The sequence below is a fragment of the Callorhinchus milii genome, unplaced genomic scaffold (genome assembly GCF_018977255.1).
Source record: "Callorhinchus milii isolate IMCB2004 unplaced genomic scaffold, IMCB_Cmil_1.0 Scaffold4, whole genome shotgun sequence".
NCBI classification, from domain to species: domain Eukaryota; kingdom Metazoa; phylum Chordata; class Chondrichthyes; order Chimaeriformes; family Callorhinchidae; genus Callorhinchus; species Callorhinchus milii.
In genome coordinates, this window is record NW_024704745.1 from 47,954,208 (window position 1) to 48,098,386 (window position 144,179).

General features: G+C 41.1%; 3 protein-coding genes and 1 non-coding gene across 5 annotated transcripts; 2 read left to right on the forward strand and 2 right to left on the reverse strand.

The window, feature by feature from the left end:
* Window positions 1-15,036: 15,036 nt before the first annotated feature.
* ubac2 (UBA domain containing 2) lies at window positions 15,037-111,752 on the reverse strand. The gene is made up of 9 exons (XM_042334605.1): window positions 111,657-111,752; window positions 101,141-101,268; window positions 98,631-98,750; window positions 97,505-97,611; window positions 42,296-42,419; window positions 39,467-39,514; window positions 34,528-34,773; window positions 18,270-18,392; window positions 15,037-15,602 (listed from the first exon to the last, which is right to left on the reverse strand). Exons 1-9 carry the CDS (start codon window positions 111,685-111,687, stop codon window positions 15,495-15,497), a joined length of 1,035 nt encoding a protein of 344 aa, XP_042190539.1. The 5' UTR covers window positions 111,688-111,752; the 3' UTR covers window positions 15,037-15,494.
* Window positions 52,052-55,354, forward strand: gpr183a (G protein-coupled receptor 183a). Its single transcript, XM_007906298.2, has 2 exons — window positions 52,052-52,297; window positions 53,394-55,354. Exon 2 carries the CDS (start codon window positions 53,440-53,442, stop codon window positions 54,514-54,516), a length of 1,077 nt encoding a protein of 358 aa, XP_007904489.1. The 5' UTR covers window positions 52,052-52,297; window positions 53,394-53,439; the 3' UTR covers window positions 54,517-55,354.
* gpr18 (G protein-coupled receptor 18) lies at window positions 84,572-88,700 on the forward strand. 2 transcript variants are annotated; one of them, XM_007906301.2, is made up of 2 exons: window positions 84,572-84,774; window positions 87,486-88,700. In XM_007906301.2, exon 2 carries the CDS (start codon window positions 87,528-87,530, stop codon window positions 88,506-88,508), a length of 981 nt encoding a protein of 326 aa, XP_007904492.1. In that variant the 5' UTR covers window positions 84,572-84,774; window positions 87,486-87,527; the 3' UTR covers window positions 88,509-88,700. The 2 variants fall into 2 exon arrangements, with proteins under 2 accessions (XP_007904492.1, XP_007904491.1); XM_007906300.2 differs by having other exon boundaries at window positions 84,572-84,769.
* A 19,508-nt stretch (window positions 111,753-131,260) lies between the features above and the next one.
* On the reverse strand, window positions 131,261-131,333 carry trnag-ccc. The gene has a single exon. It is a non-coding gene; the product is annotated as a tRNA-Gly (tRNA).
* Window positions 131,334-144,179: the final 12,846 nt, after the last annotated feature.

Below are 144,179 nucleotides of genomic sequence, written 5' to 3' on the forward strand. Positions count from 1 at the left end.
TCCACAGGGCAAGTGACTGTGGCCATCCTTCTGCTTCATTTATATTTATTTGTGTGAACAAGATTAACAGCAGGTGAAGGTAATAAGGTTGATGGAAAATTGGGCTCTAACTAAAGACCCATTCAGGCATGACTGTGCAAAGGGAAAACTGTATTTCTATTGAGCTTTATTTTCTTTGAAGTAAAAATTCAGATTACCATTGACATAGCTTTAATAAAAACACATCTCCCAGAATTTGTGCCCTGTTAGCACAACCTAATTTTATTTTCAGATGTACATGTCAAACAAAGCTTCCAAGTTAATATTTGTAATTTTGTAGGTACCAGAATCAAGTGCTGAGAGACCCTCATTTGTGGCCTTATGCTTGAGACCATGACTTCAACCCATCAGCTGCCTGTCTGCAGCTTAATGTAAAACTGCAAACCTATGTGGAATGTGTTGAGACTGAAAGAAGTTTATGCATAGGAATAATATAAAATAGAAGGGTGGTATTTTTATGTGGGGTGAATAAATGAGTCTCAACACCTTTGTAAATACAGATAAGAATCCTTTTTAATTAATTCACCAATGGGTTGACAGAAAATCAACATTGAATATTGTTACATGTTCTAATGGAAAGATTTTTTCACTTGCAATTTTCTCCCTTCCTCCTTTTCTAAATGTGCTGACTCTTTCTGGCACCCTATGAGGACTGGGAGCTAACTGGTATCAATCTGCTAATTGATTAACACCCGGGTTCCAACTTACTGCTAGGTGAACAGAGGCATGTGGAGTAAGGAAACTTGCCCAACGTTTTGCCCTGCCCGGGCATCGAGCCCAGGTCTCTCACTTGCGAGGCAAGTGCTCTAACCACTACCCTACAAAACTCCACATATGCAGACTTTCCCGAAAGGGGCACCCAATAAATCAGCAGAGTGTTGCCTTGAGGCCCATCCAGAAATGGGTCCTAAATAAATCCGTTTTCTGACGAAAGGTCATTGACCTGAAACGTTAACTCATTTTCCTCTCTCAATAGATGCTGTCTGACCTGCTGAATGTTCCAAGTGACTCCTATTTTTATTTCAGATTTCCAGCATCTGCAGTATTTTGCATTTTGTTTTCTACATAATCTCTGCATTCTACTTCCTAATGGTATGCTGAATTGATGGATAATCCCTGCTTTTGTGGCGTCCTGTAGCTCAGCAGTTAGAGCACTTGCCTCACAAGTGAGAGACCTGGGTTCGATTCTCGGCAGGACGAAATGTTGGGCAAGTTTCCTTCACAAACCTCTGTTTACCTAGCAGTAAGTAGGAACCTGGTTGTTAGTTGATTGGCAGATCGCTTTTCTGGGAGATAACAATATCTCAAAAAAAACAATAATAATTTGGTCACTCAATCCAGCACTGTTTGTAGGACACTGCTGTGCGCTATATCAAATCCAAGGATTATTATCATTATTATTCTCCCAATAGTAGAGTGCATCAATGGACACAATCAACCTCCATCCTACCACTTACTGGCGTAGCACCTTGACATATCAATCTGGTTTCATTGAATCACACTCAGGAGTTTGTTTTGCAGAATAACTATTATGATGAAAGTGGCAGGTGCTCTATCCTCAGAAATAGATTTGCTGTACGAATGAATATTTTCACCAAGGTCTGCTGTTTAACATTAATAATAATAATCCTTGCAATTGATATAGGGCTTTTGACATCTTCTAGACATCTCAAAGCGTTTCACAGAATATATTGCAAAGTGAATTGACTGTATATTTACGAGCAAAACGCGGCAGCCAATTGCACACAAGCAATGTCCCACAAACAGATGTGGATTGAGTGACCAAATTATTAATGTTTTATTCGAGGGATTATTATCCCCGGAGAAGCGATCCACCAATCAACTAACAACAAGGTTCCTACTTACTGCTAGGTAAGCAAGTTAGAAACTTGCCCAATGTTTTGCCTTGCCGGGAATAGGATACAGGTCTCTCGCTTGCGAGGTGAGTGCTCTAACCACTGAGCTACAGGACTCCATTAGCTACAGATCTACAGAGCCTGACTGATCTAGCTAGTGTTAGTAAAAACTAAAATGGTTATTAAGCAGTTTCAGGCTCCAAACACATGGGTAAATCCCCAGCTAATCAAATTACTTGGAAGAGTTTGTCGTGCCCTGCACTAAGAAACTGTTTTTTCAGTATCAACATTTTTCAGTTTCACATAAATTTCCAGACAGCAAACAGTAGATCAGCAATGTGAAATCATACTCCAGTAAGCATAAAACAGCAAGAATCTCAGAATTTGAAGGCAATGACTTTCAAGCTATGTTTGAGATGCAGATGGAATGACTGAAGAGAGGACAATGGATATTTAGGAGTTATTGAGGTACAACCAGTCATCAAATCTCAACATTCAGATGAAAGGCAAGTTGAATTTTCAGCAATTTGTGACCATCACCCAAATGTATAGATCAGGTTTCATCTTGAAACCATTCTTAGTGCTGGTTAATCAACAATAACTCCCGGAAAATACCATGTGAGTAATGTTTAAGTGGAGATTTTAAATCTGTAACTGTTGGCAGTTCCAGATTAGTTTCAGTCTTCCTTTTTTTGTCAGTCACATGCGGAAACCCATTACCATGCTTAAGAGTATCCAAACCAAGCTGAGATTTCCATGCATCCCACCTACACATGGAAATCCCAGAGATAGATTGTTGGAATGGAATGTATACTTTCTCCCTGAAGGGACACATCCTGCTTACCTCATTCCGGAAAGTATTAGGCACAGGTTGGCAAGAGGCAAGGCTTGGGGACCCAGAGTGTTTGTTGGGGTGCTGTTGGAGTCTAACCAGCTAAAACTGCTTAATTTGCCATTAATATTTCTGTCTGGCGAGCTTTCTCACTGCTTATCCAGCTAGGACCACCATAGACGTTGGGGCTTTGGTTTGCAGAGTTAACAGGAGCTAAGTGGGATGACTCCCTGCCGCCCAGTGACTGGTCTGTCCTTCCAGGTCCTGCAATGAGCCAGGCTGGCTGTGTTGTCATCAGCAGTGTCCTGGAATACGCGGACTCACCTCACTCAGGAACAGGACTACCGAGACCAGCGCAGAGGGCTGCTTGATTCCAACATTCTATTGCCAGGCATGTAACCTTGGAGCCAGTTCAGCTCCAAGGAGACCCCGCTCAGTCTTTCTGTTTTTAAAAGAACAGCTCAGTCAAACCTTAACATTAAAATGAAGATATTCAAATGCTGTAGGTTTGTGTTAAATTTCCCCCCAAAAAACGTCAAATCTATATAAACCCATTTTGTATGTTTGTGATAGAAGAGTCTATTCCAATGATAAAATGTGGAACAGATTTCTCCAAGTGCATTTTTTGGAGGAAGGGGAAACTCTTTCGCAGGAAATATTATTCTTGAGAGAATTTGAAAGGAAGTTGCTGTCACTGCTTTGCTTCCAGATCCTGAGTTGTGATCTTGAACGCTGCATTGTTTTTATTGTCGTGTATAGTTTGACATCTGATATGCCTTGCAAAGCTTTTCAACCATTTGAAAGTTTGAGTGCAGTCCCTGGCAGGCTAATTAATTGTTATTGTCTTCTAGGTAAGAGGCATTTGTGTTTAATTTTCCCAAGTAAGTAACAAAGTTTGAGCTAATTGACGCGTGTGTAATATACCATCAGAGAATATCTTAGATTGATTCCATCTATCTGCTTACTTAAAGTAGGTCCTTCCCTTCCACACTCCTGAAGGGACATTTGTATATTAAAGTAAAATTGCATAGCTGATGCACATTGGAGTTAAACATTGGAGCAAATATCATATTATGGATTTAACTGGAGAATCTCAAGTGTACATTATACCTCAGGTTGAGAGGTAAAACACAAAGAGAAAATAATACTTCACTTGTATCCAGCTTTCTGTGTATGGGGTGCAATATAAATGCTGTATAAAAATAAATTAAATGTACAATTTTACAAGGCAATGTAAAGCAGAATCCTATAGGATTAAATGATATCTAAATCGGTAATAATTATTGAAAAGTACATCGCACAAAGAAATGCTATGGACTTTATACCAACTGCACAAGGGTTAAAATGAGAACGCCACACAAGGTTATCTTTAAATATCTGGTCAGAAATAACCAATTTAGGTATATACTGGCTTAAATCAAACTCACTATTTCATGTACATAGACCTATATCAAAACAGCAACTCAGGCATCGAAGTTGTTCAAAGATGGTGGACTTTCATTGTACTTCACCACCAACAACTTCTATTTATATAGCACCCTTCACCTAGCGCATTGTCTTGGATCTGCCAGATAGTGATTTTATAAATTGATATTTATAAAACAACATGTCACATTCCATTTGCAGCATCCAAAACAGCAGTCTGATCATGTGCTTTCCCTAGGGTCCATCAATGTCACTACCAGAAAAAGTAGTTGGATGTTTGACTGATCTTCAAACTATATCTTTTCATCATCATCATGGATACATTTTCTTAGTTGGATTTTGACTTTGTCTCAACTTTTACATAAGAAAATGTCTCAAAGTGCTGTACTGTAATTATTGTAGTCAGTTATTTTTTTGCAAACTACAGTAAGAATCACACATCGCTTATCAATCTACTGTTCAATTGTATCTATATCTGCATCCACTAACAGACACACTATTGCTGGTGCCTTTCAGAGAGTTTGCATAGCTTTTACCAAATAAGATAGGTATTGAGAAAGAAGATAGAATGATCTATTTAAAAAGTGGTTAAAGTTGGTGTTTCTATTATGTTTACACATGGGCTTACCACGTGTAGTACTGGAGATGCTGAAGTGAGTTGAACAGTTTGCTTGCACAGAGATCAAATATGGCCACCTTTGAAAAAATAAACATTTTGTACTGCTATTTAATGTAATGATGTGTGTTAATGATGGAGCTACTACTTGTTGTCTATTCAGAACACTTAATTGCAATATTATTGAACAATATGTATGTTGTACATCAGGTAGAATACTTTCTCAATGGTGTTTTTCATGATATCTTGCGAAGGGCAGCACTTTACATGAAAAATACTCCTTTGTTATAAAGTTCCCCTTCAATAAAGATGCGGTGTAGACAGACTGGGTTTCTGTCTATCTTTGTAACCACAGGAAGATTAGAGCAATGTAGGAATAGAGGTAGCTGCAGGTAAGTCACAGACAAATCAAGAGAGGTAAATGTCAATCTCACCTTCTGCTTTCAACTATTCGGCTCATTGCTAAGGCTTTATCGCTCTATAATCATAATACACATCTTAAAATTCTGATGATTTGTACCCATAGCTTCATGTACTCAGACAGTTGAATTATACATATTTTTCCAGTTTCTTTACTTCAACTCTAATTTAATACATTGCTTAAATATTGTTTATTTTTTTATTTAGGCTTCCAACACATTGCTAAAGGCTTCAATTTATTCTTTAATTACACCTTCAAATCAAAAGCTATATTCTTATGACTTCTTAACAAGTTCATCCAGAGTGTAAATGTAAATGATGCCCATGGCTATCCCAATAGCAAACCTTATTCCTGCATTTTATAAAATAGTTAAAGCATTAGTAAAATGTGGGACTGAAACATGGAAGATGCATTTCAATATCTTATTTGTACAGTAATCTGATTTTAGCCACTATGATTGAGATAGTAGCCTACATGCAGCTCAGTATTGCTGGCCTGGGGAGAGAAGAATTTTGCACAGACACAGTTTGACATTCACTGTCAGTGCTCACATATAAAGCAGGGACACTTGGATGACATCTGGAGGTTGCTTCCACTTACAGAAAACAAATTCAGGATGAGTCTCTGAGAGGAGGAAATAATAAAAGAAAATTGCAAGCGGAAAATCTGAGCAAGTTATACACAGATTTCCCATCGCATGAGAATATAATTTTTATACAAATGTAATCTTGTTGTTATATACAATGAGAAAAACTGTTAACTTGCATCGTTGCATTAGCACAATGTCCCATCAAACAGCTGGAAATAGTTGGTTGTACAATTTATTTTAGAACTCAATCTCATTTTAACACAATACGCTCATTCCACGCTTGTGAAGACTTTAGGTGTTTTGCTGCTTTAAAGCTCAACAGTTTAGTAACGTGGTAAAGAATTGCAGATCTTTATCATGCTCTACCTTGTTGAACTATAATGAAATGAGCAACAATGACACATGCACCACAAGCACACCGATACTGGGTTATATCTTATATATTAAAATGTAGAAACATTATTGCAAAGGAAAAGGTTCAAACACTGCACTGCACCAGTTTGGAAGTTTCATCAAAGCTATTTGATAGCATCTAAGGAGTATCATTGAAGATAAAGGATCTATTTCTCAGAAGAAAGGATTGCAACAAACAGACAGTTAAGTTTGCATTTGTAGGTCTCATTCAACCAGTAACCTTCCTTCCCCCACCCCCCACAAGCATACTGCAAGAAAATGGAAATGCTTAGTGACAATATAATACAAATGTCAAAGCATTTGAGAATTTAAGTGTGCTACAAACTGGTGAAGAAAAAACTTCAGAGAAAATGCAATAGAATAGTTCAGGGCAAAAAAGTAGCACATTTTGTTTGGCTGAACCTTTTTACAGTGAGGAAAATAATGTGATAACTGGATAAAAAATTAATAAAAGTCAAAAATAGGATGAAAAAGCACATATTTGAATATAAACGGTATCAGGTAGGGCTTTTAACCGATTATGAAGCAGTCAGGCCATTCCATGTTACTTTCTGTACTGTACCAAATCCAGGCTTTTGAGATGTTATTTCAGAACATTAATTTTCTGTTAATTTACTGAAAATCATATTTTATTTTGCAAAATTGAATATGAGACAGAACCTATTCATATCATATGTTTCTAAAGATCCTTACGTAAAAAATGGCAACCACACAAAATAGTACAGCTTGGACCACATCACCCATGTTCAGGTCTCATTGATGGACCAAGCAGGTTGGTCGTGGGCTTGGATTATTACACACCTGTTTGGCCTGGTTAAGTACAACTTAAAGAGAGACTGGCCCAAGGAAAGGCCCACTTACCTTCAAAGAGGGAATTTTACAGGAGAGTGCTTATTTTATCAACCTTGAAAGAATGAATGCTTGACACTAATTTGAACAGAAGATTCTTGTCCGAAGCTCCTGCTTAACTGATGAAGCTACCTAGGACATACTTAATTGAACACAGCAATGAAAACATCAACAACTTGCATTTCCTCTACCCTTCATAACAAGTAATAATCCTTGTATTTGATATAGGGCCTTAACACTTGGTCGAAGCTTCTCAAAGCTCTTCACAGGATATACTCTGAAGTAGATTGATTGTATTTTGTGGGTGAAATGTACACAGCCAGTTTGCACACGGCAATATCCCAAAAACATTTGGGATAATTCCCAGGCAGGGCGAAATGTTAGGCAAGTTTCCTTACTTCACACGCCTCTGTTTACCTAGCAGTAAGTAGGCTCCCGGTTGTTAGTTGATTGGTGGATCGTTTTTGCAGGGATAATAGTCCCTTCAAAAAAAAAAGAGAAAATAATAATTTGGTCCACGATTGTTTGTGGGACACTGCTGTGTGCAATCTGCTACCGCATTTTGCCCACAAAATATAGTCAATTCACTTTACAGTGTATTCTGTGAAACACTTTGAGACGTCTTGCAAACATGATAAGCTGCTATATCAAATGCAAGGATTATTATTATAAAAAACAGCCATGGAGTGAGTGACCAATTTTATTTGGGGTATTGTTGGCCAGGTCTCTGGAAGAAACTCCCTTCTCTTTGTGAATAGTGCCATGGGATCTTTAATGTCTAACATCCCAACATGGGGCTTAAATCTGCAACCTTCAGACTCAGAGACAACGAGGGTTCTATCACCAAATGTCTGAGGGTAGTGTCTTGGAGCAGACTTACAATAACATAAGTCTGCTCAGTTCCTGTCAGCCAGTCCTTGCCTCAGACCTGCTGTTGAAAAAGTGATGGCGAATAAGTCTGTTACTCACTAAATCACTTGAGTTTATCCAATTATGTTATTTAAGGAAAAAGTAAGTTTTAGTTTCGATACTCATATTCACCTCCTCAGTTACTCACTGACTCACGGAGCCTTGAGGAACCTCTATGTTGATTGACCTGCAACTCTCCTTCAAACCTTTATCCAAGTACACTTTCTTCCATCTCTGCAACAATCCCTACCTCTACCATTGCCTCACCCCCACACAGCCAAAAATATCCACACCTGTTGCCCCTTGACTTGATTTATATTTAAACAAACTGCTCTCTCCATAGCATTACTCTATTAACATTTTCATTACTGTCTTCAATTAAGTACACTCAGACTTGATTTTTCTTCAACAGCTAACCCTGTTCAAAGTCTGGACCATTTAGAAACCTGCAGCCTGATCCTCTCCTGGACTGGGCTTTGAAAGCCCATCAACCCTGGCTCCACATCCTCCAGCATATCAGCTGTAAGCTTTTCACCTCATCCCTCATCCTCACCTTCAGATGCCCCCATGGCCTTGGACCACCCTATCTCTGAGATTTCCTGTGACTATTCCTGCAACCACTCCCTCCACTCCACTTCACTAACTCCAGCCTGCTTCATGCCCTATTAATTGCACTTTAGCCGCTTTGCTCCATCCCTCTGGATTTTCTCCTGAAATCCCTCTGCCTTGCCCCTTCCTTCTCTGCTTTCAAAAGCTGCCTGAAGACCCACCTCTGACTGCACTTTTGGCCACCTTCCCTCTCCCCCAACTCAGACTCCTGCTCAGTATTTGGGGAGTTTCTCAACGCAAACTATTCTGTATAAGTTTACATTGTTGCTACAGATTATGGGTTGGTGAAAGGCCTGATGAAAAAGTGACTGCCATTAAGTCTATTACTCATTATATCACTTAAGTTTATTCAATTATGTTATTTGAGGAAAAAGTAAGTTTTTGTTTCGATTCCTGACATGGATTTTTCCACAAATGAAACTATCACATGAATCTCCCGAAATGATTTTAACATCTTGCATCTAAATGCAACTGATTGCTGGCAACCACTAACGGAAATCTCCTCTCCACAGTGGAACCAACTTACAGTGAAACTTCATTTATAGACATAAGATTCCAATGTCTTGTTTCACTTCTCACTTTCCTGAATAGAATAACAGTACACCCCTCCAGTCCGGTTTCCCCCCTGCCCACAGTAGAGACTGCACTTGTAAAAGTCACAATCGACATCCTCTCTATCTGTGACCAGGGCTCCCTCTGCCTCCTTGTCCTCCTGGACCTCTCCGCCGCGTTCGACAGTCGATCATGCCATCCTCCTCCACCGCCATTCCTCCGTCATCCACCTCAGTGAGACCGCACTCACCTGGTTCGAGTCCTACATCACAAACCGCCAGCAGTACATCTGCACGGCTTCTCCTCCCGCTCTCACCCGGCCACCCGCGGGGTACCCCAAGGATCCATCCTTGGCCCCCTCCCCTTTCTGATCTACATGCTCCCTCTTGGGGATGTCATCTGCAGACATGGGGTAGATTTCCAAATGCACGCGGACAACACCCAACTCTACTTTTCCACCTCTCTTTGTGACCCCCAGTCCACTGATGTTCTGTCAGCCTACCTGTCAGATCTTAGGTGCTGGATGAGCGCAAATTTCCTTCAGCTGAACGTTGACAAGATGGAAGCCATACTCTTTGGCTCTCATCAACGTCTAAAATCTCATGGCTCTCACCTCCTCCACCTACCCGACCTCCCCCTAAAACTCTCCGAACCCGTACGCAACCTACGTCAGGTTCGACCCCCAATTATCCTTCCTCCCCCACATCTGGTCCCTCACCAGCACCGCCTTCTTCCACCTCCGACGCATTGCCCGTCTCCGTCAATACCTCTCTCTGAAAGCCGCTGAAACCCTTTGTCACGTCTCGGCTGGACTATTCTAACGCCTTCCTCGCCGGTCTCCCATTCACTACCATCCATAAAATCCAGATCATTCAAAACTCTGCCGCCTGCATTCTCACCCACACCAAACTCCGTTCCCCGATCACCCCAGTCCTTGCCAGACTGCACTGGCTGCCTGTCCCAGAGAGGATCAATTTCAAGATCCTCACCCTTGTACAAGTCCCTGCACTCCTCTGCACCCCCCTACCTCTCTGACCTCCTCTCTCCTCAAAACAGTACCCGTTGCCTTTGTTCCTCCGGGTCTGGCCTCGTCCTCGTCCCCAGAGTCCTCCGCTCCACCCTCGGCGGCTGTGCCTTCAGCCACTAAACCCCGAGGCTCTGGAATTCCCTTCCTCACTCCCTTCGCCTCACCCCCTCTCTTCCTATTTTTAGGTCCCTGCTGAAGATCTTTCTTTTCGACTGCGCCTTTGGTCATCTTCCTCCCCCTCCCTCTGGCTCGGCCCTGGGATCCATTACTGTGAAGCGCTCTGGGAGACTATTGACATTATTTTAGAATGTGAGCAGTAATTATTTCTCCACTAACCAAAAATGGAGACTCTTGAATGAATGGAAGTTACTATCTCCCTCACAAAGTGGTTAAACCAAAAATCTCATCATCACTACCTTTCTCACAAACTGGTCGGAATAATGATTACAGGATTCCCTGTAAAGAATGGTGCTAAGAAGTCATGCAAGTTAAATCTGAATACCACTTTAAGAACTTTCACACCAAGCAGTACCACTTGCTGTTTCTCTCCACTATATGCTTATCTAGCCCTACACATACACTATTTGTGACTTGTTATTAATGATGCTTTTTAAATCCCATTGTACTTGTGACAAATAAAACTGAGTTTCTGAAATTATATATTGGTAAACCACTACTAACCACCTGGCTGTGCCTAGTGGGTTTCGCTCTGATCATTTCAGATAACTTTCATGTCCCAACTCTTGAATTTGTAAATTAGCTTATCAAAAACAAAAACTTCTGTCAGGATCTCATATACTTTTAAAAGGGTCTTTTTACCAGAATTTGTGATACACTGTACCAATCTCCACATTACATGCTGCTTGAACCACTAAATATTTGCATGATTGGCATTGTTAACAATAGTTACCCTCAGCATAGACCTGGTAAAAAATTCAATGGACACCAAGCAGTAGTGGTACACCACCATTTTTTTATTTATTTGTGTGGATTTACTTTTCTTCCAGGTTGATGATAACAGGGCTAGTACTTTATGGTCCATTCCAGAACTCCAATATGTGATTCCACCAAGTGAAGAAGCAGAGATTTGTTGCTGAACTCCACTCTTTGAGCTGCTAATCTCAAGTGTGCCTTGTGAGGAGGCACTTGAACAGAAGTCAGACTTCCCCTGAGAGGAGGAAGGAAATATTTGGGAGGAAGGATGAAGAGAGGCATTGGCACCAAACCATTCTTTTCGCTTCTTGACAACCAGTCAGGAACAATATTGGTAGAAGTCAAGAATCACGCCCTCATTGTTTCTTTTTATTCCTCAGCAAGATAACAGCATTTGAGTGAGTAGGGATGCTCAAAGGTAAAGGAAGCTGCTTTCCAGGCCAACGTTGTTAAACAATGCTTTTCAAATACGAATAATAGACTCTACAATCAAATAGTAGTATGAAACATCATTGATTTTAATGGTAAAAAATAACACAGTGGTCTTAACAAGTGTGTCAACAGCAGAGATTCAACTTTAACTGCTGACAGTAAAAATCCCCATAACAGTAACAACGCTGGTAATATCTGTGTCTTTAAGGAACTAGAAGCTATTATAATAGGCATTTATGTGGTTTACTCTTCCTGAGGAAGGGTGGAGGACCTTTAATTATCAACATTTATCTGCAAAAGCACCAGAAGAGAGATATCTGATTTTGCTTAAATTATATCACTATCAACAGAGTACTCAGATTTACAATTCCCCTGTCTTTAAAAGAGCTGTGATAAACAATATCCTGCATTTATATTTATATAAACAAATCTTTTCTAACTGTTGCAGCAAGAATGATTTAAGTAATCATATTTCCTGGGAGTTCAACCAAATAAAACACTGAAGTAAAAATAGTGTAGTTATATTAATAAACATTGAAACAAAAACACAGGGCAGGGACTGTAAATTGTCGCTGCACCAAATAATATTTAAATTGAAACTAGAGTGCAAAGAGAAACAGGTTATTAATTCAGCACCTGATATCAAGCATGATTCATTGAACACCAAATTTCAAATACAACTTGATGCTTTCAATACTGTACATGACATGTCTAAGATGTTTTAAAAATGCCAGTGCCATTTTGATTTTCTTGAAGAAAACTTCTTGCCAAATACTTAATGCAACTTTCTACCAATAGAAAGCCAATTGTTTAGATAGTTTAATGGAAGCACTTCTTAATGGGGCTTCATTTCTTTTGGGTGAAACTGATTGATACGAAAAATTAGCAATAACAGCACAAGAATTTCACTAGTGGCACAACTTAAATTTATAAACCCAGACTAAATCAATCAGCATAGCCTTGCATTATTATATATTATTATCATCATCATTGTAGTTAAAAGTACGATTTCAGAAGCCGCACACCAGAAATATGATATAGGCTTGTGAAGCTTCTTAAAATACTTTGAAATGATAACACAGATTTTAACCCATAAAATGAATACCAATGCTATTCTACATATGTGGAGGACGAGGATTGTGTACATGAATCACTCACTCCTTGTTACCTTCATATTGAACTGTTGTTATGAAGTTATAATGTAGCATATACTGGACTATAATCTTGCACAATTTTTAAAACATGTTACCAGAACATCATTAAGGAGTGAAAATCTCAAACATATTACATTTTGAGTGGTTGCAATTTTTAAAAAATAATTTGGATTGTGAAATTAATTTGTTCAATATCTGTATTCAGTTTTGTAAAATCAAATGAAGTTCACTCATTGAATGGAATAGAACGTAGAATCTAATAAGAATTGTTTTCTGGATAATGTTTGCATTTTGGAAATTACCTTTCTGTATCACAGGAATGTTTTTTTTATTGATTTCCTGAAGGAGGGTATAATTGATGTGTTCCCATAGTTATTCGTGAGGAATTGTGTTGATCAAAGATTTTTTAAACAAAACTGCCTTCACTTGTTCTAATTGAGAAGCATTCAGTTCGATTCGCTTCCCCAATCCTGCACATGGGATCTGTAAAATCCTGTAGGATGATAAAAATACTGAGAATAAGATTCTGCAATAATATCCTAAACAATAAGAAAATAATTATTTTTTTTAGAATTTATCAACTATTTCCATCTCTTTTCAATGTTTCCAGTCTCCCCACACCCCACTCTAACTATAGTCTTGAGTGCTGAGATTGCACCAATGATGTTCTCAAATGTTTGTTGCGAAATACCCAAGAGTGGTTCTGCTCAATCTCTGTGCCTGCTGGCAGCATGGTTACGATTGGGAATTGCACATAAAACTGCACCTTAGCAATGTATAAGTAATGGACATAATGGAGGTTCTGGATCAGGTAATACTGAATCAAGCTGAAAATGAGCAGCTGTTGCCTCAGTATTCTGCATTCCCCGCTGATGACTGCCTTATGTCTTTCTAGATACAGAAGCCTGTTCACTAGTCTCTCTCTCTCTAGATATAGCTGCCTGTTCACTTGTCTCTTTCTCTTTCTCTCAATATAGCAGCCTGTTCATTTGTCTCTCTCGAGATATTCATTCATCTCTAACACAAGCTGCCCTCTCTCAAGTGGCCATTCTTTTCACATGAATGTTACCAGTGAGAATCAGCAGGCAATTTGATCATTAGGCCCACCTCAGTCTAGCCTGATCCTGTCTTCCTCTGATATCCCCGCATGTACACTTTCTAGCTAGGTGACTGGATCATGATCAGTAGTTGAATCTTGACTGATTTTCTCCTTCCTAGCTCTGGTGTTAATTAAGCTGTTAAGACTAGGGACGCTACAATGTGTGAAGGGCGCTATATAAATGCAAGTTGCTGTTGGTGTGTTCAGGTCAATTGTTGCGTTTCAACTGTCAACGGAGCTTAGATCAACACACTCTGATCTGTAAGGTTCAGTTTTATTCTAAGTAGTGGTTTTACTAACTCACCTATCCGAGAGTTCATCACCACTTTGCTGCTCCACAAACAGAATGTGGCAGCAGTGGTGTTAAACTTGTCATATCATTCACATCATCTGTAACACATCATCTGCAAATATTCATGAGCAAGTGCACATTCACATAGAAAAACAAACACATCATGATGATTTAGTGCTAACTTCTCCCCAAACAAAATAATCTTGCGGGAGTGGGATTCATAGTTTGCTGAGAATAATGTACTTTAAATAAGGCTTCAACAATATTTAAGGTCTGATTCATTGAGTCAATATTGTGCCTTGGTGTGGTGTGCTGCGATGCTATCCATAAACAATGTGTTCTTTATCTCAAGATGTGCTGCTTGGCAGAGCAACATGAATTCCCACAGAGAGGGAGGGAAAACGCAAGAGCTAGTCAGCATATGCCACTCTTTCCTACCAGGCAGCTCACAAAAAGCATTGGCAGAGGGCTAGGAACCAGTTGCCTGTCTATCTAACTAGACAAAAGATATGTGTGGTGTGCGCATATGTATGTATGTATTTATATATGTATGTATGTGAGAGAATATGATCGAATACAAGAAAATGTGAGTGAATGTGGAAGGGGAAAATAGTTGATTTTATTTTCAAAAGTTTGAAACATGTCTAAACTCTCATGAGAAAGACATTGTGCAATCTATAACCCATGTCAGTGTGACTCAGTTACTAGTTCCCTCGCTTCTCAGTCAGAAGGTCGTGGATTCAAGCACTACATTGGTACTCGGAGCTTATACAGTCTAAGATGACACTTCATTGCAGTGCTCGGTAAGTGCTACATTGGAGATACCACCTTTCGGATGAAACGTCAACTGAGGTCCCATCTACCTGTTCAGGTGTACATTAAAGATCCCAGGCCATTATTCGAAAAGAAATGGGAGTTTCTCCTGGTGTTCTGGGCAACAATGGCAACAACAACAATCTTGGGAAGTGATTTGAGATGACCTCCTGTTATGAAAGGCATTATACCAAATGTAAGGATTATTATTATAATCCATCAGAACCTACTTTCATTATGAAACTAATAGACAAGCAACATCCTCTACTAACAGGAACCACAAAAAGAAATGGCTTCTCACTTATTGTGCAATTTTGAATTTATCAATATTGAAATCTGTTTCTGAAAATCACTTGCACCTCACCTTTGAGAACTCATTCTTTATCAATATTAGGACTCTACCAACATGTTCTACACAGAAAAACAACTCACTGGAGATCACATTGTGGTAATTGTTTCAAGCATCAGTTTGATATAGGATGCAGCAAAATGTAAACAGTCCTTTGACATCTGAATCAAGTATTGCTTTTCCCAAATTTTCCAACCTCTGGAGGCATCAAGAATTGTCTCAGCATACAATTGCTGAATGAGAAGTCTCAGCATGTGTGGACACATTCCTAACGGCAGCTCTTGTCAATGCTGAAGCAGGAAGTTGGTAGCCATATTAAGGTCATTGTTGGTGGCTCTGAGAGCTTCTAAAGCGTCAACTCTAGAAAACCCCATCTCCATCAACCTGGTCACCTGCCATAAAAACACACAAATGTAAGAACAAAAAACAGATATTGAGCCACCTCAAAACTGACTGGGAGGTACAGCATAAGGACTTTTTAGAAAGAAAGAAAAAGTGTTTTGAGTAGGTCTGCTTAATAAGAGGAGTGAGTAATTTTGTCGCAAATGTTATCTCTCAATGTTTCATTGCATTATCTACATTCCCAATGCAGGATTATACTACTGCACAATGTGCTCCCCTCATACAGCATTGCTGCACAATATGCTACTTAAATGTAAGTTGATATTCAAGTAGCAGTGTCTGTGCAATCACTGGTTGCAAATCTCAAAATTCCCAGATTTAGCCAAGTTTGTGTGCGTGGACTGGTGTTACATACGTGACAATGTCAAAGCTTATCACCCTTTGACGTAATGATGAAACATGTTCCACGTACAGGCAGAAACTTGGAAAAAAATTTACCTGCTTGGTCCCTGAGCCTGCCTTCTCTAAACACCAGTGTCTATTATGTGCAAGATGCAAACCACGTGTACAGAGGAATGAAAGTAGTCCTCAATATTATAATTAATATCCAGTGAAAATGATTAGTTGCGAATTACTTCAGTAAACTATCCATTCATTGAGTGTAACATTGAATTAAGTGCACCTTTATTTCCCTCTCTACACATGCACACACATTTACCCTTAGCGCACAATATATCTGGATTTAACACACGGTTTACAGCTGGTATATCATAGACTCCCATCCTTGTGGATTCTAGAGTTGTGGTAGCTTATCTGAATGATTGAAAGAGAGCTAAGAGGGACTGGTTTGGTGGAGATTCGAGAAGTGACTGAGCATCACTACTTTATAGATGATAATCCATCAACAATTGTTTGTACCTAATCATTACACACCGACTTGCCCAAGGGGCAGAATGTGGCTCGAGACAACTCTTCAAAATCACATGTTCCTTGTTATCCACCGTAATGTGAATTTATTTCTAACAGTTACATTTGCAAATGGTTTCCTTGGCATTTTGTTGGTCAGCTAGGTGTCTTGTTACCTAATCATTTAAAAATAGTATAACAAAGAAAATGCACTTTAGGAGCAAAATGCACAGAATTCCATATTGGCTAGAAAAGCAGAAGGGCGGTTGGATGAAGGATCTATAGGAAAACAGAGAGGTGATCAACAACAAAATACATTTATATAGTGGCCTTCACATAGGATAACATCTCGCAATGCTTCACAAAGGTGGGAGTCGGACCTCTGAAATGCAGAGTGAGATTTTAAACCAACCACCATCATCAGCAAATAATAATTTTGTAGCTAATTACTTGGGCTGAATCAAAGAAGTCAACGCAAATCTGTATAGATGCATAAAGGATCCTATTTAACCCCTGGTAATTCAGCCTAATGACAGACAGTATTTAAGATTAACGATCAAAGTGTAATTTTTCATTGTAAGGTCATAAAAACCACATTGTGTTGATAGATATCCATTTGCGTCATGATGAAATAAAATTCTGTCTGACACTCAAAGAAATAAAAGTCATTTTGGTAGCAAATAAAAGGTTATTGGGCCAGTGTAGTACATGTGATACGCACCAATAGGGGGCACTAACAATCCATCACAGAAGCCTTTAATGCCAATATGCCAGTTAAAAGTGAATATCAAGTAGATTTTGTAAGTAAAATATGTTAATCAAGCAAAAGTGACCCATGATACAGACTCACAAGAATGTTGGCGCACAGTTATCCTTTATCTTCTATAAGATTAACATTTAGTCAAAATTATAGTCAAATGGTTGAAGATGCAACTTAATAATGTGATTAGATGCGTGGATGACAGCTTCAAACAGGACAAAGGAGTCATATTGCTTGTCAAAGTCCAGATAACAACCCAGAGGAGAGGAAAAAACAACCTGTTTTGACCCACTAGTTAATCTGAAGCCTCAGCAAAGAATTTGTACCAATGTCATCCAAGTGATATTGACAATGTTAGAAATCTATAATTGTTATTTTGCCAATCAAAACTGAGCATTGCCAACGAACTGTGACCATGAAAATTCAATTTCACTAAATTGAACTCAATGCATGCTAAGAGACTGGAATATTAAATCTGACATATTGATGTTACACAGAACCCAGCCAATCATATTATCTTATCATACTTGGATATGGTAAAATAAAGCAGATTTTCAATGTACTTAGAACTGCCTAGTCCTTAATGTCGATGAGCTAACGGTTGAATAGTATTCTTACCAATGCTGTACCTTTCTCATCCTGGCCTCAAGATCTGAATTAGTCCTCAAACATACAAACAAACATAAGTCCTGACCTTTTCTTTCTCCAGGCCTCACCCTAAAGTTAAAACAATCATTTTACATAATAATATATTTAGGGATAAAAGCAACCATTTCCCCTTCAAACCATCTGCAGTAGCCATGAATGCTCAGAAGGAATTCATAAAAAAAATTTAAAATCTCAGTGGAATATCACTTATATCTACAATTTCTACTGTATATTCCCTTCTCCCTTCTCACTTGTTCGGTGTCTGACACCATCATTGTAAAGTGCTCCAAGAGGTTATCCTACATGAAGGGCACTATATACATGCAAGTGATGTATTTAAAACAACACTTACAATTGTGTTGCTTTGAAAGAACAGTCAAACACATATGATTGAAATGCTTACTTGTTCCTCAGAAACCGCTACATTTCCTGAAGCCTCATTAGCCACAGTTTCTTGCCTTTGGTTGTTAGTATTGAATCTGTTGCGTAGAGGAGGGAAGAGCCTATTCCAGTTAATCAGACCACCCTGGGAATTGCAAGGAAATTGTAACAAGTTAACTCACTTTTCACAAGATTCTATTTATATCGAATATACAATACAATCTATTTTCACAAACAAAATTACATTTACACTTAAATACAGTAATTCCTCTTACTGAATCAATGATCTACAAAACATACAGCAACAAGTGCTGTGCCATGTCATGGGATGTAGTTCCCACTGCTGATTGGTTACCATAGGCCTGGTTACCAATCCCAGCCAGGGTAAAGACATGCTGAAGCAATGCACATGCTCACAAGGATGCACGGAAAAATGTTGAAAGCCATTTCTCTTAGAGGCTAGTTTCAAAAGTGCACTGGGGCATGACTTAGAGCAGTTTGTCGGTCACTGATGATATGCAAGGACGAAGAAATATCTTAGAAATTGGAGTCGTGAAAATATTAGCCACTGGGAAATAATGTCGGAAATTTATGAAGCAAAAATACTCAGATTGTAGAAATAGCTCAAGAAGAGAGGCATCATAAAATGAAACCATTTAAACATGTAATTTGTTGGAGTTTAATTTCAATATGTATTTGCAATTTTTGAAAGCTACCAATTTGCAGGGAAAAGAAAATAAGACAGAGCCACGGGGAGATGTGATTTGTTATCTCGCCTTTCGTTGCTCTTGAACGGTTTTTGCTCTTTTGCGAATATTACAAATTAACTAGATAATACAATTAGCACTTCCCATTTATTTTGAAAATACAGTAAACTCCTGATAACAAGACCCTGGTTTAACTTGTCACTACCACTTAAGTCACCATGCTGTCAATATCCCATCTGCTTCCTATGCAAAAGTTAACGAGGAACTCTGCTTCACTTGTCAATCTGCTTTGTACGTAACTAGTCTTATTCTAGAAATTGTTGTAAGTGCTTACTTTGGATAACTCATCCTATAAGATGCATCTTTCATTGCAGAGGCCTCCTGCCCTATCCTGTGACCAGTATAGGCCCTCAGCAGAGTTGGGCGCACATACTCAAATACATCAACAACAAGATTTCATTTATAGAGTATCTTTCACGTCGGGAGGACGTCCCAAGGCGCTGGACATTAAGAAATATTGATTTTGATTATGTTTGATTATGTTTGGCCATTAGGAAGAATTGTCACAGTATTATAAGCCATTAACATACAGAATCTCAAGAAGAAGACTGGGTACATGATGAGCAAATTCAAAATTCAGTTACAAATAGATTGGACCACAAAGCTGAACATGGAAATCACAAACCTTGCCGACACACAAATGTGCTCATCTTGGCAATTTATAGCAAGGCCACAAGATGGAGCACTAGACAAGAAAAAGGACCAAAGAAAAATTTGGCAGAGCCCATTCTGTGGAAACAATTAGAGGCATTAATAGTAAGTTTGACAATGCACCAGACCTTCACACACTCTCAAATGAAAGCCGTTATTGTGGGGATATTCACTATGAAGCTCAGGACCCAGCTGCTGGAAGGTTTTACCTGAAGTCAGGATTGTGAACACGGTGTGGTATCCACCTTGATTGGTATGCAGAGAGATAAGCAGTCGGCTGTGGCCTGGCTATAACGGAATTTGGGAAGTTTACAGAGTGGCCCTGTGATTGGCCCCCATGAATCAGCGACCTTATTTTATGACAGGATCCTGAGCACTTTCAGGGAGCCACTCCTCCACTATAAGCAGCTGTTGCTCAAGCTCCATATTTCCAATTGGTGAAAACATCAATGGGTAGGGATGCATGTGCAAACTGTGAGCAGGAAGATAATGCCAATGCTCTCATGCATTTCATGTTGAGCGGTGCTGCTCATCGGGTAGCTTGCAGGGAGTTCCTGGTACCTTCTATCCACCAGTGAGGACTTAAACCTGGGCTTGTCAGAATTCAAATGACCAACTAGTTACTATTCTACTTGGGGAGTAAGTGGAGTCTCTTTGGAGCTGAGCTGGTTCTTAGGTGAAGTGGTTGGTAACCGGTCAACTTTCCATCTCGGTAGTCTGGTTCCTGAGCCAAGTGGGCCTGCAATGCTCCAGGCACTGGTGATGACAGAGAAGCCAGCCTGGCTTGTGACTATTCCTTAGGAGCAGAGATTCTTCCACTCAACTCCAGTTAACTCTGTAAGCCAAAACCCTAACGGGTAGGATGGTTCTAACTGGACAAGCAGAGGGAAGCTTGCCAGACGGTGCTCTTGTTGCAACCCATAAATTTTAACTGGTTAAATTCCAACAGCGGAGACTTTTGGTTCCCCAAGCCTTGGTTCTATGTGCCTAATACTCTCCGCAATTTGGGAAGCAGGGTGCATCCCTCCAGGGAAAGAGTATGCATTCCATTTCAGACACAAAGGGAATTTCCATGTGTAGGTGATACATATGTGGAATTCTCAGTCTGATTTGGATACTCTTAAAAATGGTGATGTGTTTCTACAAGTTTCAGGCACTTGGCTGACCCCAAAAAATGCTGACAACTTGCAAAATCCACCCCTGATAGCCATCAAAAGCCATCCATGGAATATTACATTGGACTTTTTAGTCTCATGAAAGAATCCTTCACAAACTGTGGTCACTGAGTATCAAGAGCAAGTCATGGATCTGGATTCGGAATTGGCTGAAGAGATAATAATAATAATAATCCTTGCATTTATATAGCATCTTTTCGCATCTTTGAGACGTCTCAAAACGCTTCCACTTTATACTGTAAAGTGAATTGACTGAATATTTTGTGGGCAAAGTAGGGCAGCCAATTGCACACAGCAGTATCCTACAAACATTCATGGATTGAGTGACCAATTTATTATTGTTATTTTTTGAAGGAAATATTACCCCTGGAAGTGATCCGCCAATCGACTAACAATTGGGTTCCTACTTACTGCTAGGTAAACAGAGGCGTGTGGAGTAAGAAAACTTGCGTTTTCGCCCTGCTGGGAATCTAACCCAGGTCTCTTGCTTGTGAGACGAGTGCTCTAACCACTGAGCTGATGGAAGCAAAGGGGAGCTAAGTCAAATTGGAGTGAGGTATTAAGCAGGTGCCTCAGGGATCTGTATTGGGACCCTTTCTGTTCCTTGTAATATATAACCTGGATTCGCAAATTTAACACCAAGTTGGCGGGAAGTGTGGAATCAGAGAGGCAGCAAAGATCCAACAAAGATAGCTTGAGAGGATAAGCACATGGGTTGATAACTGGCAAACAAAGTTTGATACAGATAAATGCAAAGTACTACTTATAAGAAGTATGAACAGGAAAGACATTTTCTCCATGGATGAGACGGCATTTGCCAAAGGGGAAGCTAAAAGAGATCTAGGAGTATTAGTTGGCTCACAATGGCAAAATAGGTGCATTAAAAAGGCTTTAACCGTCAACCGTGGCAAGGGTTAAGTTAGAAAAAGATATAAGATGAACCACAGAAAAAAGATGGGGTAAAGGAAGAATCTTGTAAACTTGTATCTTAAGTTTGATCATACCTGAATCAGATTTGAGTAAAATTCTCTGAATGATAATGGTACTTCCTGTTATGGGCTTCAGTTCGCCTCCCAATTTCCAACAAATTATTAAAAAGTATTATTTTAAAGAGTGCAAATTGCCAAATACACACGGATTAAATGGTTGATATAGAACAGTATGCATACCACATTGAATGAACTATAATAGCAGGATCATTAATAAAATATTTCCATTAGTGATATTTAATAAGTGGTGGGGGTTCCAATTTTATTACATATTGCAAATTATGTCAAAAGGAACTGAATACAAATTTCATCTACTCCTATAAAGAACACCTTGCTTCTTTGATCTTAAAACAGCAGATGTCTGTATTGAAAAATCAAAGGTACATTTGGGCTCTAATTAGCAATTAAATTATAACTGTTTTCACTCAGAATGCAATAATGAGGGCCAACTGCATGTAGAAAGAACAAACATATGTTCTTGTATGAGTTGTTTGACTAAGTTCTGTACCCTTAACTATTCAAACTCTATCCAAACTAATTTGTCCTACCTGCAGAGTATTTTAGTACATTCACTGATCCCAGTTATTTGATCAATGTTATTCCTAATTACAAAATAGGCTTGCACTATTTCCAAAGATAGTTTGCTGAGTCCAGTTTCCCCATTAGTTAACACACTATTACAGAAAATATACATCTGGCTTTCACTTCAAAACATTTTTTGCTTCGTCTTTTAATTCTAATTGCTTAATTCTATTCCTGGCTTTAAATTAAACATGTGTTCCTTTTAGAATTCTTTCACATATTTTTCTGCCCCACTGTTGTTTGCAGGCTGAAATGCTGCTCAGTGTCATTCTCAAACCAGCTGTGGGGAGATATGGACAGACTCACTACAGAATCAGGAAACCATCTGACACAGGGTAAAAAACCCAATGTTGCAAACATCAGCTATAACTGCAATGTAACCAAATGCAAAATGTAAGCCATGATAGTCACAGCTGCTGTGTACACGAGAATTTCCATGTGTAGGTGTGATGCATGCAACTCAGTTAAGTTTAGGTGCCCTTAATTCTGGTGATGATGTTCTGAGTGTGTCAGCCATGACTAAAAAAAATGTAAAAACTGCAATTGGCCCTGTGAACTTTAGTCAAAAGATAACAAATAAATAGATAAGTATAGGGCAGTTTCAAATTTCAAAAGAAGGCAGGAGCTCTGAATGCCATTCAGGTTATTTAATACTGAAGATACCTAAGGTAAAGAGAAGCAGACTGGCACACTTGGTGCAGTGGTCAAGAGCTGATTCTTCCTGTAATCTATACTTCGTACATGTTTGATATTCAACCCACATCCTCAGAAACTTCCTTCACTCACATTCTAGTGCAAGGGGAACTATTTACTATTTTTCTTGCATCGCATTCAACACATGTATAATCAGACTGAATACTTGTAATAGCTTTAATTTAGATTTTGAAATGTAATTATAAAATTCAAGATTGATACCCTGGGAAAGTGATGGAAATAGTCTCCAGCCTGGCTGGAAAGCTCTAGGTACGATGGTGCTATTGTCTAGAGAAATAACAAAATAAATTGTGACAAGAGGGAATGATAGACTTTTTTTTGCACAGATTTTGAATTTGTTCTCAGAATGAACCATTCACTTCAAAGAATGACTGGTCATCTGTTCATGGATGACCAATCTGAACCTTTAATTTTATTCAACCACTTACCAGTGTTGAACAGTGTAAGAGAGGAGGTAGGGCACAGAGGTACGATTTATGCTGCACTGAAATGAAATAGTAATCAGAAGCCAAATCAATCAAGAACCAGTTATATAGGGGAGAGAAAAACCCTTGAAAAAGGATTAAGATAGATTATAGCCAAATTTTTAACTTGTTCTCAGAATAAACCACTCACTTCAAACAATGAATGATGTGTTAATAGATGACATCATTCACTCTTTGAAGTAACTGGTTCATTCTGAGAATAATCGATCTGCAACTACAGTGCAAATGGCCAAGGCATGAAAGAAGTCATGAATCATGTCTCATGGCCTGCCATACCGATTTTATATCTTCACCTGTTTTTAAGCTTTAAAATATATCACATTTAACTGTAAGGTTTATTCCTGTAACAAACATGTAAGAAGTGGAATATTTTGATTGATTGGTCAAAAGAACTATTCATGGATAAAACTGACTGAAGGATTCAATGGGACAGTGTGTGTGGGGGGAGGGGGGAATGAAGATGGATTTCCCCATGATTCAGAAGATTAAGATAAAGGAAGTAGGTGAAGGGGGAGCAGGTGCAGTCATACAGTTTTACAGTAAAAAACATTCCAAGTAGCACTTGTGAAGTGAAGCAATGAATGTATTTGTAGGCAAATGCAGCAGCCCAATTGTGCAATGGAACATCGACAAACAGCATAAAATGAATGACCAATTTTATTTTGTCAGGACACCAGAGAGAAAATCTTCTTCTATATGTATAAATACTTATAGTACTTCTAAATACTACAATTTTTATATAGTTCAATTAATTTATACCCTCATATACCTGTGCCTCTTCTAAGAAACACATCAACACCACAAAATCTCACTTAGCTCACACCCTTGATATCTAGGGCTCAGAATCAACACATTTTTTAATGGCATTATATAGGTCTAAATCTAGAAGACACTTGGAATTTGCAAAATTTTTGAAAGGCCTAACCAGGAAGTAGCCTGAAACCGCATCTGCACTAATTGGAATTGGCCCACTGTGAATATAAAAATAATATTCTCTCCAAATAACATTTCTTTCAGTGGATTTTACACAACTGCAAAGCTGTAAAGAGAAGTTTCACAATTCTAAGCAAACACCCCCAAAGCTATTGCTATAACACAGTAAAAATGAAACTATTAGCAGCTCTGGAGCTTCTTGTATTGCAGTCTATTCTATGTCTATTCAACTGAGAAACACCCAAGCTCTGGGTTGCAGCCCATTGATATTGAAACTAACACCAATGACTGACCCGAAAATGAATGCTGAGCCAAGGAGCATTGCTGAGCCTCTGAAGTGGTTGAAGGTCTCATTGATCTGCAAATGTTGGAACAGATTTTCGATCTGGGATTTTGAGAGATCAGAACAGAATGCATACTGTGGCAGGCACTGAGAGTATGGAGACTTTAGGTTTTGTTCAGCTCAGAGATACAGTTATCACAGCACAGATCACATGAAACTTTTCTTTTTCTTATTCTACATCGATTTTCGTTGATATAACCTTTATTAAATGGATCATCAGTCTTCTAGATTTTTTTGCGTACTGGTGAAGATGAATGGATTTTAGCTGTCAGCTTGGCGCAGTTAATAGAATTCTTGCTCCTAAGTTATGAAGGCTGTGGGAGCGTGCTGCATTGGAATACCAGATGTAATAAATTATGCTGATGACATACTAATATAAGGAAGGACAAAAGAAAAGCACGATCAACATTTGGAAAGATACTAAGGAAATGCTTAGAAGAAAATGTAACTGGACAGAAGTGCAAGATAGGTGTAATAGAAGTAAAATATTTAGAGCACATAATTACACACAAAGAATTGAAAATAAACCCTGAGAAAATAAAAGCGATCACAAAAATGTCCGACCCACAGACAAAAAAGGAGCAATAAAATTAATGGGGATGGTGAATTGGGTGGCTCGATTCATTCCAAATCTGCTATTAGCCCAGAAAGCGATCTGCCAATTGACTAACAATTGGGTTCCTACTTACTACTAGGTAAACAGAGGTGTATGGAGTGAGGAAACTTGCCTAAGGTTTCGCCCTGCCCGGGAATCAAACCTGGGCCCTCTTGTTTGCCAGGCGAATGCGTTAATCACTATGCTATGGGACTCCACAATGTATGGGTAATAGCAAAAGCAATGAGACTTCAGAAAGAATAAGATAAGTGAATAAACGACAGGAAGTAAATAAATTAAGAATATGTTGCAAAACAGATGGCCAGAAAACAGAAAAGCACCAGAAGAGGTCTGACCATAGTAGAACATTAGAAACAGAAATAGGCCATTCTGCCCCTTGAGCCTCTTCCGCTATTCTGTAAGATCTTGGCTGATCTGTACCTCAATTTCAAAAGGACAACAGACACAAAATATATCAACAGAAAGGAATAATATTAAACAGGGAAAAAAATAATCCCAAGTGAATTAAATTCTTGAATATATATGAAAGACATTGGGGAACATAGAAAGCAAAAAGAGCAAGAGACATCGTATTTTGGTCCAGCATTAATAATCAAAGAGGACTAATAATAATAATCCTTGCATTTGATATCTTCGAGACATGTCAAAACACTTCACAGAATACACTGTAAAGTCAATTGACTCTATGTTTTTGGGTAAAACACGGCAGTCAATTGCGGATAGCAGGGTGCCACAAACAGTCGTGGATTGAGTGACCAAATTATTATTTATTTTTTATTATTCTTTTGAAGATGCACAATATCAGAACCAGGAAAAGCACGAGCCTATCGTGTGGGATTAGAGGCCTGCACAAAAGTAGGAACAGACTTGTTCTACACATTGACAAGGCTACCTCATAGAAGTGGGTTGCATATCAAGATATAGTGATTCTACAGAACTGAATGACAATAGATAAAACTAAATCATTTTTTGCCCGGCATGGAATACCACGGATGATAATTAGTGACAATGAGCCACAATTCACAAGCAATGAATTATCCTCCCCCTCCTCCCTTGACTGAGCTCTTAATCATCCCCATTAAGAGCTCAGTCATTCTATGTGAAAAGTGCTACATAAATATAAGATTTTTAACATTGACCTGAGACAGGAAGATGGGATTTCTGTTTCATATCTCATTGAAATGGTGACAATTCATATGTGTCAACCTAGACTGAGTTCATATCCCAACATGGGGCTTGAAGTCACAATCTTCTCACCCAGAGACCCCAGAGCTACCAACTGCATTTGACACTGTGGAGCAGGAGGGGCAGTCAAGGAAACTAAGATGAGGCTCTCTCAGCCTTCTGTTCTTCTTTGATGTTAAAGGTGCTATACAAATGTAATTTTGTCTGTTGTTGATCTCTGCCACCAATGACCTGTCAACCATTCTAATTCTTCTCTACCGCCTCTCCTCTCAGTTCCAGCTTCTCTGTTCTGTCCTTGCCTAGTTTCATTCTTACCTCCCCAATATCTCCACTTTATATCTGCCAACAGCTTCTCCTCCCAACCCCGCACTTTCAAATGCGGCATTCCTCACAGCTCTATCCTTGGTATATTCTAATAACTACATAATCTCACTCAGCATTGTCATCCACAGTCATGGGGTTAACTTCCAAATGTATGTTTATGACATCTAACGTTATCGCTCTGTCTCTACCCACGATTCCAGGAGCACTGCTGTTCTGTTCTGCTGTACTGGCCTGTTTCACATCCCCGCCCTGTCCATCATTAGCAGTCAGACTTTCTGCCTATCTGCCCCCACTCTTTGGAATTCTATGAAAGAGTTCAATTGCCTCTTCGTTTCCCTCTTTCAAGATCCATCTCAAGACCTTCCTCTTTGAATGTGCCTTCGGTCATCTTCTCATTCGTTCCCACCCTTCCCGGATCCAACCTCCTGCTCGGGTGTAAACCCTCAACAGTCCAGCACCTTGGGATGTCCTCCCAACATGAAAGGCACTGTATAAATGTAATTTGTTGTTCTTGTAAATCCTGTGAAGCATTTTGAGATGTTTCGGTGACATAACTCACTATATCAAATGCAAAGATTCTTATTATATAAATATGTAATGTTTCTTCAGGCAAGTGGCGGACTATGTTATGAAACTCTGGGGGAGGGGAGGGGAGGGATCTCATTATTGCCAATGGGTTGCACTAATGCTTCATACTCTTCAACCACATCTGTTTTACAGCATAATGTGCAGATGCCAAAGTTTACAAGAACACATTTTAAAAGAAAATCAATTATGTCTTGGCAGTAAGTACTTGAAGCCACAGGTTAAAGGTATTTCTATTCGTAATATGAAATAGCACAAAACCCATTGAAAAACAAAGGATGACTATTTAATGACATGTACAAAGCATCAGTGTTATCAACCTGCACAGCGCCTATGTCATGGTGATTTTAAATATTATATTATTTAAAAACAGCAGAACAGCAGCATCTGTCCTGTCGGAAAAAAAATGTAAAATCTTACATACTCTTGTTTTTCGGTTTTGTGTGGGTGATGCAATAGATTGCTGACAAGCAAATTAAATATTATCTGAAAGGAAGATGTGGGAGGACAAATGCATTTGGAAAGAGGTAAGAGACGTGATGGGGAAATTAAAAGTATGCACTCTGACAGTAATGTAAAAATGCCACAGATTATTTAAAATGTTAGATCAACCTCATCTGGCTGCAAAGGCCATTTAAGTTAACACTGTTCAATTAGTGAGCTGCACCATAAAAAAATACATAATAATGTACCTAAGTAAAAGAAATATGGTTTTAATATGACTTCACTTTGCTATACTACTCAATGTGTGCCGCTACATGTGTATTTGAGCAAACTCAGTGCGTCATTTGTTTGGCTATTTTTACAAACTATGAGCTGTCATTGGCTGAATGGGAATATCACTCGTGAAATGCAGAATGCACAGGTTTGAATATACGTCTTATATTAAAAAGAGGAAGGTTGTTTTAAAGAAACATTCCAGTACAGTATGACATCAATATGATTTTAGAAACTAATGGGTGAGCCTCCAGGGCTCCACTGGTCATATGTTTGACACTCATGTGTTGGATCATTGATCAGTTCAACTTAAAACGGCATTGACTTTCAAATAAATGCTACAGTACTTCATCTTGATTCAGAAGTCAACTGCCCTATTGGCCCTGACAAGCAAACAAGTCTTATTCTCCGCAGGTTAAGAACAGTAAACTACTGAAGAGAGAAGAATCGCCCCTTATGTTAAACTAGCATTCAACTTCAAGGTTTTTATATCTTTAACTATAAAAAAAGTGTCTACTTCCACCATTTCGTCTTTGACTAACCACATCATATCTTTCTATCTTTTATGATGGAAGAAATCTTGCAATGCAATATAACTAAATTCCTGGAAACTGAAGACGATTTTCTTGTAAAAGCAGTGCTCCCATCCCTACAAGGATTAATGCCATTTACAGAACTTACAGAACTCCAAATGCAAGACAAAGGAAAGAAAATGTGAAGGAAAAGTTAAAAAAAGATGCAGGATTCTCGTTCAATGAGTTTCTTGGTCCCTCGCTAAACCGGTCAACCTTCTGCCTAATATCTACCTCTAAATATTTGCTCTCTGCAGCTCTCATAGTGAGAGTCTGAGTATGCAATTGAGAGTTAAGACTGTCACTGATTGGCCTGCTCAGCGTTTCTTCATTTCTTGAGTGAGCAGGATAATATTCTCTCGGGTATATATTTAGGAAGTATAGAGGGTAATTAACAGCTGAAACATGTTAAAGATAAAGGCAGGTGATGCCAGCTTGTTGAACTCATTTAAAAAGAAGCTTCATGTTCTAGTGGGAAGATGGTACAGTTGATATTCGGAATGGATACAATACAATACAAAATTACATTTCCCATTGGGAGGACATCCCAAGGTGCTGGACAGTCAGGGATTTGGACCCGAGCGGGGGCAAGGGGTTTGGGGTAAGGGAGATTAGGAGGGTGGCCAAAGGTATGGTCGAAGAGGAGGGTCTTGAGACGTGCTTTGAAGGAGGAGGGGAGGGAGCGAGGCAAAGGGAACGTGGGATGGAGTTCCAAAGGGTAGGTACGGAGGTTGAAGGCTCAACAGATCAAATGGGCATAATGACCTTCTTCATTTATCAATCTCTTATGATAGTAGAGCTCCTTGTCTTACAGCAAACAGCTAAGATTGATGGATGTAAAACCGGTGGGAAAGGGATATGAGAGAAAGTGAAAAATTAGGCAGGAAGGGGAAATGACAGGTCCAAAATGTTTGAAGGGATTGGGATTCAACAGGGTGGAGTTGTGAGATATTCAGAGAAAGTGAGAGAAAGCAACAGTGGAAAAGCAAGACACAAGAGAAACAATGGGAAATGAAAGGCAAGAACAAGAGGAAGAAAAAAACTAACAGAGAAAATAAAGCCAGAAAGAGAAAAATACTGTAATTGGCCCCGCAACTCAGTTTATTATCTAGAATAACCATATTTTAAAAAAATTACATACGTTTGAAAACCAAAAATAATGTGGAGTTAGTTTTAATCCTTCTACACTTCTTTTTGTAGAATAACTGCACCTCCATTGGGAAGGGGAGCAAAACCAGAATCTACAGTAAAAATCTGATCAGATTAGGAGATCGTGGCAAAACTGTCCTGTTCGGTCAAATTATGCTTTACATTACAGTAATTCTGTCACGTGATTTGAAAGTACCAAACTCGCTTACTGTTTGGGAATGTTAACAGGTAAAGGAGGATTAATAGTGTAAAGAGAAGACTGAGTAAATCGTACAGAAGGAAGCACACAATACAACCAGAATATGGAAGAACATTGGAACATATAAACAAACAACAACTTGCATTTATAAAATCACTTCACACAAGATAGTGTTTCGCAGTGCTCACACAGGCGGAAGTGAACTCCAAACAAGGGAGAAGAAGGAGATGACTTAGACTTTAGTCATCACTAAGGAGATGACTTAGTGCACATAGTCAAAGATGACTTAAATATTTGATTTAAGATAAAGAGGGAGAGAGATTGAGGCAAAAACAACAAACAAAAGTTCATTTGTATATCACCTTTCACGTCGGGAGGACATTCCAAGTCGCGAGACAGTCAATGTTCTGGACTCAGGATTGGCGAGGGTGGAGGACAGGAGGGAAGGAGGGTGACCGAAGGCATGGTCGAAGAAGGAGGCAAGGAACGGGGTGAGTTGCAAGGACTGCAGGATGGAGTTTCAGAGGGTGGGGACAAAGTGGCAGAAGGCCTGCCTGCCAATGGTGGGCCGGGTTAATCGGGAGACGTGAAGCAGGCCGGATCCTGCTGAGCAGAAGGAGCGGGCAGGTTGGTAGAGGGTTAGGAAATCACAGAGGTAGAGAGGCACAAGACCATAGAGGGCTTTGAAGGTGAGGACCAGGATCTTGAACTGTATCCTCTGTATGATGGGAAGCCTGTGGAGTCGGACGAGGATGGAGGTAATAGGGTCATGGAGCCTGTTGTGGGAGAGGACATGGGCTGTAGAGTTCTGGATCATCTGCAGCCTATGGAGGGAGGAGTTGGGGAGGCTGACAAGCAGGGAGTTTGCAACGGGTTCTAAAGGTTAAGAGTGTAGTGGCGGAATGCATGGCACAAAAGTGACATGGAGGGATCGACGAACCCACAGCATACCTGTGTTAGCTGAGCAAAGGGCTGTAGGGTAGAAGCAGGTCAGAGAGATAGGGAGGTGTTAGGGCGTGAAGGGATTTGTATGCGAGGAAATCGATTTCATATCTTGAAATCATATGAACACATGAACAGTAGAAAGACCTGCAAAGCTTGTTAAATTCACTCGAAGGGGTGGAGCAGGTGTGAAAACATAGTGGTATGTTCACACTTTGACAATATACAATTATCTGTACAAATTGTTACAGTAGTATAAACCATGATGCATGATTCTTAAAAGCAAATATCAATTTTAAATTTAAATCAGGACACAACACAGTTTTCTCTTTTCTCTTTCTGCAGATTAGTGTACATTTCGACTTTCTATTAGTAGAGCTTGCTTCTGTTCGGAATTCTGGCTCACATAAAAATAATAATAATCCTTGCATTTGATATGGTGCTTTTCACATCTTTTAGACGTCTCAAAGCGCTTCACAGAATATGCTGTAAAGTGAATTGACTGTATATTTGTGGGCGAAACGCGGCAGCCAATTGTGCACAGCAGTGTCCTACAAACAGTCGTGGATTGAAAATGACCAATTTATTATTGCTTTGTTTTTTGGAGGGATTATTACTATAACAGGAAGAGGAAATAAAAGGTGTATAATCTATGCCAAAAGTTGCTCAAAACAATTGCCTTAGATTGTGCTATCTTTGAAACAGTAAGAATGATGTTATTTTCAACTTGCTAGACTCACCCAAGCCAGCTGCAGTTTTGCATGCTATAGAACAGAATTCAGGTCATATGTTTCCAATCGGGCAGTATTGTATTGATTAAATTAAAAAAACACATTGAGAAAAGGCTGGATAATGCAGCTAATTCTTTTCACCACTTTGATCTGAGTTCCTACCCAGCTTTGATTAATGTGATGAAAGAATCCTTTCTCTTTTGAATGTTACTGTCATTTTTGAAGGGAGTTTGAGCCTTAACCGCCTTAATTCAGTTATCAACAGCCACAGAGAAAAGTGTCCACAATTGGGAACATACTGGAAATTTCATCCAGAGGCCATGGCCTTGAAAACAGTAAAAAAACATAGTATTGAGGGTGTTTTTCTGAAGTTGAAAAGTGCCTGACCTGTACTGGAATAATCAGGGATAGAATAAAACACCTCAATCGCTCAAAACAGCCCCCATCACCCCCACCCTGAAGAAACCTTCCCTTGACCCGTCACAGCTATCTAGCTACCGCCCATCTCAAATCTACCCTTTCTATCCAAGGTCCTTGAGAGAGCCGTTGTCTCCCAGCTTCGCTTTCCTCACCTCTCACTCCCTCCATGAACCCCTCCAATCAGGTTTCCACGCTGCCCACAGCACAGAAACTGCTCTGGTCAAGGTCACAAATGACATCCTGACCATGTGTGACCAGGGCTCCCTCTGCCTCCTCGTCCTCCTCGACCTCTCCGCCGCCTTTGACATCGTGGACCACTCAATCCTCCTCCACTGCCTCTCCTCCCACCTCAACCTTCAAGGTTCTGTCCTTGACTGGTTCAGGTCCTACCTTTCACACCGCCTCCGCTTCACCATGGCAAACGGCTTCTCCTCCAGCCCCCGCACCGTCTCGTGCGGTGTTCCTCAGGGCTCTGTCCTCGGTGCTCTCCTCTTCACCCTCTACATGCTCCCCCTTGGTGACATTATCCGCAGACACAGGGTAAATTTCCACATGTATGCGGATGACACCCAACTCTACCTCTCTGCCTCCACCCTGAACTCCAGGACTACTGACGTCCTGACTGCCTGTCCGACATCAAGTCCTCGACGAGGGACAATTTTCTCCAACTCAACGTCAGCAAGACCGAGGCCCTCCTGATTGGCTCGCGCCAGCACCTCCGCACTGGCAGCATCAGCCTCCACGGCTGCACACTCAATCTCACTAAGCCAGTCAGGAACATGGGTATCTTGTTTGACCCTGAATTGTCCTTTCTCCCGCACATCCGCGCCATGACTGGCACTGCCTACCACCAGCTCCGCAATATTGCCAGACTCCGCCACTGCCTCACTCCTCAGGCTGCTGAAACACTCACCCATGATTCGTCACCTCAAGGCTCGATTACGGGAACTCCCTCCTCATCGGCCTTCCCATCTCTTCCCTTCATAAGCTGCAGATCATCCAAAACTCTGCAGCTCGTGTACTCTCACGCACCAGGCTCCGTGACCCCATCACTCCCACCCTCGCCCAACTCCACTGGCTCCCCATCCCCCAGAGGATCCAGTTCAAGATCCTCGTCCTCACCTTTAAGGCCATCCATGGCCTTGCCCCCTCCTACCTCTCTGACCTGCTGACTCCCTACGAGCCTGCCCGCTCCCTCCGATCATTGGGCTCCGGCCTGCTCCATGTCTCCTGCCCGATCCGCCCTACCATCAGTGGACGGGTTTTCAGCCTCTCTGCCCCCACACTCTGGAACTCCACCCCACGGTCCCTTCGCATCGCTTCCTCTCTTGCCTCCTTCAAGGTCGGTCTCAAGATCTTTCTCTTTGACCGTGCCTTTGGTCTCCCTCCCACCTCTCTGTCTTGCCTCACCCCTACACCACCCCTCCTCCCCCATGCTCGGGCCCTGACACCTGACTGTTCAGCACTTTAGGACGTCCTCCCAACGTGAAAGGCACTCTATAAATGTAATTTTGTTGTTGTTGTTGTTTGAGATGCTACCCTGCGTGAGCGCTGCTAGATAAATGCAAATGCAGGATGTTGTTGTTGAACCAAACACCAGGAAAGTGTTCCATTAATCAGCATTGAAATTCCTTATTTTCTTGAGGGGAAAGTAATCAGTAAAATACTGATTTGTGTCTAACTTGTGATAGCTGTTAACGGAGTACTTAATAAGGAATCTGAGTCTTTCCAGGAACTGGAATTACGAAACGTTGCTTCGTAAGAACAATGCTTCAAAACCATCTACTTCCAGAGCAGAGTGTCTAGGCTTGAATGGAAATTCCAATGGGATTCATTATTAAAATATTCCATTGAGAAATGCCACAAATGAGACATAAAAGAAAACAAAGGCAAAAATACACAGTACAACCATCAGCACAGACAAGAGACAAACCAGTCTGCACGGTTCAGCTATACACTCAGCCACTGGAGATTCATGCCAACGGGTCACTATGTGATGAGTTGTTGTGCGCTGGCGTGCTGCTGTGATAAGGTCCTGAGTGGGAACGATGTGCTTCTCCAAAAGAAGGGAAAAACTGGACAGAAAGTCAACATGAGCTTCAGTATCTCCAAAAGACAGAAGCTGGTACAGAGCTATTCTGGCTAGTGATAAGAAAACCAGAAAGTAAAGGTATACATAATCTATTGCAATGGCCTCCTACCTGCCGCCGATTCCTCCTGTTGGTCTGATTAAGTTGAGCAAGCATCATTTGCTGATCCAGCTGTTCCATCCTCTGTTGCCGTTGAATATCTAGTGTTGCGCCCATTCCTACTGGAGCCTCAATGGTAGGTTCAGCAGATGCGAAGACTGGTTCAAGGGTCAATGAGGTGGTTCTAGCTGCCCATTTTGGTACACTAAGCAATTTCTGTACTTCAAGCACATTATTGTGGTAAACAATTCCGGACATCTTAAAAAAAAAGGAAAGGACCAGTCACAAAATGAAAAAAATGAAATAAATGACATTACTAATCTTAGTGCTTTGTACATTAAGTTTGGAGCAGGCCTGACACATTCTAAAATTAGCCTTGGATAGGTGCTCCTGGAGATAGCATGATCTGCTGAGCAGCATTTGCATTTGAAGTTGCATTTCTATGCATCTTTCACATTGGGAGGATGTCCCAAGGTATTGGATAGTTGAGAGTTTGCACCCATGCTGGGGTTGGATTCGGAAAGGATGGGGAAGAAGTGGGGACAAAGATAACCGAAGACGCGGTAAAGTCGAAGGTCTTCAGATGGTCCTTGAAGGGGCAATCGCTTTACAGTATATTCTGTGAAGCGTTTTGAGATGTCTCGAAGACGTGATAAGGCTCTATGTCGAATGCAAGGATTATTATTATTTATTATAAGTGACTCCAGGATGGAATTCCATAGAGTGAGGATAGATAGGCAAGCGTCGATGGTAAGGCATGGTGGTGTTAAAGCTGGCACTAGCCCCTGTAAAGGGACTGTGGAGCAATCTAATCTTTTCCTATACATAAAAATCACAAGCATCTCTGATGCTCTGCCACTTATAAAAAATGGATGCCATTCACATCATCATGACCATCTTGTTCAATTGAATGTTACAAAATTGCATTGCCAGCTGTGAGTTCTGTTTTCCTGGAGAGGTTAGATGGTAGTTCTAATGTAAAACTCGAAAATGCTGGAAATGTACAGCAGGTTACTCAGCTTTTAAAGAGAACCACAGATTAACATCTCGGGCTGGAGCCTTGATCATTGACCTGCTGTGCATTTCCTGTTATTCCAAATTTCTAATATTTACAGTGTTTCACTTTACTATTTTTCTTAAATGTTCAAATTTCATTCATAATAAGCCAAACAAAAAGCTGCATGTGTGTTGGTGGGTGGGTGGGGGGGTGGAGATAGAGAATATACCAATTGGAAAAAAATATTATCTACATGACAGCAGTACCATTAAGATTTTTATTTACACCGTGCACAGACATTGTGATTCTGACGAGTAAATTTACTTTGCCATTAGAAGCACTGATGAGGTGACAAATATTTACAAGAACGATATACCATTTCCTCCTAACATGCAGTGTTAAAGGCTCTGGATAGCAGTCACATTTTTTTTAAGAGTATCATCAAGTATGCCAACAGGAAGTTCACATTAGTCACTATTTTCACACCTAAAGTTTCACAACATCGCTTCTATCTGCAAAAATACAATGATAAATCAACTCAATTTTAAACTGGGTCAGACGATGCCCTATATTTGTCCTCCAAAAAGGAAAAGAGCTAAGCATTTTTATTGAGGTTAGAAACCCAAATGTAACTACGTATTCATCATTTTTATCACATGCAGAATAAAACTAAACATTATTCCTTTTATTGTGTTGACACAGAAATTAAAATAAAAACTGTTTCCACCTGAAGGATACTTTGCATCCTCAAAGGTATACAGCAGCCTCATCCTGCAGTTTGTTTTTAACAGTTACTTTGTCTCTCCTCCTCAAACCCGCCCCCACCAAATTCTTAATCAATTTAGTAAGATCTTACTGATTGTGATTAGAACTGTTGGAGAAAAACTGATTTCGTCTGGAATATTTGAGGTAAATCACTTATCTGGCTGAAACCTGCTCTTGCCTGGTTCAAATCCTACCTCTCTCACCGTCTCCACTTTGTCTCCACTTACGATTTCTCATCCAGTCCCGCACCGTAACATGTGGTGTCCCTCAGGGCTCTGTCCTTGGTCCCTTCCTTTTCAACATTCCCCCTTGGTGACATCATCTGTAGATATGGGGTTAACTTCCACATGTATGCAGATGACACCCAACTCTACCTCTCCACCTCCACCCTCGAATCTAGGACCACTACTGTCCTCAAAGACTGGCTGTTGGACATTAAGTCCTGGATGAAAGCAAATTTCCTCCAGTTGAATGTCAACAAGACTGAGGCCCTCCTGCTTGGCTCCCGCCAGCGCCCTCAAACCTCAGGCGCTGACAGCATCACCCTTCATGGATGCACTCTACACCTCACAGAACCAATACAGAACTTCGACGTCCTGTTCAACCCTCAATTGTCCTTCATCACCCACATCTGTGCCATGACCGATTCCGCTTTTCCCACCTCCGCAACATTGCCTGGCTCTGCCACTATTTCTCACTGTAGGCCGTCGAGACCCTCATCCACACATTCATCACATCCAAGCTCAACTACGCAAACTGTTTGTCGTTTTCCCCAACTCCTCCCTCCACAGGCTGCAGATCATCCAGAACTTCGAAGTCCGTGTCCTCTCAAGCACCAGACTCCACGACCCTATCAGCCCTACCCTTACCCAGCTCCTCTGGCTCCCCATCACTCAGAGGATACAGTTCAAGATCTTGGTCCTCACCTTCAAAGCCTTCTATGGCCTCGATCCTCCCTACCTCTGTAATCTCCTAATCCCAACCAACCTGTCCGCTCCCTCCGCTCAGTCTGCTTCATGTCCCCCCGCTTCCCCACCCCACCATTGGTGCACGTGCCTTCAGCCTCTGTTCCCATCCTCTGGAACTCCATCCCACAGTGCCTCTGCCTCAGCCTCTCCCTTGCTGTCTCAAGACATTCATCTTCGACTGTGCCTTCGGTCACCCTCCTATCCCTACCATCCCCACCCTCCATCCCTCCTGATCCCAACCACCAGCTCGGGTGCGGATTGCTGACTGTCCAGTGCCTTGGGATGTCTTCCTGATGTGAAAGGCTCTATACAAATGTAATTTGTTGTTGTTATACAAATATAACTTATTGTTGAAAGTAATGCATGAACAAATCTAAATGTACAACAAAATATCTTCATTGAACAAATTGAAAATCACTTCACATCAATTTGCGCAACACCACTAACAAGCTTACTTAAGCTGTAAAATTTCTAGAAAGTTGATAAATTTGAATTCATAGTGGTTAGCATTGACCAATAAATGCAGAGTATCTTTAAGGAAACCACAAGCAGAGACTGGCTATTTAGTTTTCTCCCTCCGAGGTTTTCACATTAGAAAACCCACGTGTACAGGAAGAATTATAGGTGGTCCTTAATATTTAATAAACTAAAATAAAGCACCACCGTGAAATCTTTGATTGATTAATTACAAAATTAAAGGAACTTGCAATTCCCCAGTTACACAAAGAGCAAATAATATGAATCCTTGTATTTGAATGTAATACCTAGACACAAATTCTGCTACTTCACTGGGAATTATTGTAAAGTGTAGCAACTGCGTATTTGCACGGTAGCTAATTTCCTCACAGCAATGTCTCACAAATAGCCATGAAGTGAGTGAACGATGTTATTTGGAGGATTGCTGGCCAGGACACCAGGAGAAATTTCCTTCTCTTTTTGAATAGCGTAACAGGATCTTTAGCATCAGCCTGAACACGTAGTCTCGATTTATACTTTTCCAAAGGATAATGCAAGGTTCCTCCAGCACATTAATGGAGTGCTAAAACATAAGACTCTGATGTCAAAACATAAAGCTTGAACCCACAACTTTCTAACCTAGTGGTGAGAGTGCTACCCACTGAGCCGAGCTGATAACTGAAAATAAGACCACAATAAATAGAAAGGTGTCATTATTTTGGTCCAATTTTATAAAAAGGACACTTCTTCTATTATACTGAACTTTCAGCTTTCAATTCAGCTTGCCTCTTGCCAACCTTCGCCTAATACTTTCTGGAATTGGGTAAGCAGGGTGCATCCCTCCAAGGGAGGGAGTGTGCGTACCATACCAACAATTTATCTCTGGGATTTCCATTTGTAGGTGGGACACTTGGAAATCTCACCTTGGTTTGGACACTCTTAAGCATGGTGATGGGTTTCCACATATGACAGACAGACAAAAAAAAAAGTTCAGCTGTGTTTTACATCAGATCATTACTATATCATTAGCTCCAATATTAATTTTGAAGTCAACATTTATTTTAGCATGTATAACTTAATGAAGCACAAGTAATTTCTTTGTTAACTTCTTTATTCAACTTTTTTTTTATCAGCTTTCCAAATTAACCACCAGTAATGGAAACACAATGCAGGAAGTTAAGTAGGACAAATGCTCAAGAACAGCTATTTTGAATTCACAAACAAGTTCTTTTAAATATTTTACCCTTTCCTTTCTCAAAATACCTAAACATCAATATAACTAAATATTACTTACTCCATCCTTCCAGAAAAGAGGACAGGACAATTTAAACCAGAAACTTTTCTGCATAAGGGGAACATAGAGGTTTGGGAGAGTGAAGTAGAAGCCGTGTAGTATAAACACCACACAGACAAGCTGGGCTGAATGGTGTGTTTTTGTAGTGTAGCAGTCTATGTAATTCTATATAAAATAAAGGTAAAAATTGAATAGCCAGTTTCCCAAGGCTGTTTTGGGTGGAGTGCAATTTTAACCATTTTGTGCATTGTATTTGCGACAAGTGTGCTTTTACTGGATTACTAAACTTTTAATCCAGCAGTAAAAGCAGAAATCAGTATGTTTGTAATTTAAAATTACAGCTTAAATTTATGTTCCATTAATTTTATATTTGTTTCTTTAGAATTCATAAGCACATAATATCACATCTTCAGCACCATTTTAATAATAGAGACAACAAACTAAAATAATTTTGCTGTATGTGTTACTTACCAATCCACTTAAAGCCACAATCCAGATAGAAGTACTTGATGTTAAAAGCTATGAAGAAATATAAAATATTAATGCATAACTGCATAAAATTAAGTACAATGTTTGATATTCAACTCTACGGGCATTCCTACTTTCTTTTATTTTTCCTTCTACGTGAAAGGCAAGAAAATATTTTATGGTAACAAATATGATGCATCAGTGCTGGTAAGTGGAACACTTTTTCCCCCTTTTTGGCATTGTGTCAGCATCAGTATGACAGGTATAGCATTCCTGCAGAATAACTTTAGATCCAATATAATTTGTGGTTTGCAACATTGGAATTCTACTTGATCCTGAGCAAAGTTTCAACCCTTATTGGCAACAGAGTTTCATCCATCTTCAACATGTTACCCACTTACGCCCTTACCCACTGACACCCACTGCTAGTGAAACTCATATGTATGCTTTTGCCACCTCGATTAAAGATTTTCCAATACTCCCCTCACTGGCCTCCCTAGTTCGACTCTCCAGAAACTTCAACTGATCCAGAGCTCTGCAGTCTGAGATCTATCATGTACAAGGCTCCACAAACCAACTATAACCATCCTTATCAATGTCTAATGAGTTCCAGCACCACAGCAGTCAACTTTAAGATCCTCCTACTCTTCAGTTTTAATCCATCCTATTTACGCAATATTCTTTAGTGCTACAATCAAGCCTGTAAGCTCCACTCTTCCAATTCTGATTTATTGCTCATCCTCTCTCCACTTTGCTCCATAACAGATAGCCATGCTTTCGACCCCTGAAGCAGTCTTCCAAATCCATTTAACCTTGTTATCTCCCCTTGCCTTCAAAAACCTCCCAAAATATATCTCTTTGGTCAACATCATTAAAACCGTTATCCTCAGCATAACACAACAAAGGTCAAGTGCTTTGAAAGGGTATTTTACATGAAAAGTATCAAATTCATGCAAATTGTTACATCAGTTACCTCCCCCATAGCTCGGTATCAGCCAATTTTATAATCTATACTAATAAAACGACAATGTCTGTCTGTCTGTGTATTTGACAATCATGCAATAACCGATTGGCGTAGAGATATAATTTATACCTCATCAGAAAGGTCTTGCATCTGGCAGTGTCATGGGGATATTTTTCTGGGAATCTCCTATCGTTGATGAACTATATTAAAAATTAAGCCCAAAATATGAAGTATCCTAAACCATGTCTCTACGTCAATCAGTTGTGAATTATACCCATTGTGAGATCGTGTCCATACAGTATATAATAATGGCTTACAGACAAAAAAATCTGTGGCTGTGAGAGAGAATATATCATTATGAGTAGTGACTGTGTGTTTTGTGGGAGAGACAGAGAGAGAAACTGAGAGAGAAAGAGAGAGACTGAGAAACCGAGAGAGAGAGTGCGAGAGAGACTGGGAGAGGGGGAGAAACAGAAAGAAAGACTGAGAGAGAGAGACTGAGAGAGCGAGACAGGGAGTGAGAGAGAGAGAGAGAGAGAGAGAAAAACACATGTAAACTCATCTGACTGAGAGAGACTGTGAAAGACAAGATATTATAAAGTGTTGTGACTGTGTTTTGGGGGAGACACAGAGAGAAAGAAACTAAGAGAGAGAGACACAGTGAGAGACTGGGAGAGAGACTGGGAGAGAGACAGAGAGAGAGAGAGAGAGAGACAGTGAGACAGAGAGACTGGGAGTGGAAATATATTACAGGTGTCCTCCCAGCTGAGTATAAAGATGAAATGTCTGTACCCGTTGCAGCTTCGCTTGCAACTAAAGGATCCAATATGGAATGTGGATTGACACACAGACAGACACACAAGGACAGACGTTTCGTCTTTATCTATACCCAGCTGGGAGGACTCCTGTGGGAGGACTCAGTGGGTGGACTCCTTTCATATATTTTCTCGCACAGTCTCTCACAGATTCTCTGAAAATTCTTGCATCTGGCAGTGTCATGGGCATATTTGTTTGCCCCTATCGTTGATGAGCTATATTAAAAAATGCTTTAATTAAGCTCCAAAATGTGAGGTATGCATCGTATTCTGCAACTACATAACGACAGAGGAAAGCACACACCGTTCAGAGAGATACAAATGTATGGCACTTTTTTCTGTTTGTCATGGGAGCTAGAGTCGTCCCATGTGGGACAGACAGAGAGAGATTGGGATAGTGAGAGAGACTGAAAGAGACAGAGAGAGACTGGGAGAGAGATAAAGACTGTAAGAGAGAATATATTATAAAATGTAGTGACTGTGTTTTGTGGGAGAAAGCCTGAGAGAGAGTCAGGGAGAGAGAGAAACAGAGAGAGAGAGAGACTGTGATAGTGAGAGACTGAGAGAGAGACTGAAAGAGAGAGAGTGGGAGAGAGAGAGTGAGAGACTGAGAGAAAGACTGAGAGAGAGAGAGAGAGAGGGGGGGAGAGAGACTGAGAAAGAGAGAGACTAAGAGAGAGAGAGACTGACAGAGGCAGAGAGACTGAGAGAGAAAATATATTAAAGAAATACTCCCACTGAGTCCTCCCACAGGAGTCCTCCCCACTGAGTATAGATAAAGACAAAATGTCTATGTGACTTCTGTGGATCAATCTACATTCCATATTGGATCCTTTGGTTGCAAACAAAGCTGCAACAGGTACAGCTTGTACTATATATCCTGCCAATGAATTAACTCAATCCACTTGTGGAGTTCATTTGTGAGGTGTAATTTCAAGACTTTTAACTGAGGAGATATATACAAGTTGAATTTCAGGTCCAATCTAATTTGCGCTACATTACATTAATAACCATGCAGTATCAAACACCATAGGTGTACAGTGGTATACATACCTGAAGACCCAATATGTAGACAAGTGTTTTGTTTGTGATGGAAAATCTGCCCAAGATATGGGTCACTTGAACTCTTGGAATGGAGAAGTAGAAAGGCACAAACAGAGCAAATACAGGACCCAGACTAAAGAAAAAGGAAACAGCCATATCAAACTCACATCTGGACCACATGGTGTAAATACCAATCATATCTTAGTTGGCAATTCTCAGAATCCTTATTATACAGTTTAACATTTTCTTTTGGCATTACTATTCCCAAATAAAATACCATAATATTTCTATGAACTCATTTAAAGTATTGATTTCAAAATGTACAATAATAATAAATAATAATAATCTTTGCATTGGATATAGCACCTTATCATGTCGTCGAGATGTCTCAAAGCGCTTCGCAGGATATACTGTAAAGTGGTGTGACTGTGTGCATTTCGAGTATGTTATACTCTAATGGCAACAATTATATCTTCAGATCAACCTATAGACTTTATTTAGTTATAAGTATAAAAGTATAAAGGAGAGGTGAGATGATTTTCACACTGAAAAATGGAGAGAAACTGCAGAGCAATCTAAAGGAGGGTGAGTAGAAAGTGATGTTCATCAATGAACAGCATGAAATTGGTGTCATTTCACAACATGCACTTTGTGATCATTGTAACAAGACAATGCTATGGAAATACCGCAAATTTCATCACCTAGTAAGAGCACATAGAACACAAACTGCCCCATTAAAGAGAGGAATCGAGCTGTGGGCAAATCATGTTTTAATAATTTAGTAATTGATTTCAAGATCCTCTCACTCGTTTTCAATTTCCGTCATGCCCTCACATCTCCTAACTATCTGATTTGCTTAGCCCCCACTCTCCCACCCACTGCCTCCCCTCGGGCTGACTCCGGCCTCTTGTTCGTCCCTCATCCCCTCTTCTCCACCATTGGTGGCCATGCTTTCAGCCACTACGCCCCAAAAATCTGGAACTCTCTCCCTCAATCGCTTCACCCCTTCACTCCCACTTTCAAATCCTGCCTAAAGACCTTGCTTTTTGATCATGCTTATGGTCACCTTCTCTCGAGGTGTGGGGTCAGAGTCTGCCACTGTCAAGCGCACCGGGACACAACCCCGCGTGAAGTGTGCTATATAAGTGCAAGTTGTTGTTGTTAATAACAAAATGTTTGCTGTGTCCCCAGCCCTAACTGCCTTATTACAGGAAGCAATTTCAAATCGCTTGCTATGGTATGACCGGCAGTCATACCATAGCATTATATAGTCAATCCACTTTACAGTATATTTTGTGAAGCTCTTTGAGGTGCCTCGAAAATTTGATAAGGCATTACATCAAATGCAAGAATTATTATTATTAAAAGTTGTCGTGGTATTATTGAGGGTGTGTTAACATGCACACTGCTGTCACAGAAATGTTCAAGAGAGGAATTCCACTGCATTTCTGCTCTAAGATCTGTTCAAGCTCTGCAGCTATTCCTTTAGAAAGCTCAGGAACTGTGCTTTCTAAAGGAATAGCTGGAATAGCTAACTTAAAGGATTGAAGAGGTGATCATGTGACCAACCCTACCAACCTCCCGCACTGACCTGTTACATGTAATAATAATAATAATCCTTGCATTTGATATAGCGTTTTTCACGTCAGGAGGACGTCCCAAAGCGCTTCACAGAACACACTGTAAAGTGAATTGACTGTATTTTTGTGGGCGAACGCGGCAGCCAATTGCGCACAGCAGTGTCCCACAAACAGTCATGGATTGAAAATGACCAATTTATTATTGTTATTTTTTTGGAGGGATTATTATTAGGCGTGTGGAGTGAGGAAACTTGCCCAAGGTTTCGCCCTGCCGGGAATTGAACTCAGGTCTCTCGCTTGCAAGTCCCGTAGCTCAGTGGTTAGAGCACTCGCTTTGGATTTCAGCCTATCTTGCCCCCCTCACCGCCCAAACTGCCTCATTCTCCCATAAATACCCCTGGTACACCAGCCATCTCCATTCCCTCAAGGCACAAGTGCGAGCTGCCGACCGCGCCTGGACCAAATTCAAACTAATGGTCCATTGGCAGATCTGGCTTCACCACACCAAGATCTACCGCTGCTCTCTTGCCTCCGCCAAATCTACTCCAAGGTTATCTTGGAGGCAAAGGACAACCCCCGGCTTCTCTTTTCCACCACTAATCATCTCCTCCATCCACCTTCCCATGCCTCGCCCATCCTCTCCTCAAACTCCAACTGTGAGGAGATGCTGGACTTCCTCGAATCCAAAATCGAGGGGATACGTTCAGCTCCCTCAGCCCCGTCCACAACCACCCCTACATCACCTCTCCCTCATGACCCACCCCCCACCTATACTCCTTCAACCCTATCTCTCCCTCCTCCCTCACCAAGACTGTCCGCAAACTCAAACCCAACTGCTGCTCCCTCGATCCCATCCCCACCTCTCTCCTCATCTCCCAGCTCCACCATCTGGCCCCTCCCCTGTCCGACATCATCAACCTCTCCTTGTCCACTGGTTCAGTTCCTACCTAAAAACACCCGTCATCACCCCCATTCTGAAAAAACCTTTCCTGGATCCATCCCTCCTCTCCAGCTACCGCCCCATTTCTAACATCCCATTCCTCTCCAAGGTCCTGGAACGAGTCGTCGGGTCCCAGCTCCTTTCTCTCTCGCCATTCCCTCTTTGAACCCCTCTGATCCAGCTTCCGCACTGCCCATAGCACGGAAACAGCCCTGGTCAAAGTCACGAATGACATTCTGAACATCTGTGATCAGGGCTCCCTCTGCCTCCTTGTCATCCTCTACCTCTCTGCCATCTTCAACACTGTCGACCACTCCATCCTCATACACCACTCTCCTCTTTACTTAATCTTCACTGACCTACCCTTGCCTGGTTCAATTCCTATCTCTCTCATCGTCTCCACTGACTGCCCATCAACAACAACAACAAGATTCCATTTATAAAGCGCCTTTCACGTCAGGAGGACGTCCCAAGGCACTGAAGATGTCCCATGTCCCATCAGACATCAAGTCCTGGATGAGGGCAAATTTCCTACAGTTGAATGTGAACAAGACTGAGGCCCTCCTGATTGGCTCACGTCAGCGCCTCTGCACCTCAGGCTCTGGCAGCATCAACCTCCATGGTTGCACACTTCAACTCACCAATCAAGTCACCACACCAGTCAGGAACCGAGGTGTCTTGTTCAACCCTCAACCATCTTTTCTCCCCCACATCCAAGCCATGACCCGCTCTGCCTTCCCTCACCTCTGTAACATCGCCCGACTCCACCATTACCTCAGCCCTCAGGCCACTGAAACTCTTGTTCATGCCTTCATCACCTCCAGGCTCGACTCCGCAAATGCCCTGCTTGTCGGCCTTCCCAACTCCTCCCTCCACAGGCTGCAGATAATCCAGATCTCTGCAGCCCGTGTCCTCTCCTGCACCAAACTCCGTGACTCCATCTCCTCCATTCTCGCCCAACTCTATTGGCTCCCTATCCTTCGGAGGATTCAGTTCAAGATCCTGGTCATCACATACAAAGCCCTCCATGGCCTCACCCCACTCTACTTCTGCAACCTTCTAACCCCCTACCAACCCGCCCGCTCCCTCCGCTCAGCCTGCTCCGGCCTACTCCACGTCCCCAGACCCACCATTGGCAGGAGAGCCTTCAGCCACTCTGCCCCCAACCTCTGGAATTCCATCCCCCAATCACTCCGCCTCGCCCCCCTTCTTAGCCTCCTTCAAGTCCCGCCTCAAGACCCTCCTCTTTGACCATGCAATCGGCCACTCCCCTTCCCCTCCCCTCTCCCCCCCTGACCCCAACTCGGGTCTGAAATACTGTACACTGTCCAGCGCCTTGGAACGTCCTCCTGACTTGAAAGGCGCTATACAAATGTAATCATGTTGTTGTTGTTGCTCTTGTTATTGTCTCTTCCCCACTCTTTGGACCTGCATCCCAGAGTCAATTCGCCAAGGTCTTTCTCTCACCTCCTTTAAGGTCCGTCTCAGACCTTCCTCTTTGATTATGCTTTTGGTCATCCTTCCCCCACCACCCTTGGCCCCTACCCTTCTCCTAATCCAACCCCAGCTCGAGTGCAAATTCTCAACTGTCCAGTGCAGTTGGACCTCCTCTCGACGTGAAAGGCTTCAAATAAAAGTCTCTTGTTGTTCATAATGTTAAAATAAACAAACACCTAATTTGGGGGCTCTGTGCATGGGTTACCTATGTATGAAGTGAAGTTGGGAAGTAGACCCTCTTCCCTCTTTACAATACTGCCACATCAGCTGCATGACCTCAGCAAAAGAGATAAAAATTTGGTGTCTTCACAATAATTATAATAATCCTCGCATTTGATATAGCCCCTTATCACGTGGAGTCCTGTAGCTCAGTGGTTAGAGCACTCGCTTTGCAAGTGAGAGAAATTCCAGCCAGGGCGAAACCTTGGGCAAGTTTCCTTACTCAACACGCCTAATAATAATCCCTCAAAAAAAAACAATAATAAATTGGTCATTTTCAATCCATGACTGTTTGTGGGACATTGCTGTGTAAATTGGCTGCCGCGTTCGCCCACAAATATACAGTCAATTCACTTTGCAGTATATTCTGTGAAGCGCTTTGGGACGTCTAGAAGACGTGAAAAGCGCTATATCAAATGCAAGGATTATTATTATTATAGACGTCTCAAAGCGCTTCGCAGGATAACTGTAAAGTGAATTGACTATATTTTGTGGGCGAAACACGGCGGCCAATTGCGCACAAACAGTCGTGGATTGAGTGACCAAATTATTATTATTATTTTTTGACGGGATTACCACCCCCAGAAATGCGATCCGACAATTATCTATCAACAGGTTCCTGCTTATTGCTAGGTAACAGAGGTGTGTGGAGTCAAACCCAGGTCCTTTCGCTTGTGAGTGCTCTAACCAATACGCTACAGGACTCCATAATATAGCATGCAGTTCCTGACAAACTAGGGAGTAAACTGTCTATTAAAAAGAGATATGGTTTAGTTGAATTTACTTTCCCAGTGCTTTGTTCAAGTGGCGTTCTTCACATGTGAGACCATCACAGTTTGAAAGTCCAATGTCCACCTGTATATATTTTGCAGCAAGAGTCACTGGATAGAAATTTCTTTAAAATAAATCAGAACTCTGGCCAATATCAACAACAATTTACATTCATATAGCGCCTTTCACATCGGGAGGACATTCAAAGGCCCTAGACAGTCCTGGGTTTGCAAATATCCTTCGAAGCTTGCACACTATAATATTTGCATCACCTTCCCAGGGTATTAGCCTTCAATTATATAATTGCATTTCAAAATATATCTTAATAAAGTTATTACAAGTAGTAAGTCTGATTATACATGTGTTGAATGCGATGCAAGTAAAATAGTACATTCTGGCTCTTTACTGAAAGAAAGGAAGCTGCGAGGATGTGAGCTCAATATCAAGCCGCAGAGCTAGTAGAGATCACAGGAAGAACAGGCTCTTGAGCTCTGCAGCAAGTGTGAAAACCTGCTACTTTTCACCAGAGGTATGTTAGGTACTCAATACATCTAAATCACCTGAATGTCATTCAGAGCTCCAGTCTTCTATTGAAACTTGAAGCTCAAAACTCTCTTCATAAATTATTTTAAAAGGAATATAGATACATGCTTGAAAAAGAGAAACAAGTATGAATTCATTTAGGTCAACTATACGACTGATACATGTAGTCGAACCATGCTTAAGAGTGTCCAACCCAGACAGAGTTCCATATGTATGCCACCTACGCATGGAAATTTCCTTATGTCTGGAGTGGAATATACAGGCTCTCCCTGGAGAGACACAGCCTGCTGACGAAATTCCAGAAACTATGTGGTGTAAGTTGGTGAATATTTCACCATAAGTATCACTACTCAGTAGCTACTGGAAACAAAATGTTGATTTAATGTAGACTTATCTAGACTAGTGTGAATGTTTGACAGGCCACTGCTTATTGCCTCAGTGGCCACCACTGTTCTAGACTGTGTGGATTAAAAGATACAACGGGGTACAGGTTCTGAAGCTAAATCGGAAAATGTTTACTCAGACAAGCACTTTTTCAACTAAATGACAGCGTCAACACTGTCTGTTGTAGTCCTAAACTAAACAGTACTGTCTGTCCTCCTTTCAGAAGGGGGTGAGGTGGAGGTAAACAGGGTCTCTTTGGGGTGGAGCTGGCCTCAATATGACATGCCAAGCAATAGAATATCAGAATCGAGATATAAAATTTAGTGTTACACCATGCAATGCAGTCAGGTTTAATGAAACACAAGGCATCCTATAACAGACAGTATCTTTCCCCATAGGGCCAACAAATGAGGCTGAATTGAGTGTTTAAAGTAGGTAAATATAGAAAAGTTCTCTCAAAATGGAATTTTAAAAACTGTTTTAGTCATCAATTTAAAATTGGTAGTGGGGAAACACCAGAATTATCTTTTTAAAGGTTTATTCAAAAGGTTAAATAAAAAACAGAAAACTCAATAGGGAAAATCCTAGTCAGTCTCCACTTGTACAATGAGTAAGGCAACACATGGCTCTCAACTGCTGAGAATTAGTGTTTTATTCTAAATCAATGAAATGCTATTTATATATGAGGTTTGGATAAAAGAGCAACAGGGAATGTGGACCTGTGTTCGAGAAAGTTGGAAGTTCAGACTCTCAAAAACACCTGTTAACTTGATTAGAAGTTAAGTACCCTGAACTATTAGTCTCAGCACGTCAGTACTCCAAAGACAATACAACTGCGTGGAGGCAAACTTCTCAGCATGACTGCTCATAGTTCCAACTCTGTTCCAAGACAGTAATAGATTTGAGCAAATACTACTGCTCTTTGTATAATATTTATAACTCATACATCAGTCATGCACATGCCGTTGTAGTTCTTCTTGATCCTCTTTTCATTTGATTTAATCAGAGATGCCCAATTACAGTGAAGTCCTGTTACATAATACTTCATTAGAACGTAAATTTACTTATTGTATGATTGGGGTATGGACCCAAAGACTTACTTACTCACTCAAAAAATCCAAAATGTGCAATGTGCTTAATTGGAGCTTCAAAATAATAGCTGACACTGGGAGGCTAAATGCTCTGCGCTCATGGTCCGATATGGGGCTTGAAGCCACGACCTTCTGATTTAGAGGTGAGAATGTTACCAATTGAGCCAGGCTGACAGTTGTTAAACTTTATAAATACGTTAAGTTACTAATGTGTGGAGAAAGAAACAGCCTGGTGTAACGATAATAGGGAAAGTTCTGGTTAAATGTTAGCCTTTTGAAAAATGGTTTCTTGGATGTATTTACAGCACAATGATAGAGTGCCTTACCTCTGGTTAACTTGATCTCAGTGCACTGAAAAACAGTAGCCAGATCCTGCACAATATAAACCAGGTGAGAGTTGAAAGTACTATTAGCACCTGCACAGAAAGTGTTACAAGAAAGGAAACATGGAGCCACTGCCTGGAAGTTAAACTTAGTTAAAACTCAGTATCAGGGTTTGGAAGTGTCATTGTGTCTTCATTACAGGAAATCTAAATGTAAGAGGGAACTTAAAAGGAATAGAGCTGTGGTGGCTCTTGACAGGAAACACAGGGACATGATCAATCATAAAAGAGAGCAGGCAGGGAAATGTACAATTCTCTGTACAATTATTAGAGCAGGCTACCAACCAGCTCCTCCGTCCACCCTCCCACTCCTCGCCATCCTCTCCTCAAGCTCTGGCTGTGAGGAGATGCTGGATTTCTTTGAGTCCAAAATCGAGGGGATCTGCCTCCACCCTCCCAATCACCCCTCCCTCCCCATCTCCCCCCTGCACTCCGACACCTACCCATCCATCCCTCCACATTTTCAAACCTTTATCCCCTCCTCTCTCACCACCGCCATACGCAGCATGAAACACACCACCTGCTCCCTTGACCACATACCCACCCCTCTCCTTACTTCCCAGTTCCACCTCCTCGCCCCTCTACTCTCCGACATCATCAATCTCTTCTTTTCATCTGGCACTGGTCCCATACCTCTAAAAACAGCTACTATCACCCCAACCTGAAAAAACCTTCCATGAACCCATCTCCAACCTCCATTTTCTATGCCCCGAGGCTCTGGAACTACCTTCCTCACTCCCTTTGTCTCGCTTCCGCCCTTCCCATTTTCAGGTCTCTGCTGAAGACCTTTCTTTTCGACCCTGCCTTTGGTCAGTTTCCTTCCCCTCCCCCGGCTCAGTCCCGGGATCCTAAACTGTAAAGCGCTCTGAGACGCCGTCCGGCGTTGGAGGGTGTTATATAAATCCAAGTTGTTGTTGTTTCTTTCGAATATTCTTGAAAGAGTCGTTACTTCCCAGCTTCGCTCATTACTCTCCTACCACTCAATTCATGAGCCCCTCCAATCGGGTTTCCGTGCACGGAAACTGCTCTGGTCAAGGTAAACGACATTTTGTCCATCTGTGACCAGGGCTCCCTCTGTCTCCTCGTCCTCCTCAACCTCTCTGCTGCCTTCGATAGCGTGGACCACTCCATCCTCCTCCACCACCCATACTCTCACCTCAACCTTTAACATTCGGTCCTTGAATGGTTCAGGTCTTATCTCTCACACCACCACCATCGTTTTCTCTTCCAGCCCCGAACAGTCTAGTGTGGTGTTCCTCAGGGCTCTGTCCTTGGTCCCTTCCTCTTCAACCTCTACATCATCCACAGACATGGGGTCAATTTCCACATGTACGTGGATGTCACCAACTCTATCTCTCTGCCTCCACCCTCGATTCCAGGACAACTGACGTCCTGACAGACTGTCTGTCAGACATCAAGTCCTGGATGAGTGCCAACTTTCTACAGCTGAATGTCAGCAAGACCGAGGCCCTTCTGAGGCACTGGCATCCACGGTCGCACACTCCACCTCACCAAGCCAGTCAGGAACCTGGGCGTCTTGTTCATCCCTAAACTCTCCTCCCCCCCCCCATATCCATGCCATGACCCGCTCTGCCGTCCCCCACCTCCGCAACATTGCCCGACTCCGCCACTGTCTCACCCCTCAGGCCGCCAAAACCCTCATACACTCATTCCTCACCTCAAGGATCGGCAACAGAAACTCCCTCCTTGTCGGCCTCCCCAACTCTTCCCTCCACAAGCTGCAGCTCGTGTCCTCTCCCGCACCAGGCTCCTTGACAGTATTACCTCCAACCTCGCCCGGCTCCACTGGCTCCCCATCCCTCAGGCTCCGGCCTGCTTCACGTTCCCCACCTCGTTCACCCCACCATTGTCAGGCGGGCCTTCTGCCACTCTGCCCCCACCCTCTGGAACTCCATCCCGCAGTCCCTCCGCCTCGCCCGCTCCTTTGCCAAATTCAAGACCCATCTCACGACCCTCCTCTTCGACTGTGGTTTCAATTTCCCTGCTTTCCCCCCGGCCCTTCACACTCCCCGACCCCAACCCTCAGCTCGGGTCCAAAACTCTGTCTGTCTAGCGGCTTGGGATGTCCTCCCGATGAGAAAGGCACTATACAAATGTAATTTTGTTGTTGTTGTTGTAGTTTCTTCATCTGACTGTAAAACGTCAGATGACACAGATATTCAAAAGCTACTTCCCAGAATAAATTCAGCTATTTGCTTTGTTTTAATACATGATGAAACATGATGTTTTATCATATGTTCTCACTATTTTGGGGTTTCTTACAAACCACTATACATTTGGAAAAGGTTGGTCAAAACCTGTTTGAACGTAGTACACTCACGTGGGATCTACGTACACCATTGCATCAGTTAACCGAGAAGCTTTCACTTCTTAAAAATCATCAGTCAAGAGATAACACTGCACGGAATAATGTAACCACAGGAAACTGAAGAGAATTAGCTCATAATTTAAATATCAACTCACATCCCCACACCCAGCTTAAGGCAGGGTGTCTTCATTCTATTTGTGACCTAAGATCTGAAACCATCCGTCAGAGAGAAATTGGATCCATCTACAATAATACAGACCTTGAAGAAAACACTGTAAGTACTTATAATTCTTGCAAATTTTACAGATCTAGCTGTTTGTGGGACACTGCTGTGTGCAATTGGCTGCTGCATTTTGCCCACAATATATACAGTCAATTAACTTTATAGTATATTCTGTGAAGCGATTTGAGACGTTGTTCGGAGAGAGAAAAAATCGGAGTCCCTTTGCTATACCCCTTTAAGAGTAGTAGTGGCAGATGCCTGGGCACAGGTCATGTATCCACTCCTTTCAGTTCGAAATAATACTTAATTTGACGGGGAGGTTCTAAAGCACGCAACATATTTTACAAAATCAGAGGAGGAAATAAGATTGGAAACTACAAACAAATCAATAAAGGTAAACAGCACCATAACAATTGCAATCTCATACTTAATTTACAATCATTTTTTCCATATACCAAGCTTACAATTTCCATATCCTCTGCTGTAAAGATGAACTGGATGTGGTAGTTGATGGATGGGACCTGTATTACAGTGCAGAGAAAGTCTTACTGATTCAATCTGCTCCAGCTCCTAGTATCTCCCTGCATAACTCTATCTCCCCTCTCACACACGCAGAGCAAGTTTACAAGCATGAAGTGATATTTGTTGTAATCACTTTTTAAATATTTGTTTAGCAGCAGTGTAAAAAGTATAAGCAACACTTGTCAAGTAATTCATTTGCAAATGTCAAACAATTTGCTCTAGTTATCTGTACTGATGGTTTTTGACTCAATATTAAGCTAGAAAGGGTGTGTCAAAGATTGGATTCTTATATGTTTCAATTCATAACAGAAGTTATTACAGCAGAAGTTGATATATGGGAAAGCTTGGTATATGGGAAAAATTATTGTAAATTAAGTATGAGATTGCAATTGCTATGGTGTTGTTTACCTTTATTGATTTGTTCGTTTCGGATCTTATTTTCTTCTCCCATTTTATAAAATATTTTGCATCCTTTAGAATCTCCCCGTCAAGTTAAACATTATTTCTAACTGAAAGATGTGATAAGGCGCTATATCAAATGCAAGGAATATTATTTTATATTATTATCAAACTTAATATAATTATGCAATATTAAAATACTGAAATATTTCTTTCTTTAATGCAGGGGAAGAGTTCCAGTTTACGTAAAATAGCTGGGAACGATTTTCAACATGAATAATTCATCTGAAAATGTCTCTACTACCAACAGTTCTGCAAACCTGAATGTATGTGATCTGTACACCCACCGTGCTACAGCAAGGGTCCTGCTACCTTTGCACTACACATTTGTATGTCTCGTTGGTGTGTTTGGAAATATTTTAGCCATACTCGCTATTAAGAAAAAACAGAAAAAGATGAATTCCAGCACACTTTACTCTATGAACCTTGTCGTGTCAGACATTCTCTTTGCAGTTATTTTACCCACAAGAATAATATATTATGCACGGGGATTTAACTGGCCTTTTGGTGAAGCAATATGCAGAATTGTTTCACTTGTTTGCTACAGCAACACTTATGCCAGTGTAAGCTTTATGATCTGTTTAAGCTTAGACAGATTTCTTGTTGTAATATATCCATTTCGCCACACCAAGTTCAGAAATGTTAAAAATGTCAAAAAAATCTGCATCATTGTTTGGATCATTGTATTTTGTCAGACAGTACCACTGTTGATCATCCCAATGTCTAAAAAGGATCATAATTTCATAACGTGCATGGAATACCCAAATTTTGAAACAATTCCAAATCTCCCAGGAATACTTCTTGGTGGTTGCCTTGTGGGCTACTGTCTACCCGTAATAATCATGATGGTCTGCTACTCCCAAATCAGCTCAAAACTTTCCAAGACAGCAAAACAGAATCCTTTAACTGAAAAATCAGGAAGGAACAAAAAAGCCAACAATATTGTGCTTCTCGTGCTGATTGTGTTTGTACTCTGTTTTACTCCATACCACATTACTATCATACAACACATGATCAAAAAACTAAGCTATGAACCAACCTGCCAGGAGAAACAGTACTTTCAAATTGCCCTCCACATAACTGTGTCTGTGATGAACTTTAATTGCTGCATGGATCCCTTCATCTACTTCTTTGCTTGCAAGGGCTACAGGAGTATAGTTCTCAAGATTATAAGACGCCACGCCAGCATATCACTTTCAAGTGGAACAAAAGCTAATCTTGACAACAGTTCACCTGGTACAGAGAATCGTATACATGCTGTTGGAACAGCATCTGACACCAATTTATAAACAGAAATTACTTTGACAAAAAGTGGGCAAATATACAAACCTGATCAGGGTTCTTATATATACAGCTGTGCAAATTTCTGTCACATTATTTCATGGAAATCAATGTAAGAAACTTTTATTATTGTAACTGAATTGAGTCCAACTAGTTCTTCTTATGAGGTTAATAAAATGAGTATGAGGTTGATAAAATGAGTAACATATTCAAAAATATCCTCAGAGTGAGATAAGAGGTGTATCATTGGGATTAATATCAATCAGAGGAGGCATGCCGGCAAAGCCAAGCAGGTTTGCAATAAGGGCAAATGTTAAGTTATCGACACGTTCTTCCAACATAGAAGCCAAAGCCCTAATGGTAGTCTCACTTAGATGGGTACCATTCCGTGCAGTTACCAATCGACACTGAAGATGTGATACTCTGCAAAGATTTAAAGACACATCCCTAAGTTTTGATGTGAACTGAATGAATAAAGTAGCTTACATTAAAGCAATGCCTCTAGAAATATCTCAAAGGAAACCAAGAGGAGTAAAGGTTAATAATGTATCAAATATACAATTATGAAAGTTGAATATAAAATATTCAAAAAAAGTGGCAATTTCTAGTATTGATGTACAAACTTGAAATTGATGAACTATATTTAGTGAATCAATTATGTGCAATTGAAGTTTTTTTTAAAAAAAACTGATTGCTTGAAATGGCAGCTGTAGCTTTATGTTGATGGCATATGTACCGCAATAAAAAGTGATATGAAATAATTTCCAATCCATATAATGTGCAATGTTTCATAAATAATTTGTGATTTCTTGAGGCTACTCCAGAAGTGTCGATTTCAAGATCCTCACCCTGGTATTCAAGTCCCTGCACTCCTCTGCATTCCCCTACCTCTCTGACCTCCTCTCTCCTCAGCACAGTACTCATTGCCTTCGTTCCTCTGGGTCTGGCCTCCTCCTTGTCCCCCGAGTCCTTCGCTCCACCCTCGGCGGCCGTGCCTTAAGCCACTATGGCCCGAGGCTCCTGAACTACCTTCCTCCCTCCCTTCGTCTCGCTCCCTCCTTTCCCATTTTCAGGTCTCTGCTGAAGACCTTTTCTTTCAACCACGCCTTTGGTCACCTTCCCCCCCCCCTCCCCCGGCTCAGTCCCGGGATCCGAAACTGTAAAACGCTCTGAGACGCCGTCCGGCGTGGAGGGCGCTATATAAATCCAAGTTGTTGTTGTTGTTGTTGATCTTAGTAATACTAAGGTAAAGTCCTGTAGCTCAGTGTGGAGTCTGTGGAGTCCTGTAGCTCAGTGGTTAGAGCACTCGCCTTGCAAGCGAGACACCTGGTTTCAATTCCCGGAAGGGCGAAACCTTGGGCAAGTTTCCTTACTCCACACGCCTAATAATAATCCCTCCAAAACTAAACAATAATAAATTGGTCATTTTTAATCCACGACTGTTTGTGGGACATTGCTGTGCGCAATTGGCTGCCGCATTTCGCCCACAAATATATGGTCAATTCACTTTACAGCATATTCTGTGAAGCTCTTTGAGACGTCTAGAAGACGTGAAAAGCGCTATAACAAATGCAAGGATCATTATTATTAAATATAATAAATGTAATCACAGTCTTTTTATTGCTGGAAAACAATCTAAAAATGTGCCTGTTTTAAAACGAATAAGTGGAAATCTATTAATAAATCAGCAAAGAACCTGTTTTTAATCGAATAGAAACTATGCTAGATTTTACTCTCTTCTTCAGCAGCCCATTATCTGCAGAACAATATTAATTAAAAGTTCTTATGTATTATTCTGGAGCATCAATTCAGCATCAAATGACATGCTAATCAAAATTGCACTTAGTCTTGAAGTCAAGTACAAACATAAAGAGTAAACTAAATGTTACTCACAGTATTTGCAAACTGGACAACATCAACCTTCATTTAAAAAGGTATCGTAAAACTTGTTTAGAACTGTTAAGTGGTCGACATCAATCCAGTAAAGAACTATTTTTCAGTTTCAACTCAATATTGCACAGCTGCTGGATTATTACATTAAAATATGGGACAAGTACCCTTTTCTTTTCCTATACTTCCTCCTTTGGGGACTTAAATATAACCTTTTGCAAGTTATGATGGTGGTACTGCTTATTTATTTTTATATTGCAAATGCTTCTAATACTGTAGTTTCTCACCAATCATCACTCTATGAAAAGCTCCAGTGATCCTGTTAACTCATCAGGGGTTCCAATTCCATCTCGTCTTAACATGTAAGACCATTTTGCCTTAAATGTTAAGAGTGTTTTGAATTATGGAAAATTCTTCGATTAAGTCTTATTTTTGATACAAGTTTGGCTTAGTTCTTTTTAAGAATTACAGAAAATCAGCCCCCACATAAAGTCAAAATTTAAAAATCCTCCATTATTCTGCATGATCTGAACTTTCAAAACAATAGACTTAAGACAAAAAATATTATTATTGTTAAAACCAGGTGGAATGTCGGGCCACTTAACTTCACTTTAGCAAACACCCCAAATGTATTTGATACAAACTGCACTCTAACATTATGTTAATGCTGTATCAAAATGTTATGAAGATTCAATCCTCAGGCTGTAAATTTCATAAATGAGCATTATTGCAGCAATGTTCGTTAGCGTACTAACTAATGTCAGAAGAATTATTCATCCACGCAGTGTATTGCTGATCAATATAGAAATTCAGGCCCATCACTAAATTGGTTTGTATACCAAATTGTATTTGATCTCCCATATGTCTCCATGTCATTGAACTGTGCTACAATTCTTACAACTGGATTTCTTAAATCTAAAATCAGTAATAATGTAACTAGTAAAGACCCTGGATTAATATTTGCAGGAGTCATATCAAAACCCATAGAGGAATATTAAAAGGCACGGAGCCAGAAGGAGAGTGTGTTGATTGGGATTAATGATTGGTTTCTATCTGGTAACATTCTATGATTATATGTAAACATAGGATTGTACTGAAATGTATAAATAGTAGGGTATAGCTGCATCACAATCACAAGATTGGTCTGGAAGTTCCTCTGCTCCCTGAGCCATGTTTAAACCTGCCAGGCCTGCTCTGACAAGCACATAAAACTGGTCTTCTTAAAATTTGGCAATTTTGTTTTTGCTTTTATAACCTCACCAATCCTTGTAATAACAAATGTGATTACATTATGATCACTGTTACTTAATCCCTCACCCACATTTGTGTTGGAGGTTTGATCATCCCTGTTACTCATAAACAAGTCCAAAATATATTTCCCCTTGTTCACTCCTTTACAAACTGAGTCATAAAACACTCTTCTTTTAACTTTAGAAATTCTTTCCCTATCTTACCAGTAGACACATTTTTATCCCAAACAATTTCTGGGGAGGCCGACAAGGAGGGAGAATTTAAAAATTTAAGAATGGTCCCTTGCTAGTCACCTTCCTTATCTCATCCCATATTTCCAGATCAAGGCTTTCACCCTGGCCTGGAGGTCTATAGCAAACCTTAAATAATAGTTTACCTCTGTTGCCATCTATCCAAAGTTATTCTGTGTCTGTCCTTTTCTTTTTTATATCTTCTCTCATTTGTGTCTCAATACTCAATACTGGAGTTTGTATATACTGGCACAGCACCTCCTCTTCTCCTGAAATGGTCCCTCCTAAATAGTGTGAATCCTTCCAGATTTGTATCCCATTGATTGGAATCATTCCACCATGTCTCTGTGATGCTAAAGATGTCCAATCTGTCCCCCCTTGCAAGATCTTCCAGGTCGCACATCTTATTGGCCAGACTTCTTGCATTAATGCAAGCATAGCTCCTTTGTTTGTTGCCTTTTTCCTTTACTTTATTAGCATTATTAGTTTCCTTATCTCCCACCAATGGAGTTAGACCAATTATACTTTGGTTTATGTGACCACTGGTATACTTTAAGGTTTCCCCTAATTAGTTCGGGTCCTCTCTTACACCTACAACAACACCTGTATCCAGTTTAAACACTCGCTTACCATACTATCTATCCTGTCTGCCAACACCTCCACACACCAACCTCCAACCCCACCCCCCCCGCCCCACATCTTTTTTGTTCAGGTGGAATCCATCTACTAATTCTGCCTACCTTTTTAATACAAAACACAATATTAATAATTACTGCATAATACAGTATCAGAGATTAACATATGTGATAAGACTATAAAAAAAAGGCCAGTGGGGTCCTGGGTTTTACATCCAGAGAGATAGAACGTAAGAACATAAGAACATAAGAAATGCTAGATGAAAAAAGACCAAGGTCCATCTAGTTCGCTTTCCTGGTGGTCACGTGCACATTTGTCCCAAACTACCTATGTACTATATCCCATAATGTTATTTCCTAAAAGAAAACTAATCTATGTTTGAAAGAATCAACTCTTCCTGCTTCAACTGTCTCCCTAGAGAGCCTGTTCCACAGGTTCACTATTCACTCATTGAAATAGTGTTTGCATAGATTTGTTCTGAATTTAACCCCTTCAATCACAAAATCCCACAATTACTGGATATAAAAGTGAGGAAGTGATGCTGAATTTATACAAAGCCTTGGTAAGACCATATTTGCAGTATTGTGTCCAATTCTTTTTCTATAAGAAGCATATAACAGTGATGGAAAGATTACAGGGCTGACAGGTGACTGCTATCGGGATACACTGGGTAGGTTAGGCCTTTTTTCCACTAGAGAAGAAATGTTTAAGGAGGGACCTAATAGAAGTGTTTAAAATTATAAAAGGAATCGATAAAGTTAACTTAAATGGCTGTTTCCACTGGTTGGGAGATACAAATATAAGAGAGCGACCAGGGAATCTAAAAGAGAATTTAGTAGCAACGACTTCACCAGAGGGAAGTGAAATTGTGGTGCTCGCTGTATGAAGTGGTGGTTGAATCATATAGTGGAGGGGTATTCAAGAGGCAGCTACACCATCATATGCGGAAGAGGGGAATAGAAGATATGGGAGGGAGTAAGGAATGGGTGAAGACTTGTGTGGAGTATAAACACCAGCACGGACTAGTTAGGCTGAGTGCTCTGTTTCCTTGATGTTCTTTGTAATCTTTAGTACAGGACATTTAGTAAGTTACTTCTATGATTTGTTCAAATTGTTCTAGACAAAACTATGTGATTTAAATGATCATGTTTAAAACATTATTTAAGCGCTGCAGCCTTCTGATAGGAAAACATTTGTGAATGATAGTGTACACAACAACAAATTGCATTTGTGTCATGCCTTTCATGTCAAGGATGTCCCAAGGTGCTGAAATCTATTTCAGTATTGTAATTCTTTTCCATTTGTAAGACCCATTACTGAAGGTACCCAGCTACCTGCTTTGTGATCCAGTAATTGTGGGATTTATTCTTGTAGGTAGGAGATATCAAACATAGTTTTTATTTTCACAATGTTTTCTCTGTTATTGCCAGAGTTCCATAGAGCTCAATTAATAAGTTACGCTATCATACTGTTAACCATTCTCTTGAAAGTTAAACCATAGGGAAAAGTATTTTCTATGGATTTGATACATAAGTATGTATGCATATCAGTTTCCCCTGTTGATCAAGCTTTAAAACTGCTGATCAGAGATTGAGGCTATCGCAGGAAATGTTTTCAATGGAACATCCTCCCACATCCGAATACATCACAAAGTTCCGTTCCAGAATCATGATGAGTTTTGCTGCTGATTTCCACTCAATGCCACAATGCGGAAGGGGGGAGGGGGCGCGCGGTGGGGGAGGGCTGAAGGAGGAATATTGGGCAATCAGAATGCCCTGTGATACCACATCTAGCATCTTTAAACTGCAGATTAAAGTAACAGGGGCCATGCTTGAAAGGCAATGATAAGGCAACAGAAAGCAAATCTTTCTAACATTTTAGATTACATGACAATGCAGTGAAATACTTTTGAAATTTGAGATTTAGAAAATTGAAAATTGTCAAGTTATTTAATTTTTTCCTATTGCTTAAATTGTCTACGACTCTTGTGTTATAATTAGTCTTTACAATATAAAGAGACCAAACCCAAAACACAGAACCAAAGCACTATAGACATATATAGTCCTTTACTCAGTGCTTACTAAATTAAAAAATCTTGTGTAACCAAGATTATGCTTCATATTTCATTACTTAATTATTCATCTGTAAAAAGCAAAACAGACATTAATATTTTACTGACATATGAATGCATTGCAAAATCCCTGCTAAATACTCTATTAGTCTTAAAATATATTGTCATTTCAATGTACAGTATATGAATGTTTTTAAACCTGCATTTGCCACAAGAGATAGATTTTCACATTACAGAATGTAGCACAAGGTCTATGAACATGTGAATATGACAAATGAATTGAACGTCAGGGTAATAAGATGGTGAAAAAACAAAATGTTTACACTTATCACATTCTGGCCTTTATAATTTATTGGTACATCAGCAGTTTTTGCAAACATTTGAATCTTCTCTACAATAAAGGAGATAAATCAATGAATATACAAGCACGTGATCCTGAACTTGGACTCCAGGTAATGCCTTCCAGCAGCTGTCACAATCAGTTTCCTCATCAACACCTGGAATCTACCTTCATTGGCTTGCAGGGAGCTAAGCATCTGCTGCTTGAACTCCGCACCTCCAACTGGTGGAACCATCGCTCAATGGGAAGGGATGTGTGCCTGACCTGTGGACAGGAAGACAGTGCAAATGCTCTCACGCATTTCATGCTGAGCTGTGTCCCTCTTCCTCTCCACCATCGGCGGCGGTGCTTTCAGCCACTATGTCCTGAAGTTTTGGAACTCTCTCCCTCCATTGAGGGAACTCTCTCCCTCAATCCCTCCACCTTTTTTAGATCACATCTGAAGAATCTTCCCCTTTGACCGTGCTTAATGTCATCCCCACCCCCACCACCTGGCTCAGCGTAAAGCTTTTTGCCTCTGTTAAGCGCTCCATGATGCTGTCCCACATGGAGGATGCTATATAAATGCAAGTTGTTATTGTTGTTGTTATACATTTGTTGGTAAACATGGCAGCCAATATGCACACAACAATATCCCACAAATAGCCATAAAGTGAATAACCAATTTATCTGGATGATAATTGGCCTACATGCTGGAGTATTATTGGCCAGAAAATCTGTTTCATGATTTGAATAGTGTCATAAGATCTTTGACAAACATCTGAACAACTGCGAGGCCAAGAGACTATGGCACAGTAAGATTCTTGACCTTCATACAAGATTAAGAATTACTATAAGAACAGGAAAGAATTCATCATCTTCCTGAAATACATAGGTTACATATTTGGACACCAAGAGAAACTGTACATGCCAAAAAACATATGCTTAACCTTCAACATATCACAAGTGGAAATGTTTGGAAAAGCAATAGGGATGACCAGACCAGGGAAGTTGAAATTTCCGAGAAAAAAGTAACATAATCAGCCTGGCTCAGTTTGTAGCACTCTCGCAGGAGTCAAAGGTTGTGGGTTCAAGTCCCATATCGGAACATAGAGCTCAAAGTGTAGTCTGACACTCCAATGCAGTGATCGTAGAGCAGTGTATTGTTGGGGTAACAAAATATTGTTGGAGGTGCCTTGCTTCAGATGAATTGTTAACCGAGGTTCCGTCTACCTGTTCAAGTCGACGGTAAAGATCCCATGGCAGTATCTGAAAAGAGGAGGATGTTTCTCCTGGTGTTCTGGCCAACAATCCTCCAGATTTAAAAAAAAGTTGGTTATTCATTTCACTGCTGTTGGAGGGACATAGCTGTGCACAAATTGGCTGGCATATGCGACTATAAAATGCCATTCTCTGCACTCTACAGAACTCCTGTGAAGTATGTTGAGATATTTCAACGATGCAATGAGGCACTATATCAAATGTAATGATTATTATCATTATCCTCAAGAGAGGAAAATTTCCAGGTCTTTAGAATGATGAGACGCATACATGATAAAGATGTAAGCAAGGATTTGTTTCAAACTATGAGAGCCAAACTGACAGGCACAGATTTAAAATTAACAAGCTTTAACTGAAATTGAAGATTAAAGGATTTTCCCCTTTCCATTTTAAATGGCATGTAAAAAAAACTTCTAGGCTTGTGACTTGCTGACGACAAACAAAATACAAATTCAGAGACAATAATTTTATTTTTATTTCTGACAACTTGTTAAAATTTGAAAATTCTTTCAAAATTTCCCTTATATTAAGCCATGATTGCAATTGAGATAAGATCACAATCGAGACTTGTCACAAGGAGAAAAAAAAACAGCCTCCCATTAGTTTAAACAAATCCAACATCCTCACCTCAACCATCCTTCCCAATAATACCATCCAATTGTTAGATACCCTTTGCATACAGAATTATTTCCTGATGTCTGACTGGGAATTACCCTTTGCAACTCTGAACTGTTCTGCTGCTCTGGAATATAATAATAACCCAAGGGTTATCTTGCATTTTGATATAGCGCCTTATCAAGTCTTCGAGGCATCCCAAAGCGCTTCACAGAATATACTGTAAAGTGAATTGACTGTACATTTTGTGGACGAAATGCAGCAGCCAATTGTGCACAGCAGTGTCCCACAAACAGTCATGGATTGAAGTGACCAAATTATTATTTTTTTTTTAAAAAATGTAAGCATCTGAAAGTATTGTTCTGGCTTTACATTCCCAATCACAGAAACTGATACTGTGTAGGTGGCATTCATATGTGGAACTTTGTCTGGTTTGGATATTATTAAGCATGATGAATGGTTTCATGTATCAGACACCTGGCTGACCAAAAAAAAATGATTATGCAAAATGAAAGAAACATAAAATTGCTCACAGCAGTGACCCACAAACAGTCGTTGATTGAAGTGACCAATTTATCATTATTTTTTTTCTAGAGGGATTATTATCAGGCGTGTGGAGTAAGGAAACTTGCCCAACTCCAGGACTACTGGCGTCCTAACCGACTGCCTGTCCGACATCAAGTCCTGGACAACAGACAACTTTCTCCAACTCAATGTCAGCAAGACCAAGGCCCTCCTGATTGGCTCGCGCCAGCACCTCCGCGCTGGCAGCATCAGCCTCCACGGCTGCCCACTCAACCTCACTAAGCCAGTCAGGAACCTGGGTGTCTTGTTTGACCCTGAACTGTCCTTTTCCCCCACATCCGCGCCATGACCGGCACTGCCTACCACCACCTCCGCAACATTGCCAGACTCCGCCACTGCCTCACCCCTCAGGCTGCCAAAACCCTCACCCACGCATTCGTCACATCAAGGCTCGATTACAGATACTCTCTCCTCATCGGCCTTCCCAACTCTTCCCTTCACAGGCTGCAGATCATCCTAAACTCCGCAGCTCGTGTATTCTCGCACACCAGGCTCCGTGACCCCATCACTCCCACCCTCGCCCGACTCCACTGGCTTCCCATCCCCCAGAGGATCGAATTCAAGGTTCTAGTCCTCACTTTCAAGGCCATCCATGGCTTTGCCCCTTCCTACCTCTCTGACCTGCTGACTCCCTACCAACCTGCCCACTCCCTCCGCTCAGCGGGCTCCGGGCTGCTCCATGTCTCCCGTCCGACCCGGCCTACTATCAGTGGCCGGGCTTTCAGCCTCTCTGCCCCCACACTCTGGAACTCCATCCCACGGTCCCTTCACCTCGCTTCCTCCTTTGCCTCCCACAAGGCCGGTCTCAAGATCCTTCTTTTTGATCATGCCTTTGGTCTCCCTTCCACCTCTCTGCCTTCCCTCACTTCTACACCACCCCTCCCCCATGCTCGGGCCCCGACCCCTGACTGTTCAGCGCTTTGGGACGTCCTCCCGATGTGAAAGGCGCTCTATAAGTGTAATTTTGTTGTTGTTGTTGCCCAAGGTTTTGCCCTGCTGGGAATCAAATCTAGGTCTCGAATACAGCTTGCGAAGCAAGTGCTCTAACCACATTTAAGGAAGTCAGAGTAAATTACATTAAAGACTGTTTGAGTTCAAACCACCATTCTGTCCAAAGATTCAAGTTTGAAAAAGAGGAATATTAAAAGGATGTGGAGTGTGAGCAAGAAACTTGATGTGCCGAATGCTTCTCTACTGTCATATTCTATTATAAAACTCTCAATCGTCAGTCACATGGTTCTAACCAACCTTCCACAAATGGTGTGGGTAGAAAATAAATCTAGAAAAAAAGCAACACTTCTAATACTTCTTTTGAATAAAACAAGTTAAGTTCATCATGGTGTGTTGAACTACCCAAATTATTATGCTATTTCACACACCTCTGCAAGTTCCATTTCTGAGGCATTTCAGTGGAAGCTGTGTATGGGTGCATCAAATGGAAGGATTATTATTTTTATGGGTCATCAGCCCTCACTGCCAGAAATAATGTGGTGTGCGGCCAACACAACTGAGCAGAACATGATAAATTGTACACTTTACTGTGGCAAATTGTGTAAAACCTAAGTGGATAGTTCTTTAAAAATGAGCTATCTCAGTTTGGTTTGGATACACTTCAGCATGGTGGTGGGTTTCCGCATGTGTCAGATACCCAGATGACCAAACTAAAGTGAGCAGAAGTGGAGAAAATATTTTTTGTCTTCAAAAGAAAAAGGAAGCGTAGCTTTGATAAGCAAACACGAGCAAAAGGAAGTTGAGCAAAAATGTCAAGATCAGAGATAACGATAGCTTGCTCATACTTATGAAACTCTTAAAATTATTATTATATTATTATTAAAATACTCAGATTTACAAAACCTTGCCTGTCTTCAATCCGCTTCCCTCACTCACCAAGCTCTAGATCCAACAACAAGAAGATTACATTTGTATAGCGCCTTTCACGTTGGGAGGACGTCCCAAGGCGCTGGACAGTGTACAGCATTTCAGACCCGAGCTGTGGTCAGTGGGGGAGAAGGGAGGGGAGAAGAGGGGTGGCCGATGGCATGGTTGAAGAGGAGGGTCTTGAGGCGGTACGTGAAGGAGGCTAAGGAGGGGGCGAGGCGGAGTGATTGAAGGATGGAATTCCAGAGGTTGGGGACAGAGTGGCTGAAGGCTCTCCCACCAATGGTGGGGCGGGTTGTGTCGGGGGATGTGGAACAGGCCGGAGCCGGCCGAGCGGAGGGAACGAGTGGGTTAGCAGGGGTTAGGAGGTCGCAGAGGTAGGGTGGGGCGAGCCATGGAGGGCCTTGTATGTGACACCAGGATCTTGAACTGGATCCTCTGAAGGGTAGGGAGCCAATGGAGTCAGGTGAGAGTGGGGGAGATGGGGTCATGGAGTTTGGTGCGAGAGAGGACACGGACTGCAGAGTTCTGGATTATCTGCAGCCTGTGGAGGGAGGAGTTGGGAAGGCCAACAAGAAGGGCGTTTGCATAGTCGAGCCTGGAGGTGATGAAGGCATGAACAAGAGTTTCAGCGGCCTGAGGGGTGAGGTAGTGGCAGAGTCGGGCGATGTTACGGAGGTGAGGGAAGGCAGAGCGGGTCATGGCTTGGATGTGGGGAAGAAGACAATTGAGGGTCGAACAAGACACCTCGGTTCCTGACTGGTGTGGTGAGTTGATTGGTGAGTTGAAGTGTGCAACCATGGAGGTTGATGCTGCCAGAGCCTGAGGTGCTGAGGCACTGGCGTGAGCCAATCAGGAGGGCCTCAGTCTTGTTCACATTCAACTGTAGGAATTTGCCCTCATCCAGGACTTGATGTCCGATAGGCAGTCTGTCAGGTCAGCAGTGGTCCTGGAGTTGAGGGTGGAGGCAGGAAGATAGAGTTGGGTGTCATCCACATACATATGGAAGTTGACCCCATGTCTGCGGATGATGTCACCAAGGGGGAGCGTGTAGATATTAAAGAGGAGAGGGCCGAGGACAGAGCCCTGGGGGACACTAGATGTGACAGTGCGGGGGCTGGAGGAGAAACCGTGAGAGGCAACAAAGTGGAGACAGTGAGAGAGATGCTTTAGTGCTGAATACAATGCTTGTGTACCATGGATCCATAGCAAACCAGATCTGCCCTTGCCTGGAAGCAGGCAAGGGCAGATCCGTGAAGATTGAGTAAAGCGGAGAGGCGCTTTATAGAGTATTTTAAATCCCAGTTCACTTTCTTTTCCATATCTCTTTTTAAAGAAATTTCCACTTAGTGTTTACACAATTTCCCATAGTAAAGCATACAATTTATGCACCAAATAAGGAAGCAACACAGTTTAAAATAGTTAACTTCTCTAAAATCAAATGGGAGTTTAATGCAAAATCCTTTTTTTTAAACTATAACCTTTTCTGACTCAAAAGGATTTTCCAACTGCATCACATAGAGAAAAAATTGTAGCAAAACTAGTTGGGGAGGTTCTATGACTTAAGAGAGTATCATGTCAAAAAGTCAAACGCTTCTGCCACCCACCAACCTAACCTTGTGCAGACGAATGCACTTAGAGACCCAAAAATTAACCATTAAGGATTTGATCTTTACCCACTTAAGATAACAGAAGTTTTTGTTACATTTTCAGGTGGTAAAGAATAAAGTAAACTCTCTCAAGTAACTTTCCTTCTACAGTTTACTGCACTTGTATTGGTTGTCACTAGTGCTTTGAGATGCATGCACAGATGCAGGATGTTAGCGATTTCCTGGCAATTTGCATAATTTTTTTTAATAAAAAAGAACATTTCTGTTAAGTTATTATTGTATCGTCAAGCCATAGGAGAAAGCGATCAGCAAGAATGTACTGTAATAATACAGCACCTGACAACATGTGCTGGTAGAAAATTAAGTCAAATGTGCTTTAGTGCTGAATACAATGTTTGTGTACCATGGATCCATAGCAAACCAGAATTGTGGTACTTTCAGTTTACGGAGCTGATTGGTGAGTTTTGCGCACAGGTTCACAACACTTTCCAGTGTCAGCAGACTTCCAGCAACCACTGGAAACACTTGTGAGAGGAGTCATGGCTGGTAAGATAGCTTCCTACATGCTTGTGCTGTTCATTGATGTCAGTGGTAACCTGATAACTGGAGGTGCTGCCAGGCAGACATTTTTATTATGCAACTCATTATAACATGGGTCTGACTTAATGGGCACCAAACCACAGTCCAACTGTACAAGCTTCCGCACTGAGAGAGGGTCACTCTGTATCTTTAACTGAATTGAGATTTATACGATGGCAGAGTGTTAAGAAGACATATCCTCTCATAAAGACAGAGCCAGAATTCTCATTCTCAGGAACATTTAACATCAAATGTTCATTGTAGCAAAATCTGTTGAGTTCAAAAGGTGACTGAATGCTTAATTGCTGAATCCCAAGATGTTCATAAATGTCCTGTTATGTAAGCTCTAATTTGAGCTCACATCATCTAGGCTGACACTCTAAAACAGTGCTAAGGATGCCATCCTTCGATGTGACGTTAATCCGAGTTCTTGTCTGTCTGTTCAGGTGGACTTTAAAGATCCCATGGCACTACTCGAAAAGAGTAGATGATAACATATATTCAGTGAAGAGAGAAAAGTATGTAATGACAATATTGTTACAATAGATGACTGACTGATTCAACATAAAAGGTGAATTCCTTAACAGGAGTACTGTAATAAAGACAATAGATCCCAGATTCAATACCTGGTGTGCTTAGTTAGCTGATCTCAGACATGCTGCAATTGACCTCAACGTCCCTGGATTAGAGAGGGAAGAATATATTTTCTCTTGAATTACCTAAATAATAACAACTACTGCCTGAGAATTTTCACAATTCTAACATCCCCAAAGTGTTACGCCAGGTGCTTGGCAAGAATGTAAGTACCAGCAGTTCTGGAGCTTTTTTCATTGCCCAGACTATGTCTCCTCAATTCAGAAATTTCAAGCTCCTGCCTGCAATCCAATAATACTGAAACTGGCACCAAATGACTGACCCACACTTTAAGGCTGAGTTCAAGGAGAAGTGCTGCGGCTTTGAAGTGGCTGAAGGTCTCAATGATCTACAATTGTAGGAATAGATTTGGGATTTTGAGAGATTAAAGCATTGGGTTCTGTGATAGGGACTGAGAGTGCAGAGGCTTCTAGGTTTTGTTCAGCTCATATGACAGAACCTTTTTGCTTCTTATCCTGCAACAATTTTCCTTGGTATAAACTTTATTAATGCATTATTCGCCTTCTGTATTTTTTGCGTAGCGGTGAAGAGAAATGGATTCTAGGTCTCATACACTATTTCTCAGGGGTCTGTCCTAGTCCCCTCCTCTTCAACTTCTACATGCTCCCCCTTGGTGACATCATCCGCAGACATGGGGTCAACATCCACATGTACGCGGATGACACCCAACTCAATCTCTCTGCCTCCATCCTCGATTCCAGAACAACTGACATCCTGACAGACTGTCTGTCAGATATCAAGTCCTGGATGAGAGCCAACTTTCTACAGCTGAATGTCAGCAACACCAAGGCCCTCTAGATTGGTTTGCGCCAGCGCCTCACATCTCAGGCACTGGCAGCATCAGCATCCACGGATGCACACTCCACCTCACCAAGCCAGTCAGGAACCTAGACATTTTGGTCATCACTCAACTCTCCTTTCTCCCCCATATCCATGCCATGACCCACTCTGCCTTCCCCCACCTCCGCAACATTACCCAACTCTGCCACGGTCTCACCCTTCAGGCCGCCAAAACCCTCATACACTCATTCCTCGCCTCAAGGTTCGACTACAGAAACTCCCTCCTTGCCGGCCTCCCCAACCCTTCCCTCCGCAAGTTGCAGATCATCCGGCGCTCTGCCACTCGTATCCTCTCCTGCACCAGGCTCAGTGACTCCATTAACCCCACCTTTGCCTAGCTCCACTGGCTCCCCATCCCTCTGAGGATAGAATTCCAAATCCTCGTCCTCACTTTCAAGATGGTCTTGCCCTAAACCCCATCAACCTGTCCGCTCCCTCCGTTAAGCAGGCTCCAGCCTGCTCCATGTCTCCCGCCTGACCTGCCCTACCATCAGCAGCCTCTCTGCCCCCACCCTTTGGAACTCCATACCACAGTCCCTTCACCTTGTTCCCTCCCTTGCCTCCTTCAAGGCACGACTCAAGACCCTCCTTTTCAACCATGCCTTCAGCCGCCCTCCTACCATCTCTGCCCCCCCCTCATCCCAACCCTGCTCCCCCTACGCTCGGGTCCTGATCCCCGCCTGTTCAGCCCCATGGGACATCCTCCCGACATGAAAGGCCCTTTACAAATTTAATTTTGTTGTTGTGGTTGTTGGTATCAGCCTAACTCAGTTAGTGCCACTCTCACCTCCGAGTCATGAAGGCTGTGGATTCAAGCTCCAAAAGCTACTCACAGATTGACAGTCCAATACAGTGGATTCTAAAGTGCATTGTGCTGTATTGTTGGAGGTACTATCATTCCAATGAGACATTAAACTGGGGTCATGTTTTTTCAGGTGGACGTCAAAAAGATCTCATGGTGATATTCAAAAACAGAAGGGAGTTTCTCCCGGTGTCTGGGCCATCAATTACTCCATAAAATTGGTTAATCATGTCATAGATTCTTGTAAAACATTGTTGTGCACAATTGGACTGCTGCATTCACCTAAACAATACACTTACTCCATTTTACAGTCCACCTGTGAAGAGCCTGGAGATATCCTTCTGATGTCAAAGCATTATTATCAAATGTAAGAATTATCATTATAGTTTTGTTTAAAAAAAGTTCAAGGCAGTCTCTGATAATCCTAATAATAAAACTTACACAGTATTTGGTATACTTCATACTGGAATTAAGTCCCAAAGTGCTTCACAGGGTATACTGTAAAGTGAAGTGAATGTGTGTATTTGTAAGCAAACACAGCAGCCAATTTGTGAACGATAACAGTTATGTCAATGTGATAAAGTAATACTGTATATGAAAATGTGAGGATTACTAATTATTTACAATTAAAAATGTTCTGAAAACCAAAATGTAAACTATATTCAGAATTCTATACAAATACACATTATATGTGAAAAATAAAATTACTTTAAAATAACATCCTTGCAATTGATATACTATTGTATCTTTCACATCAGAATATCTCAAAGCACTTCATTTGATTTACTGTAAAGTGTGGTGACTGAATTTTTGTAGACACACTTTACGTGGGTTAGTAAAACAAGTTCTGAAACAATCAATTTTATTGCCATTCGAAAGTTAGGTTTGTAAACTCAACTCAGAACCTTAGAAAATTTCCTTAATCCACATGCCTTTGTTTACTTAGTTAAAACACCAAACATCTAAAATTTCAGAGAAAAGTCTCCATCACATTTTTAGAAGATAGGTAGATAGGTTGCCACATATTTTAACCCACTTACATTTAATGAAAGGAAGTTTTGAGTGAATTTGTTTATAATTTGAATAAATGTTCTCACTGTTGGGGGTTTAGGTGGTAACGGAAACTCCATGTATGAATCTTAACTGAGGCGGGGAGGTGATTGGTGGCCTAAAGCACGCTCAAAAAGATGGGTTTTAAGGGGGTTTTGAAGGGAGGGGTAAGGCGTTTGGTTTCCAGGATGGAACCCAGAGAGCAGGGCTAATGGTTTGCCAACCTAATTTATTTTACGTAGAATGCAAGCAGAGACTTTCATCTGGCGATCTGTAAATCTTGGTCCCAAAGATGCAAAGCCACTGTGAATAGCCCAATACTGGATCCAACCTCCAGAGCTTTAAACATTATTGATCACAAAATCAGAAAAATGGAGAAATGCCCCTCTCCCCGCACAAACAAACACAGATATTAAGCGAGAGGACCCAGATTTGATTCCCGGGTGGGGCAAAACTTTAAGCAAATTTTCTTAATCCACACACCTTTGTTTACTTAGCAATAAGTGGGAACCCAGTTGTCAGTCAATTGGTGGATGGCTTTCCAAGGGTAATAATTCCTTCCAAACATAATAATAATGATAATAATTTGGTCACTCACTCCACGACTGTTTGTGGGATATTGCTGTGCGCAATTGGCTGCCACATTTTGCTCCAAAAATGAAATGGAGTGGCTGCGTATTTGTAGGCAAACAATGTTTCCCAAACTGCCATGAAATGAATAACCAATTTTATTTGGGGATTGTTGGCCAGGACACCAGGAGAAACTCTTCTCTTTTCGAGTATTATGGGATTTTTAACATCCATGTGAACAAATAGATGCAACCTTGGTTTAAACCCTCATCCGAAGTCACCCTCAAACCACCACAACACTGTATTGAAATGTCATGACGATGTGAGTTCAAGTACTGATGTTGGGCTTGAACCCACAACCTTCTGACTCAGAGGCAAGACTGCTACCATTGAGGCTGACACATGTTAAACTGTTAATGCTGATGAAATTAACAATGAAAGCCCTAACTTCAAAAGGGTATTTTCCAGACAGAGAAAACTGAATTAGCATAGACAGAACTATTTCACATAATGAGTCTTTTCAGCCATGCTTTTCACTGAGCACTGGTGGCCATAGGAAGTGCTCCAAACTTCTTGGCAAGAACAACAACAAAATTACATTTGTATAGCACTTTTCATGCCAGGAGGACGTCCCAAGGTACTGGACAGACAGAGTTACAGACCCAAGCTGAGGGTCGGGGTAGGGGAGGGGGGAAGCAGGTAGATCGAAAGCACGACAGAAGAGGAGGGTCTTGAGGTGAGTGTTGAAGGTGGCAAGGGAGGGGACGAGACGGAGGGATTGCAGGATGGAGTTCCAGAGAGTGGATGCAGAGTGGCGTAAGACCCGCCCGCCGATAGTGGGGCAAGCAAGGTGGAAGACATGAAGCAGGCCAGAGTCCACTGAGCAGAGGGAGCGAACAGGGTTAGGAGGTCGGAGAGATGGGGGGAGCAAGAACGTGGAGGGCTTTGAAGATGAGAATCAGGAACTTGAACTGTATCCTCTGTATGATGGGAAGCCAGTGGAGTTGGGCGAGGATGGGGGTGATTGGGTCGCGGAGCCAAGTGCGGGAGATGACAAGGTCTGCAGAGCTCTGGATGATCTGCACCTGTAGAGGGAGGAGTTGGGGAGGCCGACAAGCAGTGAGTTTGCATAGTCGACCCTCAAAATAATGAAGGCGTGTGTAAGGGTTTTGGCGACCTGCAGTGTGAGATAGTGTCAGAGCTGGGTGACGTTGTGGAGGTGGGGGAAGGCAGAGCGGGTCATGGCCCAGATGTGGGGTAAAAAGGAAAGTTGAGCGTCAAACAAGACCCTAAGGTTCCGGACTGGCTTAGCAAGGTGGAGTGTGCAACCATGGATGGCAATGCTGTCAGCGCCTGAGGTGAGGAGGCACTGACGGGAGCCAATCAGGAGAGCCTCGGTCTTGTTGAAGTTCAACTGAAGAAAGTTAGTTCTCATCCAGGACTTGATGTCTGACAGACATTCTGTTAGGACAGCAGTGGTCCTGGAGTCAAGGGTGGAGGCAGAGAAGTAGAGTTGGGTGTCATCCGCATACATGTGGAAGTTGACCCATGTCTTCGGATGATGTCACCAAAAGGGAGCATATAGCTATTGAAGAGGAGGGGACCAAGGACAAAGCCTGAGGAACACCGCACGAGACAGTCCGGTGGCAAGAGGAGAAGCCGTTTGAGGAGATGAAGTGTGGGCGGTGTGAGAGGTACGATCTGAACCAATCAAGGGCAGCGCCGTGGAGGTTGAGGTGAGAGAAGAGGCGGTGGATGAGGATAGAATGGTTGACAGTGGAAGCTGGAGTATAATGTGGGGAAGTGTGAAGTTATTCACCTAGGTAGAAAAAATAGAAAAGCAGATTATTTTCTAGAGTGGGAGAGACTAGACAACAACAATAAAAATCCTTGCATTTGATATAGCGCTTTTCACATCGGGAGGACGTCCCAAAGCGCTTCACGTTATCGTTTATTGTAAAGGGGTTAGAGTACAAGAGTCTTGCTGCAATTGTATAGGGCCTTGGTGAGACCACACCTAGAATATTGTGTGCAGTTTTGCTCTCCTTATCTAAGAAAGGATACACTCACCTTAGAGGGGGTGCAACGCAGGTTCGTCAGGTTGGTTTCTGGGATGAGAGGGTTGACCTACCAGAGAGGTTGAGTAAACTAGGCCTATATTCTCTAGAATATAGAAGAATTAGAGGTGATCTTATAGAAACCTATAAGACAAGGGTCTTGACCAGATAGATATTGTGAGACTTTTTCCCCTGGTTGAAGAATCTAAAACTAGGGGACATAGTATCAGGATCAAAAGTCAGCCTTTTAGAATTGAGTTGAGAAAACATTTCTTCACTCAGGGGTTAGTGAATTTATGGAATTCTCTACATCAGAAGGCTGTTATTCAAGACATATTCAGGACTCTGATCAATAGATTTTTAAAAACTAAAGGGATTAAGGGATATGGGGATAGGGTGGGTAAATGGAATTAGGTGTTGTGCGCAATTGGCTGCCGCGTTTGCCCACAAATATACAGTCAATTCACTTTACAGTGTGTTCTGTGAAGCTCTTTGGGACGTCCTCCCGACGTGAAAAGCGCTATATCAAATGCAAGGATTATTATTATTATTATTAGAAGATCAACCATGAGCTTATTAAATGCCGGGGCAGGCTCGAGGGGCCGAATAACCTACTCCTGCTCCTATTTCTTATGTTCTTAAACTTCATTTGCTGTTCTGTTGCAACAAAAATACATGAAGAGTTTTTAGTTCCATTTGCGATGATGTGGGAAATTACAAAATCTCCCATTTTTTCATTCAATGCAAATAATTCTGATGTAATTATGAAATTCCCAAAACAATGCAACCTTTCAAAGAAATTACTTTGACATGAAAGTCGATGTACCAAATACAAGGATTATTAATATTAATTTGAACCTAAAGGGATGGTTTTAATACCAGGTGACCCAACAGCCATTTACACCTATAGCTTATTATTATAAATTACTACTTTAGTATCACATTGTTATGTTAGGAATTTAATTATTTGATGAAAATCTGTTTGTTATTAATGGCATACTACATGAACCACAAATCGTTTCTGCCACCTGGTGGATAATTGTTATTTTTCATACTAGTGTTGTGTAAAGCAGGATTGTGCAATCAATACATTAGCCATTAATCACTTGTAGCGAATTGACAATCCAAATCTGACAAAATTACATTTTGATTAATAAAAATAAAAAAATTAGTAAATTGTTGTTGTGCACGTGATAATAATCCTTGCATTTGATATAGCGCCATATATAGCATTGAGACGTCTCAAAGCGCTTCACAGAATATACTGTAAAGTATAGTGACTGTTTATTTTGTGGTCGAATCGTGGCAGCCAATTGCACACAGCAGTGTGCCACAAAGCGTCATGGGTTGAGTGACCTACTTTTTTTTGTAAAAAGGGATTATTACTCACTGGAAAACAATCCGCCAATCGCCTAACAACCAGGTTCCTCCTCACTGCTAGGTAAATAGAGGCGTGTGGAGTAAGGAAACTTGTCTAAGGTTTTGCCCTGTCGCAAATCGAACCCGGGTGCTCTCGCTCTCTCTCATGGCGAGCGCACTAACCACAATGCCACGGGTCGCCACAGTTGTGTGAAATACTGAAAATCATTATGGTATGTGAATTGGGAGCTGGATAAATACGAACGTAGTTGTTGTTGTTATAGTGGTTGTCTCTCGACACCCCACCCCACCACCCACCACCAACTGTCGTGAAAGTGGGCTAGATAATGGTAAGGTGTTGCTGTCTGAGCTCTGATTGCTCTGGGACTGAGTGTGGTCAAAGCTCCAGCCCAGTCAACAACAAGCTGCATTTACAGGGTGAACAAAAAGTTGTGACAACTACCTTATTATCTAAGAAAATATATATGATCTCAATATTAATATTCGCACGGCTTATGCGTATGTATTTCAAACTTTTTGTTTGTTAATAAAATGGTAAGATGAAATTAACGTGCATGAGTGTTTTTTGATTGTAATATGTACTTTACTTCCTTGGTTACAGGTTATTGGTTATCCTCTAACACAGTGTGCAACGCCAGATTTCAGCAACATGGAAACACCAGCTGTATTGTATGGAGAGGGGAGCTGTTAATTGTGGTCAGCTTGAACAATCGTAATAACCACTCCAGGACAGCAGAAGAAAGCAGGCCCAGCTAATAAAGACCAGCTCCAACAAAGCACGTCATGGCAAAGGGGAAAAAGCATCCAATTGTGTTCGCAAAAAAATTACAAAAAAGACTGCAAACTTTTGCACTGAATGATGGTAGATGTTTAAATAGATGTTTGTTAAGTAACATGCAAACAATATATGTGAAGTACGTTTAACTGAATTGTGCGAGTGTATGTAATGCTTTTTCTACTAAAATTAACCCAGGTGGGTAAAATAATAATAATCCTTGCATTTGATATAGCGCCTTATCATGTCTTCGAGATGTCTCAAAGCACTTCACAGAATATACTGTAAAGTGAATTGACTGTATATTTTGTGGGCGAAACGCGGCAGCCAATTGCACACAACAGTATCCCACAAACATTTAAGGAATATTTACCTCCATAAATGCGATCCGCCAATCGACTTTCAACAACAAAAATTATATTTGTATAGCGCCTTTCATGTCAGGAGGACATCCCAAGGCATTGAACAATCAGTGTTTTGGATCCGAGCTGGGGGTCGGGATCCGGGAGGGTGGAGCACAGGGGAGAAGGAGGGTGATCGAAGGCACAGCCAAAGAGGAGATCTTGAGACGGCTCTTGAAGGAGGCAAGGGGGGAGGCAAGGCAGAGGGACTGCGTGATGGAGTTCCAAATGGTGGCTGAAGGTCTGCCTGCTAATGGTGGGACGAGCGAGGTGGGGGAGACAGGAAGCAGGCAGGTTGGTAGGAGGTTAGGAGGTCACAGAGGTAGGGGGGAACAAAGCCATGGAGGGCTTTGAAGGTGAGTACTAGGATCTTGAACTGTATCCTCTGTGTGATGGGAAGCCAGTGGAGTTGGGCAAGGATGGGGATGCTACGGTCACAGAGCCTGGTGCAGGAGAGGACACGGGCTGCAGAGTTCTGGACGATCTGCAGCCCATGGAAGGAGGAGTTGGGGAGGCCGACAAGCAGTGAATTTGCGTAGTCGAGCCTGGATGTTATGAAAGCGTTATGAGGGTTTTGGCGGCCTGAGGTGTGAGACAGTGGCGGAGCCAGGCAATGTTGCGGAGGTGGGGGAAGGCAGAGCGGGTCATGGCATGTGGGATAGAAAGGATAGTTGAGGGTCAAGCAAGACCCCAAGGTTCCAGATTGGCTCAGTGAGGTGGAGTGTGCATCCCTGGTTGGTGATGCTGTCAGCGCCTGAGGTGAGGAGACGCTGATTGGAGTCAATCAGGAGAGCCTCGGTCTTGTTGACGTTCAACTGAAGAAAGTTAACTCTCATCCAGGATTTGATGTCTGACAAACATTCTGTCAGGACAGCAGTGGTCCTGGACCTGGGGGTGGAGTCAGAGAGATACAATTAGGTATCGTGTGCATACATGTAGAAGTTGACCCCGTGTCTGTGGATGATATCACCAAGAGGGAGCATATAGATATTGAACAGGAGAATATTGAAGAATAACCGGATTTGTATTTACTGCTAGGTAAATAGAGGCGTTTGGAGTAAGGAAACTTGCCCAACATTTTGCTCTGCTGGGAATTGAACCCAGGTCCTCTCGCTTGTGAGGCAAGTGCTCTAACCACTGAGCTAGAGGACTCCAAAATGGTGTCACCATAGTCTCACCTGTGGCTAATCAGCGATTTATGGTTGACAACACTGGTGTAAAGCATGTCATGTTTCTTACCTGTGAGTAACTACACATGAAACAATTGTAGCTTCTTCAGCCCTAAACCAACATGCCAAATTTCATGTCGAATGATGTTAGACGCAAAAGCATTATATTTTGTTTCTAACTTTCAAAATCTATTTTGATACTCCAATGCAATAATGAAGAAGTGCATTGTCGGAAGTGCTGTCCTCCAGATTAGACATTAAACTGAGGTCCTGTTTGCCTGTTCAGGTGGACGTTGAAGATCCCATGGCATTATCTGAAAAGAGAAGAGTTTCTCTCCTCGGGTCCTTGACAAATTATCCCCAGACAAAATTGGTCATTCACGTGATGGCTGCTGTGTGCAAATTGGCTGCCACAAAGGGGCATAGTCTCAGAATCCGTAAAATAATTGTTACAGTTTGAAAGTTATACTTAGTGGTTATTGAGGATGGATTAGCAGAAAAGGGAACTGGATTAACATTTGAGAAGTAAGAGATATGAGAAAACAGCTTGAATGTGGCTAGGGATTAACAAAAAGGGCAGCTTTAAAAACAACCATAGCAGCAGCACTACCACAATGGGTTGAATGTCCTCCTTTTGTGCTGAAACTGTTTCTTTGTTATTAAAATTTGGATGGAATGGATGCTCTGGTCACAATTTCTCAAAATCCTTTGAAAAAAGGAATTCTGCCAAAGAACTAGAGAGTACCAATACCAAATATTACATCTATACAAAATGCGAACAGAATAAGACTGGGAATTGTAGTGGCCAATTAGTCTTACCTCAGGGAAACTTCTAGCGTCCATATTACGAGATAAAATTTTGGAACATTTGGAAAGTCAGCAAATGTTCAAGGAAAGTCAGCAAGGATTTGTAATGGGCAGATCTTATTTGACTAATTTCATTGAATTTGTAGTAAATATGAATTTTCAGAATGCATTTGTTAAAATGCCATGTAGAAACTGGTTTAAAAAATAAGAAACATGTTATTAAAGGTAAATTGGTGTCATGGATAAAGGTATGGTTGAGGGTAATTTCTAAATTTGCTAATTATAACAAATTAGGGCTATAGCAAACTATAAGAAAGAATGCAGGACACTGAGGGAAGCACACAGAATATTGTGCAAAAAGTCAGTGTTGAAAAATGTGAAGAAGCATATTTTGGGAAAACAAAGAAAGGATTCCACACTAAAGCCATAGACATATTGAAGAGCAGTGAGATCCAGTTAACTTTCAACTTGTGGATCACGGTTTTCAATTTCCAATAAGTAGGATTTAGGCGTTTCACTTTAAAAGGTTCTGGTGTCCCACTAACGAGGAATTGAAAAGTCCATGAAAATTTATTTGTGAGCCATAAATCCAATAATAATAATAAAAATAATGATAAGCATTTGATATAACACCTTATCATGTTGTTGAAACATCTCAAGGCGCTTCACACAATATACTGTAAAGTGAATTGACCTTGCCTAGCTTCACAGATGTTGGGGGGATGCATCTTCAGCACATCTGGATACATTGATGTATTCATTTCATATATGCTGCAAAATTAATGGCATTGAAGACAGAACAACATGCCTCAGGAACTTCATGCACAACTACAAGGCACTTAAATACATGAACCAGAATTTGGATATAAGAATTTGATATATAGAGTTAGAAACAAAATCTTGTAATGTCTGAAAGATAAATGACAATAAATGAAACACCAATATTCTCTATACTCAAAACATAAGAGGTATTGTAACAGTAATAACTTAAAATTATTACAGAAACATGAGTAACACTTACAAGAATACCCTTGCAAACGGCATTGTTCAAGAAGGTTGTGGAAATTAGTCAAACCGTCAAAAAAAAGTACAGCCAGACAAGCAAATATGATGGTGTGCAGATATGGCCTTCAAGGATATTTTGCTTTAACGGTATTTCAGGAAGCAAAAAGAACCCCTTGATGGTGCATTAGTATTTCCAAGTTAGCATAAATGTGATTTTTTTCTCTAGAACATCGGTATTAACATATTTCGTGCAAACTTGTCTCTCACGCCTCTCTCACCACTATAACCCGCATGAAACACACAACTTGCTCCCTCGACGCAATCCCGACCCCTCTCCTTACCTCCTGACTCCACCTCCTTGCCCCCTACTCACAGACAACATAAACCTCTACCAGTTCATTGGCACCGTTCCTACTCCTTTAAAAACGTCCGTCATCACTCCTATCCTTAAAAAAACCCTCCCTGGACCCATCCCTGCTCTCAAACTACCGCCTCATCTCCAACCTCCATTTCCTTTCCAAGGTCCTGGAATGAGTTGTTACTTCTCAGCTTTGCTCCTTCCTCTCCCGCCACTCCTTTCACTAACCCCTCCAATCGGGTTTCCGTGCCACCCACAGCACAGAAACAGCCCTGGTCAAAGAGACAAATGACATTTTGTCTATCTGTGACCAGGGCTCCCTCTGCCTCCTCGTCCTCCATGACCTCTCTGCTGCCTTCGATACCGTTAACCACTCTATTCTCCTTCATCACTTCTCCTGTCACCTCAACCTTCATGGTTCTGTCCTTGACTGGTCCAGATCGTACCTCTCACACCGTCTCTGCTTCATCTCCACAAACGGCTTCTCCTCTAGCCCCTACGCTGTCTCATGTGGCGTTCCTCAGGGCTCTGTCCTTGGTCCCCTCCTCTTCAATATCTATATGCTCCCTCTTAGTGACATTCATCTGCAGATATGGGGTCAACTTCCATGTATGTGGATAATAATAATAATCCTTGCATTTGACATAGCGCTTTTCACGTCTTCTAGATGTCTCAAAGCGCGTCACAGAATAGACTGTAAAGTGAATTGACTGTACATTTGTGGGTAAAACGTGACAGCCAATTGCGCACAGCAGTGTCCCACAAACAATCGTGGATTGAAGTGACCAAATTATTATTGTGTTTTTTTCTTGAGGGATTATTATCAGGCGTATAATAATTATAATAATAATTATACCTATTGTCCTGGAGTGCTGAAATTCTGCACAGGAGAATGGTACATGCTAAAGCACGAGTGTTTTTATAATCAACCATTTCATTGATTATGGAAGTGATTAATGGAATAGTCATATGTATTGAAACACCTTACCAGGCATCATTTCTTATTTAACAACAAAATTACATTTGCATAGTGCCTTTCACTTCGGGAGGACGTCCCAAGGGGCTGGACAGTCAGTGTTTCGGACCAGAGCTGAGGGTCGATATTGGGGAGGGTGGAGGATAGGGTCTTGAAGGAGGCAGCGTCTTGAAGGAGGCATGGTCTTGAAGGAGGGGGCGAAGTGGAGGGCCTGGGGGATGGAGTTCCAGAGGGTGGGGACAGAGTGGCAGAAGGCCCGCCCGCCAATGGGGGTGAAAACAGCATTAAATTTGGATTACATCTTTCAGACATTGATAAAAACCACACAATACATACTTTCTTGACATCAGTGAGTAGTTAAATGTTACAAATATAGTAAAGATCAATATTTTATTTATAAACCTTTGTAGGTGTCAGCCTAATTCAGTCAGTAGCACTCTCACATCTGAGTCAGGTCAGGGGCTCAAGCACCATTTCAGGGCTTTGAGCTCACTGTCGACATTGAGCTTAGTACAGTCCTGAGAGAGCGCTGCACGGTCGATGGAGCTGTTTCTCAGATGAGACATTGAACTGAGGTCTCTGTTCAGCTGGATATTAAAGATCCAATGGATTATTCTAAAAAAGAAAGGAATGTCTCCAGGTGCCCTGCCCTAAATAAAACTGATTTGTGAGACACTGCTCTGTGCAAATTGGCTGCCCCTACAGTAAATTCTGTGAAACTCTTTGAAATGCAATTATTATAACAATTTATATTTATATATCACCTTTCATGTCAGGAGAATATCTCAAACCACTTCATATAATTGACTGGAATCTCAAACTGGGGGAAGGGATAGCTGAGGAGAGTTGGGGAAGAGGATACCAATAATAATAACAATCATAATAATCCTTGCATTTGATATAGAGCCTTATCACATCTTCAAGATGTCTCAAAGCGCTTCACAGAATGTACTGTAAAGTGAATTGACTGAATATTTTTGTGGGCGAAATACAGTAGCCAATTGCACACAGCAGGGTCCCACAAACAATTGTGGATTGAGTGACCAAATTATTATTTTTTGATGGAATTAATAATCCGGAAAAGCGATCACTAATCGACTAACAACTGAGTTCCTACTTGCTGCTAGGTAAACGGAGGTGTGTGGAGTAAAGAAACTTGCCCTTTGTTTTGATAAAAAATGTGATCAGAAGCAGAGTCGAAAAGATTGGATTTTGGGTAGGCATTAAAGGTGAGTAGGAAGGAGACAGGATGGAGTTCTAGGGAGCTGGAGCAAAATGCTGAAAGCTCATTCACAGATGCTGAGATGGATCAATAGCAGCAGATACTGGTTAGTGAATGCTGCTCTTCTAAACACAGATTAGAAGGAACATTTTTTTAAATTTAGTTTACAATAAGCATATTTTTCAAACGTAAGACATCACTGAACTATAATAGTCTTTAATATGAAGGGCATTATGAGTATACATTTCAAAATCCACCAGAGGGCGCATTTTACTTTAATTGCAAAGGGATATATCGGTAATAGTATCCCCTAACAATACAATATAAAATTTCTGCTCTTGTTCCATCAGGATTTTTTTTAGTAAAACACAGATAGCACCGAAGTGTAAGTTTGTTTGTTTTTCTTATTTGTTATTTGTTCAGTGAAAGTAAAAGTAAAACTGTTCTTTCCCTGTCTGATCCCCTCAACAGACAATAACAGGTTGCACTTATATAACACCCATCATGCAAGATAGTGTCATTCACTGCAAGATGCGCAACCTCAGTATTATCTTGCTATTATGATACATAAGGGGGGGGTGCAAGAGTTACAGGAGGTAAGCAGAGTCTACTTGTAGCTGAACTGGCTCGCAGGTGACATGGTTGGCAACAGAATGTCAGAATCAAGCCAACCCTCTGTGGCAGTCTCAGTAGTCCAGTTCCAAAGCCCGGCAAATCTGCAGTACTCCAGGGTACTGCTTATGATCGCAAGCCAGGCTGTGGGCATTCTGGCCTTTAACTGGCAGTCGGGATCAGGGGGCGGAATGAGGGGCTGTGATTGTTGGACTGGGCTGTCAGTCAGTTAGCAGGGGGGCTGTGGGCGGTTGGGATAGGCAATGTGATGCGAAAATGTTCGGGTGAGTCAGACGACTTTGGCCAACCTTAAAGTTATTGGAGATGGGGGGGGGGGGGGGGGGGGGGGCGTTGGTCAGGAACCCCAATGACCTCCCACTGGCTCAGAACTGAATTGATCCTCATGAGTTGGTTGTAGAATAAGCTGAGCATTGGAAGACCATCCTGTACATCACATGCAACTTAAATTCATGTTGCCTTTGTACAGTCCTGCTTGATGCCAATTTACATTCCTTTGTGGTGGTGTACTTTATTTTAAATTCTATCAAACCCTATGAGATTCGTTTTAAAATTTGTAAGAATTATTTAAAATGTACTGATGTCACTGGACTTCACTGCACAAACTCAAGATTATTCAAAACTCTGCAGCTCATGTCCTCTTCCGCACTCAGCTTCATGATCTGATCATCCCAACCCTCATCTGGCTTCACTGGCTCCCCATTCCCCAGAGGATTCAGTTCAAGATCCTCATCCTCGCCTTTAAATCCCAGGTCTTAATATTTTTCCAATAAAACTTATTCCTTTTTTTAAAAAAATCTACTCCGCACCCCGCTTCTTGAATTTCTGTATGCTGTAGACCATAAATGGTAGGGAACCAACTTCTAACCTCCACCAACACCAATTTGACCGGACAAGCTGAGAGGTAGACACTGATAAATTTGAGCTGTCTATGCCCGATTTTCCTTTCTTTTTCCTATCTTTAAGAGCATACCCGGGCTCTAGTTGATACCATTCTATGATTACATAATTGCAATTGTTGTTTCACTGCACAGTGGCCATGCAGAAACCACACCTCACCTATTTGTAGCTCACTGCACTGTCTGTACACTGTATGCTGTGTTCCTGTCCCAGTAACCATAATAATGTTTATATACAAACCTAAACTGCAGATTACATTTTCACCCTGGCCTAAGGAATATGTTACAGTATTTTGAATAATACTGTGAAAAATAACAGATGAAAAAAAAGAGAAATGATGTATTCACTTCTTTTTTCTTAGAAAATCCCCAAATGAAAGAAACTGCTACAGAATATGAACCAATGAGTCAACGCATAATTCTCCATTCCTGTTGTGAGGGATTAATGACCGCTGAAGCTCCATAATGAGTATGTTTTAACTGAAAACATGAAATGTGAAACCATGAAATGTAGTTTGAAATGAGGAAGTATTATCAAGCAAAATTAACAGACTATGAAAAAATACCCAAGTGGCAGCAAGTTGCAGTCAACATCTTTTCAATTACTCTTCTATCACTTTTTTTTCCTTGATTATATAAGTTTTAGCAGTCTCCACTGACTGAATTACTCTTTCATTGGCTTCCAGTAGAAAACTACATAAATATTAGAGCATTAGTCTATGTGATTGTATGGAAATTTAGATGCACAATGGGTTCCCACAAATGTTGCACATTTCCTGTTAACAACATGTGGTTTTGTACCTACTAATATTGAATATTATCTGTGCTTGACATCAAGATGCTACATATTTTTAAGTGTTCTTAATTTCCGACCACAACCATAGTGGGCAATTTCAGTAAAAAATATTTTCTGATTNAAAAAAATTGTAATTCAAATAGACAGGTGCGATTGTGTCATACAAAATGAAGCTAATGTTTAGGAATTAATTTCTTAAGCCAGAACTTCCGATCCTTATGCTTGTATTTATTCCTGGTATCAATGATTGTTGAAACAAAATAGTTTCACGTTTGGCCGTTTTGACTGTAGGATTGATAGGACAAGTATTTAACACAGGTACAAACATTAATTTCACATTAATGTACAGTATCTGACCTTTGGATGAGACGTTAAACCAAGGTCCTGTCTGCCTCTTCAATTGGACTTTAAAGATCCCATGGTACTATTCGAAAAGAGAAGGGAGTTTCTCCCAGTGTCCTGGCCAACAATCCCCCAAATAAAATTGGTCATTCAGTTCATCGCTGTTTGTGGGACATTGCTGTGTACAACTGGCTACTGTGATTCGCCCACAAAATACATAGTCAATCCACTTTACAGAATTTTCTGCTTTGAGACGACTCAACGACATAAGGCACAATATTAAAAGCAAGGATTATTATTAGTACGTATCAAATGCAAAACATTTGCTGCTGAAGAATATCAAACACAAGGAAAACAACCAATGAAACGCATCGTCCAAAAAACCCACAGCGTAAGAATTCACAAACTATAAATGGTAACATTACTTCCTGTCACATGCATCAATCTGCACTCAAGTCTACTGCTAGTTTAGAACACTGGAGAAGTACAAGAAAAAGGGAACTCAATTTTTCTCTGTATGCTCTTTCCTTCTTGAATAAGATTTCTTCGCCTCTTGTTGTCTAAAACAATTAAATCCTAACAGGTAAGGTAAGCTTGTATTTTAAAAACATTTTGATATCTTGCTGTGTTGAGTCGGATGTTTAAGCAAACAAAACTGTAACAAGTAGGCAAATCTTCCCTGAGAAACAAAATTTAAAGAACGATTAGAACCTGTGCTGTAAGAACCTCAAATATCAGAGTTCAATGATTTTCATAGCCTTGTAAGGAAGATGTGATCTTTAACAGAGCTGCTAATGCAACTGTTTCTAATGTGACCTTTGTTTTTATAAATAAATAATTCATAAATTCAACACATCTATAAAAAAAAGTGTTTTACAGCTGTTGAAATACTTTGAAGTGTTATGACGTCAATTTTGTCCAAAATAGACAGTTGTACGTTTGTTTCCATTTAAATATTGATGAGGACATTCATGAATTCAAATTTGATTCAGTTGTACCATGCAAATGCTCTGCTGTAAATTCATGGGTTTGTGTTTCTGCATCTTACCTCTGAATTTCTGAACAGCATTACTATAGATAACAGAGTATTTCAAAATACAGTATAATAACTGCACTTTGTTATGTAATCAAGTTGACAACATCATAAGCAATTACCACAAATGGTTTTTCAAAATAATCTTGAACTGTTTGTTCACAACTGAGAACGATTTTTTTAAAAAAAGCTATGTAAACACACAACCAGGCTGCATTTTCAATTGCCCTCTATCCTCCAACTCAAATGATCACAATTATGATTATTTTGGTCATCTTTTGCTTTCTATTCATTAAAAGTAATATGTACTTAAAAAGTGGGTGCTGGTATACAGAGATACTGAGCCTGAAACTGTCAGGGAGATGAATTGATATTCGCAGTTAATACTGAAGCAAAGCTGACTGCTTCTCAATTGATGTACGATTATCATTTAATATGCCAACTAGCAAGGAATATTAAAGAAATATTCCTACGGAGAGGAATATTAAACAGCATGGGGAGCAAGTGGGATTAGATGAGGTGGTTGATAAAAAAATTCTTACATTTGATATAGCGCCTTTCACGTTGGGAAGACATCTCAAAGCACTTCACAGGATATATAATAACCCTTGCATTTGATATAGCAGCTTATCATATCATTGAGATATCTCAAAGCGCTTCACAGGATATACTGTAAAATGGAGTGACTGTATTCTGTAGATAAACATGATTGAATAATCTTTCTTTTCTTATTCAAAAAGGAAATCTTACTTTCCTTTTCGAATAAGTCATAGAATCTTTAACATCCACCTGAACAGGCAGCCAGGACCTTGGTTTAGTTTCACCAAAAGCACGGCACCCTTGTCATTGCAGCATGCCACCAGCACTGCATTGGAGATTCAGCCTAGTCCTGATGAGGGGCTTGAACTCACAACCTTATGAGTGAGAAGCAAGAGCGTTACCAGACTGACACACATGTAGAAAAACATCAGTGTAGACTTGATAGGTGAAATGTTGCTCAAAAAAAAAGCTAAATTACATAGTTACCCAGAAATTTCCAGGGAAAAATAGTTAAAAATTAATAAAGATTGAAAGAACATTAATTAAAGTTGTTCACATCAATTGTTCTAAATCAAATATTGTATTTCCCAATTAATAGTTCGAGTCCAACATTATGAATTTATAATAAATAATAATCCATGCATTTGATATAACGCCTAACACTTTGTTGAGACATCTCAGAGTGCTTTACAGAATATATTGTAAAGTGGATTGTCTGTGTATTTTGTAGGCGAAACGCGGCACCCAATTGCACACAACATGTCCTTCAAACAGTCGTGAATTGAGTGACCAAATTCAGAAAGCATTTGGGGTTATTACACATCTCTTTCTGGGTCTGACATTCTAGCTTCCTGATCCAGTGTGTCATTTGCGCCATGTTTCCATGGTTAGATACTCCAGTCTAGATATTAGTATCCAATACAGTGGTGGCCAACCTTTTGATCGGCGAACAAAATAAATGTTCTTGATTGAATATTTCTTGATTTATGGCATATATCAAAAAAAAGAAACAAAAACATTGATTAAACAAAATGTAATCACCCAGACAAGTGCGAATGTTCGGAGGGCCAATTCTGGCCCATGGGCCATGGGTTAGCCACCACTGATCTAGCATCTGAGTAAGTCTGCTGATTGTGAAATGGGGGCGGTTTGTTGAAGGTCAATGTGGCCAACAAAATGTTGAGTTTCCATACTCAACCTCAAACAGCAAAGAGGGCAGTTTGAATTATGAAAAGCTATTTCTTTAAATTTAGTTCAGGGGAAAGCATTTTGTAAACAAATGCTCAAGTATAAGATAATTATAAGCTTCTATCCTAAAGCATTCCTTTCATTTTTCTCTGGTGAAAGATTTGGGTAAAAACTTTTTACATATGAAAACTTCATTTTGTAGCTCATCTAAATTAGTTTGAAGAAAATTCAACTTTAGAACCAGCAAGTCATTTGCAATAATTGATTTTCCAGTTGTGCCTATAATGCCTATTTCGCTCAATAACTTGATAATATTCTATTTTGAAATTTGATTAATCTATCTAACTATTCTATATAGAAGTACATGGCACAGGAACAAGCCATTCAGCCCAACTAGTCCAAACTAGTGGTTATACCCTACAGGGGCCTTTGATCTCTCAATCCCCTTTATTGCCTTCTCCCTCCTCTTAAATATATTATTTGTTTGACTTTTCTCTGAAATTTTAATTTCTGTTCTTTTCATATCACTTCAATGTAGGGTTAAGATCTTCAATGAAAGTTTCAAGTCACCACTTCTAAAATGCTAAATCTAAACCTTAACCTCTCTAACCTGCAACCACAAGAGTTCAGAATTGGCGCTACAATATTTTATAGCATCCTTTTCATAATTGGACTGATTGTCAACATCACAGCAATATGGGTTTTCAGCTGCACCACCAAAAAAGGAACATCCGTAAATATATACATGATGAATGTGGCTTTGCTGGACCTGATTTTCATAATACTGCTGCCTTTCCGCATGATCTACTATGTGAACAATTACTGGCCCTTCGGTGATGTTTTCTGCCAAATCAATGCAGCTCTTACTATATTTTATCCAAGCATCGCTCTTTGGCTCTTAGCTTTCATCAGCGTCGACCGTTACATGGCAGTGGTGCAGCCCAAACATGCTAAGGAACTTCGTCACATCGGGAAAGCTGTGGCAAGTTGTTGTGGCATCTGGATAATGACCTCTGTGTCAGTTCTGCCGTTCATGTTTTCAAAGAACAACCCTGACAAAGCCTCAAATTTTACAACCTGCTTGAAAATGCTCGACATAATTCACTTGAAAGAGGCAAACATTGTGAACTTTGTTCGACTGATTTTCTTCTTCCTTCTGCCTCTCTTCATTATGATCGGATGCTACTGCATTATCATTAACAGTCTCTTGAAGGGGAAAACATCTAAACTGAAGCCAAAAACCAAAGAAAAATCTATCAAAATAATTGTGACACTTATTATTCAGGTGCTGTTTTGCTTTGTTCCATTTCACATCTGCTTTACGTTGTTACTGCTACAAGGTGACCGTTACGATTTCAATGCCTGGGCTGCCTTTACTACGCTTTTGATGAATCTCAGCACATGTCTCGACATAATCTTGTACTATATAGTATCAAAGCACTTTCAGGCCAGAGTCATCAGCGTCATCTACTATCGAAACTACCTGCGAAGTGTCCGAAGAAAAAGTTTTAGAAATGGAAGCTTTCGCTCACTGAGCAAATTGAACATCAGTGATATGTGAATAATCAAACCTATCAATCTCTCATATGGAAGAAAAGAAAAAAAACTGAAGAGGATCAATGTGTGAATAACTCCTTATATATAATTTTCTAAACACTGAATATTTGAATATTCTGAATATTTGGCCTATGAAATTCTTCTGCATATCTTAATCGTTTCAACAACAACCTGCATTTATGTAGCGCCTTTGACATAGGTAAGCGCCTTGGAGCCTGATGCTGATCTGAGGGGAGGTGATCATAAGCACGGTCAAAGGTCTTCAGACATGATCTGAAAATGGGGAAGGAGGGGGCAAGGCAGAGAGATTGAGGGTGAAAGTTCCAAAGGTTCGGGATGTAATGGCTGAAAGCACGGCTGCCGATAGTGGAGCAGAGGGGCGAGGGACAAACAGGAGGCTGGAGCCAGCCAAGCAGAGGCAGCAGGTAGTGGAGTGGTCAATAACCAGGTCAGAGAGGTAGGGAAGTTCCAGGGCATGAAGGTTTTGTAGATGATTGTGCAGATCTTTAAGTCAATCCGTTCTTTGATAGGGAGCCAGTGGAGCCTGGCGAGGACTGGTGTGTTGAGGTTACAGAGTTTAGAGTGGGTGAGTATATGGGTGACAGAGTTTGAATTTCACCCTTGTGCTTCTTGAATTTATAACTTTGTGTTCTCTATGTGGAGCTTTCCTCCAGCTAACTGTGTGTGGTGAGGGGGTGGGGGGGAGAGTCTACGGTAGATTTTGCAATATGAAAAAATACGGCTGAAGGGCCAAATGGCTTTTTGTCATCCCATACTTTATGTTCTTAAGGTAACATCTAACTCAAAAGCACTTATGGGAAGAAAAATTATAAGGATCTTCTAGCATTTAGAGTTCAGGACTAGAAATGCACAAATAGGCCAGTTGTATCACACAGTTTATGTGGGCTTGATGCAATTTTCACTTTCAACTTTTACAAACTGTACAGTATAAGTGCAGTTTTAGCAAATCCTATGCTAGCTTAGATAAGCAGTGCAAGACTGCTTCAAGAAAATGCACTGTAACTGAAGTTTAAATTTAGTCAGTGGAAAGCAAGTCCTTTGATTGAACATTCAAGTTTAAAAACCTCTGGCACTGTTTGCAAAAAATGTTATTTGCAGCAAAAAGAACTGACTCTTTATTCCCATTGAAATTCAATCCTGAATATGAATGGCCGTTTATGTGCTTGCATCTGCTTTTCTAGCACTCAGCACAGGGAAAAATTATCTCCAGTCTGCCAGGACACATCACTCGATTAGAGCCGTTACAGTAATAATTCTTGTATGTGATGCTGCATCTTAAAATATTATTGAAATATCTCAAATTGCTTGACAGAGTTTTCTATAAAGTTGAGAAATTGTATTTGTAGGCAAAGGTAGCAGCCAATTTGCATCCCAGGATAATCCACAAATAACCATGTTTTATTTGGAGTATTGTTCGCCAGGAGACCAAAAGACTTTTTGTTTCAAATAGTGCCATGGAATCTGTAATGTCCAATTGAACAGATAGACAGGACCTTAGTCACATGAAGGACAGAACCTCCGACAATGCAGTGCTCCCCAAGACCTACAATGAATGTCAGCGTAGACCAGCGGTGGGCAAAATATGGCCCGTGGGCCATATCCGGCCCGCCAAATGATTCTATTCAGCCCGTCATTGTGTCTAGCAATAGAAAAAATTATAGGTTGTTCAGTCTCAGTAAGGATCAGTTTTAAATGCGTCCCTTATGTTTCTTACTTTTGTCACAGCATTGATTTTTAATTGCTAAAGTCGTTAGTTTTTTTCTCCACAAATTTCACATTTGAATCAGACCGGGAACATCAGCCAATCACACTGCTTAGTTATGCACACACTCCCTTAAGTGTTGAATCAGGCTGACGTCAGAAATGTACGGATCGGCAAATTTTCAAACACGCGTGCGACAATACTTTTCACTAAAGAGGACATTAATTCGAAATGAGTTTATCAAAGAAGCGGAAAGTGGATGCCGAAGGCCGAATATTCAACAAAGATGGATTTCTAAATTTTTTTTTACCAGTGTGGGTGGAAAAGCTGTGTGCTTAATTTGCAAAGAAAGTGTGGCAATGCTCAAAGACTACAACTTGAATTACCATTTTGAGAGCAAACATGCTTGCAAATATAAGAACATTCCTGCTGAAGAAAAAGGAAAGAAAGCTGATGAGATTGTTGTTCGAATGCAAAAAGAGCAAAGCACTTTCACAATACAATTTGCGTCCCAGGATGAGATTACAAGAGTGAGTAACGTGATTGCATACAAAATCACCAAGAACAGCAAGCCATTCTCTGAAGGAGAATTTATAAAGGAATGTATGGTTGACTCTGTCTTGATTTTATGCCCAAACAAGAAAAAACAATTTGAAAACATTAGCTTGAACTATTGTGAGACATGTCAAGGATAAATCTGAGAACCTGTATCTGCAGTTACAAAATAAAGTAAGCAATTTTGCATGTTTTTCACTGGCACTCGATGAGAGTTGTGATGTCAAAGACACAGCCCAGTTGATAATTTTTATTCGAGGTATCACCAAACATTTTGAGCTCACAGAAAAATTGGCATCAATGCAGTCATTCAAAGATACGACAACTGGAGAAGACCTTTGGATGCAGTAATTAAGTATATCTTAAAATTAGGAGTGGAGTGGAAAAAATTGGTGAATGTGACCACCGATGGAAGCCCAAATCTGATAGGCAAAAATGTTGGGTTACTGAAAAGAATTCAAGATCAAGTCAAAGAAACAAATCCAGAACAGAATATTGTTTTTCTACACTGCATTATCCACCAAGAGGTCCTCTGTAAGAGTGTTCTAAAACTAAGCAATGTCGTGGACACAGTTACGAAAGTGGTCAACTGCATTCGAGCAAGAGGATTAAACCACAGGCAATTTGTAACTGCTTGAGGAATTGGAATCCGAACACATGGATGTTCTGTATCACACAAATGTTAGTTTAGGAAAGGACTTGAAAAGAGTGTCGGAACTGAGAACAGAGACTGAATTATTTTTGGACATGAAACAAAAAGATTAGTATTTCCCACTGCTGAATGATGCGAATTGGCTCTCTGATTTTGTACTTGCTGTTGATATCATGGGCCACATGATGAACTGAATTCAAAACTGCAACGGAATGGGGCCTTTGTGCACGATTTGTATTGCAGTATCAAGTTATTTATGACAAATTTATTTCTTTTATCGTGTCAGATAGGAAACAGGCTGTTCGCACACTTTCCAACATTGCAGCAAATTACTGTTTGCGATCAAGGCCTTAAAAAGTATACTTCATCACTACTTGATCTGCATGCTGAATTTTCTCGCCGATTACAGGATTTCAATTTGATCGAAAATGACCTGTCTTTGGTCTCTTCACCTTTCTCATTTGATGTTGACAAATTCCCATTTGACCTCCAACTCGAGCTTATTGATCTGCAATGTGATCCATTGCTTACGGAGCAATTCAAATCAGTGCCGCTTCCCAGTTTTTTACACCTCTCTTAATGAATATACCTTTCCAAAAATAAAGGCTCAAAGGACGCTTGTGCTGTTTGGATCAACACACATATGCGAGGAGACAATTTCTGTGATGAAATTCAATAAATCAAAGCATAGATCTGCAATGACTGATGACCACCTTCCAGCATTACTCCGCACTGCAACAACGGAGACGATGCCTGACTTAAATTGTCTGATTAACTCACATCAGTGCTTTCATTCTTCCCATTGAGTGAGTTTATTACATTCTCATCAATATGTGAATGAATAAATATTGAATAAATGTCTGCTCAATGAGTTGTTTTTATTTAATTTAATGAATGTCAATTATATAGACTTTATTTTATACATGTACAAGTGTAAGACTTGATTTTGAGCTATTATTAAGCATTTGCATCTATAATAATAATAATAATCCTTGCATTTGATATAGCGCTTTTCAAGTCGGGAGGACGTCCCAAAGCGCTTCACAGAATACACTGTAAAGTGAATTGACTATATAAAGTGTGTGGCCTGCGAAGCTTACCAAAACTCGTGAAGTGGTCCACCAGCCACTATGAGCTCAAAGCCCAGCATGGATTTGAATCCACAACCTTCTGACTCAGAGGTGAGAATGCTACCAATTGACACCTGCAATAAAAATGAAGCACTCCCTAACTTTAAACCACTTGTGATCTTCCTGCAGTTGGTTACCACAGATGTAAATAGATTTTGTTTGAATAGCACTTTTTTCATGATTTTTTGCTGCAACTTCTGAAACTTGCTGCTCTATTTCTGTACTTCCTTGTGTCTAGTACTGAATCCACTGTCCAAGTCAACATCAAACAGATGTACTAATTGACAGACATGTGGCCATGATACAGTCATCATAAACCTGCATCAAGTGTCAATCTTGGAAAAGTCTGAGCTTCAAGGCACGGCAATGAAAAAATGTGACAAAGTTGGTGAAAATTGGGATCAAAACCCTGGTTCTTTTAACAAATAATAAATTACACATTTGTTCATTATTTCATTTTTGTGGAACTTTTTATAAAGATTGTTGCTAAAGAAATATATTGGTTTTGCTTGTATTCATAGAATCCCAAATGTGAAATTGTTCTGATTACATCAAAGAAAAATGAGAAACATAACAATGTTGAATACAGATTTATTCCACCCTGAAGGCACATAGACTGATCAGTAGGATCTTAACACAGCCAAGATCTTCTTCCTAACTGATGCTTTTTTAAAAATATGATAAAAGTTGTTTCTTTTTTTCTTGATTGCTAAGTTCATAGAGCCACTGAGCAGTGTTTATCTGAATCATACAGATTAGATTGGTAAAGTCCCACATTCAAGTCCCCAGTATGTGCTGAGTTAGTTAATCTAGGTCAAAACCACATTTCACAAGATCACAAGTTTAGTTTGGATAAAGAAGGCCCTTTGGCCTATCTGATGTTATCCTTCCTGAATACCACACAACTATCCTCCCATCACAGCATCAAGCAGCTTCTTAAATGAGTCTAGGATCCTGACAAACTGTTCCAGTCGTTAATTATCATCTGGATAAAGAAAATGTCCTGGTATCTGACATGAAACTGCTCTTTGCAGCCCTAAAGCTATGATCACTTGTTTCATTACCCTGGTGTATCCTAAAGTACTTTTTCAGTGCCATGTATAATGTTATACACTCTATCAGGTCCCCTCTGAGTCATTTTCTCTCAAGACTGAAGATTACTAGCCTGTCTAATCAGTGCTCGTAGCTGATCCTCTAAAACTGGAGATCATCCTCAGTATTATTATTATTATTACTCTCTTCTGCACTGCATCTTGAACCTGGCAGTCCCCTTATGTGATCATGACTGGAACTCTATACTGTACTCTGGGTGTGGCCTGACCAGAGCACTATACAGCCTAAGACTGAGGGTATAAAATGTTTTAAAAAGTTACTGATATTGTAATTCAGCACTGCAAAGTTTGTGACCCGTTTCACTACTGCATCTTCTAAACAATACTTGTTTCCGTATTACACCAATACCAAATATGCAGTAATGTTTCAAGATGAATAATGCCTAATAGAATAAAGGAACTGTTATGCAGCCAAAGGGAACTGTTATGCAGCCAAATAACTCACAGTATTAAATGTAAAAAAAAAGTTTTAAAAATCCTACGATGGTGCTCAAAAAACAACAAAATTACATTTATACGCCTTGGAGGACGTCCCAAGGTGCTGGGCAGTTAAGGGTTTACACCCAAGCTGGGGGTTGGAATCAAGAGGTGTGGAGGGTAGGGAAGGTGGCCAAAAGCACGATCAAAAAGGTAAGGCTTGAGACGTGCCTTGAATGAAGAAAGGGAGGGGGAGAGGCGGAGATACGCCAGGATAGAGTTCCAGCGGTTGGGGGCAGAAAAGCTGTCAGCCCGTCGACCAATGATGAAGCCAGCATCCTAGTGCTGATCGAGTGGAGGGAGGCAGACAGGTTGATATGGTGTTAATAGATTGCAGAGGATCAAGGCCATGGAAGTCTTTAAAAGTGTGGATGAGGATTTTAAACTCAATCTGAGAGATGGGGAGCCAGTGGAGCCCGGCGAGGATGAGAGTGATTAGTTCATGGAGCTAGGTATGAGAGAGTACACGAGCTGCAGAGTTCTGAATAACCTGCAGCTTGTGGAGGGAAAAGTTGGGATGTCTGAAGAGCAGAGAGTTAGCCTGGACATAATGAATGCATGAATGAGGGTCTCGGTGGGCTGAAGAGAGAGGCGGTAGCAGAGATGGGTAAGATTGCAGAGGTGAGGGGAAAGCAGAACGGGTCATGGCATGAATGCGCAGCTTCAAGTTGATAGTTGAGCGTTGAACAGGACACCAAGGTTGGGTCTGTGAGGTGCCGTGTGCATTCGTGAATGGTGATGCCATCAGTGCTTGAACTCAACATTTTCACAACAAACTTTGTTGTATTTAAAGTTTACTGAACAAGATTACATTTGTCTTTTTTGTTTTTGAGTCCTAATGACCAGGACCTTAATAGCTAGAAGTTACATTGTAGTAGAAATTAATATCTGTAAAACAAAATTATATACAGATATTTCTTGTTCTTTTGCTGTTGTCTTAAGGAGTAAAAATGTGAATACAATATCTGAACATGGTGCAAATTAAGTACATTGTTTGCCTAAATAAATATCACTGCAACTCAAAGTAATTCCTTATGCAAAACACTTTGAGAAAGTTTTCCTTAATAAGGAGCTCAATGAAATATAAACATCATTGCTCTTCAGAATATTGCGTATCGCATTCAACATACAGAGTTTAGTCTTTAAATGTCTTCAGAAATCACTGCCTGAAAACATTTGACAATGATTGGCTCCAAATAGCTGTAGCATCTCACTTTCGACAACAGCTCCAAAAAACAGCTTTTATCATCTGTTTGTGGTAATATGCTACTGACATTGATATCACATGTTTAATAGTCATAGCAAATTCAGAAAGGATTTTTTAACAGTATCAGTAATGCAGGACAGGAATGCAAAATGTGGCATGTGGAAATATCACTGGATAAGATTGTCACATCAACCAAAAATGCAGTCAAATGCAGTTAATAGCTGCCACTAGTCTAAGGTGGGCAGCGGCAGGGAGAGTGGATATCCATAACCCATGCCAAAGACCATAATTTTGGTTGATATAATATCATTGGTGATATCATTTGGCATATTCTGCCACCCACCACATCAAGTCAGCCATAGGAAAGAAGCATTAGGATATCAGCACTTCTCATCACACAAATCTACTACTATCTGGTACCACATCAATTAGTCATAAGTGTACAACTCCTTTCTTTTGACAAAACAAAAATAGATAAATCAATTGAGTTACTCAAATGATAATAATTGCTGTAATGATAATGAGTAAAACAAACTATATAGGTATAAACTATTGAAACAAATGCATTGTAAAATATTTAGCATTTCACTTATAAGCCACTGTTACAATATTAGGTCCTATTCTAACATAACCTCACAAGAAGAATGATGAATTCAAAATTCTCTCTGGGTGTCAGTGTTCTGAATATTTTTGTTAAAACTTTTACATCTATGCATTTTAACGGACAACTTAAGATTTAGGAGCACATATATGAACATAATTACCTATGACCTAGGCCAACAGAAAATTCCCCGATTTTCCCAAGCAATCCACTACAGACAACCCCTCTGCTACAGACAACCTCTTCCGCTACAAACCCCGCCCCCACCGGTACCAACAACCCCCTCCGCTCCTAACACCCCCCCCGCTACTAACACCCACCCCACTACTAATACCCCCACCCCGCTCCTAACATCCACCTCCGCTCCTAACACCCCACTTCACTCCTAACACCCCACTTCGCTCCTAACACCCCCCTCCGCTCCTAACACCCCACCCCGCTACTAATACCCCCTCTGCTACTAACACCCACTCCTAACACCCACCCCACTACTAATACCCCCACCCCGCTCCTAACACCCACCTCCGCTCCTAGCACCCCATTTCGCTCCTAACACCCCCCTCCACTCCTAACACCCCCCCCCCACCCCCGCTCCTAACACCTCCCTTCGCTATTAATATGTACAGTTGTTTACTCAACATCACTATGTGGGCAGGGCAGCTCCAAAGGCGCATGCACGGTGCAGTGCGAGCGGGAAACGGACTTTGCTCACCTCGAGGCCCTGCTGTTGAGAATGTCTGTGTCACTCTCCCATCTGTATGTGTGTGTGGGTGTCTATGAGCATGTGTCTCTCTGTGTCTGTGAGTGGCTATGAGCATGTGTCTGTGTATCTGTGCATGTCTGCAAGTGAGTCTGTTTCTGTGAGTGAGTGTGTGCCTCTAGTGAGTGCGTGTGTGAGTGAGTGCGCATCTGTGAGTGAGTGCGCATGTCTGCGAGTGAGTTCATATGTCTGCGAGTGAGTGCGCATGTCTTCAAGTGAGTGCGCATGTCTGAGAGTGAGTGTGCATCTGCAAGTGAGTGTCTCTCTGTGAGTCTCTCTGTGCCTGAGTGTGTCTCTCTGTGTGTCTATGAGTGTGTGTCTCTGTTTCTGTGAGTGTCGCTCTGTGTACCCGTTTCTCACTCTCTGTAAGAAAGTATTAANTTTTTTTGCAACAATCTAATATGTGTTATTTCTTCATGTTTAGTTTTCATCAATAAAGTGAAAAAAATGTGGGTTGGCAGTAAAATGTACCACAATAGAACCAATTGACCCAAGCAATTTTCCGCAAATTTTATCAAATTTTGCCATAATTTTTGACAAATATTTTCACAATTTTCTATTGATCCTGCCTATAACTTTGAAAAACAATAGGGATCAGGATGAGGTAGAAACAAAATCTAAACACAGTCTCTATGAACTCTAATGAGTGTTTCTGCTCAAAAAATATATTTTAAATAAAACTTTCCAGAAGAAAGCAATCTATCTTTCCAACAAGACAAGTTACTGTATTTTCAAACTATAGAAAGAACTGGGAAGGGGGGAAAAAAATCATTGCAAACTTACAATCCAGATGGCAAGATGTTCACAGACATGTCAAATGCAAGTTTCAGGGCTTCCACAAGTAGGAAATCAAAGAATGCGGACAGCACCCAAGAACCTAGTAGGAAAGACTTCGAGAGATGAAACAAAATATTAAATGCAATAAAATGACAATTGAAACAGCTGAAAACTCAAAATTGATTAGTATGAATAACATAGTCGTTATCACTTATGATAATAATAATAATAATAATAATCCTTGCATTTGATATAGCGCTTTTCACGTCGGGAGGACATCCCAAAGCGCTTCACAAAACACACTGTAAAGTGAATTGACTGTATATTTGTGGGCGAACGCGGCAGCCAATTGCGCACAGCAATGTCCCACAAACAGTCATATGGATTGAAAATGACCAATTTATTATTGTTTTGTTTTTTTGGAGGGATTATTATTAGGTGTGTGGAGTAAGGAAACTTGCCCAAGGTTTTGCCCTGCCTGGAATTGAACTCAGGTCTCTCGCTTGCAAAGCGAGTGCTCTAACCACTGAGCCACAGGACTCCACAATGATGATCATAGTTATAGTTATTTTTCATATTTGTGTACTTATGATGCAACACACCATTCTCTTTACAATGGGCAGTGAATGGGAAACGATTTGCATGTTCGAAGAAATGAAAGTGCAAATAAACCAAATGCAGACTCGGGAGGAAGTACATTTTGTTGTCAGTAACTGTCCTGAATACAGTAATACTTCAAACAGCTGTGAGTTATCAGATTTGTCCACTGGTCAGCATTTTCTTCTTGTTCTCTCTTTGGCAGTAACTCTTAAGACACTGCTTGCACTTCATGGTTTAAAAAACGAGGGGTCTCTACAGGTAATTATCATAAGCAGGCACCCGAGCTTCTTTTTTTACTCTCTAGTTTAAAGGTAATGGAAGCCAATTACGCATTAGCAAACATCACCAAATTCAGCATTAACCCTGCCACTTCCTGTGTAGTAGCTCAGTACTACCGTCAGGCAGTATCTTTTCCCACTAGGCTAGCATCAGAGCCCAGATTAAACATATGGAATAAGAGGAGCAGCAGGTAACTCTAACTGTTTCTGAGATCTTTAAAATAAGATTAAAGAGATCAACTGCTGATACTTACTGCAAATTTCTGACTGCCATATCGTCTTTCAAAAATTCTAAAATTGTAAATAAGAAGGCAACTGCAGAATACATCTTTCAGATCCAGGCAAATAATCCTCGCAGATATCAGTCTCCATATCTGAAATAGATTAAAAGTTAAAAGCACAAATTCAAATCAAAACATTTAAATTTTAGCTCCAGATTTTTCACTAATATATCAAATCATGCAAACACATAAATAAGATTGCTCTTTATACCTCTGTATTCATTTTGCCAGGTGACTGTAAATCATCATCTCAGCTCATACCTTTTCAATTGAGGAACCTTGCCCTTTGACTTTTTTTAAAAAAGATTACCCCATAATATTTACTGTTCTGATTTTATACTGAAAAAGCTATATAAAATAAATATCTTTGGGGAAGTCTAATAAATGTATTCTTATAATGGCACACGCATTAATAAATACAGCAAAAGCAATTGGACATTCACCTCAAATAATACTTCAGAACTATTTTGGAAAGAACATTTGACAACTCACAAGTTAAAAAAAACTGAAGGAGGTAAGAAATTCCATAATCTTGAAGTTATGGGAAAGACTGGATTGCAGATGGTGTGATGAATTAGTAGATTTAAAATGATAAGTTTGTGTCTGAAGCTCATGAGGAAATTATGAAATGTTATTTTTTGCATAATTTAATCCTCATTTTGGGATGTTGTCAATGCAAATCGTGTGCAATGACAGAAATTAATTATAAACACAATATTGCAATATGCAAAAGTTACAACCATCAAGGAATTTCCCTCAGTTGGTACTGCCTGAAGTGAAACTAAGACATATGCAACCAAAGCCAATGAAATGAAGGACAGGGAAACTTAAAAATATAATCGGCCACGAAACCCATTAGCTTCACTAACTAATATTAACATCTGGTAACTAAATCACTAAGGTTTTCTTGGCCAGCCGGGTATCTGATACATGTGGAAACCCATCCCTATACTTAAAGAGTATCTGAACCAAGCTGAGATTTCCATGCATCCCACCTGCACGTCGAAATCCCTGATTATTGGAATGGAATGCGGATTGCCTTCAGCGTGGTGGCCTCTTCAAGGAAGGCAAGGTCCTAATTCGTGTCAAGCTTGTGGCACACAAGACCTGTGTGCAAACAATCCTCCTTTATGGACCCGAGTTCCTGGGAATGTAGCAGAGAGGCTTCCTCCGACCCATTTGCAAAGTGCAGGAGCAAGCAGTAAGGTGGATTTGTGGCGAACACGGGAAGTGGCTGCAGGGAGGGAAAGCTCCAACCTACACTGACTTGTTGCTAAGCACCGTGGGTGGAGGTGGCTTCACAGCGGACACGTCTATTTGCCAAGGCCCCTCACAAGAGGATCTAAAGAAAAGCCTTGTAATATTACTTTGGAAATCATCAGCCATCGTTATGAATTATTTCTAGCTTTCCACAAGAATGGGATCCCAGTTCAGGAAAAAGGCCACTATGAAGAAATAGTCTCACTGGAACCACTCTGTATTGTGCCTCTTTGAAATCTCATTTTCATCAATTTAATTTTACTTATCCAGCATGTGGCATGAAAGAATAAAGAGCTGCAGAATGGAATCAATATCCCATTTGTAGTGCTGGTAATTCACAAGTGAAGCCATGTGTGAATTACTAGGTTAGCAATTAACATGATATAAAATACACAATCCAAAGCTCCTTATAATGTATCCTCCAAGTATCTATTGCACCATCTGGCTTTGAGTCAAATGTCACAATCAACTGCTATGTCATTTGTTCTAAATCACACTGGATGAACCTCACAACTCTATTCGATATGCTTGATTAGTTAAATAAATTGTTCAGCAAAGTTCTTATAAATAAAAATTATGTGAAAATGAATTAAAAACTGCAATCTAATTTCAAATAAACAAAAGCTCATATATTCTTGTGTCAAGTAAAGGCAACTGGATCAGCATCTGAGAAATAAACCATTAAGGGAAAAGAGGAAAGAGCTGGAAAGTAGGATTAATAAAAAGGAACATCTTAAAAACAAACAGATGAGCAATGGCACAGAAACAATGGGCTGATTGATTACCTTCTGCGCTGAGAAATTCCAAGTTAACTCTTCCATCGGAGTAGAGCCTTGTAACTCCCTCTCACAAATATCTATGCATTGTTTCCCATTGTTTTTATCTATTAATTGATACACTTATGCTAGAAAATAATGCTAAAGCTGTCATACTGCCTGGATCAATCAGTACAAAATTGGAATGCTGGATATACCAGATCTTACTTATGTATCCAGAATTATGAACTCATTTTAATGTTATGCCTTGAGTTTCATGATTTAAGTCAAGTCAAATCACATCACATAGTACTTTTCCAAATCATTACTTCAGGATAATCAATGACTAAATGTAGCCATTAATCTTATTAAAAGGTAATATAATCATCATAGTCATACTAATACAAAGGTTAAAGGCAGCAAATAAAACCCAGCATATGTACTGCATCAGTTGGAAATGAAACATACCTCAAGATCTTGTTTTATTGCTTGTAGATTATATATGAAGTATATCTGATAATGTTGAAACGGCACGGCTAAAATAAAGGCCAAAGTACTCAGGACGATCAAAAGGCTCTTAGAAAGAGGGGCTTTATCTTAAAAATATAAAAAGATTTAACACAATAACAATTAAAATGAAAGAACTATTTTATTGATCCTGTTTTCCATTTTTCAGATTGAGAGAATTAAACAAATATACACCAAACTGAGATTGAAACCGACACCATTTATTTTTATCAATCCCTTCAGAATATATAGTCATTACAATTTAAAGTAAATCCTAAATGCACTTTTAGATGTCTTCCTAACATGAAAGATGCCGCTGTATATCAAATGCAAGAATTACTATTTTATCATCATCAATTTACATACATTAGTGCGATCTGTGCATTATCTGCTCCTTTTGGTTTTCTTTCTCCCCCCACCCCCACCCCGGCTAAACAAAACTAAGATCATCAATGAGCCTCCAGAAAAACAAGGCCATAAAGCACAAAGATTCATAGTTCATAACAACTGTAATTGACTTGACAACACAGATCATGGTTTAACAATGTTTAAAAAGCATACCTTAAGAAAAATTACAAAGAATATACAGCACAGAAACAGCCCACTCAGCCCAACCAATCCGTGTTTTTACTCCACATGAACCACAACCCATTTCTTTCTCCTTCCCATACCCTCTATTCCGCACTCCCTCATGTGAAGAAAAACATTTGTTAAGAAAATGCTGTACAAATGAACAAAAGCCAAGAGCAAATATGTTCTCTTCATTTACAAGGCTAAAATATAACTAAATAAGATCCAAAAATCCTTACATATAAAAACTGAAATGAAAACTGTAGTAGTAAATTCACAAATATATGTATAATAATAATCCTTGTATTTGATACAGCGCCTTATCACATATTTGAGACGTCTCAAGGCGCTTCACAGAATACACTGTAAAGTGATTGACTGTATATTTTGTGGGAGAAACGTGGCAGCCAATTGTGCATAGCAGTGTCCCACAAAAAGTCGTGGATTGAGTGACCAATTTATTATTATTATTTTTTTGAGGAATTATTACCTCCGGAAAAGCGATCCGCCTATCAACTAACAACCAATCTCCGATTTACTGCTGGGGAAACAGAGGCAGGTGGAGTGAGGAAGCTTGCCCATTGTTTCCAGCTGCCGGGAATTGAACCCAGGTCTCTCACATGCGAGGTGGGTGCTGTAACTACTGAGCTACAGAACTCCACATATATTAGCACCTCACTTTTTTCACACACAGTATATAAATCTCCAGGCCAGACTTTTATTTTAGATGTGTCCCGGCCAAATCAAATGTTAAACAACAAAAATATGTTCACTTTAGATTAAATAGATTGAGGCTATCAATTTATGCCTACTCAAACATCAATGTAATGTCCTGAGCAACATGTATTGCATGGAAATTATTATAACAATTGTTATGTTTGATAAACCACCTTACCACATTGTTAAAGGTCTCTAAGCATTTCACAAGATTTACTGTAAAGTGGAAAATGTTGCAACCAATTTGCACACAATAATTTCCCACGAACAGTCATGAAGGGAATGTTCAGTTCTGTCTTGGGGATTGGTGGCATAGGCTCAATGGACTGAATGGCCTTTGCATGTTCCTGTTTTCCTATGTTTCTGAGTAGACCTGTTTTTGAGAAATGATAAATATTAACCCTTGCATTTGATACAGTGCCTTATCATGTTGTAGAGATGATTCAAAGTGCTTCACAGGTATACAATAAAGTGGACTGACTGTATTTTATGGGCAAAATGCGACAGCCAGTTGCACACAACAATGTCCCGCAAACAGCCGTGGAGTGAATGACCAATTTTATGTGAGGGATTGTTGGCCAGGACACCTTGAGAAAACTCCTTTTCTTTTCATATACTGCCATGGGATCTTTAACATCCACCTGAACAGCCAGATGAAACTTGATGAGTAATCAAGATAGAAGCAGGTTAACCTTTGTAAAAATAACTGCAACTACAGTAATTTCAGAAGTTAACCAATTATCCATAAGAAAATAGTCAGCAAAATCCAGCATATATCATTTTGCATTTTATATAACTGTGTAAGAACCCCTCAGTTTATAGGACACTGTTTGTGGGACACTTCTGTGCGCAATTTGGCTGCCGCATTTTGCCCACAAATATACAGTCAATTCACTTTACAGTATATTCTGTGAAGCCCTTTGAGACGTCTAGAAGCCGTGAAAGGCGCTATATCAAATGCAAGGATTATTATTAGCATTATTATTATTATTATTATTCAAAGGGCAGCTCCTCCAACAATGCTACAAATTTCCAGCACTGCATTGGAGTGTCAGCTCAGACTGTGCAATTCCAAGTTCTGACATAGGGCTTTAACCCACAACCTTCTGACTCATAGGTGTGTGTGCCACCATTGAGCCAGGCTGACACTTGCCACTATTTTAAAAAAATGTTGGATTGTGCACATTTTCAGGTACTTGGGTGGTATAGTATTTAGCACTGAAGTATAATTACTTATTTTGCTGTTACATGTTAATTACAAGAATCCATGTTGCCTTGCCGTAATTTCTTCTGACCCACCTGATAACATTTTGGATATTTTAATGAAACCTTTTAAAGGTATTTTGTTTATTTCATATTCCACAAGAACCGTATTTTATCCCACTTTTATAAATCTAGCTATATAATTCATTTTAAAATGATATAGTGAATATCAATAAGACTAAAACAACTATACTGAACACTATATTTGATAAAGAGCAAACGACGTTTCACTTTCAAATATCATCAAATGCTTAGTGAAAAATTAAAGAGGAAGTCTGAATAAAACGTTCAAAGATAAAATGGAATTGCAGGAAAAAACATTAAACCCACATTGCAGGTTTTTTTCCAACAAATGTTGATGTTTTTTACTCAAGCTTGAAATGTTCAATTATTATTTGAGCTTGATGTTAGCTGGTCACTAATTCCATGTGGTTTGTACACATAGTTAAGACACTTTGTGCAGATAACCCTTCTGTGGGCTGACTTTCCGCAGTTGTGACTGTGTAGTGATGCACTCACCCACAGAGGAAACATTGCAACTGCAAACAACAACCTACATTCAAAATATTTCTGTAAATGTGCTTAATATTCTCAGCAGCTTTATTGGAAAGTGAGGCCATCCGATTTTCCTAACTATAATGAATTGTATTAAATGATTACAAAATACAGCTTTACTACCCTGACAAAATATGGTATATTCATGTCAAGGATAATCTAAAATTAGACAACTGTACATCTATTTTTCTTCTCCCTCTTGACTAGCCACTATCAATGTCACATTATAACCGAGCATGCAGCACAAGCTAGGTAATGGTGCTTACGTAGTGTCACAGAATTATGCTATTAATAAATGGGATTTTAAAAGACAAGCACTTTGGAACCAACCCTATTTTAAGGTTTTTTGCATCCCTTCAACAGACCATTCCTCAACAAAATGCAGAAACCTAGGCTTATGTTCTTTGGAAAAGACATGACAAATAATAATTCTTACATTTTGATAAGCAGAAACTCCTGACTACTCAACCCTACCCTAACTTGTTACTACCACTTAAATCATCATGCTGTCAATCCCATCTGCATCTATTTACGTGTTTATATATATGCTTAACTCAACACTCTGGATAACTTGTCACTGAACCCCTTTCCTTTGGAGTGACGAACTATCAGGAATTTACTGTTACGGGTACGTCACATTAGGTCTCCAAAGACTTCACAGGATGTACTGCGGTGTAGGGACTTTTTTGTGTATTTATATTACAGCAATTTTCCAGTGAAATGTGTAATACTGTATAGCAATACTGTAAAGTTTCAGACAGCAAGAAATGTGCTGGAACTCTGCTCCTCACCCGCCTGTTGGGGGAGTTTCAGGACCAATACAATTTTTACCTAAAGTCTACAACAACTTTTTATAGCAGCCTTCGTGCGGGCTCCATCTCGGAGCTCTTAACATTGGGAGAGCTTGAATCTGAGGAGGTGACTGTAAACATGAAGAGGAAAGTCTTCAGTTGTGGTCTAAAAGAGGGCAAGGAGGGGGCAATGTGGAGGGATTGAGGGAGAGTTCAAAGCTTTAGGGCATAGTGGCTGAAAGCACGGTCGCCAATGGTGGAGCGGAGTGGTTGAGGAAAGAACAGGAGGGCAGAGCCGAGGCAGCGCGGAGGCAGCAAGTAGTGGAGTGGGGAGAAAGCAGGTCAGAAAGATAGGAAGGTGCTAGGGTGTGATGGAAGTTGTTGTAGGCGAGTGAGAGGGTGTTGAAATCGATCCGTTCTGTAATAGGGAGCCAGTGGAGCCTGACGAGGACTGGTGTGATGGAGGTAAGGAAATTATTGTGGGTGAGTATGCGGCGGCGGAGTTCTGAATGAGTGGAGTTTGTGGCAGTCGGTAGTCTAATTTAGTGTATGTCAACTCATTGTGTGCTGCTCTGTTCCTCCATCAAAACTCTAAAAATGTCCGCTGGATAGCCAGGAAACTCTGAGCTAAGTATTATTATTTGTTATTATTATTAATTGAAGAGCCAATCCCACAACAGATTCATCAATTACATTAAATATAATATAATTTTATAAAATATTAACATTTGGTGTTCTGTGCGTGTGCAGCAGCATAGAAGCTTTCAGCTCCACCTCACTGCACCTCCAGGTGTGAATCCATCCATGTGTACATCCATGGCTTTGCCCCCTCCTACCTCTCTGACCTGCTGACTCCCTACCAACCTGCCCACTCCCTCCGTTCATCGGGCTCCGGGCTGCTACATGTCTCCCGCCCGACCCGCCCGACCATCGGTGGCCGAGCTTTCAGCCTCTCTGCCCCCACACTCTGGAACTCCATCCCACGGTCCCTTCGCCTCACTTCCTCCCTTGCATCCTTCAAGGCCGGTCTCAAGACCCTTCTCTTCGACCGTACCTTTGATCTCCCTCCCACCTCTCTGCCTTCCCTCACCCCTACCCCACCCCTCCCCCGTGCTCGGGCCCCGACATCTGACTGTTCAGCGTTTTGGGACGTCCTCCTGACGCGAAAAGCGCTTTATAAATTTAATTTTGTTGTTGTTGTTGAATAAACCTTGCCATTTGATATCCAAACATGTCCTTATTGTTAGTGTAACTGTTAAGGCAGTTAAGTGGGAAAAGCAACAAATGTATCAATAAGTATCAGATGGCAACTCGGTTCTGATATATAGTATAACATTTTGCTCAGTTTAAGAAACTGCCTTCAATGGTACTTTGGCAGATAAAGGCAGCCACGCACACTTATGATATATCATTTCACCCCACAGTCTGCCATGATAGTTACAACAATGGAGGTCAGCAGCATAAATAGCGATGGTAGATGACAATAAGCTCATTCCTTCCCCCAAAACATAAAAAGCCAAAGATGAAGGCAAAATTAAAATTGCAGAACAGCATAATCATGGGGTGACATAATAAACATTGATCTGTACCAGTGGGGGAATTCAGGATCCCATGGGACTAATAATTATTATTATTATTATCCAATTGCACTGCTTCAAAGAGAGAAGGAGGGAGTTGCTTTTGGTGTCTCCAGAAAAGCTGGTCACTCACTTCATGGCTGTGTGAGATGCAATGTTGTGCACAGTCTGGTTCACCTCCAAAATACACAGTCACTACATTTCACAGAAACTTTGTGAAGTGCTCTGAGACATCCACAATGATGTAGATGCTGTATTAAAAGATTATTATTTATTTTGATAAAAACAATCCCCTCGATCCTCCCCCATTATTTTACCACAAGCCGTCAGCCTGGGCTCAGTGTGTGAATATATCTGTGTGTGTGAGCCTGGGCTCAGGATGTGTGTGTATGAATATGTGTTAGTATGTATGTATGTGTGTGAGAGAGTGTCTGTGTGTAAGCCTGGGCTCAGGATGTGTGTGTATGAGTGTGTGGGCTTGGGCTCAGTGTTTGTGCTTGTGTGTGTGTGTATGTGTATTGGTGTGTGGGTCTGGACTCAGGGTGTGTGTCTGTGAGTGTGTGTGTATCTGTGCGTGAGCCTGTGCTCAGAATGTGAGTGTGTCTGTGTGACTGTGAGTGTGTGAGAGAGAGCCTGCGCTCAGTATGTGTGAGTGTGTGTGAGCCTGGACTCAAGGTGTGTGTGAGTGTGTGTGCTTGTGTGTGTGTGTGTGAGCCTGGGCTCAGTGTGTGAGTGTGTGTGAGAGAGAGACTGGGCTCAGTGTGTAAGTGTGTGTGTGTATGAGCTGGGCTCAGGGGGGGGGGTGTGTGAGTGTGAGCTGGGCTACGTGTGAGTGTGAGCCGGGCTCAGTGTGAGTGAGTGAGTGAGTGAGTGAGTGAGTGAGTGAGTGAGTGAGTGTGAGCCGGGCTCAGTGTGAGTGAGTGAGTGAGTGAGTGAGTGAGTGAGTGAGTGAGTGAGTGAGTGAGTGAGTGAGTGTGAGCTGGGCTCAGTGTGAGTGAGTGTGAGCCGGGCTCAGTGTGAGTGAGTGTGAGCCAGGCTCAGTGTGAGTGAGTGAGTGTGAGCCGGGCTCAGTGTGAGTGAGTGAGTGTGAGCCGGGCTCAGTGTGAGTGAGTGAGTGAGTGAGTGAGTGTGAGCCGGGCTCAGTGTGAGTGAGTGAGTGTGAGTGAGTGAGTGAGTGAGTGAGTGAGTGAGTGAGTGAGTGAGTGAGTGAGTGAGTGAGTGAGTGAGTGAGTGAGTGAGTGAGTGAGTGAGTGAGTGTGAGCCGGGCTCAGTGTGAGTGAGAGTCGGGCTCAGTGTGAGTGTGAGCCGGGCTTAGTGTGAGTGTGAGCTGGGCTCAGTGTGAGTGAGTGAGTGTGAGCCGGGCTCAGTGTGAGTGAGTGAGTGTGAGCCGGGCTCAGTGTGAGTGAGTGAGTGAGTGAGTGAGTGAGTGAGTGAGTGTGAGCCGGGCTCAGTGTGAGTGAGTGTGAGCTGGGCTCAGTGTGAGTGAGTGTGAGCCGGGCTCAGTGTGGGTGGGTGAGTGAGTGAGTGAGTGAGTGAGTGAGTGAGTGAGTGAGTGAGTGAGTGAGTGAGTGAGTGAGTGAGTGAGTGAGTGTGAGCCGGGCTCAGTGTGAGTGAGTGAGTGTGAGTCGGGCTCAGTGTGAGTGAGTGAGTGTGTGAGTGTGAGTGGGCTCAGTGTGAGTGAGTGAGTGTGTGAGTGAGTGTGTGAGTGGGCTCAGTGTGAGTGAGTGAGTGTGTGAGTGTGAGTGGGCTCAGTGTGAGTGAGTGAGTGTGAGCCGGGCTCAGTGTGAGTGAGTGAGTGTGAGTCGGGCTCAGTGTGAGTGAGTGAGTGAGTGAGTGAGTGAGTGTGAGCCGGGCTCAGTGTGAGTGAGTGAGTGTGTGAGTGTGAGTGGGCTCAGTGTGAGTGTGAGTGAGTGAGTGTGTGAGTGAGTGTGTGAGTGTGAGTGGGCTCAGTGTGAGTGAGTGAGTGTGTGAGTGTGAGCTGGGCTCAGTGTGAGTGAGTGAGTGTGAGCCGGGCTCAGTGTGAGTGAGTGAGTGTGTGAGTGTGAGTGTGTGAGTGTGAGTGGGCTCAGTGTGAGTGAGTGAGTGAGTGAGTGAGTGAGTGAGTGAGTGAGTGAGTGTGAGCCGGGCTCAGTGTGAGTGAGTGAGTGTGAGTCGGGCTCAGTGTGAGTGAGTGAGTGTGTGAGTGTGAGTGGGCTCAGTGTGTAGTGTGTGAGTGTGAGTGTGAGTGTGAGTGGGCTCAGTGTGAGTGTGTGAGTGTGAGTGGGCTCAGTGTGAGTGAGTGAGTGTGAGTCGGGCTCAGTGTGAGTGAGTGAGTGAGTGAGTGAGTGAGTGAGTGTGAGCCGGGCTCAGTGTGAGTGAGTGAGTGTGTGAGTGTGAGTGGGCTCAGTGTGAGTGTGAGTGAGTGAGTGTGTGAGTGAGTGTGTGAGTGTGAGTGGGCTCAGTGTGAGTGAGTGAGTGTGTGAGTGTGAGCTGGGCTCAGTGTGAGTGAGTGAGTGTGAGCCGGGCTCAGTGTGAGTGAGTGAGTGTGTGAGTGTGAGTGTGTGAGTGTGAGTGGGCTCAGTGTGAGTGTGTGAGTGTGAGTTGGGCTCAGTGTGAGTGTGAGTGAGTGTGTGAGTGAGTGAGTGTGTGAGTGTGAGTGGGCTCAGTGTGAGTGTGTGAGTGTGAGTGGGCTCAGTGTGAGTGTGTGAGTGTGAGTCGGGCTCAGTGTGAGTGTGAGTGAGTGTGTGAGTGTGAGTGAGTGAGTGTGTGAGTGTGAGTGGGCTCAGTGTGAGTGTGTGAGTGTGAGTCGGGCTCAGTGTGAGTGTGAGTGAGTGAGTGTGTGAGTGTGATTGAGTGAGTGTGTGAGTGTGAGTGGGCTCAGTGTGAGTGTGTGAGTGTGAGTCGGGCTCAGTGTGAGTGTGAGTGAGTGAGTGAGTGTGTGAGTGTGAGTGAGTGTGTGAGTGTGAGTGGGCTCAGTGTGAGTGTGTGAGTGTGAGTGGGCTCAGTGTGAGTGTGTGAGTGTGAGTCGGGCTCAGTGTGAGTGTGAGTGAGTGAGTGTGTGAGTGTGAGTGAGTGAGTGTGTGAGTGTGAGTGGGCTCAGTGTGAGTGTGTGAGTGTGAGTCAGGCTCAGTGTGAGTGTGAGTGAGTGAGTGTGTGAGTGTGAGTGAGTGAGTGTGTGAGTGTGAGTGGGCTCAGTGTGAGTGTGTGAGTGTGAGTCGGGCTCAGTGTGAGTGTGAGTGAGTGTGTGAGTGTGAGTGAGTGAGTGTGTGAGTGTGAGTGGGCTCAGTGTGAGTGTGTGAGTGTGAGTCGGGCTCAGTGTGAGTGTGAGTGAGTGAGTGTGTGAGTGTGAGTGAGTGTGTGAGTGTGAGTGGGCTCAGTGTGAGTGTGTGAGTGTGAGTGGGCTCAGTGTGAGTGTGTAGTGTGTGAGTGTGAGTGGGCTCAGTGTGAGTGTGTGAGTGTGAGTGGGCTCAGTGTGAGTGTGTAGTGTGTGAGTGTGAGTTGGGCTCAGTGTGAGTGTGAGTGAGTGAGTGTGTGAGTGAGTGAGTGTGTGAGTGTGAGTGGGCTCAGTGTGAGTGTGTGAGTGTGAGTTGGGCTCAGTGTGAGTGTGAGTGAGTGTGTGAGTGTGAGTGAGTGAGTGTGTGAGTGTGAGTGGGCTCAGTGTGAGTGTGAGTCGGGCTCAGTGTGAGTGTGAGTGAGTGAGTGTGTGAGTGTGAGTGAGTGAGTGTGTGAGTGTGAGTGGGCTCAGTGTGAGTGTGTGAGTGTGAGTGGGCTCAGTGTGAGTGTGTAGTGTGTGAGTGTGAGTGGGCTCAGTGTGAGTGTGTGAGTGTGAGTGGGCTCAGTGTGAGTGTGTAGTGTGTGAGTGTGAGTTGGGCTCAGTGTGAGTGTGAGTGAGTGAGTGTGTGAGTGAGTGAGTGTGTGAGTGTGAGTGGGCTCAGTGTGAGTGTGTGAGTGTGAGTTGGGCTCAGTGTGAGTGTGAGTGAGTGAGTGTGTGAGTGTGAGTGAGTGAGTGTGTGAGTGTGAGTGGGCTCAGTGTGAGTGTGAGTCGGGCTCAGTGTGAGTGTGAGTGAGTGAGTGTGTGAGTGTGAGTGAGTGTGTGAGTGTGAGTGGGCTCAGTGTGAGTGTGAGTCGGGCTCAGTGTGAGTGTGAGTGAGTGAGTGTGTGAGTGTGAGTGAGTGAGTGTGTGAGTGTGAGTGGGCTCAGTGTGAGTGTGAGTCGGGCTCAGTGTGAGTGTGAGTGAGTGAGTGTGTGAGTGTGAGTGAGTGAGTGTGTGAGTGTGAGTGGGCTCAGTGTGAGTGTGTGAGTGTGAGTGGGCTCAGTGTGAGTGTGTAGTGTGTGAGTGTGAGTGGGCTCAGTGTGAGTGTGTGAGTGTGAGTGGGCTCAGTGTGAGTGTGTAGTGTGTGAGTGTGAGTTGGGCTCAGTGTGAGTGTGTAGTGTGTGAGTGTGTGAGTGTGAGTGTGTGAGTGTGAGTGGGCTCAGTGTGAGTGTGTAGTGTGTGAGTGTGTGAGTGTGAGTGTGTGAGTGTGAGTGGGCTCAGTGTGAGTGTGAGTGTGTGAGTGTGTGAGTGTGAGTGGGCTCAGTGTGAGTGTGTAGTGTGTGAGTGTGTGAGTGTGAGTGTGTGAGTGTGAGTGGGCTCAGTGTGAGTGTGAGTGTGTGAGTGTGAGTGTGTGAGTGTGAGTGGGCTCAGTGTGAGTGGGCTCAGTGTGAGTGTGAGTGTGTGAGTGTGAGTGGGCTCAGTGTGAGTGTCCGGGCACAGACACAGGCCCGGGGAGGGCCTGGGGGCCGGGGAGGAGGGGGAGTGGGTACTCACAGAGACCGGTGGGGGCCTGGGGGCCGGGGGTGGGGGCGGGAGGCCGGGGGTGGGGGCCTGGGGGCCGGGGAGGGGGGCGGGAGGCCGGGGGGTGGGGGCCTGGGGCCCGGGGAGGGGGGCGGGAGGCCGGGGGGTGGGGGCCTGGGGCCCGGGGAGGGGGGCGGGAGGCCGGGGGGTGGGGGCCTGGGGCCCGGGGAGGAGGGGGAGTGGGTACTCACAGAGACCGGTGGAGCCGGTGGTGGTGAACATTACTGCCCCGGAGTCGGGCCGCGCGCTCTGTGCAGTGAAGGGCTGTGGCGGTCGCGGTTGGTGAGGGGCGGGCGGGCGTCTGTGAACAATTGCTGACCGACCGCGCGAGTTATTCCCTCCCCTCTGGTAACGTGAACCGTGCATATGATTTGGGAACTGCACGAGTCACACCCGTGTGTGTGTGTGTGTGTGTGAGCACATCCCCATCACTGAGCCTCACTGACATGTGTGTGTGTGTGTGCACATCCCCATCACTGAGCCTCACTCACGTGTGTGTGTGTGTGTGCACATCCCCATCACTCAGCCTCACTGACATGTGTGTGTGTGTGTGTGTGCACATCCCCATCACTGAGCCTCACTGACATGTGTGTGTGTGCACATCCCCATCACTGAGCCTCACTCACATGTGTGTGTGTGTGTGCACATCCCCATCACTGAGCCTCACTCACATGTGTGTGTGTGTGTGCACATCCCCATCACTCAGCCTCACTGACGTGTGTGTGTGTGCACATCCCCATCACTCAGCCTCACTGACGTGTGTGTGTGTGTGCACATCCCCATCACTCAGCCTCACTGACGTGTGTGTGTGTGTGTGTGTGTGTGTGTGCACATCCCCATCACTCAGCCCTCACTGACATGTGTGTGTGTGCACATCCCCATCACAGAGCCTCACTCACATGTGTGTGTGTGTGTGCACATCCCCATCACAGAGCCTCACTCACATGTGTGTGTGTGTGTGCACATCCCCATCACTCAGCCTCACTGACATGTGTGTGTGTGTGTGTGTGCACATCCCCATCACTCAGCCTCACTGACGTGTGTGTGTGTGTGTGTGTGTGTGTGTGTGTGTGCACATCCCCATCACTCAGCCTCACTGACATGTGTGTGTGTGTACACATATCCCCAGCACTCAGCCTCACTGGCATATGTGTGTGTGTGAGCACATCCCCATCACTCAGCCTCACTGACGTGTGTGTGTGTGTGTGTGTGTGTGTGTGTGTGTGTGTGTGTGTGTGTGTGTGTGTGTGTACATATCCCCATCACTCAGCCTCACTGACGTGTGTGTGTGCACATATCCCCATCACTCAGCCCTCAATCACGTGTGTGTGTGTGTGTGTGTGTGCGTGTGCGCACATATCCCCATCTCTCAGCCTCATTGACATGTGTGTTTGTGTGCACATATCCCCATCACTCAGCCTCACTGACCTGTGTATGTGTGCACATGTCCCCAGCACTCAGCCTCACTGACCTGTGTATGTGTGCACATATCCCCAGCACTCAGCCTCACTTGCATATGTGTGTGTGTGAGCACATCCCCATCACTCAGCCTCACTCACTCACGTGTGTGTGTGTGTGTGTGTGTGTGTGTGTGTGCGCATATCCCCATCACTCAGCCTCACTGATGTGTGTGTGTGTGCACATCTCAATCACTCAGCCCTCACTGAGTGTCTGTGTGTGTGTGCACACATCCCTATCACTCAGCCCTCAATCACGTGTGTGTGTGTGTGTGTGTGTGTGTGCGTGTGCGCACATATCCCTATCTTTCAGCCTCATTGACATGTGTGTTTGTGTGCACATATCCCCATCACTAAGCCCTCACTGACATGTGTTGCAAACAAGTGTTATAACCATGTTACATATTGAGCCTTATAGTAATCCCTATGTGAAGCGCCGCCGCTATTAAGCGCTCCGAGGTGCAACCTGTGTGAAGCGTAACTGCAACTTGTTGCTGCTATACATTTGATATATGGCTCTTTTCATGTTGGGAGGAAGTCTCTAAGCACTGTGGAGTCTTGTAGCTTAGTGGTTAGACCACTCGCCTCGCAAGCGAGAGGACCTGGGTTCGATTACCGGCAGGGTGAAATGTTAGGCAAGTTTCTTACTCCACACGCCACTTACTACCTGTAGTAAGTAGGAACCCAGTTGTTAGTCGATTGGCATTTTTCTGGGAGTAATAATCCCTTAAAAAAAATTGGGTCACTCAATCCATGACTGTTTGTGGGGCACTGCTATGCGCAATTGGCTGCCGCGTTTCACCCACAAAATATATAGTCAATTCAATTTACAGTATATTCTGTGAAACGCTTGAAGACATCTCAACGTAATAAGGTGCATCAAATGCAAGGATTATTATGATTCACAAGATTTACTGTGTAGTGACATGGTTGAATCCTTCGTATTATTTGTTTAGTAACCTGTACACATTGATAAAGTATCACCTTTAAATGCACAAAGTCTAATAATCTCAGGTGATTGGAAAGTAACCACAGAAAGCAAACTGATGTCAAACAGGAGAGGGATTGCACTGACTGAGAACAAACATTAAGAGTATTGTTTGCTTTCTCACAATAAGTTTCTCATCAGATTTGGAAACAGGGCAAACAGAGCCTTTGCTTTGTTTGTGCACATGAAGGAAACCCAAGAGAGAATCATACCTGGGTGGTCTGTCGCACCTCCTCTCGGACTGCCAGTAGTATGGGTGCCGGCCACCTGCTCTCACCAGAATGGGCAAAGATGGGATCATTTATTACAGTAAAATTACATTCCTAAAATTTAAAATAGGGCTTACACTTGACCAAATAATAAAATACGAGTGTAGTACTTGACTACTGATACACACAACACAACAATGAAAGATGGAGGTTCAAGTCTCCATACATCAATTTTCTGTTCTCAGCCAGAAAAGGATTGTTGATAGCCTGGGAGTGGCTGCTCTGTTGAATCTCTTGACTACAGAAGTAGTGTAATCAAAACTTAAGTACACCTTGAAATGTCACCCTCTACAGTACTCTGTATTAGAGAACATGTTAAGAATATGGTGCCACCTGTTGGACTTGTTCCAGAAATTAAGAGATTTCTTTATGTTTGTATTCTGCTATGTGCTTGCAATTTTATTTTATTCTCTTCTCAGTTATTCCCATTGCCCACAAGGTGTCAGTGTTGTACAATACCAAAACACAAAAGAACCACATCATTGCACCCAAGGCCTGAAAATCCACCACATTTTAGCTTTAAAGACCATTTTCATCTTAAAATTTAAAATTGTTATATATAATACATGTGTTGTATAATAATTTGGTCACTCAATCCACAACTGTTTGTGGGACACTGCTGTGCTCAAATGGCTGCCACATTTCGTCCACAAAATACACAGTCCTTCCACTTTACAGTGTAAGGCTCGATATCAAGCTCAAGGATTATTATTATTGTTCAGAATTGCAGAAAACTCGTAAATTCAGCCTTAATTTGCCAGCTGGTTCATTTTAAGAACTGTGGAAAACTGTAAATTTACAAATTTTCCACAATTCTGCACAATTTTCAATTTTAAGACAAAATGAGGCCATACAGCTAAGACGAGGAGAACTTTTGGGCCTCTGTGTGTTGATAATTATTGCGAAACAAGTTTCAGCTTGACCTAAAGTTGCCTAAAACAGGCCAGTATGGGGTTAGCAGGTCACAGAGGTAGAGAGGAGCAAGGCCGTGGAGGGTTTTGAAAGTGAGGACAAGGATTTTGAAATAGATACCTCTGGGGGATGGGTTGCCAGTGGAGCCGGGCGAGGGTGGGAGTGATGGGTTCACAAAGCCTGGTGCAGGAGAGGACACAAGCTGCCAGTTCTGAATAAAAAACGTGAAGGCTTTAAACTCATATAGGCTAATATTCAAATGCATTGTTGGGCATCTGGTGTATTGTTGGAGATTAGATTATGTGAGATCAAGTCCCAGTGTGGGGCTTGAACCCACAACCCTCTGACTCAAAGGTGGAAGTGCAACCACAAAGCCAAGCTGATACGCACGTATTATTATTATTATTATTGTTATTATTATAATACTGTGAAGTATAATGACTGCAATTTGCAGGCGAAACACAGCAGCCAATTTGCACACAGCAATGTCTCACAAACAGCCATGAAATGAATGACCAGTTTTATCTGGGGGACTGTTAGTCAGGGCACCAGGAGAAACACCTTTCACTTTTTAGGTAGTGCCATGGAATCTTTAACATTGCACGTGAACAGGCAGACAGGACCTTGTTTTAAAATCTTATCTAAAGGACACAACAATGCAGCAGACCTCCAACACTGCATATCTGCCTAGACTTTGTGGGTTCAAAGTGCTGTATCATAACAAGTACAGAAAGAATAAAAGTGTTGTGCAAGTAAAGTCAAAATTTGGAAACTGGCAGAAGGATAATAATAATCCCTGCATTTGATACAGCTTCTTATCGCGTCTTTGAGATGTCTCAAAGTGCTTCACAGAATATTCTATAAAGTGAATTGACTGTATATTTTGGGGGCCAAACGCAGCAGCCAATATTGTTACCTCCCAAATTTCTGGGAACTGGGACAGCACGGAAAAACCTGCAATAGCACAGTGAGTTCAACTCCTCACAGGAAGAGAAGCAAATGAATAACATCCATCAAAACAAATTTTAAAAATTCACATAGAAAATTAAAAAATGATTGCTGTGCACATCTCTGGTGCACATCTCTGCACATCACCCAACAAAAATCGAACAATTTGTAAATTAAAAAAACCAGCATATCCTGATTAGAAAGGAGCAATGATTAACATGGCTCAGTCTTGCACTGAAATTGAAGGTTGAACGACTGCAACAATCTAACACTTCTTTGCAGATGTAATTTGTTTTGCTTTTAGCCACATAGAAGTTGAATATTGGAATAGATATCTAGTATAAGTTGTCAAAATGAGCATGGTTTATTTTTGCAAACATATTGCAGTATTAAAATAAAATGTCAATAAAAATATAGTAGCATCTTGGATTTAAAAAGTGAGAGCCTCTATCTGGATAAATCTATAGATAAATATCTCCTCCGGAATCCACAGCATGTTGCATTCAAAACACATTGCAATGTATTGCACTGTAACTGATTCTTTCTCAAGAGTATGGAACTTCTGAGTGCAAAACAGCAAATCGCACGCAATGTATTCAATCATAATCTTACAAAAAGGAATAAAAAAGAAAAATGTTACAAAGAAAATCAAAGACCTGATATAAAAAGAAGCATAAGCTTTCATTTCCTATCTCTTCATTGACTTCTAATCTGTTGCTGAATTACATAATGGCATCGATCTCTAGCCGATTGTAAACACAATTGTTGCTAAACTATGGAACATAATAATCCTGATCACTAACTGAATTAGGTGTAATCTTTCTAACATAAAAAACATAAATGTAAAAACAACCACATGCTCCTCTAATGGAGGTAAGATAATCATGTCCGATTACCCCTCTGTCTGTGTACAGTCCTAATTTAATGCCTTTTACTGGGTTATATCTCTTCAAAAAATCTTTTTCATCAACTTGACATTTTAGTCATTTAATTTGGGCGTAAAATGAGGCTATTCATGCCAAGTCAGACTTTAATGGTGTAACCATGTTTGTGTATTATCATGTAGGGAATAGTGAGTAGCAAGGCTGTAAGCAGAAACAAGCTGCTCTAGTTTGTACAGTTATGTAAGTTGGCCATTTGATCATTATTTATTCTATGATGTGATGGGAAAGATGACAACTCTCTAATTGATCTCCTTGTTTCCACCACCACAATATTGTCTCAAATCAAAACTATTGTGAGAGCAACAAAAATGCAAATTATCGCACTTCTGTGTACATAGAACACTATATTATATACACAAAGAATACAATTGATATGCCGCTTACAGTGTGACTGACACAATTTCAAAACTACTCATTGAATTAACAAACTTCTGAGAATAGATTTGCAAATCGTACTTATTCTGCCTGAATTTAAGAAACTAACAGCACTTGAAAGATAGCAAAGCATGTTTGCTTTCAGTCTCATCTCAGTTATGTTTTGGTTTAAAATATTTAGCATCATGGAGTGCATATTGCACCATCCAAAAAATACACACAGCCTCATCACTTTACAACATATCCTGTGAAGTGATTTGAGGTGCCAACAATATGAAGCTGTATCTAAATGCAAGGATTATTATCATTATTATTCTGGAGTGGAAAAACATGGATTCAAACCCATGTTTCGCACCACAGTGAATTTCCAGACTTGGTATATCAGGTTTATCTGTAGGCAAAGGCAACACATTTTCCCTCTGTAGAAGGAAATGGGCAAATTGGGAGCACTATTACACACCTGTAATAGAGTACAAATCACAGGTCCTGGGCTCAGTTCCTCCACTCATCTCTCATTTGGGACAGTTTAACTTCTGCAGAAACAACCTTAAACCCCATTGAAAAGTTGAAATTGCTCAATACTCTGTCATTAAGCTATTTACATTTCAATTAGAATTAATTGTAGATTCAGCACTTGTATGTTGAAACCACCATATTAAATTTGGCAGTAAATCAATTGTTTTACTGGCAAAAACAGTCTCCAGTGACTGCCAAGAGAGAAATCCAGGGTCAGATTTGCTGAAGCAGCATTGGTTCAAACCCACATTTCAAAAGTAAATGCTTTTTTTACCTTTTTACATTTCTGAAAATGTTGATATGCTTTCAAGTCTGCTTTTAGTATCCAGCAAAATTTCTGATGTGTTTCTTAATCACATTCATTACAATAGAGTCTGGGCGAATGTATACTTAGTCAAAGCATTATTGTAATCCGAAAATAATGTTCCAATTCATCATTTCCATTCACTCCCATTACGGAGAAAGAAAGATCCAAACACGAACCTGTTCCCACAGTGGAAGTTCCTGGCAAACCAGTTATGGATGTATGAGGATGCAACTACACTTCCTGAAGCCTATTGTCTGTCTTGGAGATAAAATGAAAAGGAAGACTGTGATGTTTAATATGATGCAGATATTCCAGGGGTGAAATTGTGGGTTGGATTAACAATACGCAAACAGGGAATTGCAAGTCTCTGAATTATCAAGTAATGAAAAGGACTATTGTGGCTATGAGTTAACATTTCACAATGTAACAAATATTGTTTTTTTACTGTATGTTTCATTTTACTTGGCCAATAAAATTTCTGCTTTGATACACTGCCCAGAGTCTAACATTATCTTCAGAGTGATGTTTGACTGTGATAGACTTATTTGCCTGAATCTACTTTGTATTTTTATGTTGGCTTGTTTCATTTTATAAACTGCATTTTCAGTATTGTATATTTGTAATTTAACCTTATTATTAGCTACTTTTTTCAAATAATATGAAATGCATTCCAAATACATTTAGTGAAATGATATGAAATAAGATAATGGAAGCTTACTAAAATATATTCCATTTTACGAGTTTACAAGTTATTTTAAAACACAACTTAGAATATTTGGCAGAGACTGAATATTCTTCAAAGGTTGTGGTAAAGATTTGAATTTTTAACCCTCTTGAAGTGTAGTGGAGTAGATCAGTAGATAAGATACGCGCATGACTTTCCATTTACTTAGCAGTTGCAGAAATAGCTGGGCCGAGATGGGCAGAAACTCAACTTCCATGTGTTCAGATTTCCTAAAACATTACTTATTCTCATTTTTTATGTAAGTGCTTTACATAAAATAATAATATTATAATAATATAATATTTATAATAATTAATAATAATATAACATCATAATGTGACATTGCCACTACCTCACCTCTCAGGCCGCTGAAACTCTTGTTCGTGCCTTCATCACCTCCAGGCTTGATTATGCAAATGCCCTTCTTGTCGGCCTTCCCAACTCCTCCCTCCACAGGCTGCAGATAATCCAGAACTCTGCAGCCTGTGTCCTCTCCCGCACCAAACTCCATGACCCTATCAGCCCTATATTGCCCAACTCTATTGGCTCCCTATCCTTCAGAGGATCCAGTTCAAGATCCTGGTTCTCACCAACAAAGCCCTCCATGGCCTCGCCCCACCCTACCTCTGCGACCTCCTACCCCCTACCAACCCGACCGCTCCCTCCACTCAGCCGGCTCTGGCCTGCTCCACGTCCCCTGACTCACCCGCCCCACCATTGGTGGGAGAGCTTTCAGCCACTCTGTCCCCAACCTCTGAATTCCATCCCCGAATCACTCCGTCTCACTCCCTCCTTAGCCTCTTCAATTCCAGCCTCAAGACCCTCCTCTTCGACCATGCCATCGGCCACCCCCCTTCCCCTCCCCTCCCTTCTCCCCCCCTGACCCCAGCTCGAGTCTGAAATGCTGTACACTGTCCAGCGCCTTGGGACGTCCTCCCGACGTGAAAGGCGCTATACAAATGTAATGTTGTTGTAAAATATTGTAGACTGCACAAAGAGTTTAATTCTTTACAGTGCCTTTTCTACTTGTGTAATTATCTGGGGAACCACAATTTTGTTATCCCACAGTCTTTACCCAACTTACCTGCTTACTTAAGTAAATGACAACAAAATCTGCTGAAAGCCTGGAAACAAAGTCACAGTTCCCAACCTCTGTCTGAATTGTTTAAGGCGGGAAATCTTATTGCGATCTCGTGAGTTTTTGCTGTAGCTATCTGAACTGTACATAGTACTCCAATGCAGTCTTACCAGATCTTTATACATCTTAAGCACAATATCTGAACTCAACTGATCTGACAATATAACCCAGCATTGTTTATTGGCCTTGTATATTGATGCCTCATATTGTCTGGGTGTGATGAACAATGTCTCAACTTACACTCTTAGGTCTCTTTCAGTTTCCTGCCTGGCAAATTATAACCACGCCTCCTAAATCGCTCCAAGCTTTTAGGTATTTAAAAGGAATGCTGTTGATCAAACTCTCCGTTTTATGAATATAAACAAGTAGATGGCAGTGATACATTAAAGCAATTACAGTATGTACATAATTGATTCTGATGATGCCGTAAACTGCTGATCAAAGTTTAAGTTGTTTATCAATGTCACCAGGAGTGTGAGACCTAATTTACAGCCTGACCTTTACCCGATTATGTAATAGGTTTATCTATTGAGTGGCTGAACCATGTAGCCTGACAGCCTTAATATCTTGTCATTGAGTTAGCTAACTTCAGCCAGAAGTTAGCTAATTTTCAGGCTACTAAATTTCACTTCATACCCTGGGATGGAGAAAGAAAAAAAGTGATGTTCCTGCTCCTGATCACTACCCAGTGACTCCTGCTGAGAGCATGCGTGGGCTGGTGGGCTCAGCTGTAACCTACAGCCCTGCCAACACTCATTGTCGAGATTCAAACATGAATAATAGCCTCTTGGGCGATATAAAGCCAAGGGAAAAAAGAGTTAAACACGTTCATGAGAAGAATGGAGTCCTGTAGCTCAGTAGTGGAGTCCTGTAGCTCAGTGGTTAGAGCACTCGCTTTGCAAGCAAGAGACGTGAGTTCAATTCCAGGCAGGGCGAAACCTTGGGCAAGTTTCCTTACTCCACACGCCTAATAATAATCCCTCCAAAACCAAAAACAATAATAAATTGGTCATTTTCAATTTACGACTGTTTGTGGGACACTGCTCTGCGCAATTGGCTGCCACGTTCGCCCACAAATATACAGTCAATTCACTTTACAGTGTGTTCTGTGAAGCGCTTTGGGATGTTCTCCTGACGTGAAAAGCTCTATATCAAATGCAAGGATTATTATTATTATTATAAAATTAAGCGGGGATAATGAAAAGTTATATTTTAGTACAATGACAAATCTGCTCACAATAATGTGATTGAACATTGTAATATATTGTATTTAAGTGGGTAATGCAAATGAATGTATATGGCATCGCATGACTGGTAGTATTTTTGGACTTCCTTTACATTCATGAATAAATAAGCTATTGAAATTATCTGATAATATTGGCTGTTGAATTTCAGAAAATCCCTGTTGCAGGAATCTGTCTTGTACCATTATAAAGAGACAACTTAATAAACATCACTATTTTTAGAGGTTAGCACAAGATAGATCCTATATTTTGAAAAGTGCTACTGTCAGGTTGACAGATGAATCTGTTCTTTCTGTGTAGGTTCTTAAACTGGTAAAAATAATAAATAATTCTACACTAACGCTGTAGCATGTTGTGGAGTCTGCATTCAGTTGTCGACCAGAATAAGGGACTTTGATCTGACAAAGCTTATGAAGTTTTAGTTGGCTTGAAGTCCCTGTAGGTTCAAGTATATATGGAAACTGAAAACAAATCGTGCAAAATCTATAAAGAAATATCCCTTTCATGAAAATCTACTTGGAAGACTTTTCTGATTTCTTTTAAGCACACAACAATAATAACATAAAACACATAATTTATGTGAAATAATATAATTTTGTCCATTGAAGTTCTCAACTATCACAACAGATTCAGAGAGCAATCTGTCAGGCTATCACTAATCTCAGTAACTGTGGATAAGATATTATTGTGAGCATCTGTCCTAACAAAAGAGAATTGGAACCATAGGAGGAGAAGAAGTAGGGAATTCTTGTTCTTCCAGTTACAGACTGGGGGTCAACCTCATGACATGTTTTGAAACATTGCAGATCGGTAAATAATCATTGCATTTGGTAAAGCACCCTCCACGTCAAGAAGATATCTCAAAGCGTTTTGTAGGATTTACTATAAAGTGTAGTGACTGTGTATTTGTAGGCAAATAGAGCAGCCCCTTTGCACAGAGTAGTGTCCCACAAACAGCCATAAAGTGAATGATGAATTTTATCTGAGGGATTGTTGGCCAGGAGAAACTCCCTTCTCTTTTTCAGTGCTCTTAAGAATCTTTAAGATGGGATCTCAGTTTAGCATCCCATCTGAAGGACAGCATCTCTAACAATGTAGCGCACCCTCAGTACTGCACTGGGGTGGGAGCCTAAACTGTGTGAGTTCAAAGTTCCATTGTGGGGTTGAACCCACAACCTTCTGACTGAGAGGAGAGAGTGCTATCAACTGAGCCAGGCTAAGTTTTGGCTTGAAATGTGTTTCTTGATATCATCAAGCACCAATTGTGCAACCATATTTATAAACAAAGCTGGTAGCAGGTCTTGCAGATGTATTATCAGATGACATGAATTCCTTAATGTATAGGTAATGCTGTGGGTATAAGAGTTGTCTTGGGTTTCTTTGACTTGGTATCTGTCAGGTTTTGACATTGACCAGTGAAAAATCTTAATATGCGGAGTTTTGATCTATTCTTTGGATACATCCCAACACACGAGAATATATTTTGTGAGCTTTCCAGTCAGAAATTTACACTATCAATACCACAGTTTAGTAAAAATCCACAGATGAATATAAAAAGTATGTGATCAGAAGTGGACTTTCATTTGTATTTTGCATGTGTTGCTGTAGTGACTGGAAACTCACCACAAAATGATATTTGAATTGGTTCTTTGTAAAATAACAGTATTTCATTTCTGTAATGCCACACAATACGCTTAAACTGTGGTGAATGTCAAACACAAACCAATAGTAGTCAACAGTGCAAGTCCTCTGCAAACCACATTGAACAATCATATGTTTTCCCTATTTGCCTGCACAGGGCTATAGGGATTAAAATGTAAGTATGAGTATTGGTTAAGGAATGGATTTTCTGGCTCTGAGTCCAGCCCAGACTGAATAAAATAAAGCTTCTTTTTCTACAAAATATAAGGTCCTCAGTGAACTATGATGGAATAAATCACTAAATTCCTGATGAAAGTGGTTTCAATATACAAAATATTCCATAATACGACCTATTTTAATATAGGTCCTTGCATTTGATATCACGTCATTGAGACATTTCGAAGCGCTGCACAGAATATATAATTTATTGTTCAATGATTCTGGTAGAATAGAGCAATGTCAAAATAGTTGCATCTATCTTATTCTCACATATCATCTATGATTCCTCAGTCAGTATGTTTACAATGTACTCATTGTAAATCCTATGAAGTGCTTTGAGACCTTTTGATGACGTGATGAGGCGCTAAATCAATTGCCAGCATTATTATTATAATTTATATAACCTCAGTGGTGTTGTGTTCTGAAACTTGAAGTGATATTTCTTGTTTACTATTATTGTTTACTCTTTACATCTCTGGCCCCATAGCTCTCTTCTAATTCTTCTCAGGTATTTCTATGCGTGCCATTTCTTTATTTATATTTTAATTCTTTGTCTTTGTTAAATCTTTCTTTGTTTTTTTTTCCTCCTTACATTTTTCCTGTTCCTTCCTTCCTTTATTTTCTTCCTCCATTCTTTCTCTCTGCATATTTTCCTCCTCTCCTCGTGTGTGCTTTTCCTGTCTCTCTTTTTCTGTGCCAATTACTGCTTCCTTGGGTCTCTAAGCGTATTGTTGCTCATCCTGAGTTCCGTGCTAAGCATTGTAAGCTGCAAGCCCAGACCCAGGGAGACAAATAACAGACATCTGTACATCCAGAGATAGGAACTAATGTTGCCAGATCTATTTGATCCTGTGCAGCACATGTCTGTGAGCAGTAATAGAAAAAAACAGAAAAAGCAAAAGAAACAAAGTAAGCAAAGAAAAGGTCTGCAGCAATTTTTATGGTTGGGTGAAGAATATGGTAATCCCCAAATCCAAAATCTGCAATGGAGCCAATTTGGTGACATATTTATTATCTTTGAAAGATTTCTACATAGACCACAGGTGGTTCCTCCAACATCATTCTTCATCGCAACATTGATGAAGCCAGGTCCACATTGGATTTCTGGCTCTCCAATTGCATTGATTATTCTGTACCTTGCTAACCAACCAATAATAAAAAGCAAGAATCCTACTGACTAGCAGTTAATGCCTCAATCAGTAAGCCACAAGTATAACAGATGTCTAAAGCCGAAATAAATACATTTTCAGGTTTTCAGTGATGGCTCAGCCATGTTACATATAAATGGATGTTACTTTCTTAGTATGTTTGATCATTCTAAAAAAAGCTACTTTTTGCAGGAGGTTAATATTTTGTTCACCAGATATTTTGTCAAGCCATTTCTGAATAGTGTTAACAGTCCCATTTACACTGATGACTATAGGAACTATGTTTTATACTGCCACATGCACCCACATTCAATTTGTAGATCAATATATTTCCTGATCTTCTCTAGTTCCTTATCCCTTATGTTATAATCACTTGGGATAGCAACATTAATAATGTACATATACAATCTATTTGGTTCTTTCTGATAATATCTGTTTATTACAGATTACTGTTCGCCTGTTTGAACTTGTCAGTACCAGATTATTGTGATGTTATTTTTTGATGACCCTTTTGCTGGTTGATGTTCATACCAGCTGGTCTTTACGTCACTATCGAACTGTTTACAAATTGTCCAGTGAATATTCTTAGCTACATTGTTATGTTGAATCAGATACTCTGTATTATTATTATTTATTATTACTTATCTTTATGGATGTTGCCATCGAGAATGGGATTGGGGATTTGCTTCTGGGACGTCCTACATATTTGGTATGATGAATATCTAATGTATTACTAAATTTACACCAATGTTTCCCAATACCTGTATTAGAGTCAGAGTTTACGTCCAACATATCTGGGAAGAATTAAATATATTAATTGGATAGTGAATGGGAATCGGGAATCATAACTAATAGTTACTGAGGCCAACACAACAGGGAGACTTGATTATTAATAATAGATACAATCAGATTATCTGACCAATATTATTGTTTTCCACTCTCTCTATAATAATAGAGGGGAAAACAATATTGCTCATGTAAAGTGGCCGAATTAACTTAATTATTAATCTTATTTTGATTTTTCAACTATATATGAAACAAGTTTCCTTGTGTTTATTATTAATAATAATAATAATTCTTGCATTTGATATAGCACATTATCATGTCTCAAAGCACTTCATAGAATATATTGTAAAGAATTGACTATTTATTTGTGGGTGGAATTAACATCTCTTTCATTGTGACCTTGACAGCCTGTTCCAGTCAATAATTTCCCTCTAGTTAAATGAATACTTTCTGGTATCTGTCCTGAAATTGCCCTTTGCAACCCTAACATTTTCTCCTCTTCTTATTATTCTTCTGTTTCAGTGAATCCAACAATATTCAACCTGGAGATAAGCACAGTTGAAGCTTGCTCCATCCAGGCACATTCGGAATCGTGGCACAAGTGGAGTTTGTGTCAATGTTTTGAGCATTTATTTGATTGATTGTTTATGAGTTTTGCGTTGGAGTAATTTGTAGCATTTCAAAACTGGTTCATTATCGTATCCAGTGTCTAGCCAAAATTGTCAAGCATTTAGGACATCTTCCCAACATGAAAGGCGCTAAATAAAGTGTAAATGATATTGTATATCACATTGAATGTGTAATACAGTGTTGCAAATTTCACCTGTTGAAGATTCTATTACCAACCAGCGCATGCAACAAAGAAACAATACATTGCAAAATGAAAGCTTTAGGAATGTAAAATATTTTGGCTTCAGTAGCCACTTACATAAAGAATTTGGTGAGGTTGGAGATTGGATTATACAAATGTTAGTAATTTAGTGTGAGTGCCATAGGAGGAAACAGGAAGCATGGCTTAGTAATCAAGCTGCCCTTTGTGTATAATTTCCCAAACACTGGAGAATATTATTGCAGAATTGTTGGTGAAAGTAAATAAGGCTTTGTAAATGTGAAACTAATTGTTATTAGTTGGTGAGCAGCATCAGATGGTTTCTATGTGTAAGCTTCGATTAAGCTTTTAAATCTTTTAGAATAATCTTTCAGAATACTGAACATTTTATTGAAAGAAATCCATTATAAGTGTCTTGATTGTTCCACTAATTTTTCAAATTATGGAATAAAAGTTATAAACTGACGATATAACTACTTCCTTTTCCTATCTGTCTGCATTAAATCATTTGAAGATTCCACTGAAAGTGTAGAATTGAATTGTTTGCCTTCTGAATGTATCTAAAAGTAATTGAAATGATTGGTCTATCATGCACCGATCACTTAAAATACCATTTTTTATTGTAACATTGTTTATAATGAAACCCAAAGTATATTTTTCACAAATTCACAATGATATAAAATTAAATCAAAATGAATTTGAAGTATCTCTAAATTACAATCTGGCTTGTTAAAATCTAGCTTGTATTATTGGGAAATCTATTAAGCACTGAAAACACTAGTTTCACTTTGTACCAGGCACTTAGTAAAGACAAAGACATTTGATGGAAATGGACATTACAGTGATGCAATCTTTTATGCCTCAGTTACATTGCACCAAGTGGTGCAGTTTTTTTTAAATAAGGATATGAATGGAGAACCACAGCTCATCTGCATTACTGTCCAACGATGGGAAGGGGAAGGAGGAAACAAAACTCTAAGCACTCAATACTAATCTTCACTGTCTGAAATCTTCATGTATTTTAAAAACGTTGATAGGAAAGTCAGGTGTTCTCAAACATAGGGATAAAAATAAATGTACCTACATTTTTTCTAAATGTTTGTAAATAAGATAGACACAATACAATTTACATTTATAATTCCTTTCATTTTGGAAGACATTTTCAAATGTTTTACGTATCAGCCAAGGGCCAGCATTTGTGCTGAATATCTCTTCCAGGTATTTATTCTACAGCTTCCAAACTTCCAAACATGTCACAAAAAATGCCCTGTGCTCGTGTCAAACAGCTCATACTGGGATATTAGACTGTTATCAGAAAAGGAAAGAGTAAAGTGATAACTTTGTTTCATATACTACTGTTTTTCAATCTTAACCTGAAGACATATCACACTATAATGATCATGGATTGAATAATCCAGGTGTAAAGCACCTATGCTATTTATAATGAATGAATACATTAATAAGGTTAGATTTCAACTGATACTGTGCATCTACAAAATGTCACGCTGGTTACACATAAATGTTCTGTGTTATATTTCATATAAAAAATAAGTATTAGTACTTTTATTAGGAGCAGAAGGAATTCTGAGAAGGTCAACTGAATTAGCACTGATTTTGAGATTGGTAGGTTCCTGATCAATCCACTCAGCTATTCGCCCTTTTGAGATCAATGAAATAAGCATATATATCGTACTTTGGCTTCCCTGGGGCTAACTTGGCTCTGAGCAGATATACCTGACAAAACAAAGTGGGAATGCTGTAAATCAAGGGTTGAGTAGCCTGACTCATCAAAGACATTTTAAGATAGATAAATCCACAGTTCTAATGGGCTGGATGTCTTTTATTTGGACAGTTCTGCATGGTAACCATTTATCTATTAATTGAGTTCCTGCAAGGCACAGGGCACATTTTTGAAAAGGCTTGTGTTTGGCAACACAATTTAATATTATTATAAGAAAAATGTTTGTTTCTGCCACTGAATCCAAGAATTTCTCCCATGATGTGAATAGTTACAAATCGGAAAATATCCTACTTATTCTTGTAACATGCAAACCTAGCCTCCTCTAATAACTCAATTGGTAAAGCCCATTAAAAGAAATTAACCCGTACCCAGCACAAACCGGAAGGTCTCCGGATCATTTCTGGTCTGTGCTGCGTTAACTGATCTCATTTGGCACAGTGCATAATAGCCCCCAGATAGTAAATATTGATAGACTATCCAACCACATTGGGCATGTAACAAAACACTCAAAATGTAACTCAAACAATAGAATTCAAAGAAGAACTGATTTACGGTCAGTTGCATCCCAGCCATGACATAGAGGCAAATAAAATGAATTGTTTTTGATTTCAAGAATAACAAAAGCTCTTCAATGTATAATAAGTAACATGTTAGCTCTGTGGTTGAAAATACTAAAACTAGTACATTCATATCAATATGATGATGTGATAATACACTATATCAAATGCAAGGATTCTTATATTATCAAGAACACTTTGTAACTTTTGAATGATATATCATTAGTTAAAAGGCTACTTTAGATTTTACAATGGAACTGTTTTCATTTTATACAGCATGAAAGACAAACTTTTTCGTGAATTGAAAAATACTGCAAGGTCACCAACAGCTATCTTAAACATAAGCATAATTAAAAACATGTCAAACATTTAAAAATTTGCTTTGATGTGTATTATTTTTGGATATTTTCTTATTTCATAAGAAATAGTTTGTGTATTTTACAAGGAAAAATGTAAGTGATTGATTTTATGCTTAACATCGGATTGGTAATAAAATACAGACTATATTTTTCATTGTAACAGAAAGAGAAAATAACTTGCACATGTTTTACTTGGTTCACTTGTTTCGTGCTTTTCCTTAGGATATGAGTCAAACCATATTTGTCTACAATGATTTATTGCAATAATACAAAAGAACAATTAATGTTCCTTATTGTGGTATGTCAGCTATTTCCTACTGCAGTGTAACAGACGTAATGCATGACATAATGCATCTAAATACAAAGAACAATTATTTGGTAAACGAACATCGTTGACACAAAAATGAAATGTGGACATAAAGATAAAAGAAGCATGGAGACACAGTAAGCAGTTATAATTCTGAATGAGGGCCACTATTTGATTCAAACCCATCTTTCTGCATTTCTATGAGCAACATGTAATATAACTCGATCCAAATCAAGGGTGTGTCAGTAGCTTCTTTATTTGTCAACCCAAACACTCATAAATTCATTGCTCTAAACACACACTATGTCCCACTCCTAGTGTCCTTTTGTACTTCCAGCCCTTCTTATTGGCCCTTTTGTTAATTGTCAATTTACTCTTAAAAGAGTATCCAACACAACACACACATTTAGAAATGTGATGTGTTTACTCTTTGTTCCAGCCCTATTGAGAACAGCAGGGTCACTGTGTGAAGACGATGGGTGATTTACTGAGATCAGTTATATAACTTCAGTGATGCAAAGTCAATGTTACTGAAAACTAAGACTTTTACTGAAAAGTAGAGATTATAGTTTGGCATTTCTCCAGTTCTGAAAGACGTACATAGTTTGTGATCTGTGGGTCATCCTGGCTCAGATGGTAGCACTCTCACTTCGGAGTCAGAAGGTTGTGGGTTGAAGCCCCACGTCAAGACTTGCAACTCACATAGTTTCTACTAAAATTCCAATACAGTACTGGTGGGTGTGCTGCATTGATGGAGGAGCCATACTTCAGATGAAATGTTAAGCCAAGCTCATGTCTCCCTACTTAGGTAAATATAAATATTTGAAAAGTGACGGGAGGTTCCTCTGGTGTCTTGGCCAACAATTCTCAAAAAAAATGGTCAGTCACTTCATGGCTTTTGTTGGTTCATTGTTTTGTAGAAATGGGCTGGCATGTTCATCCACAAAATACCCAGTCATTGGACTTAAAGTATATCCTTTGTAGCACTGTGAGATGTCCTTTCAATGTGAAATGTATCATATCAAATATTGGTAAATATCTGAAGCTCTATTTGTAAATTGCACATCAGGTGTTACAAAATGACAAATAAACAAGTTTGATAATGCCAGAAATATATAACCAATATAAAATCATAGAATTCACAGCCCAGAAGGGGGTCATTGGCCCATCATGGCTATGTCAACGCCATGAAACAATGCCCATGGAGTCTTACTTCCCTAGTCTCCATACATTTTATGGTATTTCACTTTTTCAAATTTTTGTCTAATACCCATTTAAAACACAACTCTAGATCCTGCTTCATCCTTGTGTTTTTGGCATGGCATTCCATAGTGGAACAATTCTGGCACACGTTGTCCCAAAACTTCCATAACAGCTACCAAGTGGCTGAGATGATCTCTATAATTTTCACTTTTTCTTTGTAGTTGATTTTCATCCGATTGTATTTGTAGATTATTCTTGCCATGCAGGTCAGATCCGAGTATATGACAGATACATAAGCCTGTAGAATTATTCCTTTTGAAACTAATTTCCATGTTTATATATTTGTGGCTTGTGACTAAGCTGAGTGTAAGTTAGTTTTCACAATAGAGATCATATATTTGTGTATCATCATTAACTTCAATAAAATAATGTCAAATGTGTCAGTTGAATTGTAGACTGTTTTGACAATAGGAAGCAGAAAATGACAATAAATTGGAAATGTGCTGACTGAGAGTTCAATTACAAATGGAGTTTTACAGGAGTCTGAAGTGAAAATTGTGCTGTTCATAAACCAAAAAAAAACATATAGCAACTATTTTATCAGAAGCTTTCACAATACAAGTAACTGAAACAAGCCACTGTTTGAATCAGGTAATTCAATATTTGCTTGTAGAGTTTTACATGGTACTGTGACTGATTTCATGGGACAAATAAGCTTAAACTGGTATCATTCACATAGTCGTCACTAATAAATGTGGCCAGATCACAATTATAATAATAAGAAGAATCCTTGTGTTACATATAAGAACCTTCCCACAAGAGGACATTTCAAAGTACTTCACAGGATATATTGTAAAGTAATAATAATCCTTGTATTTGATAAGTGCCTTGTCAGGTCTTTGAAACGTCTCAAAGTGTTTCACAGAATATATTGTAAAGTGCAGTGACTGTGTATTTTGTAGGCAATATGCGGCAGCCAATTGCGCACACCAGTATCCCACAGTCATGGATTGAGTGACCAAATGTTATTTTTTGAGGGATTATTACCCTGGAAAGCAATCCACCAATCAACTAACAACCGGGTTCCTACTTACTGTTAGGTAAATAATAATAATAATAATCCTTGCATTTGATATAGCGCTTTTCACAGAGGCATGTGGAGTAAGCAAACTTGCCTAAGGCTTTGTCCTGCTGAGAATCGAACCCAGGTCCTCTCGCTTGGGAGGTGAGTGCTCTAACCACTGAGCTGCAGGACTCCACATTAGGTTATAAAAAAAACATTGGTTTGATAGCAGGCTGGCAGGAATGAGGTTTAAAAGAGAGGAGACTCGGTTCATCTCAACCTCGCAGCGTACTGAGCTGCTGGCGCTCCATCAGCTTCAAAGTGTAGTAACTGTGTATTTTATGAGCAAATCCAGCAGCCAATTTGTGCAATTAGAAACAACAACTATGTCCCACAAACAGCATGAAGTGAATGACCAATTTTATTTGGAGGATTATTGGCCAGGACATGAGGAGAAACTCCTTTCACTTTTTAAATTGTGCCATGGCATCTTTTACATCTACCTGAACCTATAGATGGTGTAATGAATCTGCAGCAATGCAGCACATTCCCAGCATTACATCGAGTTTCTGCCTACATGGTATGGGGTAAGAGTGTATCAACTCAGTCAGGCTGACGTGGCCAAGCTGCCTGCTAATGAAGGATACTGACAGTTTTCTTGGGGCTTTGATTTTTTTTCTTTCTGCTGTGATACAATTAGAAAGCTTCTCTCTAAAGATGTAATCAATGTTCTACAAGTTAATTCCTTAAAAACAAACTGAATAAACATATGGTTATGAATGGGATACAAGGTCATATTTTATGGACAAAGATTGAAGATTGATAGAGATGATAAGTCACTAGTTGGTCGTTCACCATCTGACAAGAATGGGTTTGAGCCCTCACTAGTTAAATGGTAGATACAATGAACTCCCAGCGAGCTTCCCAGTTGGCAACGCATCTCATCATGAAATGCACGAGAGCATTACCACCATCTTCCTGTCTGCAGCTCGGACACACATCCCTTCACATTGAGTGATGGTTCCACCAATTGGAGGTGTGGAGTTTACACAGCAGCTGCTTGCCTCTCTGGAGGCCAATCAAGGTGGACTCCAGGTGCCGAACATACAAACTTGGACCTTTCAGCAGCTGTTGCCCCAAGCCTCAGAGTTTCCTCATCAGCTATCTGGCAGATATCTGCCTTCAGTGTGGTGTGAGGACCTTTACAGGACAGCTTGTGACGTGCCAGCCGCCTTGATGTTCTTGAGGTCCAAGTCCAGTGCCACGCTATCGGGCTTATTCAGCAGCAACTGCTCAATCCGGGTCCTCATGTGAGAGGCCTTGGCAAATAGACATACCACCCCCGCCTCCAGGGTGCTTAGTGGCAGGTCAGTGTAGGCCAGAGCCCTCCCTCTCTGTAGCCACTTATCATGTTCGCCTCAAATCCACCTCACTGTTTGATCCTGGACTTTGCAGATTGGTCGGAGGAAGACTCTCTGCTGCATCTCCAGGAGCTCAGATCCATAAATGAGGACTGTTTGCACACAGGTCTTGTGTGCCACAACTTGACCTGCATTGGGAGCTTGCTGTCCTTGAAAAGGGAAAAGCATAACCAGAGTGCCTTTCGTCGCTTCTTAGTGTGGTCCTTCAGGATAGTGTCCAGGCAGAAATTGATGTCCACCAATGAGGTGAAAAGGGCATTCAGCTCATCTACATTCCTTCTACACTGTCCGAAACTGGACCTATCACTGTACCTTCTAATACTATTCTCAAGCAGAAATGAATCTAGTTATTTTTGAAGGAGTTAATCAACTGCAACAATATTCACTACTCTGTGGGATAAAATGTTATCTTTACTCTTATTTGAGGCTGTAACATGTAGGCTGCAGTTCTGCTTTTACAAGCGAAATCAAATCGTCTGCTTACATGTACAGTGCATTATGTGTGTCTCATTTTTTCACAGATCTGCATCATGACCCCTTGACTCGATTTTTTTTTGTGAATGAATCGTTTAAGCATATCCTCATAGTCCCAAATTCCATTCTTAAATCTTGTATCTTCTGCAAGACATCGGTGCCCTTTTAATATTCAGTGTTTTGATGGGGCAAAAGACATCTTGGCAGCACAAGTGCAACTCGCTGCCCCAAGTGCTGGTGGAAGCAGACAGTATAGATGCATTTAAGAGGAAGCGAGAAATAAAGATGAGGACGAGGGGGACAGAGGCGAATGGTACTCGAGTGGAATATACACTATAATATTTACAGAACTTCTCTCGCTGATCTGATCTGTGTGTGGAGAGAGGTGGGGAGGGTCGGCATGAGAGCAGCTGACACACATAGCGTGGTTTTGCTGTTGGCATTGCTGGTGTGATGCCCACCTGGTGAGGCTGTGCTGTGCTGTGCCTGTGCCCTGGCGAGGGGGCGGTGCACAGTGATCTGCAGAGAGAGAGAGAGAGAGAGAGCAGCTGCTGCTGCAGTCACAGTCGGACGCTCGTGGTTGATGTCGCTCCTGTCCACCCGGTGCTGCCGGTCCCGGGTTTCACGGGCAAAGGTCCCCCGTCCCCTCGAGACAGCAGTGGCTGAGCAGAGGATTCGCGTTTAAAGGGCAGGAGAGCGGAGGCTCGAGCATGTGAAGCCGCCCCGGCCCGGGGCTGTGTGCGTGTCCTGTCTGCCCTGCCCTGTCCTGTCCTGTCCCGCGGAGCCTGTGGAGAGCGCGGCGGGTCCGGGGGGGAGCGGGCGGGGGGGGCCGGGGGTGATGTGGGGAGTGCCGCAGCCATGGCTCAGCATCAGGTCCAGGAAACGCGGAGGTTCACCCGGGGTTTGGGCAAACCCGGCACCGCGGCCGAGCTCAGGCAGAGCGTATCCGAGGTGGTCAGGAGCTCAGTCCTGATAGTGAGTATCCTCTCTGGGGGGAGGGCGGGGGGGGACTGGGTCTCCTTGTGTTGGCCTCAGGCCTGGACCCAGTTGTATCTGCATCACCAACCGGGCTTGTGCCCCCCTCTCCCCCCACTCCCTCCCTCTCCCCTCCACTCCCTCCCCCCCCCCCCTCCCTCCCTCTCCCCTCCACTCCCTCCCTCTCCCCCCTCCACTCCCTCCCTCCCCCCCCTCCACTCCCTCCCTCTCCCCTCCTCTCCCCATTCTCTCCCCACTCTCTCCCCATCTCCCTCCCTCTCCCTACCCCTCCCTCCCCCCACTCTCTCCCCCTCTCCTCCCTCTCCCCACTCTCTCTCCCTCTCCCCACTCTCTCTCCCTCTCTCCTCCCTCTCCCCCTCTCTCCTCCCTCTCCCCACTCTCGCCCTACTCTCTCCCCCTCTCCCTACTCTCTCCCCCCACTCTCTCCCCCTCTCCCTCTCTCCCTCCCTCTCCCTCGGGTCAGAGTGCAAACGTCGCTGCGCTACCTTTACAACGCGGACTTTCCCCGTTTTATTCGCGTCGCTGCTCGTCATCAACTTATTAAGACCTTTCGTTTTGGAGGAGGGAGGGGGAGTGGGGTTGGGGGAGTGGGGGGAAACCACGCAAAGCAAAGCTTGAGCCCGAGTGAGTGGGAGTTTGCTGTCCAGGTTTCCCACAAGGAGCCAGTGTGGAAGGTGCACTCGTACGTGTCGCGGATGCGTGTGGCGGTGGTCTCTCTGTTCCTCCCCATTCCCATCAACGTGTGCAATAATATTGTTATGAGGGATTTGATCGGAAGGTGTGAGACTTGTTACCCTGTGGGTTATTTGCGTTTCACTGCAGCGGTGGTGGTGGTGGGAAAAAAAAGGGGTTTCCTGTTTGTGGTTTGTGTCAGTGATTTTCTTGTTTCATCTGGTGATGGGGTGAGTGTGTGAGTGAGTGAGTGGAGGGAGGGAGGGAGGGTGTGGGGTGGGGTTATGCAAGCAATTCATTGAACAAAAAAGTCCTAAAGTGGGTGATATTGATTGCATTTCAGGAATGGTTTACACACGTGCCGATGCCTTTTGTGCTTTTCTGTTTGCACTTTCACTTCTTTTTTTAAAAAATAAACATTGCATTTGACGTGGCGCCTTTTTCATGGGGTTATCTTCGGCTGCATCACAGGATTTGTTGTACAGTGTAGCAATTGTGTATTTTGTAGGAGCTGTGGCAGTTTGCTGAAACCGATTAGAATTACACTGTTGTATAAAAACGGCACCTTTTTAAAATATGTGGTTTTAATTCGCATAAGATGTGACTTTCGACTGATTTCGGAACTGGTATTGAGGTCAAAATATGGCACTTTGCATTTTGTTTCACATTTTTACTGCATTACTGCATTGTTGGTTTTTTTTTTAACCTGTGTGTTGATCAACTGGAAAGTGCTGTCATGCTTTTATTTTTGACACAAAAAGAATTAAAATTGAACGATTGGCAGCCATTTACAGCACTGTGTTTGAGAATCCATGTGAACTCGAGCTTAAAATTCTATCCAATAGGTTGGTCTTTAAACAGATGTGTCACAGTGAGCTGTAGGCAGTCTTTAGTTAAATTAAAAGGGCACTGTAATTCAGCTCATGTCTTTACTACTTTGCAAGTTACTGATCTTCCACATTTTATTGGGGGGAGGTCCTCAAGGATATACTTACATTTACAATATTTACATAATACCATACTGATGGATCTGAATTGAATACTTACAGCACTGTTTCACATAGGCAAGACAAAATCTGCACACTGCTAGTTCTCACCGATTAGTGTTGTGTAACACACTGAACTTATCCTAATTATTAGTCTGAACTTGCATAAACTTGCATGATTGCATTTCCTAATAAAAACACATTCAAAATGTGCTCATGGCAGTGCAGTAAAGAGCAAAAAGGCTTAACAACTCTAGTCAACTTGCTCCATTGAGATTATTGTGAAAATTTGCAATAACAAAAGTAATGTTGCATTATATGATAATTTCTTAAATTAAATATATTGAAGCAATTGAAAGTAATAGAAACAAGGGGCGTTTGTTTAGTCTTATTCTATTGCTCGAACTAAACTCTGTATCCCATCACACCAGTTCTAGCCAGGCTCCACTGGCTCTCTTGCACCTAACTGATCGATTTCAAAATCCTCAACCTTGTTTTCAAATTCCTTCAAACTCTGGAACCTCCCTACCTCTCTGACTTATTTATTTCCCCCCAACCCAGTACCTGCTGCCTCCGCTCGACTCTGTGCCCTCTGTTCCACCATTGGCGGCCGCGATTTCAGTTCTACGCCTCAAAACTCTATAACACTCTTCCTCTATCCCTCCATCTTGCCCATTCCTTCCCCATCTTCAAGTTGTGCCTGAAGACCCTCCTCTTCGATCGTGCCTACGGTCACCTCCCCCTGGCTCGATGTCAGGCTCTGCCACTGTCAAGCGCTCTGGGACACTACCCTCATGAGGGGTGCTATAAAAATACAAGTTGTTGTTGGAACATATTTTTCCTCTTTTGCCAAAAATCTAATTACAAATATCAGTCAGATATCATCTGCATCCTTCAATAAGATTGCTGCTTGGTAACTCCACCAATGTATCCATTATTTTCTATGTTCTAGCTGTGGCAAAGTTTGGAAACTTCATGAAGGATCATCAATTTTGAGTGATGTAAAAGCATTAAATACCATAGATTTGAGCAACTGAAATTCACTGTGAATCAATTGTGGGCCAAGTATTTCAAATCAGTATGTGCTTAGTATCCAAAGTCAACGTGAGACCTGTATGTAAATCAATTTTCAGGCAGTCATTTCCTTCCTATTATGATAAATAGTCTTTGTTATGTGAATTAACTGCTCACTCACTTATTGGACATATCGTAACAAAGTTTCATGTTCGGGATGCAGAATTGCAGAAAAAATGAGGGATGAATGAAGACGTTAAACTTTGTGAGATGTAAAAAGCAGTGAATTTAGACTCAAAATAATTTTGCAGATAATTTTATTCAGAAATTTACAAGTGATCGATCTGTTTTCTTAATAGTTATAGATGTGATTTCTCTGTTCTTGGAAGCGTCATATATTAGAGAAGACAAATTTAGCATTTAAAAAATGCATTAGCATTAGTAAAATCTAACAGTTTGATTTTTTTAAAAAAAAACTGATTTTAAAAGTGAAGTCAGTTTGATGTAATTCAGTTGACAATTTTCTTCCCCGCCTCCTGATGTCATTAAGTTGGTGTTTCAGCGAAATGAGCAACTTGTTCTTTGCCGGGGTTGTGAATGTTGCCAGGCAAATTATAAGTTCTGGGTTCTCAAAGCCCTTCCCCAGCTTTTCATTTTTCAAGCATCTTGAAAACTGGGTCAACCGATGGGACATGGTGGTAGATGCCCCTAAGTGCGGAATCATGGTTCTGCACAGCCCAAGGGAAAACATGATAGAATTGATTGGAAGGTACGAGGCGCATCTGCCCCTATTGTTGACTCTTATTGGTACCTCGGGGTTGTGGTGGACACTAATTTCAGCCTGGACACTGTCCTGAAAGACTGCGCTGAGAAGGGGCAAGGGCACTCTGGTCATGCTCATCTCTCTTCAAGGAGAGCAAGATCCTAATGCAGGACAAGCTTGTGGCATAGAAGACCCGTGTGCAAATAGTCCTCTTTTACAGATCCGAGCTCCTGGGGATGCAACTGATAGGCTTTCTCTGACCCATTAGCGAAGTCCAAGATCAAGCAGTGAGGTGGATTTGTGGCGCAACGCGAATCGGCTGCAGGGAGGGAGGGCTCTAGCCTGCAGTTCCCTGGAAGCGGAGTCTGCTTCACAGCGTGCACGTCTATTTATCAAGGCCTCTCGTGTGATGACTTGGGTTAAGCAGCTGATGCCGAATAAGCCTGTTGTGTGGCATTGGACTTGGATCTGGAGAGCATCAAGGTGGCTAGCACGTCACAAGCCTCCCACCACGCTGATGGCAGATATCTGCCAGATAGTTGATGAGGAAACATGAGGCTTGAGGTGACAGCTGCTGGAAAGCATGACCTGAAGTCAAAGTTCGTGAACACACCTTTGAATGTCCAGCGCTTTGAATCCACCTTAATCGGCTTTCAGAGAGGTAAGCAGCTGCTGCTTAAACTCCACTCTTCCAATTGGTGGAACCATCGCTCAATGGCAAGGGACGTGTGCCTGAGGTGTGGATAGGAAACTGGTGACAACGTTCTTATGCCTGGCTTAGTTGATAGTACTCTCACTTCTGAGTCAGAAAGGTGTGGGTTCAAGCCTGACATTGGGTCATTGAACTCTTTTAGTTTAGGCTAACTGTCTAGTGCAGTGCTGGAGTGGGGGGGGAGGGTGGGCTGCATTTTTAAAGGTGTTCTCCTTTGGATGAGATGTTAATCTGAGGTTCCATCTGTCTGTTCCAATGGATGGTAAAGATCCCATGGTGTGGCACTGTTTGAAAACAGAAAGGAGTCTCTCTCTGTGTCCTCATCAAAAGTCCCCCAAATACATTTGTTAATTCACTTTGTGGCGGTTTGTGGATATTGATGTGCAAAAGTTGACTGACAGATTCACTTACAAGATACACATCATTATACTTCACATAGCATCTTGTGAAGCGCTTTAAGATTTCCTCCAAAGATTTAAAAATGCCATGCCAAATGTAAGTATTATTATTGGTTATCACAGTTTTAATAAATGCTTTCAAATAGGCCATTTGATAACAACACTGGCCATTGGGGTGCGATTCATTCAACCCTGTCAGAATGGTTGGGTCAGAAGCAGGCCTCATGGATTCTCCAGCTGATTTGTCCTGTGTTAGAGCACTCACCTCGCAAGCGAGAGACTTGGCTTCAATTCCCAGCAGGGCAAAACGTTGGGCAAATCTTCTTACTCCACACACCTCTGTTTACCTAGCAGTAAGTAGGAACCCTATTGTTAGTCGATTGGCGGATCGCTTTTCCAGGGGTAATAATTCCTTAAAAAATATGTATAATAATAAAATTGGTCACTTCAGTCCATGATTGTTTGTGGGACACTGCTGTTTGCAATTGGCTGCCGCATTTCACCCACAAAATGTACAGTCAATTCACTTTACAGTGTATTCTGTGAAGCGCTTTGAGATGCCTCAAAGAAGTGATAAGGTGCTATATCAAATGCAATGTTTGTTATTATTTACAAGATGCTGACAAATATTTTTTATGGAAACTACTCTTAGATTTTTATCTTTGATGCTTAGAAAGAATTCTTGGAATCTCACTTTGTAATATTTTAATTCTGCCTATATACTGCTGAAAATGAGAAGTCGGATTTATATTTTCCATTGCATATCACACTAGCAGTTTTTTAAAAAAATGACCAGTTTAGAGAAAATGCGAAATTAGTTGTTATTTTTAATGTGATTAGAGTGCTCCCACTATTGACTCTACTGTTTGTTTTAGGTTCTCTGACTGTCTATTGACTGATCTGAGTGCTTTTAATTAATCACGTTGCAGTGAGCCTGGTGTGTTTTATGTTAGATGTATTTATACTGTGTGAATCATACTGCTCCTGAAACCATCGTGTCCATGTGGTTTCTGCATTTGTTTAACCTACATTTATACTTTCAAAGGGTTTGTGATAAATTACTCTGTAGAAATTAATATCAGAAATTAAGGGTCTTTGTATTACAGGTAAATAAGTAAGAGTGGATATAAGAATGGTTGAGGAACAATGTTTAGAGTGGAAATCAATTTTTTTTTAGACTGTCAGGATGTAAATAGTCATGATCCCCAGGCTCGGTCCTGGAAGTATTGCTTTTTACAGTATAGATTTATGACTTGAATATAGACACGGGAGAGATTGTACTGAATATACTTAATTGGGTATATTGGCAAATTGTGAAAATTAGACTTTTCACAATTTTTCACAATTGCAGATAAAGTTTAATTTGTGTAATTCAAGGATGCCCTCCCTCCAGGGAGAAAGACAGCAATTCATTCCAAAAATCTATCTTTGGAATTTCCACGTGTAGGTGGGATGCATTGAATTCTCAGTTTGGTTTGGATACTCTTAAGCTTGGTGATGGGTTTCTCTGTATGTGTCATTCATCCAGTTGACCAAAAAAACAGTTTAACTCTGATAATTATGGGATGCTACACTTTAAGAGAAAAAGAATAGGGAGGGAGATTATAGGCTAAAAAAAAATAAACCACTCTCAATGGAGTGGAGAAGCAGATGGATCTCGAAATATAAAAACATAAATCACTTAAAATGGGTCTACAGTTGCAAAAAGCTATCAGGAAGGCAACTGGTATTCTGGTATATATAAATGGGGATAATGGATATAAAAGTAGTGAATTCCTATTTAATTCTATAAGACATTGATTAGGCTGAAGTCAGAGTATTATATTTAGTGTTGGATGTCCTGCAACCAGAAAGATGTTGTGGAGATGGAACCAGTGGAAAGCAGATTCACTTGGATGATACAAGCTTTGAGACAATGCTTCCATATATGAGAACATTGGGTCACTTTCCACTGAAATAGAGGAAATTGAGAGGGGATATGAAGGAAGTGTTGAAGATTCTGTTCGGGCATGACAGTGTAGATAGGGACAAATTATTTTCTCTTGTTGGATTATCAGTGAAAAGGGAGAAGAGTTTCAAGGTTCTTAGCAGAATAACTTGGAATTAAGTTTTGAGTTCTTTCAGTCAGAGTTAGTGTGTGGAATTCATTACCATAAGTAGCTCTCGAGGCAGGATGCTTAGAATCATTCAAAACTGAATTGGTTAAGCACTTGAGACATAAAAACATAAGGGGTATGGGAAAAGAGCTGGAATGTATGATCAGTTTACAAAAGGGTGACTGAGAAAAACAGGGAGCAATGATGATGTGGTTAATGGCCACCTTCTGTGCTGAAAATTTCTGTTCAGGAAGGAGAAGATCATGCACTGATAGCAAGCCTGCTCATCTGGAATAACCACAGTCTTAACATTTAATTTCAAGGATTTTATTTCACCTGCTTCAATTCCTTAGGAAAGATATTTTGCTGAAACCTGAAATGGTAATTGAGCAAAACTAGATCGATTTATTCCCACAACTATCTTATATTCAGTTCTGCCTGGTGATTCCCACAGATGAAATTTCCTTAGTTATAATAGCCCAAGGAACATTGTCTTTGATAGAGGTAATTAACTCCATAAATATTTAATTATAATCCTAAATAATCCTTGCATTTGATGTATTGCCTTTCATGTCGGGGGATGTCTTGAAGCACTTCAAAGGATTTACTGAAAGTGTAGTGATTCTGTAATTTGTAACTGAATGTGGTCCTACAAACAGCTGTGAAATGAGAGCAATTTTATCTGGGGGATTGTTGGCCTGGATACTGTGAGGAACTCTCTTATGTTTTTGAATCGTGCTATGGAATCTTTACTAACTATCTGAATAGGTAGATTAGTGTCAGTTACCTAGAATAGGTACGCAGTTTAATGTTTCATGTGAAGGAGCGTACCTCCGACAACACTCATGCCCAGCACTGTATTGGAGTGTCATTTTATACTGTGAGCACAAAATCCCAATGTGGGGCTTTAATCCACGACCTTCTGACTCTGAGGTGAAAGGGCTACCAACTGAGCCAGGCTGATGTTTATTTTTATCACTTGCTATTCTATTCCTAACAAGATTTAAAGATATTTATCCATGAGTTAATCAATATTTGGGAGTCTGTTCCACATATGCCAGACATTTGTGTTGGTGGATGGAAGAAATATTTTCTCGTCTGCGTTCGTAGTTATACAATGTTTGGTCCTTTCATTCTGCTCTTCATTCACCTGGACCAGATGAAGGAAATGAAAATAGATAAGTAGGACCACGTAATGTAAGTGTTTAAGGGTATTCATCAGAGCTGTGCTATCACTGAGAGAGAAGTGATTGTGTGAAACTTTAGTGCCTAGTGTTAAGATTATCTGTAAGGCGTGACATTTTCAGGTCACATTATTTCTGAATTTGGGTTAAAAGAACCAGTGAAATCAGCAGGTGAAATAAAATCCAGTTAGTAAAAGCTCTTGTAGCATTAGCGAAGAGCAGAGTCTTGCCCTTCAATTGTATTTTTCTTTGCCCTTTCTGGTTTCTGGTCTTTCGCTAGATATGAGATTGACTGAGATTCGCTAGATTGAGATTGATAGATTTCTTGTGGATAAAGGGATTAAGGGATATGTGGATAAGGCGGGTAGGTGGAGTTAGAATAGATCAGCCATGATCTTATTGAATGGCGGGGCAGGCTCGAGAGGCCGAATGGCCTACTCCTAATTCTTATGTGTTTATGTTTTTCATCCTCTTTCTTTTCCTCATTATTTTAAGGANTTTTTGAAGGGATAATCAAAACCAGCAGGATGCCTCAGATGGGAGTTTCCCTCCACAGGCTGCAGATCATCCAGAACTCTGCAATCCATGTCCTCTCCCGCACTAGGCTTCGCGACCCTATCACTCCCATCCTTGCCCAACTCCACTGGCTTCCCATCACACAGAGGATACAGTTCAAGATCCGGGTCCTCACTTTCCACGGTCTTGCCCCCCCCCCTACATCTGCGACCTCCTAACCCCTTACCATCCTGTTCGCTTCCTCCACTCAGCGGGCTCCGGCCTGCTTCACTTCCCCCGCTTTGCTCACCCCACTATTGGTGGGCGGGCCTTTCACCATTCTGCCCCCACCCTCTGGAACTCCATCCCGCAGTCCCTCCATCTCGTCCCCTCCCTTGCCTCCTGCAAGACCCATCTTAAGACCCTCCTCTTTGACCATGCTTTCGATCTCCCTGCTTTCCCCCCCCTTCACCCTCCCCTACCCCTACCCCCAATTCTGGTCTTTAACTCTGTCTGTCCAGTGCCTTAAGACGTCCCCCCGAACTATCTAATCTGGGTTTTAAGGAATCAACACTTCCTACTACATCCGTCTCTAGGGAGCCTGTTCCTAAGGTTTACTATTCAAAGTAAACATTGGCATGAACTTTTAACTAGTTTCAGTTTTAATTTCATGCCTCACAGCCAACGCACCCGAAAACCACGCCTTCTTCACTTCCCAGCTGGACTATTCCAATGCCCTCCTCGCTGGTTTCCCCAGCTACACCATACACAAAATCCAATTAAATCAAAACTCTGCCGCTTGGATTCTCACCTGCACAAAACTCCATCGTACCAGTCCTTGCCAGGCTCGACTGGCAATCACTAAACGGATCGACTTCAAGATCATCTGACAAGTTTTCAAATTTTTTCATGCCCTCGCGCCTCCCTATCTATCCGACTTGCTTACCTCACTACCCCCATCCACTGCCTCCGCTCAGCTGGCTCCAGCTTCCTGTTTGTCCCTCATCCCCTCCGATCCACCATCGTTGGCCATGCCTTCAGCCACTATGCCCCGAAACTCTGGAACTCTCTCCCTCAATCCTTTTGACTTACCCCCTCCCTCTCCACTTTCAAATCACGCCTAAAGACCTTTTTTGATCGTGCTTACGGTCACCTCCCCCCTCCCTCTCCCCTGGCTCAGGGTCAGACTCCATCAAGCGCCCCGGACGCTACCCAGCGGGAAGGACGCTATATAAATGCAAGTTGTAGTTGTCCTGAATGCACTTTTCACTTAAAATGTCAACCAGTAAGGTATCTTGTCCTACCAGTTACTGTTCACCCAGAATATCTTTGTTTTAACTATTATTCATTTGTTATTGCTTCGTGCAAATTACTTTGGGATAAACACCCTTAATTTCTGACTAGGTACCATGAATCAGTTACTTGAATTATGCCACAACATGGCATGAGCCTGCAGAGAGCTGTTTGCACACTTGCCCTGATTAGAAATTGGTGGATTAGAAAATGCGGAGTGCATTATTTTCTCTATGCGAAGTTGCCATGTTTCTACTTGTACAGTGTCCACTGGAAATATAACCATAGAGCTTATGTAGTGCTGGCTGGAAGTGCAAGGCTACAATTTCAGCCATGGGTTTAGACCTCTGGCTGCACCACTATGTAACCTGATATCAGAAGGTGTACATTAATGTTTGAAGTGTTTTCTCCTCACTCCCAATAGGGCAGTGCTTAGACTCCTCGCTCTCCCTTGATGACCTATTTAGATTGGTAATGTGTAATATGCAAGATTGCATTCTACCACATTGTTGTGCACTGCATTGATTTACCTCAA

Bases quoted from the DNA above. Each gene is read 5' to 3' on its own strand.
- gpr183a (XM_007906298.2), top strand. From the start codon at position 53,440: ATGAATAATTCATCTGAAAATGTCTCTACTACCAACAGTTCTGCAAAC.
- gpr18 (XM_007906301.2), top strand. From the start codon at position 87,528: ATGCTAAATCTAAACCTTAACCTCTCTAACCTGCAACCACAAGAGTTC.
- ubac2 (XM_042334605.1), bottom strand. From the start codon at position 111,687: ATGTTCACCACCACCGGCTCCACCGGTCTCT. The intron at 39,515-42,295 runs GTATGTATACCA...ATTTCTTCATAG, and splicing joins TCTACATATTGGGTCTTCAG to CTTTTAACATCAAGTACTTC. The intron at 34,774-39,466 runs GTAAGTAACACA...TTTTTTTTTAAG, and splicing joins TTGTGGCTTTAAGTGGATTG to ATGTCCGGAATTGTTTACCA.